This window comes from Camelus dromedarius, chromosome 10, assembly GCF_036321535.1.
Source record: "Camelus dromedarius isolate mCamDro1 chromosome 10, mCamDro1.pat, whole genome shotgun sequence".
In the NCBI taxonomy this organism is placed as follows: Eukaryota; Metazoa; Chordata; class Mammalia; order Artiodactyla; family Camelidae; genus Camelus; species Camelus dromedarius.
The window spans coordinates 76,132,891-76,254,786 of NC_087445.1; the positions used below are offsets into that span (position 1 = coordinate 76,132,891).

At 58.4% G+C, this 121,896-nt stretch overlaps 3 protein-coding genes across 4 annotated transcripts; all 3 read right to left on the reverse strand.

Moving 5' to 3' along the window:
* Nucleotides 1-32,604: 32,604 nt before the first annotated feature.
* Nucleotides 32,605-41,775, reverse strand: LHX3 (LIM homeobox 3). Of its 2 annotated transcripts, none has more exons than XM_064490690.1 (6): nt 41,544-41,775; nt 37,129-37,300; nt 36,290-36,492; nt 35,417-35,568; nt 35,148-35,319; nt 32,605-34,150 (listed from the first exon to the last, which is right to left on the reverse strand). In XM_064490690.1, the coding sequence occupies exons 1-6, from the start codon at nt 41,629-41,631 to the stop codon at nt 33,732-33,734; spliced, it is 1,206 nt and encodes a 401-aa protein (XP_064346760.1). In that variant the 5' UTR covers nt 41,632-41,775; the 3' UTR covers nt 32,605-33,731. The 2 variants fall into 2 exon arrangements, with proteins under 2 accessions (XP_064346760.1, XP_031305438.2); XM_031449578.2 differs by lacking the exon at nt 41,544-41,775 and adding an exon at nt 39,476-39,673.
* Nucleotides 41,776-42,951: 1,176 nt separating this feature from the next.
* On the reverse strand, nt 42,952-69,465 carry QSOX2 (quiescin sulfhydryl oxidase 2). The gene is made up of 12 exons (XM_031449540.2): nt 69,127-69,465; nt 59,923-60,023; nt 58,417-58,465; nt 57,673-57,778; nt 57,442-57,532; nt 56,209-56,354; nt 55,220-55,354; nt 54,901-55,030; nt 52,633-52,755; nt 51,312-51,462; nt 47,869-48,057; nt 42,952-45,676 (listed from the first exon to the last, which is right to left on the reverse strand). The coding sequence occupies exons 1-12, from the start codon at nt 69,458-69,460 to the stop codon at nt 45,138-45,140; spliced, it is 2,094 nt and encodes a 697-aa protein (XP_031305400.2). The 5' UTR covers nt 69,461-69,465; the 3' UTR covers nt 42,952-45,137.
* Nucleotides 69,466-74,890: 5,425 nt separating this feature from the next.
* CCDC187 (coiled-coil domain containing 187) lies at nt 74,891-121,636 on the reverse strand. Its single transcript, XM_064490896.1, has 27 exons — nt 121,368-121,636; nt 120,471-120,976; nt 119,099-119,197; nt 116,701-116,796; nt 111,325-112,484; nt 111,004-111,098; nt 107,419-107,984; nt 106,972-107,059; nt 102,621-102,733; nt 97,371-97,423; nt 96,865-96,978; nt 95,581-95,702; nt 95,381-95,475; nt 91,298-91,383; nt 90,503-90,630; nt 89,520-89,607; nt 88,236-88,382; nt 87,122-87,294; nt 84,235-84,661; nt 83,048-83,104; nt 82,673-82,821; nt 82,219-82,481; nt 81,163-81,341; nt 80,746-80,852; nt 80,128-80,204; nt 79,581-79,859; nt 74,891-79,480 (listed from the first exon to the last, which is right to left on the reverse strand). Exons 1-27 carry the CDS (start codon nt 121,634-121,636, stop codon nt 77,970-77,972), a joined length of 7,047 nt encoding a protein of 2,348 aa, XP_064346966.1. The 3' UTR covers nt 74,891-77,969.
* Nucleotides 121,637-121,896: the final 260 nt, after the last annotated feature.

Here is a 121,896-nt window from a genome sequence, read left to right on the forward strand (position 1 = left end):
CTCTGGCTAAAGAGAATTTAATTTCCAAGTGCGCACTCAGAATAGATTGCGGCCGTGGCCGCCTGCTTACGCCTGTGCGCCCAGAGTAGCTGCGGAGAGTATCTCTGGGAGGCGATGAGTCTCTGCCCGGTGTCACTTCCCTTCAGCATCTCTGTCCAGCCTCTGGCTTTAGCTGGAGTTCCTATTGATTTCTTAAATGCTAGGGGTCTCCCCGCCATCTGGAGAAAGGGGAGTTTACTCCCCGTGAAGGTGACGGATGGACCGTCCCCTGGCTCTCCATTTCCCAAAGAACCTGGGGTGCAAGGGTCCCCCCACCTTATTCAGCTGGGAGCCCCACGGCACACCCCTCACCCCAGGGCCTGTGGAGGAGCCTGGACCCTGAGAGGTTGGGGTAGAGTGGACCCTGCCCCCTGGGCCCTCAGACTCCTGGCCCGTCCTCCACGGGGCCAAAGCCACACTACACCTCACTGCGTCGGGACTCAGCAAGTCTGGGTGAGGGGGTGCTCCCCTGGGGGTTGGGGCAGCTGCACTCTGCCGAAGCCCCCGTCACTGGGCCGCGCGGCAGTGCCGTCCCCGGAGATGCATCAGCAGGTGATCATGACCGCATGCAGCCCCGAGGGAGTACTGAGGGGGCTACCCCAGGGGGACACCTGGGCCCAGGCTCTGAGCAACCCAGGTCGCTCTCACAGCCCTGCAGACACAGCTCTGCCATCCTTCAGTCTTGAGGGGGACTGGAGTCAGCACAGCGCCTTCCTCCTCCAGGAGGTGCCCCACCTGGGACTGGGGTCTGGGCTCAGGGCCCTGTCTGCCCGAGGGGAAGAGGGGCACAGGCTCCGCCAACGCTCCAGGTCCGGACTGGAGCACAGGCCTCGACTCCCAGCCAGACTGTGACAGGACTCAGGGCCCCCTGCTGTCCCCTCCTCGAAGGGCTGCTTGGTAGGTGGCAGAGTGACGTCCCTGAGACACTGCAGCAAAGAGGGCCACCGGGACTCTGTCACCTGCCAGCCTTGGGACTTTGAGCAGATCACTGCATCTGTAGACTGAGTGTAAGAGCGGCCCCTGCCTCGTAGGCGCAGTGATTAAATGAGCAATTACATGGTAAACGTTTGCTGCAGAGCCCACACAGTGAGGCTGCGTTGGCAGTTCTGGCTCTGACTGCAGCTAGTTCACATCCCCACGTGGACTGGAGCCGGGAGCTCCTCCCTCCTGGGACCAGTTTAAGTAGCTGGATTTCAGTTTCCCCAGAACTCAGCCCATGACAAGGAGGGAGCAAGCCAGCCCCTCCCCTCCTGCCTCTCACCCTCTGTGGACCCGGTGGGTGGGAGCTGGGACAGCAGACCGGGCCCTTCGGACCCCTCTAGGGTCAGCTGGGGACCCAGAGGGGGGAATGGGACCTTCCATGGGAGACAGAGGGCGAGGAGGTGGCCCATCTGAGCCGCATTCCAGGCCCTGGAGTTCTGTCCTGGTTTCCACTCCTGGGCCCTTGGGCTGGCTAATGTCAAGGCCAGGGCCCTGGCCGCCAGAGGGGACTGAGCAGGTGGCTGTGAAGGAGTGGACAGCACCTCTGGGAGGCCTCTGTTCGGATGTCCCGCGTGTTACTCTTTGCGCACCAGAAGCTCCAAGAAAGAGCCATTAAGCAAACACTGGGGTCTCCACTGCCTGGATTATCAGCAAGTCATTTAAAATGACACGACGCATAGCAGGGTTTCACCAACACAGGGAACACCTTGCGCTAAACACTTAACCACAACCAAGAAAAGGCAGGTCCACAGCTGAATGCTGAGTGGCCTTGGCCCGAGAAGACGGGCAGTGGGAGCAGAGCTGCCTCCGGGCCCCGGGCCGGGGCTCTGTCTGTCCTGCCTCTTTGCACCTTTCTTCGTCTCGTAGACTTAGGGCGACGAGCACGTCCGACTCCGACCGCAAGGGGACACGTGGGAAATAAGGTGCAGCAGGCAACAGCCTGGCAGCGCCCCCGAGGGCTAGGCGCAGAACTGGCACGGGGCCCAGCGACCCCACTGCCAGGGGCGTGTGCGCCCAAGGGAACGACCGCTTCCCTCCGCTAACACGCGCACAGAGCCTTCCGCGGCACGTTCACGACGGCCGAAGGGCGGAAACGTCAGCAGATGATGGATAAACCAAGTGGGGTCCATCCAGAGGAAAGAGCATTGTTCACCCCTCAGACGCGTGCAGCCCTGACCCCCACAACACGCGGGGCCCCGGAGCATCACGGTCCGCGAAGGAAGCCCAGCACAAACGCACACACGTTCACCATCCATTCCTACCGCGTGTCCAGGATGGACATCCACAGAGACCAGCAGCGGATGAGTGGTTGCCAGGGATGGAAATGGAAGGCTGAGGGGCAACAGCGCAAGGGAAAAGGGTCTTTTCTCCTTTCTAAAAATAGATTTTAAGAGCAGTTTTAGTCTCACAGCAGTAAGCAGAAGGTACAGAGCTTTCCCTTATACCCTCTGCCCCTGCGCCCCCACAGTCTCCCCCACTGTCCACGTCCCCCTCAGATGTGGTCCATCTGTTACAGCTGACGGACCTACATCGACACGTCACTGTCACCCAGAGCTGGAATCTGCATGAGGGCTCACACCTGTCCTTGCTCCTTCTGTGGGGTTGGCACACATGTGTAAAGACGTGCATCCACCATTACAGCACCACACAGGGTCGTTTCACTGCCCTTGGAAAGCCCCTCCGTGTTCCGCCACTTCCTCCCTGCTTCCCCCCTGCTTCCCCCCACCCATGGCGACCCCTGACTTTTTCACCGTCCCCACAGTTTCGCCTTTCCCAGAATGCCATATCGGTGGATCCACGCAGGGTATAGTCTCCTGGCATCCCAGTCTTACTGAGATGTAATTGACATGTAACCTTGTACGAGTCCAAGGTTACGGCGTGAAGGTTTGATACACGTGTACATTGTGCAGTGACCACCAAGGAAAGCCCAGTTAATCTCCATCAGCTCACGTACAGTTTTTTTTTTTCTTGGGATGAGAACTTCTGAGACCCACTCTCTTAGAAGCAGCATGTACCATGTTGGGAACTCTAGTCGCCGTGCGTATATTACGTTCCAGGCCTTGTCTTGTAACTGGAAGTTTGTGCCTTTTGACCACCTTCACCCATCCTAGTCCCTGCCGCTGGCAGACACCAATCTGTTCTGTGTTTCTATGAGTTCAGTTTTTTATATCCCACGTGTAAGTGAGATCATGCAGGATTTGTCCTTCTCTTAACTTATTTCACTTAGCAGAAGGCTCTCGAGGCCCATTCACGTTGTCACAAATGGCAGAATTTCCTATTTTATGGCTGAGTAACATTCCATTTTATATACATACCACATCCGCCTCCGCGCATCCATTGGTGGGCCCGAGCTCTCCCGGCCTTGGCTTGTGTGAATGACGCTGTAACGGACACGGGGGTGCAGGTGTCTTTTCCGGACAGTGATTTCATTCCCTTCCGATGAATGCAGGCAAACCTCGCTTTATTGCATTTCACAGATGTTGTGGGGGTTTTTTGTCTTTTGTTTTTTCCCACAAATTGGAGGTTTGTGGAGACCCCACATCGAACAAGCCTATGGGAGCCATTTTTCCAACAGCATTTGCTCACTTTGGGTCTCTGTGTCCCATTTTGATAATTCTCGAAATTTTCAAACTTTTTCATTCTGTGGCCAGTGACCTTTGATGTCACTATTGCAAATATTACAGCTTGCAGAAAGTTTGGATGACAGTTACATTTTTTAGCAATAAAGGATTTTTAAATTCAGGTGTGTGCGTTGTTGTAGGCATAATACTATCACACGCTTAGCAGGCTGCAATCTAGTGCAAACGTAACTTTTATTTTGTTTTCTGTTTTTGTTCGTTTTGGGGGTGAGATAATTAGCTTTACTTATTTATTTATTTTAACAGAGACACTGGGGACTGAACCCAGCACCTCGTGCATGCTAAGCATGCGCTCTACCACTCAGCTATACCCTTCCCCGCTAAACATAACTTTTATTTTTTGTTTTTATTTTTTAACACCTTTGTTGTGATATGGTTCCTGTACAGAAAACTTTATTTCAGACAGACCATTTGATGAATTCTGACAGATGTGAACACCCATGAAACCACCGCCCCAATCAAAATAGCTAACATTCCCATCACTCTCCAAGAGGTGCAATGTTCAAATTCCCAATTTAAACATAACTTTTAGATGCACTGGGAAACCAAACCAACCAACCAACCAAACAAACAGTGTGACTTGCTTTATTGCAGTGGCCTGGATCCGAACCAATGTGTGTCTGTACCCAGGAGTGGGGTTGCTGGATCACACAGTCGTTCTAGTCCTAATCTTTCGAGGAACCTCCATACTGTTTTCCACAGTGGCTGCACCAGTTTTCATTCCCACCAACAGTGCAGCAGGGTTTCCCTTTTCTCCACATCCTCCCCAACACATCCGCCTTACCTCTCTCTTAATCACCATTCTAGCAGGTGTGAGGTGGTTTTGCACGTGGTTTTGATTTTCATGAATGTAGCCTTTGCAGATTGGCTCCTTTCAGTTACTGATAGTATTTACAGTTCCTCCATGCCTTTTCATGGCTTGAAGGCTTATTTCTTCTGAACCCTGGATAATATTCCATCACCTAGATGGACCACAGTTTATTTTCCTGTTCACCTCTTGAAGGGCATCTCAGGTGCTTCCCAGTTTTGGCCATTAGGAATAAAGCAGCTATAAACACACGTGGGTGGGTTTTGTGTAGACATAAGTTTCCAGCTCCTTTGGGTAAAAACCAAAGGGTGCAGTTGCTGGGTGAACGGTAAGAGTAGGTTTACTTTTGCAAAAAACTACCAAACTATCTTCAGGGTTTCCTCTTGAGGTGATGAAAATGTTCTGTGGTGATAGTTGCACAAATCTGTGAATCCGCCAAGAACCCCCAAATTGTGCACTTCAGGTGGGTGACTGGTACCACATGGGAATTATGTCTCGAGAAAGTTGGTTTTTTAAAAAAAAAGCAGCAGCCCCTGCTCATGGCGGATCAGGGAAGCAGAGGATGGATCCGTCCTCCTCCGGGGGCTGGGGCACCCACGGGGGCGGCCGGCCAGATGGCGCGGCCCCCTGGGCTGTCCCCCATGCCTCTGCCCCGCGGGGCCCCAGGGAGCCAGCCGGGCCGTAATCAGTGCTGGTGACAGGCTGAAAGGCCAGATTAAAAGCGCTGAAGGGACCTCCGTGGGTCGAGGTCAATAAATCTTGCTGGCCGCCGCAGCCTCCCTCCCGTTCTGTTCAGCAATCTGTCCGGCCGCCTTTCACAGGCCCAGTTGCTCCCCACCACCTCGGGGGAAGAGCCACAAATCACTGTGACAGACCAATCAACAGGCCGGGAAATTTTTATACACGCTGTCTCTTGAAGGATGACCCTCCCTCAGCAGCACATCAGAATAAATCTCTTCAAAAACTTTCCCCGAGCCACCTCCCCCTCTGTCCCCAAGTGGCTGGTGGCCTTGCCGTCCCCTGCCGGCCGGTCCCACCAGCTCCCCACCCATCCAGCTGGGCCTGCGGCCACCCTGGCCGCCTGGACCGGGGGCTGATGGATGACGGGGACCCCTCTGACCGAGAAGTCTGTCCAACTCCCGGTCACATCAGGCCCTGTGGGTGGACACTGCCAGCCCTCATGGTGGCGGGCCTCCGAACAGGGCCAGAACACCCCATTTCAGCAGGAAAAAAGAAAGCGTTACAAAATAATTCATCGGAAACTTAAAACACTCAGACACCAAGAAATTGCAAATGGGGAAATATGATGGATTGTGGGTGGAAAGAAGGCGACTTCTACAGGCAAAATTGATCCCTTGGAAAATGTTTTTGTCTGCTATGAAAAATGGGCAATATCTTGCCAGGGCTTGGGAGCTATAATCCCGAAAATAATTTGCTTTTGATTCCCGCTTGGCATCTGCTGCTCCTCGCCCCTCTGCTCGGGAGCCTGGGGCCGGCTGGGCTGGGGGAGCGCCTCTCCCCATCCAGGGGTCCAGAGGAGGCACCACCCCAGGCTCCCTGTCTGCTGGGGGCCTCGCCCACTCTGTGTCAGGAGGGCGACTGAGAAAGGGTCTCTCCTCCGTCGACAGAGCCCAGCCCAGCTGCCCTCAGTGGACTCTCCAGCCCTCCCCTTCAGTATTTCCCCATCAGCTTGTCCCCGCACCAAGAGCTTAGAAAACAAAGCGAAAGAGAGAATCGTCGCCTCCTGCGAGAGCTTGTGGAAACCCCATCTTCTTTCCTTCCTGTGCACCAGTCGCCCGTTCAGTTCATGGCTAATCTCAGCATGAACCCCTCCCCCTGCAGATGGGGAAACTGAGGCCAAGGGAGGGGCATCTGAAAGAATCAGAAGCGGGTGTACCCGCAGGGCGGGGGGCTTGGCCTCGTGGAAGACGTGGCAAAATCCCGGACCCCGGCCCGCAGGAGACAGCCCCCAGAATCCACCGCCTGCCTGCACAGAGCCTCCGTGAGGGACGGAGCTGTGAGCCCTGGGGGCCACCGGGCCAGGGCCATGCCCCCTGAGCACCAGCCCACCTGGAGCTCGTGAGACTGGAGATCCCTGGCTCTGCTCAGGTCCACAGGGTCGGGGTCTCTTGATGGACAAGGCGGCTATCCCACGCTCTCCCATCGAGCCCCTGGCCCGGCACGCCCTGTAAGCATGATGACCTCCCCCCACTGAATGTCTCCTCGGGTCCACGGACATTGGACCAGGGCCAGAGTCGTGGATGAAGGGCTGCCAGGAATGGGGAATGGGGTCCTGAGCAGAACTGCCCACCGCAGCCTCATTCCTGCAGCAGCCACCACGTCTTTAGGGACATGGACAGCTGGCTGTGGAAGGGACCCTAAGCGAGGGGCCCTGGAGCCCCAGCTTCTGCAAGCAGAACCTTGCTGTGGCTGGTAGGGATCACCAGGTGGCCCAGGGGGCCTTCCCCCTCCCCCAGGTCACCATCATCTTGTGCCTTTCCTCTAGCAGGAGAGCCTGTATGCAAGTCATGGGAAAGACGGTCCTGGAGGAAGAGAGAGCCAGAGGGGTGAGCAGCTGCCTTGTGACCCTGCTAAGTCCAGGCCTCTTGCCGCACCAGCTGACCCTGCAGGGGGAACACAGGCGAACTCTGCGCCGGGTCAGTCAGCTCCAGGAAATGCTGTGTCTGCAGAAGTGAAACCCAGGGGCACCCACTCCATTTCACTTTCTGCTTTTGCAGCCAGGAAGCAGAGCCATGTTCCTGCACTGGAGCTGAACGCATGCCCAGCTACAGACCTTCCACAAGCGGTTCACCCACCAAGGTCAAGGGCAAGCCGTATCTTGACCTTTGAGGTCTGGCCAGGCCTGGCCTGGGATTCCTTGATTGACTGACCGAAGCCACCTCATGCCCAACATTATAGAGCCCCCTACACAGGGTCCTGGCAGTGGCAGGGGGAGTCAAACAGCCCCTCCATTTCCCTGGGAAAGAGCAGCCCTCACCGTCAACCTCCCTGGAAGACTAAATTTCCAAGAGCTGGTGCTCCAAGGCCAGCCAACTCTGTGCATGTGTGCCCGGTGCCTCCTCGCACTTTGGGTGGTGCGGAGACGTAGACCCCATCCCCCAGCCCATGATCTGTTTCCATTGCCTTCCGGACAATGGACTGGGCCAGTCTACAGCCTGGTGAGGCCGGCCCTGCACGCACATGCGGGCCTATTCTTCACAAAGCTGATGGTTTCTGTGGCGACTTCTCAGCAGTACATCACCTGCTGGATGCCCTGTGTGATTCTGTCCCTCCTCCTGCCTTTAATGTCCCTTGCCTGGTGGGTGGAATTGAGAAGGCTCTCTCGAAAAGACTAATTCTCGACTTGGCTGAGGTCGTTGATCACAGTTGCTTTCAGATGCCAACTTCCAAGGCGAGGAGGGTGCTCAGAAAGCAGGCTCATCACACGGAAGCTGGGAGCTGGGGGCACCGTGACTCCCCCCACAAAGCTGGCGCCTGGATGACCCCAAGTCTCTGCTGCTCCTGAGGGATCTCAGGCCATGAGTGCCACCCCGGGAGTCCCAGATCTGGGAGGGGGAGGCTGAGGCGGGTGGGGTTGCCTGGCCCCTCACTGGAGCTGGCAGACATCCCACGTGGCCTGGACCCGAGCGAGGGGTGCAGGGCCGTGGGCATGGCCAAGTCACCACGGCCACCAACGCCAGGTCCACTTCATGGGAGCACAGCCCAGCAGGACCCTGACTTAGCCCACCCCCCCCGCCCCCTCCCCAGAACAGGGCCCTCCTCAATCCACCCCCTGGGGGAGTGGGCTTCTGTACGTGCTCAGCCTCCAGGGCACCCGTGTTTGCTAAAAACTCCTGGTGATTCTGCCTCCGGTAGCTGGGCTGTGACCCCTGCTGGTCTCTGGTCACTCAGAGTAGCCAGAAGATGCGTCCCAGGAGCCAGACACTAAGCTGGGGGTCGGCCCTCAGGGCTCATGTTGGGGGACTCCCTGTCCATCCGAGGCCAGGGTCTGCAGGGTGGGGAGCAGGGCAGGAAACACTGTCGGGCAGGCTGGCTGGAGCCGCAAAAGCCAGAGGGCCTGGTCTGGAGCCCTACTCCCCGTGGGCCTGCAGCTGGGTCTGGGGCTCATGGCTCACCTCTCTGGGCGTCCCTGCGGGAAGGCGGGAGGGTGAGGAGGTCAGCCAGAGCTGGGAGAGAGCAGCCTTGCTCTGCATCCACAGATGGACCCGCTGCCTTGCCAATCGCTTTCCCTGGACGGGCAGGCAGGCAGGCTCCCAGGGCCCGGGGCCAGCTGGTCCAGGCCCCTCACCTCCTCGTCACCACCTGGAAGGAGGGGCCGTGGTGGGGCGGGGGGTGCGGGAGGCTGGCAGCCCGCGGCTGATTGTATTAGACAGACTGTTATCGATCCAGCTCCTGCTTATCCCTGGTGCCTCATTTCAATAAACAACAGTTTGAAAGAATTAGCAGGGGACATGGCTCGCTCCCCTCCCCCTTTCTTCTTCACCCTGGGCTTCCTTTGGTTTGTCAGGAATGGAAGATTTATGAGGATTCAAGTAAGATTCTCACGTGTCCCTGGGACACAGGATTGGCTCATCGAGGGCACGGCAGACCCCTTGCTGTTTACCTGCCCTTACACAGGGCAACAGGCATGGGCTGCGGGCATCGGGGACGTGGCAGGGTGACCCGGAGGTGTCACCAATGGCACTGGGTTGGCTTCCGGAGAAACTTTCAGGAGGCGGCGTGGGATGGCAGGGAAGAATAACCCCAGCTACCCACCCACGGTTACCGGGCAGCCCTGGGTAAGCGGTCGTCACATCCCCTGCGCCTTAATTCCTCGTTTGCAGAGGCAGGAGAGATGCTGGATGTGTGTGTGTGTGTGTGTGTGCGCGCGCGCACGTGCGCGTCTGTGTGTGAACACATGCACTGCCCATACCGTGTTATAACTGTATCATCACATGGTCGACTTTATCTCTTGGTTTTCACCCATTGCAACATTTCCACAAATTATTCAACACTTTGAAAAGTATTTTTTTAATGTCTGCAAATTCCTCAAGGGATCATTTGTAACATAAAACCCTTCGTAGTTTCCCTGACATTTAGACATTTAGACATTTGGGAGGATGCTATTTCATAACTATTAGAAATAATATTGTTAAAATTGGCCACGTGGGTTACAGCCCAGTGGTCCCGTCAGCCCACAGTCCTCTTTCCCCAAAGCTGGCATCAGGGCTGCCCCCACATGACCCCCACTTGAAGCCACCTTCCTTCCATCGCTCCCAGCTCCTCTTCTGAATAATTCTCTTCACAGCTTTTCCTCTTTATTGTCTGTCTTTTCTAGAAGGTGAGCTGGATAGAGTCTGTACTTGCTTGATCACCAGCGACAAGAGGAGTGGCTGGGTGGGGAGGGAATAGCTCAGTGGTAGAGCGTGTGCTTAGCGTCCACGAGATCCTGGGTTCAGTCCCCGGTACCTCCATTAAGAAAATAAGAATAAATAAATGAACATAATTACCTCCCCCGCCAAAAAAAACAAAACAAAAAAAGAGCACTGTATTAAAAAAAAGAAAGAAAGAAGCAGCGTGCCCAGCACACAGTGATTTTTACTCATTTACTTATTTTTACAGAAGCACAGTCAGTTACAACGTGTCAATTTCTGGTGTATAGCACAGTGTCCCAGTCATGCAGATACGCATATATTCGTCTTCATATTCTTTTTCACTAAAGGTTGATTTTTAAAATCGATTCTGATCATCATTGCCTTTTCCTCTTAAATTTTATGGAGATATAGGTCACATGCTGTACCATTCACCCCTTTAAATTGTACAGTAAATGGATTTTGCTATATTACATGATTAATTTTCTAAATGGTGCTAAAATACATATAGCATGAACATTAGCGTTTTAACTGTCTTTAGGTGCACTGTTGGGGGCGTTAATTACACTCACTATGTTGTGCAACCATCACTGTTATTTCGAAAACATTTTCATCACCCTGCCCTCAAAGTCTGTCCCCACTGAGCACTCACTCCCTGCCCCACCCCCAGCCCCTGTAACTGCATTCTACTTTCTGTTGCTCTGAATTTGTCTCTTCTTGGTACATCGTATAAATGGAATCCTACAACATGGGGCCTTTTGTATCTGGCCTGTTTCACTCAGCGTGTCGTTTTCAAGGTTCATGCACTTTGTAGCAGGTGCCAGAATGTCTTTCCTTTTTAAGGCCGAACAGCACAATCATTGTCTTTTAATTGGGTGTTTAGGCCATTTACATGTAATGCGATTACTGCTGTTGTTTTCTGTTTCTCCCATTTGCTTTTGCCCGTTTCCCCTCTTTTGGGGCCTTCCTTTGGATTGCTCCATTATTTTCATGATTTCATTCTATACCTTTGTTGGCTTATGAGTCATGACTCGATTCCGTGTTTTCATTGCTTGCTTTACAGATCACACATCTTGAACTCCTCACAATCTACCTTCAGGTGACGCTAAACCCCTGCTTGCATGCGTAGGAACCTCACGACAGGAGATGCCATCACCCTCTCCTGGCCTGCGTGCTGCTGTTCCTACTTTTACATATGGCATAGGTTGTGCCACTTTTCCTGCTCTTTTCTCCTCTGTGTGTTCCATTTTGGGCAGTTTCTCTTGCTATGCCTTCAAGTTCACCGCCCATCTCTCCTTCTCTGGTGCTTACTCCACTGTTAATTCCATCCAGTGCTTTTCATGGCTAGAGATTCGATGGCGGTCTTTTTTTATATCATCCATGTTCCTCTGGGACTTCTCAGTCTCCCCTCTACCTTCTAGGAAGACAGGAGAAGGTCAGTAACAGCTGCTTTAACGCCTGTGTCTCCTGACTCTCACATTTGTCATTTCTGAGGCATCGTACCGAATTTTCTTCTCATCCTGGGCCCCGTTTCCCTGCTTCTTTGCACGCCTGGTAGTTTTTGCTTGAATGCCAGGCATTGTGAGTTCTGCCTTGCTGTGTGCTGGGTGTTCTCGCATCCCCGTGTGCAGACCCTCCTGGGCCTTGTGCCGGGTGCGCTTACACTCCTGGGAACGGCTTGCTCCTTCAGAGGCTGGCCTTTGAGCTCCGCTGATTCTGGCAGACGAGAGCACCGTTAGCTCGGGGACACCTGGGCCCCAGTCCTGAGGTGATGCCCTTTGTAGGCCCTGCCTGGCGTCCCGCGTATCACGGAGCCTTCTCACTCCAGCCGGTGGGGACATAAGCCCCTGCCAGGCGTGTGTGAGTTCCAAGGATTACTCAGCGCGTTCCTGCCTGTGGCTCTTTTCTAGTGTTGGATGCTCTCCTCACAGACATGCGTGCTGGTCAGGTCCACTGGGACCCGATGGAGATGCTCCACCGCCCTCTGGGGCTCTCTGCGACACTCCCGCTTTCCACACAGCCCTCACCCCTGCGGTACTGGGGCCTCACCATTCAATTCTGTCCCTCAGCTCCAAGACCGCTGCCCTCTGAGGGTCTCCCTCCCTGTGCTAGGCCCTGCAGCAAGCTGAGGCCATCATAGGGGTCACCTTGCCTGCTTCCCGTCTCTTGGGGGTCACTGTTCTGTGTTGCCTGCATTCTAATGTCAGGCGACCATTGTTTCATATAGTTCGTATATTTTGCTGTTGTTTCTTTTCAGCATGAGGGAAATTTCAGGCCCTATTACTCCTTTGTGGTTAGAAGCAAAAGTCCCCTGGTTTAATGAATAGTTCCAGGTGAATAAATGAAGAAGTGAATGAGTGATGCTCCAAGCATGCCTTTGAGCAGAAAGCCTTTCTCCTACTTAGGCTGATTACGGTTGCCTCAGCTCCGCGCGGGCTGGGGCGCCCCGCCTGCCTCCAGGCTGCACATCTGGCCCTAGGTGGGCAGGGCTGCTGGCAGTGAATTGACCCCCAAGCGGCAACCAGAAGGTCAGCGGGTAGGGACATCTGTAAGACCCTTGACCCACTTGGCCAGTTGCCCCCCGAGTCCTCATGGAACCATCCCCAAGTGCAGCCTGGACCCCTGTGCTCGAGGTGGGAGGTGGAGAGAGGAGGGGCTCTGGACAGAATAGCCCTTGTTGGTTTCCACCTCAAACCCAGGAGGAGGGGCTGGGCGCCCCTACCGCCACATGCTCATCTGTCCAGGGGGACAACCAGGGTGCCCAGAGAGGCCCCCCCCCCGAGGCACCACTGGCTTATAGTGCAGGGTATATGGCCCCCATGGGCCACCTGCATGCATAGGGTCCCAGTCCTGGCTCTTCAGCCCCTGAAAGCCTGCTAGGAGGGTCCAGGAGTCTGGGCTGGGGCAGCTCCTGAGAGAGGGGCCTGGGGACAGGCTGTTTGCAGGCGGGGTGGAGATGGTTTATTTATTTCCTCCTGACATTACAAATGATGGCCTGAGTGTTGCATTATAAAGGAATTATGACTTGAGCTTTTGCGGACCTGCAGATTTCCCGGGTGTGCGCGGGGAGTCGTTGGGGAGTTGAGGAGACTCTGGTCTACTGGAGAGCACCCCAGCTGCTGTCTGGGGACTGACCGCTACCTAGACAGGGGCCTCACTGCACTCTGTCCCTATAGTGGGGCCTGGAGCTCAACTCAGAGCATTTAAGGGGCTGCCTGGGTCACAGCACCCCACTGGGAGCGAGGACAATATTCAAGGGAGAGACGGTCAGTGTGCCCAGTGCAGGAAGGCCAGACAGAGACGGGGGCTGAGGCTGGGTGTGGGCAGTCTCCTCCAAGTACTTCCCCGGCCCCTGACGTGGCCTCCGGGCTCTGGCCCCTCGTGAGGGAATGCCCCAAAGGGACTCCAGGGCCGGGGAGAGGGGGCCAGCGGGGACAGAGAGAGGTGGCTCATGCAGGGCAGGGCTGCGGCGGTCCTGGGCCCCAGGGAAGGCTGTGTGCAGGGAGCAGGGCTGTGGGGGCTGGGCGGAGAGAGGAGCCGCTGGGTACTGGGCAGAGGGTCCGGTGCCTCTCCACCTGCCCTCCCAGGCAGGCCTTGTGCCCCGGGGTGGGGGTGGTCAGTGGCCATTCTGGATGATGGATCGCAGAGGCTGCCCTGATGCAGCAGATGTGGGGCTGCACTTGGCCTCAATCGCTCCCTGGGGGCCCCGATCGATGGAGGCCCGTGTGCAGCCCAAGCAGCCTGAGATGAATGACTCAGGATTGATTTTCACTTAATTGACAATTTGGCGAACCTGTTTGCAAAATTCCAGATTGGGCCCTAGACAGAGCCTGCAGGTAATAGATGGTGGGGTCAAGCCGCCGAGGCCAGCGTGGCAGCCAGGGGGTAGCAGAGGCCAGCCAGACACTGGGGGGGCATGGTGGGGGGCGGGCACAGCTAGGCCAGGCCTGAGAACCCCTCCATGCCCGCTCCCGGAAGCTCACTGCCTTGGGAGGGGGCGTGTACAAGGCTGGGAGCCCAGCTGCGACGGGGTCTCCTGCTCGGGTTTGGCACCCCCAGAAGCATGGGCGCGGGTCAGAGTGGTCCTGAAAGCAGGTTGAAATCCCCAGGCCAGCATTTGATCCCCGCTCAGCCCCTGTCAGCTGCATTACCAGGGCACTGCTTCTGAGTGTCGCTGACCCTCGGTTTCCTCTTCTGTAAAGTGGAGCCCACTCAGGTCTGCCCATCCGCCCGCAGAGCCCATCTCACCACCTCATCTCTGACCTCCCCTACAGGTGCTCAGCTCCATTCCTGGGACACTCCTGGCTCTACCCACCTTGTGACTTTGGAACTTCACAACTGCTGTTCCCTGGCTGGAATGCCCCTCCCCTGATCTGCACACAGGTGGCTCTGTTGGGTCACCGAAGCCTCAGTGGCGATGTCCCCCAGCCCATGGGGGGGCCTTCCTGCCCATATCTAAATGGCCGCTGGGCACTCTCATCCCACCCTTGGTTTTTTTTTTTAAAGCACTTGTCACCATTTGCAGTATCTCCGGGTGTGTGGGCTTGCTTGCCCCCCTCTGCTGGACCATCAGCCCTACAAGCACAGGGACGCTGCCCATCTGGGGGCTGACTGCCTTCCCTGCTCCGAGGCGCACCCGGGAGGCCTCCCCAAGCCTGGGAGCCACACAGCAGGTTGTTACCAGGACGACATGAAAACAGGCCGTGAGCTCACCTCCTCCGCCACCAGCCCCTGAACTCGTCAGCAGGGCCGAGACTTGGGAACTGTAACAGGACCCCTGGGTAATCCCCTGTGGGGGCCACCCAGACAAAAGCCAAATTAAGTGGACCGAATTGCAGTGGGGATGCTGGAAGGCTGGAATTTACCCCAGAGAGTAAACAAAGAATGTCCTCTTCTCAGATGTAGGCTGCGTGGGGTCTGGTTTCCTTCCTGTGCAATTTAATGCCACTCCTGGAACCGTGGATAGTCCTCCCCTCCCCCGGGGCTGGCACTGAAGGTCCTTGGCAGGGCCACGCCGATGGGACATGGAACCTCACCTGCCCGCACCCAGCACCCCCACCTGCCCCTTGCATGTTGGGTGGTCGGGCATGGGGTGGGGTGCCAGGGGGGAGCTCTGGGCTGTGAGGAGGTCCCCTCCTTGCACAGGCAGTGCTCAAGGTGCCCCAGGCTGTTCCCTGGCTCCTGTCCCCTCTACTGCAGTCTTAGAGGCTGTACTGGGGAGGCGGGGGGGGGGGCCTCTGGGGAGGTGCTGGCCACGCTGGGGGATCCCGCTGGGCTGGAGGGTGTGGAAGATGAGCAAGGAGGGGCAGCCAGTCTCTGAAGTCAGGTGGTCATGGCCTAGGACCTGGACCCCTGACCCCCAGCCCCAGCAGCTACTCGTAAACTCGAGCGTGTGGCATCACCTCCAGGAGGCTCGGTTTACTCACCTTTCCATGGGGCTGGTGGTCCCATGTCCCTGATTGTTACGAGGACCTGCCAAGATGTCCAGGGTCTCCATTTGGTGCCAGGCAGAATCTGGCTGCTTGGCCAGAAGTGGTGACTGGTGGTGGTGGTAACAGTGTCAGGGGTGGGAAGCCCCCTCGTGCAGGTGAGGCTTTGGGGGATGGGAATGGGACCCCCACACACACTGGCACTGCTGGAAGGGCTGAAGGGAGGACTCCCAGATCAACTCAGTTTGCATCGTCCTGGACTTGCTCCTTAGTGACCAGGTGGCTCCTTGGGGCTTCAGCTTCTGAACTGGCCGAGTGTGTGAGGTGGGCCGGGCCTGGTGTGCGGTGCCCCTCCCGAGGTGGTGGTTGCACGGCAGGGACCGAGTACAGCCTTGGTCCTCCACCCACACCCAGCACGTGAGAGCCGGGTGGGCGGCCAGAGCGAGGGCTCATGGGCTTCCGCAGACAGAGGCTGCCTGAGCCCCTCCAATGACCGGGAGAGGCGGCGAGCACTCCCCACTGGGTTCACTACTGACGCACAAAGGCGTCCACCCCCAACAGTTGCCTCATAGCGCAAACACAGCTAGACATCCACCTCCATCAAGGGCTCCCCACCAGCTGGGCCCTGGGGTGTGCAGGGGACGTTTGGAGGCATCCTTGAGATGGAAACCCTTCACCTGGGAGAGCAGAAAACACTGCTGTTGGCTGGGCCCTGAACCTCTGAGTCCTGTGCCCTCCTGGGTGTTAGGGGCATTGCTCTGGGTCCAGTGTTCAAGCACCTGAGGCCGGGAGTCTCTTAGAGGCCTCTGAGTGTGGCCTCTTCCCTAGCCCTCTAACGGAGGACAGCCACGTCCATCTTCCAGAAGGGCACACGGAGGCCGGGGAGGCCGGCTAGGGCTCGTTCTTAGCCGGTGAGCGGCAGACCCAGGGTCGGTGCAGGTCTGACTGGTTAAGGATCTTGAGATGAGATCGTCCTGGCCCTACATCCAGTGACTGGTGTCCTTATAAGAGAAAAGCAGAGGGAGATTTGAGACCCAGACACACACAGAGGAGAAGCCACCTGAGGACACAGCGGAGACTAGGGTGATGTGGCCACAAGCCAGGGACACCTGGGGCCCCAGCAGCTGGAGGAGGCAGGAAGGACCCTCCCTGGAGCCTCCGGAGGGAGCACGGCCCTGTGACACCTTGATCTCAGACTTCTGGCATCCAGACCCGGGAGCCAATAAGTTTCTGTTGTTTTCAGCCATCTAGTCTGGGACATTAGTTACGGTGGCCCGAGGACACTGACTCACAGCCCCAGGTGTGTGTGACCTCACCCCCCCGCCCACGGCATTGCTCCTGGAACCCAGCTACGCGGGGGTGAGGGGGGCAGTTTTCTGCCCCGCTTATGGCCCCTGGCTGGCTGGGTCTGAGAAGTGGACCGACAAGGATGGGTGAACAGAGGAAAGTGCACAATCTGTTTTGTAAAAGTTTTACATGACACTGAACCTTCGTAAGAAGTGGAGACCCAAAGAAAAAGTGAAGCCGCAGACGCGATGGGGGTGCCGCGGGGGGGGGGGGGTGGCGGCGGTGGAGGGGCTGGGAGGGACGTGGGGGGCTGCTCGTTAGAACTCCTCCCGGTGTCCCCGGTCTCTGGAGATGAGGACACGCCTGTCCTCCGGCCGCAGGGAGGGCACCTCTCACACAACCCTTCAGGGGAGAAGACGGCGGAAGGTCAGAGTCATCTTCCTCCCATTTCCACAATTTCCTCAAATGCCTTCAGCTTAAAACATTCATTACATGCAGGTGCCATATTTTGGGGTAATGTGTCCACAAACTCCTGCTGTGTCCCTCATCCAGTGTCCCTGGCCTCAGACCCTTCCGCTTGAACCCAAGGGTCCCCAGTGCACAGCACAGGCCTGGACCATGCACCAGTGACTCCAAGTGGGCTGAGCCACCTGGAAGGGGCCCAGGGGCCAGTGTGGGCAGCTGAGCTAATGTCCATAGGCCTGGGGAAAGGGTCCCAGGGAGCAGGTGGAGAGTGTGCCGGGCACAGAACACAGCAGGTGCAAAGGTCCTGAGGATGAAGATTCAGAAAGGAGTCAGGTCACAGAGGGTGGAGTGGAGATGGGGTGGGGCGAGCGCTGTGGCTAGCCCTGGTGGAGAACGGGAAAGAGGGCCCGTCCCTGGGAGCGTCCAGTTCTCTTTCTCATCTGGTGGCTGCAGGGATATTGCGGCTGCCCCCTGGCTGGACACTGGCTCCCAACTCTGAGCTCCCTGAGGGCGGAAAAGGCCTGTGGGCCCTGGTGGGGGGTAGAGTGAGGTAATAGCTCTGATTGATGCTTAAGGAAGCCTGGGGAGGGGCCTTTCCGGGTCATCCCTCTGGGCAGCCCCTGGATGGCTGGAAGCCCTGGTCAGGAGGCCCCACCGGCCACCCAGGTGGCTGGTCCAGCCTTCCTGCCCACCCTGGATTCACCCAGTCTATCCAGTGAGGCAGATGTGCCCCAGGGCTGACCCATGGGGCCTGAGGATGGACCTCCTTCCTGGGGCTGAGTTCCCCAGGACTTTGGACCCAAGACGCCTCCTGCCCTTGCCCCTTGCCCAGGCCACTTCCTGCCTCATTTTCCTCCCCGAGCTCAGCACAGACACCATCGTTCAGACCCTTGGAGAATTGCAGGCCTCCTCTCCTGCCAGGCCACGGCCTTCCCCTCACCACCCGGTGACCCAGGGATGGCTCCCCGCCCCCTCCCCACCAAAACCTAAATAAAATAAATAGATGGGACTTCCAAGGGGGCATCAGAGGAGGGGGCTCACCGAATGCAATCAGCCAAAAAGGCCTGAGTGCTTCGGAAACGATTTGATTCATCAGCATAATGGCTCTGCAGCCCGAGTCTGAGGAAGCCAGGGGTTAGGGCTTTTGTCTCGGGTGCCAGGGCCTAAGCCCCTTCTCCGGGCAGGAATGCAGGCCCAGCCCAGCGTGGTCGCACCCTGAAACCCAACGCCCTGAGGCCCTGTTGACTTTGGCTCCCGGCAAAGGCCTCAGCTTTTCTCAGCTCTGCAGGATTTTCTTCTGCGGCAAAGCAATTTCTCCAGCACTTTCCCTGAGATCAACTCTTAACCGAGGCCATAAATCTTTTTCTTCCAAAATGCAGACCTCATTCCTTTTGGTTTCTGACACAGATTTGCGGCACATTAGGCGAGCGGGCCCGGAGCAGGGGTTTAAAGTCCTAAATGATTCTGTGAATTGCTTTTGTGGCAAGGTCATCCCCTGGGACAGTACCAGGGCCAGCTCAGACCCTCCTGAGGCTGAAAGTCCATGTCCACCCTCTCAGTCCAAGGGGGCACCGGCCTCCTCCTGCCCAGGGCCAGTGTCCTCAGTGCCACCTCCAATCCTGACCAAAGTGGGCTGGAGGGGAGGGGAGGGGACACTGCTCTCCTCACTGGTTCTAGAAGCTGTTGTTCAAGGGTTCAGTGTTCATGGTCCAGTCTCTTTTGTTCTGAAACATTCAGGGCCATCTGGAGTCCTCGCTGAGTACGTGGTTAGCTGGCCGAGCACCCACTGTCAGCGCCGGCCATGCCCAGTGGGAGCCCAGCCCTCCGACCCTAAGCCTTGGCCCCACTCCCCCAGATGGCTCCACTAGCGGCCAAGGTCACCCAAAAGGTCACACGTGGCCTCGTCCTAAGGTCTCTCTGCAGTTCAGGGCCGGGACAGTACTCTAAAGGGCCCCTCCATCTCCCGGTTTGGGAATGTGGCTGGCGGGGGTGGGAGCAGGGAGCCTGGCCATGTGCCCCTGTCCAGCTGCAACCCTGCCTCTGAGAAGGGCGAAAGCAACTTGCTCTTATTACTGCAGAAATTACTAGAAATTTTAGACCAAGAGCCAAAACAGCCGCCGGTGGCGGAGGATCAGAAGGAATCGGCCACATGTCGGGAGCAAGTCATCGCAGGGGACCCGGCCCTGCCGTGACCATGTCCTGTCTGCCCCACCCAGCCTCCCCGGCCTTCTCCTGGTTCCCCTCTCCCCGGTTTGGGAAGGTGGCTGGCAGGGTTGGAGTGCGGAGCCCCGCCAGGTGCCTCTTCTCAGCTGCTTACTTTGGACAAACACGGTGACCTAAAGCAGAGCTGGGAGCACCAACCTTTTCATCAAGAAAGGTTTAATTTATTGGAAGTGCGGAGTCACAAATCATAGGCCCAGAGATTTATCACCTCCAGGAGTGGAATTGACCACAGAGAGACGGCAACGTTCCCGAGCTACACTCACTCCTTTAATAAAGTTGAGAAGGTAAAATATGCTCGTCCTCTCCCGGCGCCGCGGGCAGCAGCCAATGAGTTCACGGAGGGAAGTGACTTACGGCTGCTCGGCACCTCGCTCTGGAGAGACGGAGAGACGCAGCGGGGACCTCCAGGACGTGACGAACGTGTGTGATTTAAGTGGTAACCGCCCATGAGCTGGGACAGGGAAGGTGCTGTCCTGGACGGGGCCCCGGAGGCGCTGGGGATGGGGCCGGGGCTTCCCCAAGCCACCTGCCTGCCCTGGGCCTGCTCCACCCCTGGAAATGATCTCCTCAGCTCTCGGGGAAGAGCCCCGACCCGGAGGGTCTCCTGCCTGGGGAAGATGATCCCCCTTGGGAGAGAAGCTAATCCCGTGCTGTCCGGCCTTAATCCGCCCCTGCGGAAATGCCCGCTCCCCAAGGCCAGGCCTCCCGGAGATGGGGTGTGTTTCCTGGCAGGGACAGCGTGGGATCTGACTGACCTCTGGGGAGGATCCAGAATCAGATGGGGGCCTGCAATCAAGGGCTCTCACATTGTCTGGCCAGCAACCTCTCCAGCTGCAGCTGGGGAAACTGAGGCCCAGAGGGGACGGGATCTACTCGGCCGCAGGGGAAGTTGAGAGCCCACAGGCAGCCCCCGGAAGTCTCCAACAGACATATAGACCCTCAGAGGAGATTTCCCATGGAGACCGTCTAGGCCCTGGACCTGGCCTCCTGCCCTCCTCCACACCCCCCACAGGGCCTGCCTCTGTGGCGGGAGGGCAGTCTGGCCCCTGTCTGCTGGCCACGTTTGCTTCTTGCCGTGATGTCAGGTGCAACGGTGAACCTCTGTCCTTGGCCTGAGCCTGTTTCTACCAAACAGTGGTGTCCGTCCCGCCCCATCACCTAACAGTGCTTTTCTTGAGAGTTTATCTAAATAACAATGTATAAGGTGTCCCTTTGCCCTCTGCCCAGCCCAGGACATGTAGGACTTTGAGGGCCCCTAGGGATGGGATGCTAGGTGCCACGAACGTCCATCAGGGAAATCAGAGAAGTGGCTTTGAAGCAGGAGGAGGTGGCGAGGCTGTGGGGAAGCAGGTGTGCGTGGGCCTATGCACGTGTGCATGCATGTGCAGGGGATTTGTGCCAGGCAGGCATGTGTATTGGGGCACACATGCCCATGTGTGCGAGCGTGCATGCGTTCGCCTATGCACGTGTATACGGCGTGTGCATGAGTGGGTAGATGTGGCCGTGCACACATGTGCCTGCTCCGTGGCGAGCAGTGCCATGTGTGAGGAGTGTGGACACCAGCAGGGAAGCTCACCTGCTTGGAAACTTCCTGCATTCACCAGGCCCAATGCCCGGGGATTCCAGAGTCCTGAGACTCTGGGATGGAGATGGCTTAGGGTCCCTTGCCCGGCTGGCCAGCTGCCCCCAGCCCTGCAGAGCCGCACCCTGGGCCACCCTCCCACACTTCACGGAGGTTCCTCTCCCTCTAGCTCTGGGACCACCCACTTGTCCAGCCCCCACCTCCCACCCCTCTACCAGCACTCTCCTTAATGTCTTTCTCATAAGGAGTTTTAAATTATAACCCTAAATGAGGTCTATAAATTTGACTTCATAAAATTCCACGCACATCATTTTCCAGCAGAAAAGGCTCTCTAAGAAATATTTTCCTTGAGACCCCCTGCGTCCCCCTCCCTCTGCAGTATGACATTTATTCTAATATTAAAATGGCAGGTGTTCTATAAATCCTGAGTCATTAGCACGCTTCATTGATTTTCCCGGAGCCTCCAGCACGGGTAGAAGCCACGTGCAGATATCAGTCTATTCGATTGAGATTCATACCCTATTTGGGGGTCAAAGAGCGGGACCCCGTGAGCTTGAACTTCTATCAGCCTTAAGCTGATCAATACGTGGAGATGTATTGGGGCCTGGCCGCTCACACAGATTAAGTGGCCGTAAATATGAGGCGTGGGGGCGGCCGGCAGAGAGGGAGGCTGGAGAAGGGCAGTGCTGCCCATCCAAGAGGCCCTGACGGCCCCGGGGGGGGGGGTCCCCGGAGATGCTAGATCCAGGTGGGAGGGAAAGTGGGGTGCGGGGCTGAGATACAGGGCAGGAGCTGGTGCTCAGCCACATGAAGGGCCTGGCCCCCTTGGGAGGTGGGGGGAGCAGAGGATGGGGTGGCACAGAGACTCCATCTGCAGAGGTGGAGAAGTAGGGTGGGGTAGGGGTTGGGGAGGGTGGGGCAGCCTGCTCCCTCCCCAGGGGATCCTGCAGTCCTGAAGTTTTCATTGTTACAAGGGATTCAGAATCTCACTAGTTCCCTGTCTTGGTCTGGGGGCCTCCGAGGTGGTCCTGCGGTCCTTCCCACGCACTGGCCATGCCCCTCCTCCCACTGGGCTTCCTTCCCGGCACGTCTGCAGCCTCCCCGCCCGGTGCTCCCATGGACACAAGCCGTGAGGGCCTCTGTGGGTCCTGCCTGGGATTCCAGTTGGTTCTGTCTGGACGCCAGGCCCCTCCAGGCAGAAGCCAGCCCTGACCTCAGCTAGGGCGAGCCGAGGGGAGCCTGTGCCCGTCCCGCCTGTTATGAAGGGCACGTGGGGGCAGTGCTTACTTGCTTGTCCCGCCCCGGGGAGGCCAGGCTGACCCCCGCCTCTCCCCGGAAGTGGGGTGGGGTGGAGAGTCCCCAGCTCTGCTGACTTTTCTAAGGCACGTCCTTGCTGTGCCCTTGCGGTGGGGTCACGCCTCCCCCTCCCTCCTCATACATCACGGCCCACCCCCCACCGCACCAGGCCAGCCTCTACCACCAAATGCATGCGATCTGTTTAGTTATTAGGGAGATAAATAATTTGAACTCCAGCCTTTTACCTTTTCCCCCAGCGGGCGGGCCGCCCCCACGCCCCGCCTGATGCCCCTCCTGGAGGAGTAATTTCATTAGGAGCGCCCTGACAGCTGGCAGAGGCCACCCTGTGGGGCCCGCGAATAGAATTTCTTTATGGAGATGAGAAGTAGGAATATGAAAATTTAAGCCGGAGCGGATGTAATTTAACTTTGCATTATTTATCGGGGACACAAATCCTTTCTAATATTGGCAGATTTGGGAGGGCCGGGCAGGATTGCTCTGGGGCCTTCGGGGAGAGCAGGGGTGGCCGGGGGCTACTTCCCACCCTCTCTGCCTATTGAAACGGTCAGGGGCACTGCTGGGCAGAGGTTGAAGTTGCAGATCCCCACGTAAGCTGTGCGCCCAAGGGAATGGGCCCAGCTGGTGTGAGTATGGAGGCAGGCACCCAGGTGCAACTCAGGCAGGGGAAGGATGGAGGACCCCTGCAGGTGTCCTGGGCCAGACCCCACATCCAGCTGACTCACTCAGCTCCAGCGGGGCCCTGCTCACCCCAAGCCCAGGACAAAGCAGGGCCCCGAGCTCCCCTCACCACGTCCCGAGTGGACCTTCTGGGGGCCAGTCACCTCTAGTCACTGACCTGGGGTGGAGTCTAGGGTGCAGGGAGCCACATCCCCTGGGGCATCAGGATAGACATGAGCCCCTCCCAGCCCCGGAGGCCACAAGTCTGAAATTCACTCCAGGCCCCTCTCCAGCTTGTAGTGATGCCCGCTGTCCCTGGCCTCCCTCAGCTCATAGAAGCATCACCTCATCTCTGCCTCTGTCATCACACGGCCACCTTCCGTGTGTCTCCATGTCCCCGTGTCCAAATTTCCCTCTTCTCAGGACACCTGGATCAGGGCCCACCCCATTCCAATCTGAAACTGATCACATCTGCAAAGACCCAATTTTTAAACACAGTTCCATTCACAGGTACTGGAACATCTCTTCTTGGGGGACATGGTTCAGCCCACATCAGGAGAGGGAGGAAGGGACCTCTGTCACCTTACACCCAGAGAACACTCAGAGGACCCAGTAACCCAAGTGCGAAGCAGGGCAACAAAAAATTAATTCATTCTGCAGTCTTGAATGTTCTTTTTTTTTCCCCACAGTGAAGATTATTCAGTGTAATTACTTTGGTTTTTCAAATAGTCAATTAACTCAAAACACTAGTTGTTTGCTAAGATTTAAAGTTCAGTTTACAGATATGATTTTATTACGATGCTTAGCAGATTTTAAGAACAACGTTAAGGAACTTTTATAACTCAATTAAATTCCCTTAAACATTCAAACTCCACTTACAACCTCACTATTTTGTCTCCTTGTTCATAACTTTGGTTTTTGGACACAACAAAGAAAAATTTCCAAAAGCATAAGTCATTCTGAATCTAAAAAACATAGTAAACTTAGAAAGACTCAATTCTTCTTATGTTTCCAATGCCGTTTACACACTTAGTGAAGGATTGATGGAAAAGTTTAAATCGATCAGTTAATTAAACATATTAGTCCGAATCACAAGTGGGCATGTTACTAATGGGCCAAGACAAAGAAGCAGATTCCTTAAGCCCCAAATGGGGAACCGTTCCCAGACTTAGTTCGGCATTTCCCAGAGTTACAGTTGCTTCCTCCCCAGGAGATGAGGAGGAGATGTCCTGGGCTCTGCTGCCCCCTCACTCAGGCCACTGCCCTCGGTCACCGTCCCCCCTACTCCGGGCGGCGCCGGCACAGGTGGAATTGACCAGGACAGGCAGAGCGCAGGGGACATGAAGTCCCACTGGGCACTGGAGGAAAGGGGCAGTCGCGTCCCCTCCTGCCGCCTCAGCTTCCCCACCCCACCCCTGCCGTTGGCCCCTGCGACCCCAGGCCCATTAACCCCTGTCATCGCCCTGCTTCTCTGGGAACTCAGGACACAGCTCCATTGAAAAATTCCTCAGGGGTTTGTTAAAGGCCGGTGGCAGGAGGCGGGCCGGCCAGGCCTCTTGCGGGTGGGGGCTCCAGCCTGCCTAGACCCTCGTGGAGCGCCTGCCCACCCACCAGCCGCCGGTGGCCCACGCACAAAGGGCCAGATGGATGAGAAGGTGGACAGATGTAGGGGTGGGGGACGAGGGCCCCCGGGGTGAGTGTGGGGTTGAAAAGGCCTCTTTCCAGGGGCCCACCCTTTGGAGTCAGCCCCCAGACCCAGTGGGTGCCTTCCAGCTCACTGGCCGCACGCCTGCGTGCCTGGGCCAGAGGAGGGGTCAGGAGCCAGTGGTGGACTCACTGTCCAGTTAAGGATGGCGCAGAGTGGGGTACCTGGGATGTGGGCCCCCAAAGCCTGGGAAAGGCGGGTGCGGTCTCTGAGTGAGGGTGACTGCGCAGTTATGGTGGGAGACACTCCGGGTGGCCGTTCTGGGCTGCTAGAACAGCCTTGTGGTTGTCCTGTGCCCCCACCCCTCCCAGTTTGGACCCCTCCTCCTGCCCCTCCACCAGCTGCGTCTCCTCCAGCCTCAGACATCACTGCCATCACGTGTGCTCTGGAGAGGCCTGGCTGAGAGCTACCAGAACCCAGCATCTAACCTCAGACCTAAACCCTCCTGTGACAGGGATGATTCCACCCTGTTGCCCCCGGAGAGAGACCCCTTGCTTCCTCTCGGGTGCCCCCCGGATCCTTCCCAGGCCCATAACCGTTTTCACCCACCCCTGGGCCCGAGCCACCACATTGGCGTCACACACAATTTTCAAGACTTGTGCAGAGCACCCAGGAGCCCCTGCAGGCCGCAGCCCCTTGGCTGAAGTTACCGAGCCAGGGACTGTGGGGCCGGAGAAGAGAGCTCAGGGTGGGAACCCCAAAGATGGCGATGGGCTCCCCAAATTGCGCTCAGAACCCCGTCAGAGACAGAGAGGGTTATGGACAGAGGATGAGTGGCCTTGTTACAGGAACCGTCTAGAAAGGAGGAGGAGGCTGCAGAGGGTTGTTCCCCACCGTCAGGGAGGCGCCCCTGGAGAGAACAACCCTGACTCCCCCACTGTGGGGACGGAGCCGACCGCTCTGGACTCGAGGACGCGTGGGGAGGGCCAGGCTGTGACAGGTGGCCCTGTCAGCCCCGCGAGCTGCCCCGTCCCGCCTGGGCTGGGCTGGTCAGCACGGCAGGAGCTGACGCAGCCAGGAGCCCAGTAAACGCAGTGGGAGGGGCTGAATGGCCAGCCGGGCCTCAGATAAGGCCACCAGCAGGACACATCCGGGGGGAGGGGGCACGTGGTGGCCCAGGAGACGACCAAAGAGAAGAAGTGCGTGCCGAAGCGGCTGTGTGCAGACGTAACCAGTGTAAAACGTAGATGCCCACGGCTGTGTTTTCCTATGTTCTCCAATTTTTCACAATGAACACATGTTACGTTTTATAAGCAAAACAAGCCAGTCACGGTAGTGTCTAGACGCTGAGAGTGGCCTCCCTACTCTGGTGATGGTAAGCAGGCCAGCCCCAGACCTGGGAGATGGGACAGGTGGCCGGGGTCCCCCAGGGAGGCCCCAGCAGCCCCCACCAGCCACCTGCCCATGGGCCGGGGGCTCAGTGCTCCCCATCGGTGACATCATGTCTCTGGGCTGCGGTGTAGCCCACGTGCCAACCCAGCTCCTCCCTCTGGGTTCTGACGCCCAATGTCACCTGAAGGACTAGGGGGAAATCCCGCCCACCTAAGTTATGACCCACCTTGCAGCAGCCAAGGCTACCGTAAAACTTCCTGCCTGCTTATCCGTCTCTGCTTCAGCTATTCGTCCAAATCCCACCTCCAGCGGGCTTCATCTTAACTAATAGGACACTTAGTTTAATGAGGAGAGTTTGCATAAGAGGAACTTGCTAATTAAATTTTAAACCTTGTCATTCTAATGATTAGCCAGAGCTCTGAACAAAGCATTTGTCAGGGAGTGAGAGCCGCCACCTCCTCCCCCAGGAAAGGCCTGTTGGGGGTCTTGGTCGCAAATTACTGAAAGGCTTTTGGCTGACTGGCCAAAAGGGAATCTTCTGGAAGGTGTAGGACACTTGGCGCCAGGACAAGCTGGACCCAGGACCACTGGCAGAGGAAATAGTGAGGGAAGCTCTCACCACTCCCCACCCAGGCACCCTGGATGCCAGGAACCCTCTGCGCTGTGGCTCCCTTCTAAGGGCAGAGGGAGTCAGTGCCCCATGTGTGCCTCATGTGCCAGCACAGGGTGGGGGCTCGAGGGTCTCCTTCCCTTTCTGTCATCCCTCCCTTCACCCTCTTGCCATCACCCAGGGACCTGTCCCTACAGCTCAGAGCTGGTGACAGCTGGCTGGCCAGTGTCCCCCACCCAGCAGTGAGGCTATGGTGAACCCCTCCAGAGTGTGGAGGCCACAGTGGCTGCCCTCCCGGGCAGGGCACCCCCCCACCGCCTGCAGCCAGCATTGCTCCCCCAGCAAAGAAAGAAAGGAGGGCAGCATGTGAAGTGGGTGTGCGTCACCATGTCACCATATCCCCCCAGGACATCACAGGTCTCCACCTATGACCTCTCTGGAGGTCAAACAAGGCTGGTGGTCAGGGCAGGCTGGCCTGGGGACAATGGTCAGGGCCTCTTGTACAGCTTTTGACAGGGGGCCAGGACAGAGCCGCTCCATAAATGACCATCGGGCCCCCGAGGCCGTGGGCAGTGCCGAGGGCTGCCCCCAACTAGCAACCATCGGGGCCTCCTATCTCCCTTCTGCTCCTGACAAACCCTCTCCCCGGAGGGCAGCAGGTGGTTACCATCCATTCCTGTCACTTGCTGGAAGCCAATGACACCAGGCGGCTATACTTAGCTGGGGAGGGTCCCTCTGTGGCCGGCCCCCTACCTTGCAGGTGGGGACCACAGACACCGAGCACAGAGGCACTGCCCCCCTGTCCCGGGACAGCAGCGCTGAGGACCCTCTGCGTGCTGGGGGCAGGGTCTCCTGGGAGGGGCTCCCAGCGCTCACTCTGGGGAGGGGACAGGGTTTGACGTGGGCGGGTCGCTGATGCTGACCCCACAGTCCGGAGGATGAGCGCTCATACGTGCAGGGCCCCACCTGCTATTGTCAATCACGTGATTTTCTGTTTGCCGACCGGCTGTGAGCCAGGCCTTCCTGGGAAGGGTAGGTGGTGCCCCCTTAAAACCGAAGTGAAATTCACAGAACAGAAAATAAACCATTTTAAAGCATACGAGGTGCAGCCAGCACCTCGATCCAGTCCAGAAACATTTCCATCCCCCCAAGTAGAAGCCTGGACCCGTTAGAAGTCCCTTCCTATCCCCACCCCACCCTGTAACCGCTGATCTGCTTTCTGTCTCTTGCGGATTTGCCTATTCCAGATGTTTAACAGAAACTGAATTATGCAGTGCGGCCTTTTGTGTCTGACTTCTTTCACCAGCATGACGTTTCCGAGGTTCACCCACGTTGTAGCACACTTCCACGTCCCCCCTCCCTATGACCCCAGCCCCTGGTATAGGTGGACCACATTTTAACATTTGTTGATGGACATCTGGCCAGTTTCCACCTTTTGGCCGCTGTGAACAGTGCTGCCGTGAACATGCTTGTACTCTTGTTTGCTGGGGTCCCCGTAGTCAGATCCTCTGGATAGTGAGCTTGGAGTGGGAAGGCTGGACTACTTGGCAATTATATGTTTACACCTATGAGGAACCACCGAACTGTCTTGTTCAGCAGAGGCACAATGGACATCCCCACCAGCAGTGCCCAGGGCTCCCATTTGTCCCCCTCCTGGGTCTTTCCTGTGCCTGTGGCCATCCTGAGGGTATGGAGAGGCATCTCTGAGCATTTCCCTGGTGACTAGGAGTGGGAGCACCTCCTCCTGGTCGGCATGGCCAGGATCAGCCCTTTTCATGGATGAGGAAACCCGTGCTGAGGTACTGCCCAGCCCCATGGCTGGTGGCCCACAAGTGTAGGGGAAAGGACGATGGCTTCCCTCCCAGCCCGCAGGTCCTGGGTTGGGGTCCATGCAGCCGAGGACCTCCTTTGGCTGAGGACCTCCTCCAGCCATTCCCTGCCTTCCCTCTGCCTGCCCACCAGTGGCCAGACCTGATGGACCTGAGCCACCCAGACCCTGTCTGTGTTCCCCACCTCAGTTGAGATTTGGAGATGCTCCATCCAGAGGTGTGGAGATGTCCTCCATCCACAGGGGACACCAGGGCTCCAGAGCCTCAGTGCGGAAGCCGTGTTTCCCTCCCAGACACCCGGGACCTACAAGCTAGAAAGGAAGTCCTGGGGCACCCTGTCCATGTCCCCACTTCGGGCAGGTCTGATTTAACTTGGCCAAGGGGCGTTTTGACGTCTGTGACAAAGGACAGGAGGTCCCTGCCATGGTTCACACAGCCTTGCCCTTGGAGAGCATGGCGGGGGTTGAGCTACATAGAGAGTGGGTGAGCATGCACACAGGCAAGCGTGAGTGAGTGTCGATGTCACTGGGGTGTGTGCATCCGTGCTGCAGAGAGCTGGCTTCCTAGTCCTGCGGATGCGCAGGTCTGACAGGGTTCTGTCTCTTCCAGGTCGGTGGGATTTGCCCTGAGAACCTGAGGGAGGCGGCTAGGTGCTCTGCAAGGTTTGCTGAGCACTTCATCCCAGGCTCAGAGAGGTTGAGCTACTCAGCCAGGGTCACAGAGCTGCAGCGAGTGAGTAGCATGGGTGGGAGAGCCCCCAGTCAGTGGGCCTCAGTGGGGAGCCCAGGGCACCCCCAGCCTGTGTCTCTCCGCTCCCTGGACCCAGCCCGTCCCCAGCTCTGCAGGTGTCAGCCCGGTTGGCGGCCCGGACTGGCTCTTGGGAACACAGAACACATAGAAATGAGGGTTTGAGGGCAGTGGAGCACCTGGGGGCTCGTGGCCACCCCCCCCCTGCACTCCCGCAGGGACGCACTCACACCCGTGCACGCCCAGCACGCAGGCGCTTTGCTGGCTCTGTGCTCTGCAGAAGCTGTGGTTTTCTCTAAGGTCTGGCCTTGGAGTCCATCCCTGCGACGCCCCCGCGACAGCTGCTTGGTTTTGAATGCCAAGGGGGTGCCGCTGGTCAGCAGGGAATATTTTTATGATAAAAAATGAGCCGCGTTGCATCAGTTCTGGGGAGGGTGGGAGCCATCACCGCAGGTCACCCAGGCAGACTGATGAAAATTCTGCTTATGAAGTCGCTGCTCCCCCATTAATTAGGAGGGAGGGGGGCGCGCCGCACCACGGTGCACCTCACCCACGGCCAAAAGCTTGTCAACACTTTCCACGAAGAATGAAAATGTAAATAACTTTCAGATTATTCAATGTCACCAAGGTATGGAAAAAGGTCGGGACGCTGGGTGTCATTTATCTCGTTGCGGATTTAAAGAGCTTTTTTCTATTAAATTTCTTAAAATTAATGTTTTATGTTGCTCAGAGTAATTTGAACAATTATAGGCTTAAAGAATTGATCATTACAGCCCCTGGGATTTAGCGCTCCAGAATGATTCCTTTGAAAAGCCACTGATTTATCGTTTTGCTACTCAACCAGGCGAGCCCCCGGGACTGGGACCCTCAACCCTCTCCTGCCCCAGCCAAGGGGCCATTCTCCAAGACAAACCCACCCATTCTGCAGGCAGATGGTGAGGAGGGAGGTGAGGCAGGAAGGGGAGCCAGTGTGTCCCCCGGTCTCAGGCAGAGAGAAGTATCTCTGATTCGGGAGGGACCTTTGAGCTTTCATCCCCTGTGCAAATTTTATGTTTAAAAGGAAAGAGTCCTTTAATGTATTGGTCAAAGTTATTATTTTTATTTTTCAGGTATTTACATTCAAAAGTTAACATGAACACGATAATACGTCAAGATAAGTATTCTGTTTATGTTAAAATTGAATGTTCTAATTATTATGATAAAGAGGTTACTGTTTTAAAAAAAAGTTAACCCTAGTCCCCCACAAAAAAAGCTCCAGTGGGTCCCATGTCCCCGCCGGGTGCCTCCCAGCTGGAGCCCACAGTTCCCCTCCTGCTCAGGCAATTTCGGGGACCTGGGCTGACAGGCGCCACCCCTCACCCACCGGCTTCACAGTGCCCTTTCCCTGCTCGGTTCCTCACCAACAGCGTCCCGACCCAACCCGTGGCCCAAAGGCCTCTCGTGGGCGGGTCCCCTTCGAAGCTGGAACCCCAGGGCCAGACCTTGGGCTGGGAGCTGGGCGCCCCCCCCCCACCGCCTGGTTTTGCAGGGAGATGGGGTGCTGGGAAGCTGCATTCTGGGCTGAGACACACACCTAGATGCTTCCCTCTAGTTAACAAGGTCCATCATGGGAAATAAGTTGGGGTGGGGCCGACAGATGGGACATCTGCCTTCCCCTGCAGATGGCCTGCAGCCCGAGGTCCTCTCCACCTGAGGTCTGCCCCGCCCACCTCCTCACTGAGGACCCCTGGCCTCCTGGTGTTCGGGCTTCCGCCCGCTGAGCGGTACCTGGAGGTGGGAGACCGCATATCTGCTTGGGCAGTGGGAATAATGTGAGAGCAGGAACTCTGCTCAAATGGGGAAACTGAGGCCCACAAGGAAGGCAAACGAGCACTGTCAGTATAACCGAGGGTCTGATCCAGCTGAGCCTCCATTAGCAAGCCTTGGCGGGGTCCACTCTCCTCCCCGCGCCCTGGGGGGCTGGGCCTAGGACCCCGGATGCTGCCTGATGCACCGCCAGCTGGAGCCAGCGCAGCCGGGACCTCGAAACAGGCAGAGGGCCCCAAGGGGACACTTAGCACTTTATTAACCTGTCAGCGCCTGAAAGGTCCCAGGCGGCCTGGGGGAGGTCTCCAGGCTGGGGGATGGGGGAGCGTGACTAGAGGATTTACACCCCCCTCAGGGCTGCCAGAGGAGACAGCGTCTGCCCTCGGCCTCCACGGCCCCCTCCTCAAATCCTGAATCAGATCCAGGCTCAGACACTTTACCTTCCGGGTTGCCTGTTGCCCCTCACCACCCCCAAAGTGTCCAAAGCGGTTCCCTCTAGGACCCCGCCCCACCTGCTGCTCAGCCACGCCCCTGGCATTCCGAGGCCTTTGACCACCAGCCCCCAGGACAGCCTGGGAAACTTGCCACACCTCTGCTCACCACCTGTCCCGATGGCCTCTGCGCCACCCGGCCCCACTTCTGCTCATCACAAGTGCCAGCTCTTCCCTGGGCGCTCCCCAGACAAGGGCACTGGGAGCCCTTCTCCCACCTCCTTTCTTCTGAGGGCCTCCCCTTTCCTCGACCTGTTATGCCTCTGCCCCATTAGATATGAGACCCCAGCAACATTCCTTCTGGTGGGGCCACATGCTCAGAGTCCGGGGGGGGGGGGGGAAGCAGGCATTTGTGCGGGAGCTGTCCCTGCTGGGGCCAGTAGGGCTGGGGCACAACTTGACCAAACCCCCTAGGGCTTCCCTGGGACATCTGGGAAGCTCCCTCTCCTCCTTTCCCACATAGGGGACCCTTAATACATCCTTCACCCTCTGCTCCGATCGGGTACCCAGCTTCTCTCTCTCCTGGATGTGTTTTCCCACCCACCTCAGTGCCCCGTTGTCCAGTGCAGAACAGGAGAGCCAGGCCTCTGCCCTCGGTGAGCCCTCATGGCTGGCCTGGGGGGCCCCAAATGCGTCTCCTCTTATGCCTCCCCACCGCCCAAGCCAGGCTCCCTCTTCCAGGTCCACTCTCAGCGGGCGGAAGCCTGAACCCCAGGAGGCCAGGGGTCCTCAGTGAGGAGGTGGGTAGGGTAGACCTCAGGTGGAGAGGACCTCCCATCAGCGTCACCATTGTCTCCACTTCACAGGAGGAAAGCAAGGCTCAGAGGGGGCAGGTCATTTGCCCAGGGTCACACAGCAAGTTAGCAGATGGCTGGGACTGGAATCCAAGTTGGAGAGACCCCCGTGATCATGTTCCAAGAATCTCTAGGCCAGTTGACTCCAGCAGTCCCCCTCCCCCTGCTGATGCCAGTAACAAGCTGTGAGCAGTTTTGCTCCGCCATGTCACCTGGCCGCCCCAGCACCCGCCTCTCTCAGGGATGGAGTGGGAAGGCCCAGCCCCTCTGCCCTGGGGGGACGGGCTGTTCTCCCACATCTCCTTCCAGTGCTCAGAAGTCTGACCAAGATCCAGGGACAGAGGGGCCCCAACTCACACCAGGTGCCATCCCTGGCAAGGAGCCAACAGCTACTCAAACGTGGCCTCCCGGCTTTCAGAGCACTGTCCCCCACCTCAGCCCCCCCCCCCACAGCCTCAGGAAAGACATGGGCCTTCCATCGACTATAACTGACAAATTTATTGAAGTCTGGGAAAGAACCGATGGTTAGAGAATAAATAAAAGACAGAATGTTCACAAAACCAACAGGTAGCTTGGAATGCAGACTTGAGGGGTAACTCGGATTCATACGCAGCCGGCCTTTGTGTCCCTGGCCTGCCGCAGCAAAGCACCCTGCAGAGGAGGCAGGGCAGCTCAGAGGAGCCCTGCTCAGGCCTTCTTCAGCAAGTCGTCCAACCCTCCAGCTCGGCAGGGCAGTCGGCATGCAGTCCGAGCCCACTCTGCTAGGAGACGGGGAGCTGGAGGCTGTTTGGCAACCGAAATTGGTGGGCGGGGCCCAGCCTGGACGCTGAGGGCCTGGGGGCAGCTGTGACTGGGTGGGTGGGGCAGGGACAAAAACCTCGTCTGGGCTGCAAGGGAGCTCCTGATGGGCTTAGAGAGCCCGGCTCCTCCCCAGGGCAGCGAAGAGCCCCGGGGAGAGTGGTGAGGAGGCTCCTGGGGAAGGTGGGAGGTGGTGGCAGGGAGGCCCCCGGAAGAGCCGGGAAAGACAGGTGTGGCCTCCCCACTGCTGCCTCCTGCCTGGACAGAGGAGGCCCAACTCTGACCTAAAGTCAGGGGGTGGAGGGCTGCAGAAATCAGACATATGGAGCCTGGGAAATGAAAGCACAATTAGTGTTAGTTTCAATTTTAGAAATTGAAGCATCTCCCAGCCTGAGGGCTGCGCTGGTCTGGGCTGGGGAGAGGCCCCAGCAGCAACAGAGCAGAAGCCTAGCCTCCTCCTAGCATTTCCTGTCTGGAAACAGCAGCAAGCTCTCAGTTAATCGGTCAAGAAAGGGAGAAATCTGCTTAAGAAACAAGGCTTGCTGGGCCGACACCAGGTGGGCCGGCCCCTGTCGGAGAAGGAGGAGCCACACAGACCGGAGCCGGGAGGGTCCCTCTGCCTGAGGGAGGGGCTGCCCGGTTGGACACTCCGCAGACGCGAGCTCTCCCTGAGTCCTCATCCTGTCCCCCGCCAGTGGCACCACATCCTTCAGAGGTCCAGGGCTTTGGGAGAGGAGAGCTCGGCTCCAGACCACCCAGCCAGGGACAGCACTGCTGCCCAGACCCCTCATGTCCGGTGTTCGTAGGAGCCGGGGTGCAGTCAGAACTGAGTGTGGTCCACCTCGTCTAGCCAGGAGGCGGGGCTGGCAGGGAAGTCGGGGTAGCCCCCGCTGCTCCCCGTGGATAGGTCAGAGCTGGGTCCGTTCCCCGCCAGCACCCTCATGGGTGGGGGCCCACCTGGGGCTCCCGCTTGCACGAGCCCCAGGCTGGCATCAGGGTATACCAGGCTGGAGAGGAGGGGCTGGGGGCCAGGGATGCTCTGCAGGGCAGCAGGTGATGGGGGGACGCCATAGGGGCTGCCAGAGCGCAGCTCTCGGTACTGCTCCGGGCCGGCAAGGCCTCCATGCTCCAGCGGGAAGCTGCCCGGGGCCCCGGAGTTCCGGCCCAAGGCCGGGGCAGGCTCTCCCAGGCTGCCGTAGAGGCCGTTGGCAGGGCCCATTTCAGCCATGGATGGCTCATCTGCAGTGGAAGCAGAAGGCACTGCTCAGTGCCCACCCTCCACTACCTCTAGCCCCCCACAGTGCCCCTGCAGGGGTGACCTGCCCCACATCACACAACAGGTCAGCCCAAGTCTCTTCTGCTCTTAGAACTTGCCCTCTGCCCTCACCCCTCCACCCCTGAGTGTGTTCAGCTCAGCCCCACCCAATACCTAAGGAATGCTGGGCTTCCCTGGTGCAGTCAGAGCCCGCTATGATCCCAAGGCTGCCTTGGGAGGGCTAGCACAGGTACCATCACCCCAATGTTGCAGACAAGTTAATTGAGACCCAGAGAGGATGGGTGAGTAGCCCAAAGTCACAATGCAGCCAAAGAGTCTCTTGTGCAAACTCTCTGAGGATGGACATCATGGAGGGGTGGGTATAGCTCAGAGGTAGAGCACATGCTTAGCATGCACAAGATCCTGGGTTCAATCCCCAGTATCTCTGTTAAATAAATGAATAAATAAAAATATATACCTTCTCGGATTGTGAGGATGAGACAAGATCACGCAGATACTTAATAAACAGAAGAGGTTTGTTAAAAAAAAAAAGGTGGGGTGAGGTCCCCCTGGTTTGGGTGAATGAGATGATCAGGTTCCACAGAGGAGTGTGGCCTCCCCAGCTCCAAGCATCTAGGACTTTCCATCACTTGGAAACTGTGCTGCCACTTCCCTAAAAAATCTCTGCAGATGCCAGGGTCCAAAGACAGGGTCCAGACCCTCCCTCCATGGCAAAGCCTGCTGAGGGACAGGCCCTCGCGTCACAGGGGTTCTGGCCCCATCCAGAAGAAGGTCAGTGGTCCTGAGTGGCCAAACCACAGGGTCTATAAATGAATGTTTTATAAGTGAAGCTAAAGAGGCCAGTACCTAGGATATGCAGATTTCTAGGCTCCCTGCAACTGCTCAACCCAACGTTCCTCCCAACTCCGGGGCTGCCGCTCAGGGCGACGAGAGCGAGGCTGCCGCCCCCGCCCGCCGTACCAGTGAAGGAGACCTCAGCATCGCTGTCCTGTCCCTCCTCCTGGACACTGTCCTTGTCCGACTTAGAGCCGCCACGGGCGCGCTTCATGTTACGGAAATACTGGCCCCAGCGCTGCCGGCCGGCGTCCTTCTTGAGCCTCTTCTCCTTGGCCCGGCGGTTCTGGAACCACACCTGCGGGCGGGGGCGGGTGAGTGGCCGCCGCTCCGGAACGGGGACCGCCCGCGCTGGCCAGGGCTCGCAGGGCGGGCGGGCGCGCCGGGGCGCTGACCTGCACGACGCGCATGTCCAGGCCGGTCTCGGACGACAGCTGCTCGCGCACGTGGCGCGCCGGCTTCGGCGAGGTGTTGTAGGCGCTCTTCAGCGTCTCCAGCTGCTTGGCCGTGATGGTCGTGCGCGGCCGCTTGGCCGTGGCCTCGGCCTCTGCACCGCAGGGAAGCCGTGAGGCTGGGCCTGCTCCTTCGGCCGCCCAGCGGTCCCACCCTCTCTGGGCACGGACGTCGGGGCCCCTAATGACGCCCCCGCAACGACCTCCCGGGGGGCCCCGGAGGACAGAGACGGGACGCGGGACGTGGGCGCTGGGAGCGATGGAGAAAACGCGGTGGGAGCGCCCGGGCCCGGCGAGGGGCGGCTCCGCAGCGGCCTTCGATAGAGACCCGCGGACCCGGACCCGGACTCAGGCGCCGCCAGCCTCGGCCCTCCACTGACAAGCGCCGCCCCACCTCCCCCAGGGTTCCTCTTCGTTCTAAGGGTGTGGGTAGGGATGGATCTTCACGGTCAAGGATTTAGGACAATAATTCAGAACCGAGTGATAATCCACGTAATTCAGACTGACCGCCCTGCGCTCCCGAGTGAGGCGGCTGCTAAGACCCCAGACCCCCACTTCCCCAAAGCGGCTCTGCTCCTTGTCCCTGCCAACTCCTCCGGCTGCGACGCCTGGGGGTGGGCCTGCCCCCACCGCCCCAGTCAGGAGGGGAGAAGCTAAATTCTCTCCCCCTTAGTGAGCACTTCGCGGAGGGCGCTGGAGGTGAGGATCCCTCCGCGCCCGACCCGGACTGGCCTTAGCCCCACTTTGCAGACGAGGAAAGGGGAGGGTGGGCTTTGCCCAGGCCAACCCCGGTGACCGTCGCCTCCTCCCACTGACCTCGCTGCTTGGCGGTCTCGTAGTCTGCCTTGCACACGAGTCGGCTGTCCTCCATGAGGTAGAACTCGTCGCCCGTGGCCAGTTGCCGCTTGCACACGACGCAGGCGAAGCAGTGCAGGTGGTACACGAAGTCCTGGGCGCGGCGCACCACCTGCGTGGGCGGGATGCCCAGCTGGCACGCGGCGCACTTGGTCCCGAAGCGCCTGCGGGACGCACAGGGCGCGGCTCAGCGCGGCGCTCGGCTCCTTCGCCCCGAGCGGGTCGGAGAGCAGCTAGCGCGGTGCCGCCGCACAGAACGGTTCCTGGAGGGAGGCTTGCCTGGCCCTGCCCCTGGTCACCTGCCGGGCAGCCGCAGCAGAGCCACACGAACTACTGAGAAGGGGATCCGGAGGCCCTGGGGAGTACAGCCGGCCTCTGTGCTGGATCGGGAAGCTGAATCCAGACGGGTACAGCCAGACCATGGTACAGGTCCCTCAGACCCCAGAAGCCTATCCGGGGGAGGCACCTTGTCCCCAGCATTAAGGACAAAAACAAGACCAAAATGAAGAGGGAGTAAGTCCAATAGAGTTCTACAAATTTGGGGTTATCTTCTTAACGACTGCTTCAATAATTCACAAAATTAATTACTTAAAAAACTGTTAATGTGCCAACCCAGCTGCCAGAGGAGAGGCTCCAGGGTACCCTGCCTGGAGGACAGGAGGGGATCAGGAGATGGGGCTTTCAGGGCTCCAGAGTGGGTTATTGTGGGGGTCTAGGGAGTCCCTCAGGAGAGCCCGTTCTCTGCTTCCCTTGCGCCTGGCGGACCCTTCCCTCCCAGGCAGCTGGGCTGCCCAGCTCACTTGAAGAAGTCGTCCTTGCAGTAAACGCTCTCTCCGCGGCTGAAGCAGCGCTCGGCCAGCGGCGTGTGGCAGTCGCTGCACTTGAGGCACTTGCTGTGCCAGTGGCGGTCCAGAGCCTTGAGGATGAATCGGTCCAGGATGTGCTGGTCACAGCCGGCACACAGCGGGATCTCTGCAGGCGGAGGAGCCACCGTGGTCATGGGAACCACACAGAGCAAGAGGCCTCGAATTCACCTTCCCACCCCAGCTCCATGGACCAGGGCTGCTCAGGAGACCCCCTTCCCTGCACACCTTCTTTTCAGCGGACTTGAACCACTGACTGCCTAGGTCCCCAAGTTCGGAAAGTGCATGGTACAGTAGTCCACAGCCTGGCCTGCAGCTAAAATTCAGGACAACTGAAATAGGTTTAGAAAAATGGCCCTGAACAGGAAGGTGCCCAGGCCACCCCATTAAGCCAGATACCATCAATTGCAACATGTTTCCAGTGCACGAAGGGTGCATGTTGAGCTCAAATGAGCCGCTTCCCCCCAGGGGCTCTCTCAGAGGCTGGGGTGGACAACAGCCCCTTTCCATCACCGGAGGCCAGGCACATGCAGGTTGTGGGGCATCCACCACCCAATTGCTCTCATTACTTGCACAATTAAGCATCATGGTGGCTAGAGACTCCTTGTAGGTGTGGCTGCCCAGTCCCATGGCCCTGTCTGCAGGCCACCAAAGTAAAAACTGATGCCCTCCCTGAGTTTGGACGGCTGTGAGAGTACTTGCGAATGGACTGGACACATAGACCCTCTGTCCTCGTGCTCAAACATGGATGCCCGGACACACAGTAGGCAGTTTGCCCTCCCCACAGAGACACTTGGGTTCCCACTGGTTCTGCTCCCTGGGACTGCAGGACTCCAGGGAAAGAAACCAGGCTGGGGAAATACAACGGTTGCCTTCAGGAGACACAGGTCCATGAGGGGCTTTACAGGATGCTCATGGGGTGAGAACTCCTTGTTAATTTAGAAAAGGTAACTCTGGAGAGAAGGGAGCCATGAGAAGGAGCTGGAACCTACACAAATATCGCACCACCTCACCGTGCTCACCTCGCTGGCAGCGAACCCCTCTGGCCCCAGGCCAGCCTGACAATGGGTGGAAGGGTGGAAGAGGGACTTCCTTCAGCCCGAGGCTGAGAGAAACTGGATCGGCCTCCCTCCCGAAGCCCCGGGAAACACGGGAAGGAAAGGATCCCGCATGGGGCAAAACCTCGGCCCCGGGTGCGGAGTCTGGGGATTCGCCGAGTGCCCTGGACCCGCATCGTGGGCAACGATGGCAGGGCGGCGAGGACACCCGGCTCAGAGTTGGTGGCTGGACGGTCCGCGCAGCGCGAATTCAGCACCGCGGCCCGGACAGCGCCTTGGCCGCGCTACCCCCGGAGCCCGCGTTGGGCAAAAGCCGCTCCCGCCGAGCCCCTAGCGCTCCCGCGAAGCCCTGGCGACCCGGGCCTTACGCTGCATGGCGACTCCAGCCTTGGTGAGGTCTCCTACCCTCAGCGCTGGCGGGGCCCAGCAGAACCTCCCGTTGGCCCTCCGATCCCCGCTGGCTCTCCTGAGCCGGTGGCTTCAAGACCGCCGCCCCTCCCTCTCTCCGCCCTCCCACCCTTTCCTCCCAGCCCCTGTGGCCACCCCTCCCAGGAACCGTCGGGAAATAAATAAATAAGTAGGAGACGAATGGGACCCCACAGCCTGGATGTAACCCCTTTCCCACCTGCTCCATCCCTGCTGCTCCCCACAACTCCAGGGCCACTTCCATCTCCATCCTGTAAGTCCCACCTGCTTGGAAGCCCGCAGAAAACCGTCCCCGTTCACAGGGAGCCAAGGCGCTGGGGCGAGAATGATGCTACCAGGAAGTTGGGGGCTTTCTTGTAGAAGGGTCCTGAGGAGCAGCCCTGAGTGGGCCAACAGAGCAGGTGCATGTGAGTGCAGACACCGAGACCCCAGCTAGGGGGGATCTACGGCCAGGGTCCAGCTCCACACTGGCCCCTGCATCTGACTCTCTTCCCCTGGAAAAATGTGGAGGGTCTGGGTGCAGGTAGCCTTCTTGGGGAGCCCTCCTACCCCGTAGTCACTGGGACCCATGGTTGCTCTCTGTACCTTCTTCTGGAGAGGATTTCCTAAACCCGTCCTGGGTCCTGGAGGGCCCTCCCAGCCTGAGTGATACCAGCGCTGCTCTGGCGCCCTTGCACCCACTCCCTCCCGCATCTCCTGGCTCCCGCCGCCTCCGTGACCAGTCTGGGAAAGGAGCGAGGACCTCCGGGTCTCCACGGTGTCCGCCCTCCCGAGTGCAGCTGCTCGGTCCTGGCACCCACCTCGGCGCAGGTCCTCCCTCCGCGCCAGTAGCGCCAGCAGCAGGTCGCCGCCCGCCGACTCCCGGCCAGGGCCCAGCTCCCCGCGCGCCTCCATGGGTCCCGCCGCCCGGCGCCGCGGCTCTCCGTCCCTGAACTTTCTAGGGGCCCGGCAAGACCACGGCCTCAATGGCCCTGGATCGGCGTCTGAACGACTCCCGGGGCTGCTGGGCGCTGCGCCCGCGGGCCGCCCAGGGGCCCGAAGCCTCAGGCCGCGCGGAGGCGGGGCGGCCAGGGGGCGGGGCCGCGGGCGGGGCGGGGCCGGGGTCGCCGAGACGCGCCGGGAGTGTCCGCCGGCTCTGAGCGCCTTGGCGCAGAGAACGGCGGTCCCCAGACGCCACCTCGAGTACCCGGCCCGAGGGCAGAGACTGGCAGGGGAGGAGCCGGGCCAGAGCTGCCCGCGGGCGCTTGACTGGGGCCCGAAGCTTTCTGCCCTAGCGCTGGCTTTGGCCTGAGACCCGAGCCGGGGCGTGTACGCGCGCGGGTAGGCTTGGGGTCCTAGGAAGAGGATCAGGGAGGGAGTCGGGTCCTGCCGCCGCTGAGGCTCTGGCTCGAGAGCCGGAACTTGGAGACTTGGTCACAATGTCTATTTGCACGAGGGCGAACTGAGACCCAGAGAGGGTGAGTGTGGTGCCCAAGGGCTAACAGCGAAGCCACCAGGAGCTGGACACGACCTTAGCCCTTCCAGCTCTGAGCAGCTTCTGGGCCCCAGCCTTGGAACTGCAGCCCAGAACAGGCATAGAGAAGGAAGGCGAGTCACTGTCCAAGGCTCGGACTCCAGGACGCAGTCAAGACTCCAGGTCAGGAGGGATGTAGTTAGGAAAGCCGGGATCAACTCTTACTTCCCTCCACCCCCCGCCCAGCACCCCCTGCTAGCACAGGAGGAAGCTCCCATGCCTGATTTTCCCATACCCTGCCCCCAGTCCAAACAGGTGAGCTTGCAGGAACCCACCATCCTTGCATGTAGAGATGTACTTGCCACAGAGGGCATACAGCACCTGACCACAGGCCACGCCAGTTGCCTGCAGTCACTCAGGACACAGCAGTGTGGGCCCCTGGCAAGGCGAGAGCAAGGACCCCGGGAAGTATTGGGAGACTAGCAGGTTATCCTCCGGGTTGCTCTACCAGGGACCCTGCAGGAAAGCTCCACCTTCTCCCTGCCTCTGCCTGGCCTTTAGTCTCCTGGTCTGTACACTTTAACTCAGAGGCCAGCCTGGAAGGACCCGGGCAGGAAAAGCACAGATCCTCCCAGCTCCAAGCAGACCCAGTGTCTCACAGTTGGAGCAAAGGCCCATGAGGCCAGCACCTGCCCCTTCACTTTGCACTACACCTGTTCCCTAGAACGATAGGGCAAGGATGTACAAGCCGGGAGCTGAGTGTGTGTTGGGTGCATTGGGGTGCCGGCCGTTGAGTGTCAGCTGCTGCAGAGGCCTTCCCGAAATGAGCCATGTGTGGTCTGACTGGGGAAGCGGCAGGCGGGCCCACGCGCTCAGCATCTGGCCGACCCGCCAACAATGCCTCCATTATTTCCCAACGTCCCTGGCACTCAAATGGCCCTTGGGGAGGGCAGTTTAAGCAGGAGACCCAACCCAGGGGTCTCAGTGCTGTGTAGTTGGGTCGGCTGGGGAGGCTGGAGCTGGGCTGTGTGGGAGCTGAGGGGCATGGGGTCTCTGGATTTACTCGGCAGACCTCGCTCTGTCCCATCCTCTCCCCACTAGAAGTGCTACAAGGTCCCTTCTGTTTTCCACAAAAAACCACAGACACTTTAGTGCAAGTCCAGGCTTCCTGAACCACCGCAGGAAGCTCCAGGCCCTGTGCCCACTATGGGATCTGCCAGCCTTGCCTCCCCGTGCCCCTGTTCCTGTCTCTCATGTCCCACTGAAGGTCTCTCCAGACTCATTCCCCCTCTGCCTTGTGTGCGCTGCACCCCTTCCTCCAGCTGTCCCTCTGTTCATCTCTGCCTCCCCTGCCGTTTTTCCCCTCGGTGTCCTCCTGCCCAGGCTGAAGGCTACAGGGCGCGCGGGGCTCTTACCCCTAGTCTCGCCAAAGGTGCAGACAGCGGCAGCTGCGGGAACCCCAGGCCGATCGCGGTTGCCCTCGAGATCCGTTTCCAGCAGCATCGCAGCTGCAGGGCTGGGCAGGGCCCAAGTGGCTCGGGCAGCGTCCCCCCCACCCCTCCTCCTCTGCTGCCCCGGGAGGGCTTGGAGCTCCCCGAGGGCCCTGTCGTGTTGGGGCCGCCCGTGTCCCTGTCCGCGCCGCGTGGCTAGATGCCGGAGCCTCTGTGCCGGGCGTTGTCCGCGGTGCTGAAGAAGGCGCGTGGCCGCCCACCGCCCCCGCCCCGCCCGCCGTCCTCAGCTCCCCCGCTACCTCCCCACCCCCCACCTCCCCGCCCTAACGCCTGGGCGGGCAGCTTCGGGCGGCTCCGCCCTGAGCTCCAGGCTTGCCCTAAGGCTGGGGATTCGCCCCAAGCGGGTGCTCCACCCTGCCTTTCCAGCTCTTTCCTGCTCCCAGCCTCCCAGAAGGCAGCGTCCAGGCCACGGGCTCTCCAGCCCCACTGGCCTCCAGCCCAGGTTCTGGCTCCAGGTGCTGCCGCGTTTAACTTTTGCTTCTGGCCTGAGGAACTTTCTACATTCACAAACTCCCCAACACAACATTCCCCCTCACCCAGATTTCAGGCCACAACCCCTCTCCCACCCCGCTAGGGCAGCCAGGAGGACAGGCACCTGGGGCAATCCCAATAGAAACTACACAAACTTGGCCATGAGCTCCAAGACCCTGGATGCCAGGGGTTACCAGACAGTGAGATTCACACCAACACCAGCACCACACAGACTGGGGCTGGTGGGCAGGGTGCCCACTGGTCACTCAGTACCCTGTCCATTTGACACACCAGGGGCTGCCTGTGCCCTCTCTGAGGGAGGGGCCTAGACCCAGCCCAGCTAGGAAGGTGAATTCACAGGAACTACAGCAAACAGTTGTTAGGGTGAAGCCACAGACACAAGGCACACGTGGCAGCCGACTGCAATACTGGGGCAGTCAGATCTGGTGGCAGAGGTGTGGCCTAGGAGAACTGCGCCCAGTAAAAGCTGATGTCTGGAACTGAGTGTGGGCTGGTGGCCCACTTCACCTGGGGGTCCTTAGAGGTTCCCTTAAACTTGAGGAGGGCGGTCTCCGCAGGATTCACGTTTCCTTCACCCATGGCAGAACGAAGGGTGTTGTCCGGAGCTTTCGGTCTAGATCAGCCCCAGGATCATCTGTCATTGACTTCCCATCTTTCCCTTTCCACCTGACCATTGGGCTGTCTTCCAAAAAGCCTCTGGTCAATACACGAAATTCTAGAATTTCAGATATGCCGTCTATAAACATGAGAAGGGAAAGGAGGCTTCGTTCAGCCCCGCCACCTGACACCAATCACTGGTAGAGCTCTCATCTCAAAAGAATTACAGTTTTCTCAAACAACAGATTTATTTATTTTTAAAATGTGCACATTATAGTTTACTTTAAAATATAAAATGTTCACTTTCCTTGCAGGTTAACAAATTTCCCTGACAGTTCCATGTCAATTAGCCTCTTTCGAATTGAAATCCTTCCATTAAAAATAAATATACATTTAAATTACCAAACTATTATATTCATTAGTCTCAATACTTACAACTTTAGCAAACAGAACTTAACCCTTGCCTAGAGGGAGCATCCAGTTCTGGGCAGGCCACGCGTGACTGTGCTCACAGTCATACAAGAAACACAGGTTCATGGCCACCTTGGCACATCCTCTCCCTGACCACGAACAGCCTATGAAAACCGTGCCCCTCAAACTGTAATACTATCACAAACTTCAAAAGCCAACATCGCCCTTCAACTGGGTTTTGTAAAGTGACAAGATACACTGCAACACTGCCCCAGTTCTCATGTGGAAAGAAACTTACTTTAGGGGAGAAAAAGACATTCGATATGAACCAGAAGGCAGTTTCATGAACAATTCTAAGTATTTCCCTTTGGACTTGGTAAATCTGCCCGGTTTTCTCAAGTTGAAAAGCAACAGGTGTCTTCAATAACCCAGGCACACAACTTAGCCATGAAGACAAGCTCCTGGGCTTTAAGACAGACAGGCTTCTAGGGGTTAAAAAAATGCCAAACAAGAGACCTCTCGTGGCAGAGAAGTGATGCAGCAGACTCAGGAGCGAATCCCCTGCCCGGAAGGCCTCCAGGCCACATCCCCCACTGAGGCTGCTCACTGCCACGCTTCCCACTGAAGGTGACCATGAAGCTGTCCACTTTCCCCCAGCTGCCACGGTAACACCAGTATTACAGCGGTCACTTAATACTCCATGTGGACAGCTGGACTTGGTAAACACCTGGAGTATGGAAGAGGCAGAATGGGAGACACAATATATAGGACCATCATAGTCACACACACACACACACACACACACACACACACACACGCACACTTACACACACACACATACCCATAGGCGAGTGGGTACATCTGAGCTTGTGAGACAAACCAATAGCCACAGAGAATCTCAATGGAAATGTTCCTAGCCATAGTCTGTTTCTTTGTTTACCTTTTCAGAGGCAGATTTACTTCTAAATGTTTGGGATTTTACAAATAATGTGTTAAAAACCATTAAGTGTTAGAAAAGTTAATCATCCAAGCCTAGGGGACCAGGGCCCAGTGCCAGGACTCTTGGTAAAAGAGCTTCAGGCAAATGAAGTTTGGCCTTAAGGGCACCAGCAAGACCATAGTCTGCCCCTCCGGGAGCCGCCGGCTCCCACCTCACTGAGCTCCCTTGCAGGGACTTGGACGAACACCACAGAACCAAGGGCCCCTTCAGAGATCCCGAAGAAGCAGACCCCCCGACACACACCCCCTCCCACGGACAGACCTTCAGTCACAGCACCTATGGCAGGTCTTCCCCCTGGACCGAAGACTGGATTCACTTATAGTTCCCCCGACACCAGATTAACAAACAAAGGGAGCGCTTCTGCAGACTGAAAGGGGCCACCACCCTGTCCCACAAGCCCATGGGCTCTTCCTTCCCCTTCACACTCCCATCTACATGTCTGCAGAGAACGGAGACCACTCAGGGTCTCCTCTTCTCTGGTCCTGAGCAGCCTCAGCGACCACTGAGATGTTCTCTCGCTTCGAGCAGGAACAACCAAGCAGCTGAAAAGCACAAACACGAGTGAATCACTGAGAACCACTGGCTTCAAGGAGCAGCCAGGAAGGGGAGGCGTCTGAAAGGGCCCCTGGTGGGGAAAGAAAGTGGGTTTTCTCCAAGTCCCAAAGCGAGGCCTGGGGTCTACTGACTTGAGGTGAAGGTAGCTGGGAAAAGTCCTGTTCGTGGGGCCTGGACTTCTACTTCCATTTTTAAACCTAGAAGAGTAAAAACAGAGACGTCTTTGCTCTGGGGTCTGTGAAAGGTGCCCACGGAGGGTGACAGGAATGCCAACAGCCCCATGCCATGTGCCAGGTGCACCCCTGCAGGAAGGGCGTCTGAGAGTGAGACATGGAAGCAGAAGGTACTGTCAGTGTGACACCGGGTCCGACGCTGATAGAATCCCTGATCTTAAGAGTAAAGCTGCGGGTTTTTCTGAAGGCGCTTCCGTGGTCTCCGAAGTCCTACACGGACAGGTGGTGATGCCTGACTTTCCACCGCTTGGACCGCACCCGGAAGAAAAAGTACATGACCATCAGAAACAAGGACGAGGCCACGTAAAGCACAACACAGAGGCTCATGTCCAGGCTGGAGAAGCCCATCCCGAGAAAGGCCGCGGCCATCTCTGCACGGCTCTCGGCCGCGCTCAGACTCTCCAGCTTCGCGGCCAGTCCCTGGTGCGACCCCTCCGACAGGTGGAGTCTGGGGGGTAGCACGCTGGGTAGGCGGAGACTCTCGGCACCTCGCTCTCCAAGGGGCTGCTCCGGGGAAGCGTGGCCCCCCTCCCGCTCCTCGCCCCCGGCTGGGGCACCTTCGCCGGCGTCTCCCAGGTCCGCAGCGTACATGTCCACCAGGTTGTGGCTGCTATAGTGCTGCTTCAAGAACAGGAGGACCTGGCCTTCGTTCCAGCTGTTCAGGCCCTTAATTTCCTCGTGGCAGTCCGGGCAGAGGTCCGGGGTGGGCCATGGGAGCTTTGGAAACTTGGGGTCCTCACTGGGATGGCCTGGGAGAAAGAGGAGGAAGGGCAACTGTGAAGGGGCCTCGGATGACCTGCCTGCCCATCCCTGCTCCTCCTCCCTCCCCTGAAGGTGAGCCTGAGGCCCCGGCCCACACAGGCCCCGGAGCATCGCCCTGGGCACTCACAGTCCAGGTGTTTCCTCAGCACCTACAAGCTCTCTCAGGATCTCTGGATGATACTCCAGGAGCGAGGGGTTCACTAGTGCGGACAGGCAGACCTCCCCTGCTCTGCCCTGGGGTGGCCTGTGAGATGTCGGAGCCAGCCTCTCCCACACGTGCAAGCAGGCCCGTGGGTTTAACAGGACCGGCCGTTAGCTGGCGACACAGCCCCGCATGACAAATATCCATCAGCCACAGCGTCTCTGCTGAGTGTGCACCTGCCTTACGACTGATCCCTGCCAGGGATGAGGACGGCCGGGGAACCTGCTCCGCAGTGGACACAGTTTTGCACACCTGCCTGAGGACGTCTGAATGTGGGGTGTGATTCCAAGAAGACCCACACCGTTACGGTTTTTGATACATAACTTGCTCATCAGCCCTCCACAAAGTCCAATTACACTCCCGTTGTTGGCATATGAGGCTGCGATGATCCCACCTGCCCCCACTTCCGCTCACTCCTCCCCTCCCTCCGTCAGCACACACGCCGGGCCACCAGCCAATGTCTGGGGGCAAGACCTTAAGGCCCCCACACTCTTGGCTGCATTTCTGTCACACACGCAATGCTCTGACAGCCCGCTGGACCACCAGCTCACACACACGTGGCACGTAGCACTGTGGCTCCCGGAGTAGCCCAACCTGACCTGGGGACACCTGGCTGCCCTCCAAGTGCTCCTGGAGGTGAAGTACACGTAAAGGAAATCACTTTGTGAGGTTCCTGGGGGACCCATGCTCAGCGGAGATGCTCTCCTCCGGCCGTGCAGGAGCTGGGAGACCACCCACTGCCCGGGTGCCCCTCTTCTGGGCTGGTGTCTGGTGGGGGGTTTGGACACATACACCAAGACACAGTGGAGCTGCCAGGGGGCACCCGAGGTTGCACTGTGTGGATGGGGAGGTCCAGGTCTGGCGATGGGGCCTCCAAGGAGTTTGGGTCTCAATCCAGAGGCTAGAGGTGGAGCTGAGGGCGATGGGGCCATTCAGAGCCTCAAGAGTGACAGTTACACAGGCTGCAGAAGCATTCTGCTGCAGCACGACGCAGGGCCAACAGCAGCCCCAGACCTGCAGTCTCGTCAGGCTGCTTTGCGGCAGAGCGCTGCGGGGCCTGGACAACCTTGCGGCCCTCTGAGAGGCGCAAAGGAGGCGGGGGGTGGGGAGAGGCAGGGGGAGGGGTGGGGGAGGGGCCTGGCACCCTGGACATGGAGACAGCTCTGGACCAGGGCCACCACTGAAGTGCCTTAGCCTGCAGCTGAAGGCGAGGGACAAATCCTAGCAGACACAAGGTGCCTCGACCACGTGACCCGAGCTGCAGCCGTCAGCTCCGAGAGCAAAGAAAAACCAATTCTCTTTAGTGCTTTAGTTGTAATGTTTTTATAAGACAGTGGATTAAATAAAGACCAATAGTTTAGTGGCATTTTCTATTCATCTCTATTAAGATTTATTTCTCAGTAGATTATTTTTAAGCCTAATTTTAATCTGCCACTGATTTAGGAACAGTTTGAATTACTTAACTCTGAGAAAATACACCCGCCCTAGTTTTTGTTTTTTGTTTTTTTAAACAAAACCACTTTGAGGCATTTGGTTTATGGTCTTAGGGGAGTTTTTAATGACGCTGAAATTCCTTACTGAAAATTACTTACTTGCCAACTCTTACAGGGTCAGATTTACCCTGGCACCTAGTGGGCCACCAAGGGGAGAAAAGAGACACACATTTGTCCCATGCAGCCGGGAGCCCTGAGTGAGAACAGCCTGGAAGCCAGGGAAGCTGGCAGCCTGGGAACAGCTGCTGTCTTCGGCAGCTCCCTGGCCAAGGTTGCCATGACTGTCTGACCAAGGAAGGCGACCCAGCTGGGAGCCTGGTCCGTGGCGGGCAGGCAGCGACTACAGTGGTGAAGCTCAAGCACCGTCACTGTGTGTGCGGTGCTGCCGACCCCGCCGGCCACAGCTCGGGCCGGCTGGCCTCCCCCACCATGTGCTGGCCCCTCCGCTCCCAGGCTCAGGCCACTCGGTGTGGCTTCTGCTCACCTGCCAGGCGGCTGTTGACCAGGTTATGTTTCTTCCAAAGCCAGAGAATTGCTTGGTCTCGGGTTTTCACGGAATCCAGTGATTCTTTGGCCATTTCCTCAAAGTGCTTCCCACACTCCTTACACCCAAAGAAGAGGTGGACGTATCTCCTGATGGTCTGCAGCACTGCCTGGGGGTCATCTTCAAAACCTGCAGAGGAACCCAAGCATGTCAGGCTGTTTGCGCTAGAAGCACAAGGCTTGGGGGGCGCTGGGAGCCAGGAAAGGGCTGAGTGCCTGACATGGGACATGGGACAGGCCCCCACCTCTGCACAAGGACACAGAAAGAGACCAGCACCTTCTGGACGCCTATAGCAACCAGGAGATGGCTGCTTAATGTCGAGACGCTGTGCCAATCATACAGACGGTCACCCAGGTCCAGCTGCAGGACCCGCTCTGGGAAGTGTGCTGGCGCTCAGGGAAATGAGCCAGTGGCATGACTGCAAGGAACCCTCAGCTGCACGGCCCAGAGACCAGGGCTCTGCCTCGGGGTCCGCCTCCCAGGTGTGATCTCTCTTGGTTACAAGCAACCCCAAAGGCTGGTGCCGGGGAGGGGCAGCTACTCATTCTAAACGTGTGGTCGTTCCGCTTTGAAATCCCTGCAAAACACAAGCTCACAGGTGAACATGGCCTTAGGAAGTGCCTCTGGGCCCACCGCCCAGCCAGCCCTGTGCTGGGCTGATCTTCTGTGAGACCAGGTAGTGCTGGTCACGGACTGGTCAGCTTCCAGGGCTCCTCCCAGAACGGACGGCCGGCTGGCCGATGAAGCCGCTCTGTTTCTGCAAGCCTGGGCCTCTCCGTGTGAGGAAACTCTCCAGCCCCACCAGCCACATGGACAGTTGACACCACGATACGGAAACACAGAGCCGACAGCAGAAGGATGCGGCCAGCACTGCGCTGGAAGGAGAACCCCTGACAAACTGCAGGGGGCACGTGCACAGGGCTGGACTGGCAGTCCTGTCCAGACAACTAATACGGGGGATTGAGCATCCAAATAAGAGACCCATGAGATTAAAACAGATTAAGTGTCAGCATTAAAAGAAATGCAGCAAAATAATTGGAAAAAGGAGAGACGTGGCTCCAGGGGATGAATCCGCCTCAACAGCAGCCCGAGTGGTCTGTGTGCAGTGTGGTCTGGGAGCGCAGCCCCGAAGGGAGAGTCCGCATCGGGCCTCCGCCTTGGCGGCCCTGCCTCTTTCGCTCAGGGGAGACCCAGACCCCGAATTCCGCCCCCTTCCCCTTGGCTCTCAGCGGGCAGCCGAGGGCACCCAGGGAGACCACGTGCCCACGCTAAGGACATGCTGGCTGCTGCCGGGGCTCCGCTCGCCCGGCCCTGCCTCCGGCCGACATCTGCCGCGCTCGGCTGGGTAATCCTCCTTTTCTCTTTCTCCACCAAACCACCACACACCCAGGGCCACCCTAATCTTTAAAGTGGACAAGAACCATAAACCTCTACCTGTGGGGGATTAGGGGACGCGGCAGGCTTTTTAGTCGATGGGGTTTAAACATGCAATAAGGAGAGGAAAAACCTTCCAAGACATAATCCGGCGGTCTCAGTCTGACCCAATTCTCTCAGCGTGAGACAGGCCCCTCGGATATTGCTTCAATTTACACCCACGAAGGGAAAGAGCCTCAAGACCTCTCTGACCGCGCGCCCTGTCGCTCTGCCGCCTGTACGACGTCAGTTCTGCGATGTTTCCACAGCGTGCCCTGGGCCGCCCTCCTCCCCTGCTGCCGCCACACCGCCCTCCGAGCGCTCCTCTCCTCTCGGCAGAGCCTCCCCACGTAAACACAAGGCTCCCAGGACCGGGGCTCACGTTCCACAAGTGGGTTCCAACAGTCTGAGTTGCTCTAAATCAGGCAGTGTCGACGTTCTGATTTCACTTTCTGTTCAAGGGACCCTGAGGTTTCTTCTGAAAATATGCCACCTTCTCCTGTATGACTCTTATTAAACGAATTTTCACTTTAAGGCCCATCTCTCTCCCACAAGACCCCTGGAGGGTGGAAATGCAATGTCACCTTGAGGAGAGCCGGGGGTGGGACAGATTTCCAAAGATGTCACATGCCCCCTTACAATGGACTTGCTGCTTCTCTCCCTGACAGGTGGACTCCAGGCTTGACGAGACCTATCTGACCAACAGGACGTGGTGGGAAGTGGAGCCGTGTGCTCTTGGGGTCGAGGCCCAGAGAGGCCCTTCCTGGATGTGGTGCCACCACGTGGGAGGCAGGGGCCAGCCTGTGGGAGTCTGACCTGAGTCTAGACCAGCCTGCTGCCACCAGTGGAGCCCACCCAAAGAGCTGAGCCCCAGGATCATGAGCAAATAAAACACTGGACATTTCCTGCCATAGCATCTGAGATTAGTTGTTACAGAGCAAAAGATAACTGTAAAAGAATTTTGTGATTTCACTGGAAGGAATATTGGAACGTGTGAGTCCAAAGACTCCACCTTCAACTTATACAGACATTACTAAAGTACTGAAGCTGAATGATTGAGAAAACAAAACTAAAGGATATTCTCCAACATGCTCATGGCTGCCAGGGCCCTGATTAAATTGGGAGGCGTACACACAACACAGTCCAAAGAGGATCAACAAGTCCAGCACATTTTTTAGCTTGTTGTGTCGGATATAAAACGTGGCCCTCACCCTCACATCCCCTGTGGGCCTGGTGGCTCCCTTCCCACGCACAAAACACGGCAGAAGTGATGGACGTCACACCAGGAAGGGCTCTGACGAAGCCAGCTGCCTCCGAGGCCACAAGGCGAGGAACAAGAGTGGCCTTGGGCCAACAGCCAGCACAGACCTGAACCCCAAAGCCACCCTGCGTGGTGACTGAGCACGGGGAGGGCGTCCTCTCCCAGTTGAGCCTTCAGACAAGACCCCAGCCCCGGCTGACGCCCTGCCTGCAGGCTCGGGGGGCAACCTGAGGCAGAAGGCCCTCGTCAGGCCACACCTGAGCCCCTGCCCACAGGCCACAAGACAACGACCCTGAGCTGTTCCAGGCTGCCAGTTCTGGGGTGATTTGTGAGAAACGAGGGATAATAATATACCTCTCTAAATACGTTTCTCAAGTTCTTTAAAGCAAGAAAAAGGCGTGAACCCCGAGAGACGCTCCTGGCCAGCATCCCCTTGTTCTCCTATGTGGCTCACGGCCCACAGGCCGGCCAGGCGCGTGCTGGGGTCAAGGTGGGGATCCATGCTTCGGCACCCAGAGCTGGCGCAGGGGGGGAGCGGAGCTCCAGGAGACATGCTCACCTCCACCCTCCTCAGTAGGGGATCCTAGGGGCACCCCCAAAGACGCGTCACCCTCCACAGCAAGATGCACCTCTGCGCGTCCTGCGACAGCCCTCAGCAGGCAGGCAGCAGCATGTCAGTGCGTCAGGCGGCCGCGTGAGGACAGCTCACCTGTGCCGTCCAGCGCTTTTGGGTGGGCCCCGGCCTGAACGGTCAAAGTGTGGAACAGCTTCCAGAGCGCACACGGGTAGCCCCTCAGCTCCGGCCAGCTTCCCTGACATCCGACCCACTTTATGCGGCTAGCAAGGAGTATTCCAGAGATCTAGGGGGGAGAAAAGAAGAAGAGAGAGCTGAATTCTTAAACTTAGAAACAGCTGGTGAATGCTCTCTGCCTTGACTGGGTGGTGGCTTCGCTGGGAGCACGTTTCCCCAAACTTCATCAACTTCATCTCACCGCATGTGAACCCAGACCCAATACCAAACAAAAGAGAAAGAACTCTGTATTACGAAAGGAATTCTCAAAAGATGGAAACGTAGCCTGTTCTTTTCCAGTCTTTAGGGAGAAGAAGGGAAAAGCTCATCTTTATCCTGATGAATTAGCACCATTAAGCATGAAGAACACCCACTTTTAAAAAAAATTTTTTTTTTTTTCAATGGAGGTGCTGGGAATTGAACTCAGGACCCTGAATGTGATAAGCACGCGTTCTGCCACTGAGCTATACCCTCCCCCCGACACCCACCTTTTAAATTAGAATTAGTTATGATGAAATTCACAGGAGAAGTCTAATAATAATAAATTTTGACTGTCAAACAACTCTTGGCCGGAAAGAATAGGACCTTCACTGGAGGAGCAGAGAGCCAGTGGCCTAATGAGGCTGCAAGGACTTCAGGCAACCCTGCTGCCCGGTCCCCGCAGGCCGACTGCGCAGGCCTGTTCACTGTGGGTCTGAGCTCTCCGCTCTCGGCTACCTTCCCTGTCACCCGGCTCAGGTCCACCGCAACCACCTCCAGCTCGGGGTCACACGACAGAGGATCCGCAAGGCAGACAAAATCAGGCAGGACGCCCCCACGTGGCAAGCATGCGATTCAAGAGTGACCTCGGGGAACAGATCTAGCGAGTTGCTGAGTCTGTGGCCGCAGATGACAGCCAGAGGCCCCCCTCCACGAACGGCCTGCACAGCAACTTGACCAGCGCAGCCACGCTTCCTGATGAACGTGTCATCTTTCCCAGTGTTTTAGGTATAAGATCTAGAAGTGTTTACTAAAAATTAAAAAAACAACCCTAGCACTACACTGCCCGAGTAAACCTCCCACCTCTGTAAGATGGCAGTCTCAGCTCGTGTCTGGTGGCCGGTCCTTAAACGGACTGCCCAGGGCACGGGGGCGACGGGAGGTGGCCGTGAACACTGGATGGGCAGAGCCAGGAGGGCGTGAGAGACCGGGGAAAGCGGGCAGTGGCAGGGCGCGCCAAGCTCCAGGAGGGGCCTCTCACCCGCATCTTGTTGTTCACCAGGTCCAGGACGGCGTTGTAGGGGATCCTGTCCAGGGGGAGGGTGGCCAGCCACTCCTGCAGCGTCTCCAGCAGCTTCCTGACAGGCGGTCGCCCAGGGAACAGCTAAGCAAGAAGGACCCACACTCAGGGAACGTTCAGGAAGGTGCCACCCAGACACCGAGACCAGGCCTGTCCCGACACAGACCCACCAGGGAGGGGGGCAGGGGCTCCAACCCATCTGGGGCCTCAACGGAGAATGGCAGTGGGGGTCCCTGGAGGAATGAGTTTCTCCAGAACACAGGTGAGGGGCCCCGGGGGGCTGCCCCTTCCCAGGAAGACGTGGTGGCGCCCTTTCCTTCTCCTACCACCCACGCAGTCAGTCACGGCAGCGCGTCCTCCCGCTGGGCAGCCACTCCGCAATGACAGACAGTGACACAGCCAGCGGGTGCCTTACTGATCGCGCTGTTAAGGGCCTCGTGGTCCTTCCCGACGTCGCTGGCCGTTTACTCCACGCCCCTTGTGGTGACTCACGCTAACCCCGCGCTTTGCCGACACACCCCCTGGCCTCCCCCTTCGCCGTCTCGGTGTCACTATCTAGAAGAGCACGCGCACCACTGAGGCTTCTACACAGCAAGGTGCAATCTACTGGTTAACTACACACTGACACTTCTAGCTGCGTGGCTGGCGGCACCGTAGCGGCTCAGAGACGCATCTAGAAGCATCCAGTCCCCCGATCTCAGCGGTGCTGCGGTCCTTCTGTGAGAACTTCGATCAGGAGCCACCAATTCACTTTGTAAAATAAAGGTCGCTGAAGAAGCTCTTAGAAACATGAGCTGAAACTTTATGAAAGATGCTGAAATGGACAGCTAGAGCAGAAACATCACATTCTCCACTCCGCAAAACCTGTTTTTTTCCCACGTGGGACACAAAGCGCCATCATCAACTTGCCAGCATTTAACTTTAAGTTTTATGTAAACTTCAGGAAAATTACTAAGAATAACTGAACGCTGATCTGACTTACAGGCTCCACGACACAAGGAGGCCCCCCAGCGTGACCCGCCACTGAAATGAGGACAAAGACGTGGGCGGAGAGAGATCACGCACCCCGATGTCCTAACAGCTGGATGACCTGGCATAGGAATGGCCCGTGGCCCGAGGGTCACGTGACAGGCAGACCCGCAGGCACTTTTCAAAGGACTGAGAACAGCTGGAGATCTCTGCACCCTGAGGGGCATGGTGGGGAAGGCTGTCTAACGGTTTCCATTCATTCATTTGAAACACACGAGGCGACTCATTATTCCTTTAAACATAAATTGCATCTCCTTAGTCTTTTTCAAACACCATGCTGTGGAAGTGAGCTCTGACCAGCCAAAGCGTTGACAAGGAATCCCCGTGTCAGCGACCGCACATTCGGCAAGGGAAACATTCAAAATGAGGCCTTCTCAGCTCCCAGATCGCAACTAGCAACTCAGGTCGAGGTACAGGAAAGGGTGGCCCCTGGCAGTAGTCTCTCCCCGAGGCAGCAGCAGGAGCAAAGGGGGCCGATAGGTGGGAGCAGGGCCAGGGCTAGATGGGGCTGCTGGGCCAACAGAAAAGGGCTCGGTCCGTCCCCTGGGACGCAACCTGCTTCCCAAAGCTCCTCTCAGCATAGGAGTTCTGGGCCAAGAAAAAGACCACGAGCCCTGGACTTTTAGCTCTGGAGCTGAGTTCTCAGCAGGAATGTAACCCCGACAGCCCCTATCCTCTGAACCTCAGCTTAGACACCAACCGCCACCTGCTCCACCTGCTAAAGGTGTGTGTGCTGGCCCAGTCTGGGGCCCCCAGCACACCGACGTGGGGCCACAGCGGTCTCCCGCCCCAAACACCCACCTACACCCACCTCTCCTCCACCCCCAAGTGCACGGGCCTCCCCCCTACACCCTGCTTCCCCCTCACTCCCTTTCTCATCCTGCTGGTCGCTCAGGCCTCCCCCGTCCACCCACTCCCCTCTGAACCAAGCCCCCAGGCAGTACCTGCCCCTGACCTCTGAGTGCTTGGTGGCCCTACACCCCCACCACGCAGTGTCTCCACGCAGGGAGGGATTCCATGCTTGCCACGTCCCCAGGGCTCGCGGCAGGGTAAGGCACCTGGCAGGAACCGGTGACTGCAGTGCTGGGGGTAGTGTTGCAGAGCAGGGCCCCGATTTCATTCAGGTCGGCCTGGGTCCCCCACCCTTGAAGCAAAAATCCCTGAGACTCCCTCCGCGGACCAGAGTGGATGCCCGTGCACCTTGGACAGGACAGTGACAAAATCCTTCAGTGTCTGCAGCTCAGCCCCAGCCAGGGACTTGTGGGCGGCCAGCTCCACCCTCAGGAGCTGGTGCAGCCCCGACTCCAGGTCCGCCGTGTACAGCTTTGACCTAGGAGGAAACGTTACAAAGTCAGGTGAAAACCCACCTTTCTCCTCACATAAATTCCCCCTTCCCTGCCCCACCCCAGCATGACCCCATGGAGACGCGGAGGGTCCCTGAGCTGTCGGGCGGCGGGCTACAGACCAGCTGTGGCCCCCACGGCCATCCCCCACAGCCTCAGCCAAGAGCAGCACTTGCCTGTCGAATTCCCTCCAAACCGCGGCTTCAGGGTTTTCTTCTTTGCTTGGTTTTTCAGGCAGCGAAAGCGATTTTTTCCTCACATCTGGCAACGACTTCAAATAAGAGGAAAAAAACGATCGGAGCGGCTTCCCACTGCAGAAAGGGGAGGGTGGGGCGGCCTCAGAGCCAGGGCACTTGGGCTGGTGCCTGCCACTCAGGCACCTCCTGGCACAGGGCTCAGAACAGCCCACCCTCCGTAACTTGGAGGGTGACCCACACCTCCCGGCCTGGCCGTCCTGTGGGCATTTACTGCAGGTATTTGGGGCAGTGAGGGCAGGACGTGGCAAAGCTGGGCCTCAGGGAGCTGGCCCCCAACCTGAGGACGTGAGACAAATCCGCAGATCCCTGAGCTACAGGTGTGACAAGCACTGTGATCATGCTGCTCGGTGGGGACAGGAAGGCCTGGTGTGAGTATCTGCCAACATCAGCTGTACTCAAACTGTGGTTCTCAACGTGCCTAAGAGCCTCTGTCCTGTCTGCCAGCTTTGCATGTGCGTCTGGTAGTCGGGCCAGGGAAGCAGATGGAACACCCGTCTCGCTGCTGGGTCCACACATGTGGCACCTCACCAGTACTCTGGGAACGCAGGCTCAGTTGGCCCGGGGCTTCTGGGAGCAAGGCTGGGGACCAGGGCAGGCAGCTCAGGCTCCAGGAGGTCCCTTACCTTCCCACCTGTGATGGTCCCCCAACCTGCACTCAACCAGCGTACTTCTCAACCGAGCTCACCTTAGGGGTACACAGGACCCCACACAGAGGCAAATGGCATTTTGACGATTTCTGTTGGTCCCAGCAAGGCGAGCGGATCGTGAGGTCTGGAGCCAGTCCACCCCTACCCTGGAGGAAGGGGCTAGCCCCGGGACCAGCACAGATAGGAGTGTGTGCCCACACTCGAGGGTGTCCGGGCCGCTAGGTAGCGTCGCAAATGCTCCTGGAGCCAAACAGTACTTACACGGTAACCAGTCCGTGTGACCCGTTTGGGTAAATCAAGTAACAGGAGGGAACAGAAGAAACACCAAGTTTCCCCAGGAAGGCTCTATCCGAATTCAGCGCTCTCTTCACCACGACATTCTCGTACGGAATCAGGTCTAAAGCCACCTGGATAATGAGAAAGTTCGGTCATCTTCTCCGTGGACGGCAGTGTTCTCAAGAAACAGTACGTTGACAAAAGCAGCTCCTTACAGAAACCAGAAACAACATCTAAGTTCAGCAACTCTACAAGCCAGACCATCTCTCACATCTTTGTTCCTGTCTCACTTTAAGGCACCTGAATGAGAAGCCCACGGGCAGAAACTGCGGTCTCACTTAGATCGCACACCCGGTCCATGTGCGCAGGAGCCCTGGGTCATTTTCCCGACATCAGTGAGCTCAGGGAAGGCAGGCGGGGACCCTGGGCCCCGCTGCGGGGGCTCCTCTGGCCCCCTACGAGAATCCCCTTGGCACTGACGCCACCTAGAAGGTGGCTCCGTGTCTCCACCAGACTCGAGGGCGCGAGCACAGTGCAGAGGTTGGGTCGCCAGCACCTGAGGCCTCCTGCCCCAGCGTGCACTGGCCAAAGCTCCCACCAGGCCCATGCGTTCCCGCCCGCCCTCCCTGAGCTAACGACGGCTGGGAGGCCGGCAGCAGAGACAAGGAGAGACCAGGCGCCCGGCGCCAAGTCCCGAGAAGAGCGTGGGTAAGAACCATCCTCCAGCCTGGCTTCTGGTGCCGGGATTTTACTGGGACTCTGCCAGAGGCAAAGGCTTCAGACCCACACCCATGAAAGGACAGCAGAACGGAGTTTCATGACAAAAACAACGTTTTACAGCTTCTTGAATCTGGCAAGAGTTGGGAGTTCAAACATAGCAAAGAAAAAAGTCTTGATAATAATGCCCAAGAAATAAAAAACGCCCACGAGGAGGATGAGGCCTGTCCAACGGACGGAGTCTGAGGGGAGCACCTCCCGGCCCCACACCTGGGACGAGGCCACACTTGGACTTGCTTCTCTTTTACCCCTGGAGGAAAGCCCCCCTTCCAACAGTGTCCTCTGCAAACCAGTGAATTCGCTGAGTAGCACAAACTATGATTCCAAGAATTAATGAGAACGAAAAACGTGAACACAACAAATCAGATGGAAGAAGGTGTCGGTATCGTTACGGGCAGTCCAATTCCAGAGCCGGCGCGGCAAGGGACGCAGACACACTACCTCACGTCCGACGTAGGAGCTGTTGCCTTCAAACAGAACCGCCATGTAACGGCCGCCGGGGTTGTCAATGAGGGAGAGAATGTCGCTGAGCCTTTTTAAGGGAAAAAGAGGCTTTTAGTGCTTTCAAGGCCATCATATGCCAGCACCCATGTCACTTATTGCAAGTTTCCACTTTACAAAATTAAATTCAACTTCTAACATGCCAGGTTTTTTTTAAACAGAACTACACACCTAATGGGGTCCAGAGACGGGCAGGCGGGAGGCCTGTTTCCATCCGTGTGGTTCTGCAGGAAGTCAATCATTGTCTGTCTCACTGTCTGCAGCTCTCGGTCGGGCCCTGTGGGGAGCACCCACCATCATGGCCAAGTGTGCTGTGCCCACCCGGCACGTTACTCGAGCTGCTCAGGGAGCCCTGGGGGCCTGTCGGTCCCAAGTGGTGCACAGGGCAGTGGATTCAAGTGGCAGGAGACCTCAGGGCGACCAGCGTGGGACCGGGTGAGCTACAGGGACCTGTGGTCTCTGAGATAAGCCCCCCGCCCAACACACAGCACGGACAGAGGCCACATGCGCATGTCCATCTAGTCCAAGTTCAGAGACTAGCAGACTGGTCTCTGATGTAAAACGGCATCACCTGTGGGCTGCGGGGCCCCAGGGGGAGGGAAGGGGGCTCATTCACAAAAATTCATCCAGGGCACTTGTGATCTGTATGCTTTGCCACACATTTTTTTTTTCAGTGAGAAAGTTGACATAAAGAAAATTTTCCCACTGTATCTGCCAAGGAAGGCAAAGCACAAAGTAAAAATTTCTCACTGGAACTATGAGCGTTTGAACCCTTAGAGGACAGAATGGAGGCTGGTGCTGAGGTGGACACGCCAGAGGGACAGGTCCCGTCGGGAGCGTTTCCTAGACTCACTGTAACAGATTTATCTCAGAGGGGAGCAATGTACGAGTAAAATACAACATTTACGAATTTACCTTTAAAGTTTTCTCCAGTTGTAAAGTCCTTCGTAAATGCTTTAAAATACTAAGAAGAAAAACACAGAACCAATCAGAAACAGCCAATCCTGGTGTCTGTGCAAACGCCGAATCTTTAAGGAACAAAACGACCACAGGCTTGGAGAGGTTTAGTTACTTCCCTCCGGGAAGGTTACACTACCGACGGCGAGCCCCGTGCTTCTGCGCACCTGTGGACACTAGCGTTCCCACCGGATTCACGAGTGGGGGCCTGGTACCAACCAGAATTCTGTCATTCACAGTTTCTGACCCCGCAGGGCTTCCCCTAATGGCTCCTAGTGCTGAACACATCGATGGTATGTCAGCTCAAGTGACACAAACCCACGGTCAGGTGTCTCTGAGCAGAAGGAAAGGATGTTACATGAAAGTTAAAACCCTTCATTACAAGACATGCTGAAGACAGTGGAAAAAGTCACAGACTGGGTGAAGACCCCCAACGCTCACAACCGAAGGAGGACTAGTGTCGAGAAGACGCAGAACTTCAGTACATCAGTGAGCAGAGCACGAACAAGCCAAAAGGACGGAGGACGAACGACACACACAGAGGGGGCGACACATGGAAGACGTGGTTGCTCCCTGTCCCCAGTCCGCAGGGAGGGCCCAGTGCTGCACGCCAGGCCTGCACCACACGCCACAGGACACAGAAGCCCGGTGCCCGCGACGGCAAGGGACAGTGGACTGGGCAGCCAGCACCCAGGGGCCATTTGGGAACCAACACCCAACATGCGGTGACTCTCAGCAACGTCCTATTAAGTACAAGAGGGGCCCAAGCACACCCAGCACAGCACCCCGTGCGTGACGTCCAAACAAAACAAAACAGGAGCACACTCAACGCCATAAAGCTCTTGGACTAGGAAGCCAGAGGACAGTGACAAGGGACTCAAGGGAGGGTCACCCGGTGGGGCTGGGGCCTGTCCAGGCGACAGGTGCGCGGCTGCGGCTAGGACACCGCGGGGATGAGTGTCTGATGCTGTCACACAGAGCACGCAATTTTAGGGAATGGGGTCTCGAAGCTTCCTTAGAGGTGACTTCCAAAGGCCCTGCCTCTTTTCTGAGATGTGATGTCACCATGATGCGCTCGTGTGCAGACACACGGCTGCACACACTAGACACTCACACTGTAGACACTCAGACCTGGATGGGCTTCTCTGATTCCAGCTGACCCTCTGCCCCCTAGTGGAAGAGACGGGTACATGCCTGTCTGTGGGGCAGGCACGACAGCTCACGCCGGGCACATGCCAGGCTCACGCCAGCCCATGCCAGGCACGTGCCAGGACCCAGACCCATCAGCACCCTGTGGCGATGCAGGGAGCACAGCCTCACATTGGCTCTCATGGCAGGTCCCCGATGTTCCCGCACCTCCTGCCTTGTTGCTGTGAGCAGGAGCTGTGTGTGTGTGTGTGTGTGTGTGTGTGTGCACGTCCGTGTCCCACAGAGAGACAGCCGTGCGGAGAGGCGGGTGCTCACCCGGAAGGTGGGGTAGAAGTGGATGTCATAGGCGCGGCACACCTCGTGGTTCTTCTCCTCCGCACAGTCCAGGGCGGCAACACGGATGGCGGCGGCCCAGTCTGAAAAGCAGGAGCGAGAATGTCAGTGCTCCTGGCCCCCCAGCCCCACCCCGACAGCCAGCCATCCATCCAGCCCATCCCCGCACAGAACGTTCCGTGTTGGGCCAGGGAAGAAGACAGAACTCCCACTGCTGGGGTGGGTGCGTCTCCCATGGCTGACGACGATACAGCAAACCTTGTCTGCTGACCCTGCAAATCATGCCGCAGGCCCCACGTGGCGGGCTCCTAACTTTTAAATGACTTCGCGATGGATGAAAGTGCCGGGAGCTGCCGTTGGGCTGTCACTGGCCCCAAGTTGGCCCTTCGTCAGGGACACCAAGCCAGCATCCGAGACCAACTAGACACGTGTGGTCCAGGCTGTGTAGCTGAATGTTCCCAGCGTTCACTCAAATGAGCAAGGCAGTAACTGGTCACTGGACTTTCAAGTCAAAGACACAGATGTGTAAAACACTGAGAAAGGGTTTCTAGCACTTTCCGAGACCCTTCCCACACCCTCAAACACGGCTGCCACTCCTGGGAGTAGAAAAGAGCAGTTTTTAGTATATTTTTCCATCTTTAACAGCAGCGTTTACCAGCTCACAGGGAAGCTTGTTTCATTCAAATCCTCGGCCACTTCCGAACTGTGCTCAGCCCGCCTCCGATGGCCAGTCATTCCCACACAGCCCAGCAGCAGGGCCCCTGCCAGGTGAGACCACCCCCCCCGGGCACAAGCACACTGCCGTGACCACGCCAAGGCAGACAAACACTGCAACAGCAACAGACACCTGGTCAGGAGTTAAATCTCCCTGACTGTCCCATTTTTGCTCTGTTGGAATCAGGTCCAAGCAAGGCCGACTTGGTGGGGCCTTGGGTGGGTCCTCCACCCCGTGGTCTCCCACTGTCTGGATTTCACAACTGCACCCCTGCCCCGGGTTTTCTGTAGACACGTGGCCCGAGATCCAGGTTTCAAGATGTGCTCTCAGGTGGTGTGATGGGCTTCCACTAGGAGGTGGGCGACCTCAGGCGGCCTCCCTTCTTAATGACTCCCCCCAGCACTTTAAGTCCCGATGGCTGCAGGCCAGATGGTGGGTGGGGGCGCCTCTGTACAGAGGAGCCTGCGTGCCGGAGACCCTGAAACGTGCTACACAGGGGTCAGGGCCTGTCCCTCTCAGTCATCGGCTTCAAAGGGACAGCAACCCCAGCAGCCTCTGGAAGCAACTGGTGACATTTCCTCTGAGAGATTTGCTCTGTTTCTCTGGGGTAGTAAGATTCCCACTCGTTCCCTGGCTCTGGGCCTGCAGGGGACAGCCTGCTGGGGAAGCGGGACAAGCTGGCGGCCTCTGCAGACACACAAGGGAGCAGAGAGACCCCCAGGCAGGCCCAGCCTGAGGGAACAGGGCCAGGGACCTGGCGAGCCCTGCTCATCTTCCCCTGCAGTCCCGTGAGTCCTGAGTGGGAGCCTGCAACTGTCTGTCCCTGAGACTGAGGAGTTCCCATAGGACACCACCACTCCAAGCCAGTCATTCAGTTATAAATCCCATGAGAAGGGTTTTCTCTGCAAACTGCTGTGACCTAGAACTACAGAGGCTACAGTTAAACCATTTCCAGGAGAGAGAAAACACTGACCAGCATTAAGTACTATACAGACACGAAGGCTTACATGTATCAGCAATGTAAGAATTGCTTTTTTCCTACTAATATAACACTTTTACTTAAAAACACATGCTGTTTTCCTCTGTAACTATAAAAAGTATTTACCAATAGTAATATAATGCAAAGGATCAAGTGAAAAAAAGAACAACAATGACGCTCCGTCTCTCACACCTGATGACTTCTGCGGCCTCTGGGAAGCCGGCTCCTGTCTCGAGGCCATTTTAAATGGATGGAAAAAAAAATCACAGAAGCCTCCCGAATCACAGGTCTCATCTTCCTGGATCTCAGATTACCAGGAACTCGGGAAGAACAGTTAATACTCTCATCCCGTTGGTGTAGCAGATGCAGGCGCAGAGCCGAGCACGGCGTGAGCAGTGGCACCGTCTCCCGGCCCGGGCAGTCCCCTCCGCCCGGCGGGCCCCCCCACAGCCAGGCCCCTCGCGCTTTTGCTACCTGTTCCCTTGCTCACAAATGCGGGGTTCAGGGCTTACTGGGAATTTCCACTCCACACTTTAAGAAGGCTCTCAGCTCTCTACTGCCCAGAGAGCGCGTAAGAAAGGGGAAGACCACCTAGGAGCTGACAGGAGGCACACGAGGGGGCCAGCCAGAAAAAGAAAAAAGACGGAGGAAAACGCTCAGAGGTGTCCACTAGGACTTGGTCTCCATGGTGGGACTTGGTCCTACTCTTCTATTTTTTCAGATTTTTCTTAATGTGTGTTAGTTATAAAAATAAACGTTTAAAAAAACTGGAACCTGAGGGTACTCGTGGAGACCATGTGTCACGCGTCTGTGCACTGCCGGCCATGTGTCCTGCTTCTCTGTCTGCACCTGCCTGGGGCTCCCAGGTAGGAGGCTGCAAACAGCACCCAGCAGAACAGCTGCTGGGGAATTGGAAGCCAGACTCTGACCCCAGGCCAGGATCACACCCTCTAGAACCAGCACAGCGCTGGACAAAGCAGGAATACTCTGGTTTCACATGTGGTGGTAGGAGTGCGGTCAGCCCTAGTTAAATGGCTCCGTGGCGGCCCCACAGCCCCGAGCACAGAACCACAGGTGCTGAAGAGCCCAGTACGGTCCACGAGAGCACTGGCTCCCCAGACTCAGCAGGGCTAGGCCTCAAAACAGGCCCCTGGCACCCGTGCCCCCACCCTGGCCACCCCAGCCAGCTCCGATGACCCCATCCCCACCTGGAAGGGCCCTGTCCCCAGCACACACAGGACAAACCCCTTGGGTGGACACTGCCCCGACCCATGCTTGGCTGCATTCTTTAATTTCACATAAACGTCACCCCCTTAGGGAGCCCCTCCGCGACCCCCTGCCCAGGCAGTCACAACAGCCATAAAAGCCCCCCTCAGGCCTGCTTCCAAACCGAAGCGTACGAAGCTTCCTCACCAAGGCACGAGCGGTGGGGGTCCGTCTGGTGAAACGGGCAGGATGCGACGGGCGAGGAACCGTCCACTGTTCGGGCCCGCAGGGCAGACACCAGCAGGAGGGGGTCCGGCTCGCACGTTCACGGGGGCCGAGCCTTAACGGCATCTCCCCTTGTCCTGCCGCCTCCGGACCAAGACACTTGTCTCTTCAAACTCAGTCCACCTCCGACGCCGCAGCCCAAACGTGTGCTCCTCCGACCCTCAGACGGTCACGTGTGGAATAAAGCCACTGTTTCCTCAAACAACTTCTTAAAAAGCCCCCGCATGACATTTGGCCTTTTTAAATATACAGAGAATCAATTTTTTTGAAAAACACATTATCCTTGTCTTCTCAACATTTTTATTTTATCCCTTCTTCCCACCAGATCACGGGCCCGGCGTCCCCGGTGGATGAGGTCTGTGAGTTAAAAGCAGCCCTAGCCCGAGCCCAGAATTCACAGAGACTGAACAGGTTCACCCCCTGGGGAACAAGCCCTTGGGGAGCCTGTGGGACAACGCCCAGCGTGCCACTGAAAGGCCACCTCTCTGCCACCGCTCCAAGTTTTAAACAGTGTCTCTTACAGCTGGGTGTAGAAGAGAACCAGCCCGCCGGGCAGGGGCTGGCCCGGAACAGGAAGGCAGCTACACCCTGGAAACAACGCGCCAGCGACACCACAGATCCCGACCTGTCCCACCCCAGGAGGTGAGTCCGGAGCAGCACGGCTTACCGGCTGGAGAGCCTGGAGCCGCTGATCCCCGCCAGAGCTGGAGCAGCTGTGGCCCCTTTCCACCCTCCAATGTGGACAGTACTGCTTGTCTTGGGCCTTCGCACCTGCTGCCCCTCCATGCAGTGAGCATGCACTCAGCGGCCCTGAGCCCTCCCTGCACTGCCCGGTGCCAATCCAACCGTCCTGCTCGCCTTCCTAGGACCCATCGCCGCCAGTTAACTGCCTCATGTTGCTTGTTTTTCCGTTCGTTGTCCGTGCCTCCCCTCCGAAGTACAGGCTCCAGGCAGACGGGGACCTTCCCCGTCTCGTTCCACACCTACCCCAGGACTTGTGGGCAAGGGAAGCCCTCAGAACACGTTCCAAGACGCGCACGAATGAACACAGAGCACGAGTCAGAGGCACTGGGGCACGAACAGGGCCAGCCCCCTCCCAGCCCCCAGGGATTCCTGAGTCCGCAGGGCTCCACTCCAGGGCAGCCTGGTGCAGGGCACGGGGACGCCTCACACCGCCTTTGTCTGTCTTTGTAAGACGGCCGGCCTGTGTGAGGCGAGGCGGGGAGGCTGGGGAAGGAGGCAGATGAGGGAGAATTTCGGTTACACAGGCGCCAGCAGATGGACGGCATTCAGTGCAGCACAAAAGGGAGACAGTGTATTTCATCAACTAAAAAGCAAACCGTTTCAAAGCTTTAGCTTCAGGGTATCTGCCTCATTCAGCTTGTCCCCTCCCCTCCTCCTGCCTCTCCCACCTGTCTGGACCCCATCACACAAAGGAGAAAACCGCTCCGAACCAAATGCCAATCGCCCGCTTTTAGGACATTGGCCACCCCCAACTAAACACAGGGGCAGAGAGAGCCAGCTGGGAGGCAGGGAGGCCACCGGGGGCGCCCACAGGGAGCAGAAGTCAGGTCGCGTGCCCACTCCTCACACCGGCTCATAAGCCTGTCTATTTCTAGTACCAGAAACTTAAAAAAACTTGTGAAATAATCAAGTTTCTACATACAGTGGACCAAAATTTATTTCAAGCTTCTTGGCCAATTAACTATATCATTTAACCTAACAGGATTAAACTTTTCACCATTACTTTTCCAGTTCTAGTAAAGTGTCTATAAAAGTCTGATTTATGGTCAAACATCAATTCGTTCTGGAAAATGATTACTGTAAAGGTTAATTAACCTCCCAGGTTTAAAAGAATGCAGCTGAGTGCTGAGCTCCACTCCAGCCTCCTCACCCTCGGGAAGTCAGGGCGATGCTGGGGTCTCTAACTCCACATTCCAGTGGCTGGAGGACGTCCTCTCCCCTGCGCAGGCCCCTTCCTGGCTGAGCCAAGGTCTTTTTAGGTAAGCTCCAAGTTCAAGTCACAGTCTAGGACACACAGGCCTGGGAAGAAACCAGCCGCACACTAACGAGCAGGGAGAGCACGTGTCGTCCACAAGTTACGCAGGGCTGGCGTCGGGTCAGGCGCGCTGTCCAGCCTCACCTCAGCTGGCCTCAGGGGTCCCCTGCGTTCGCCCGGTGTGGTTAAACTAATGCTGCATGTGGTCCCATGGGCTTGGAGCGAGCTCAGTGGTAATGGCAAATCCAGGGACGCTGACCACCCCCTGTGGCTGGAGGCTGAGCATCACCATGCTGTGGCACGAGGCAGGAAAGCTCTTGAGCCTCCAGCTCGTCTTCACAGCCCAGGCGGGGCCGGCGGCGGCCGGCGGCGGCACCGACGACCCGGTCCCTCCACTCGGTGTCGCTGAGCTTCCCGCAGTGGTGGTGTCCCTCCAGACATGGTCACAACTAAGCCTGCATCTCAAAGACAAGTGTCAGTGTGGGGGGAGGCCCGCCACAGGCTTCTCTGGCCCATAATGGGGGACGTGCCCTCTGCCTTCTTCTCCAGGGTCCAGGTGAGCTCCCACTGCCATCAACACCCCACCTCCCCAGTCCCCTCCTTCCAGTGAACAGGTAATGACCCGGGCGGAACATCAGGCAGGTGGTCTAGTTCACGTCCACAATGCCTGTGGCCACACTGACAGCGAGACCAGCAGGGGATCGAGGGGAGGCCAGACTGAGTCCACAGTGCCGGGCAGCAGGGATAGGGCACCCCGCCATCCCTCACAGACGCCGGGGAGAGCCACCCGGGCTCTGGCACCACCAGCCTGTAGCCCAACTATGTGACCATGCATGGATGCCAGGGAGGAAAAGGGGTGCACTGCGGGTGCCTGCCTGCCTGCCAGGTCTGCGGCTCACTCAGTCTCTCACCAAAAATTCTGGGGCCGATTAGAGGACACTTGCCCCTGCTTCCCTGGGGCTCTCTTCTTCAAGAGAGAGAATGAGAGATACCAAGGGCCCGGGGACTCTGACAGGGAGACTCCTTGTCTTGAGAAAGTCTCCCCAGATATTTCAGAGATCTCCCGGTGGTGGGGCACAGGCTCTGCCCACAGATGTCTCAGCTCCCACCACAAGAGGAGGTGGTGTCACAAACCAAGCTAATGTCACAGCTCCAGGCAAAAGGATTTTCAGGAACACAGCAGGGTTTTGTTTTGCAAAGGACTTAGAAGTGACAGGACTAAGCCAGAGCTACATAAACACTGGAAGGACATTTGGCCACACCCAACAGTAGGGTTTTTGTTTGTTAAGCCACCTTCTTATAAGGAAAAGCAATCATTTTCAAAATCTTGAAAATGTCAATGAAGAGCTAAAATTCAATCCAAATCTTTTAGAAAAACGAAGGTACCTCTAGGCTGTGAACAGAGAGGCCCCGCTGAGCGGGGAGGAACCCCACCCTCTGCAGAGCTGCCTCGGGCTCTCACCCCATTCTGAGCAAGTGGATGAGGCCAGTCAGGAGGCACTGGTGGGGGGACAGCAGGGGAAGCAGATGCTCCTCTAGCTCAGTGTCCCTCCCGCAGGCCATCTCGAGCCTGGGAGCAGAGGCTGTACCAGAACCACCCACTGTGGAGAAGCTGCACTGCTATAGAGACTGGGAGGGCAGACGGGGCAAGCTGGAGGGACACTGTGTTTCAGAAGGGGTGGGAGAGGCTCCCAAGGGGGCCCAGTCCAAGGTCTGCATGCCCCGGGGGGGGGTCACTGGACATCCCAATTCACAAGTGACTGACCAGGACCAAAGTGGTGACAATGGGAGTGAGGACTGCTCCCAGAATGGAGCGTGGGGGCGATGGGCAGCCTCTCCCTGTGGGGCCCAGGGCGGGGAGCAAGGCACTGAGCAGAGCGCGCTACACCAGCCCCCTCAGTGAGCGGAGGGCAGGTCTTCTCAGCCCTCCACAGGGAGTTCACTGAGATGAGGCCCAGGAAGGGCCCTGTGGTCAGTCACGTGGGAGGCAAGCGTCTGGGTAATGGATTCCTTTACTGAGTTCTCAGTGCAGACACCGCAAGGGGAAGGTCACATGCTGCGTTTCCTGTCTCTTTTGGCCACGGGCCCTTCACTGCAGGTGTCCTGCAGGGTTAGTGTCCCCGAGAACAGGGATCCTCCACCTCTGGGGCTTGTGCTGACAGGATGTGGGGCCTCATACCCAGAGCTTCTGATCCAGCAGGCCTGGGCTGGGCCGACAAAGTGCGTTTCTACCAAGTCCCCAGGTGAGCACTCTCTGCACACCCTGAGTGGAACACTCTCCAGTGCCAAGGACTCTGCCTCTAGTTAGAGCTGGCGCTCAGGGAGCCCCCAGGCAGTTTGGCTCTGAAGACCCCTGCCTAGGCGCCCCACAGCCCCCTCCTCCCCACCCCTGCTCCAGCCTCCCCTGTCTTTCAGGACACAGCTATTTTTCACTTTCAGCCACAACTCCCTTCTATCTCAGACTTGCTCTTCCTGCTTTGAGGACATCCAACTCTTGTGAGATAATCTTATTTAGTTAATAGTTAAGTTAATCACACCATCAGGTATGGACTGTACTAGTTTCAGTTTCAAAAGTAACTTTCCTTCCGAGTTCCAGGGACAATTCTCAAGGCTCCTTCCATGCTGGTTCGACTACGAGATGGTTTACAATATTCAAACCTGGTTTATAACTTCTGTATTTTCAGACACTACACTGAAAAAAATCAAAATATGCACAAAATAGGTGACAAGTGTTCTGCCAGAGCTACCTGCACTTTAATTTATATATCTGTGTTTCCGCCACCAAATAACACAGTCCTCTGGGTTTAATTAAAGTACTTGTTGTCAAAGCAAAGGCTTAAAAAGAAACCTGAGTTGTCTGTCCATTTCTCAATCTCTGATTTCAGTTCTGACCAGTGCCGAATACTAGGGACTTAAGAAAACTTAAGACGAAAGAATAAGCCCTTCAGGATCAAGAGGCCCCAACACCCTGAGGAAAGATGAGAAGCAGCTAAAGATAATCATTCACAATCACGCACCTAAATAGACTTTTTTTTAAGTTTCTTTATCAATCTGTTTAGATATGAGGAAGTCACAACAGGGTTGGATGTAAAACTGAGGTGTGGGAAGAGAGCCCAGTAATTTGTTACTCTCCTGCCCAATGAAATATGTAATTAGAGGTCAGCTCAGCCCCTGACAGAGTCCTGCCAAACCTCGCTCCTGCTGGGGACCAGCTCCCACTGCAGAGTAAATTCACTTTGCCCTGTGAAGCACGGCCAGTTTGCAGGAGGGCTGCTGCCAAACTCCCTCCTGCTACAACTCTGCCATTTAGAGCAAGCGAGTAACTTAGTGACTGATTAGCAATGTGCAGCATGATTAAAGTGCCAAACGTCAATTAAGTGTGGGAACATTACCAGAAGTTTGGTGGATGACAGATTTATCAAACACTGCGTGTCTATGAACAAGGAACCAACCAATAAAATGCTCTGAAGGTGTTTTTTGCTTCTGCGGTGAAGTCTCCAGTATATCTGGACGTCTAAGTTGTGGGTACTTTGAGTATCCGCCATATGCTCAGCTATCCAACCCAGAGGAGGATGAGGAACGATTTAAAGGGAAAGGGACGTGGATTAGAATAGGGTCCTCAAAGAATGAGGATTCCAGGCACTGACATGGAATTACGGAGGACGGGGTGTGCTAGAATAAAGGCCTGGGAGGGTAATGAAGCTCTTAGGGACTCAAAACCAGGCATCTGGAGAGCTAGGAAATGATGGGAGGATGGAGTGAGGGATGGAGTGAGGACTGGGGGAGAAGGGTTCGTGTCATTCTGACCTGAGACAGCCACCAGGATCTCATGGGGGTCATACGGGAAACCCTGCGGTGCAGGCCAGGGGCGGAAACGGGGTTCCTCCGTAGGGCGAGGGGAAAGGGCCTGAGAGTCTGCCCCGAGCCAGAGGAAAGAATCCGGGAGTCGCAGGAGCCAGGCCACGCGGCCCGGGTCGAGACCCGCGCGGGGGCGCGCCTCACCTCGCACGTCCCCGGCCAGGGCCCGCCAGGTGGGCGCGTAGCCGATGCAATGGCCGCACCACGAGGAGTAGAACTGGACGAGCCACGCGGCCGAGCTGTTGGCCGTGGCCCCGCGCACGTTGCCGCTGTCCAGCACCCACACGGCGTCCTCGCCCGCGCGGTACAGCCGCGCCGCGCCGCCCGCCCCCGGCCCCGCCGCCGCCGCCGCCAGCAGCACGAGCAGCGGGGGCAGCCGCGCGGGCCGTGCCGGGGGCGGGCGCCGGACTCGGGCTGCCGTCCCCGCCAGGGCTCCGGGGCTGTGCTCCGTCAAGGCCGCCGTCCCGGTCGCCGCCATGTTGGGAGTGCCGCGCCGCGCCTGACCTTTCACCCTGGCAACAGCCGTCACGTGCGCCGAGCGCACCCGGCCCCGCCCCCGCAGCCGAGGATCAGGCCCCGCCCCCAGCCCCGCCCACGTGACGGCCCGGCCTCCCATGCGCCCCTCGGGTCCCGGACCCCAAGCTCCTCGTCCCGCCCCAAGCGCCTGGTCCCGCCTATAGCCCCGCCCCTGAGCTCCCAGTCTCGCCTCGCCCCGCCCCGAGCGCCTGGTCCCGCCTCCAGCCCCACCTCTCGGCCCCGCCCCTCCAGGGCCCTCCCCCACCCCATCCGCTTCACCGCCTCCGTAGGCATCCCCCGACCACCCAACCCGAGCATGGGGTAGGGACGCCAGATTTAGCAAATGTAAGTTCACGGTGCCCAGTTAAATGTGAATTTCAGATAAGCAGTGAGTCATTTTTTACGTCTAAGTATGTCCCATACTTGAAATGCAAATTTAACGGGACATAGACGTGAAAAACGATTCACTGTTTAAGTGAAATTCACATTTTACTGTTTAAGCTGGCAACTCTACGTGGGGCTTCAGAGGGCTGCAACCCTGACCTTGACTTTAATATGAGACTTAAACTCGTAGAAAATGTAGGAAAACATCCAAGCAAACTGAGATGTGTTCTAGAGCTCAATTTTCGAAGTCCAGGCTGATTGCTCTGCAAACCTAGGATATAAAGCTTCCTATGAGTTGTTTGCTTAATTTAACAGGAGACCTTGTTTTTTTAATCGCTATTCCTAATTGTTATGCACATCAAGATTTTCTCTGAACTTTGTGACCAAAGCAAAAAAGAAAGGAAGTGGTCCACGAAGCCGACATGAGTCAGCATCTGTCATCCATTTGCCTAGAAATTCAAATTCTCCTGTTCCAGGCCTCCTCACTCTTATGGGTGATTAATTGCTAAATAAGTAAGTGATAGGATTCGAACACAAACTGAATTTGTACTCATGCAATCACCTCTCTGCTCTTCACCTTGTGGGGTTCTGTGTAAGATTTTGTTTGAAAAAAAGATTTTGTTGTTTTTGTTGCTGAGAAAGGTTTGAAAATGCTGGCTAAGATGACGGAAACCAAAGGGCCCCTGAACAAGGCACCTGTGTCCTCTACCCATTCGCTGTTCCTGCCTTCCTTCACTAACATTTGCTGGGACTCTGCTCCGTGCCAATCTCTAGAGACGAAGCCAGAATGAAATCCCAGAACTGGGTCTGCGTTCTGGGACGGAGACCCAAAACAAAGTGGCAATAAGTGCTATAAAAAACAGTAGAGCAGGGCAGGAGGGAGGGGGCTTTGGTTCACAGGGGATTCGGAAGGTCTCTCTGAGAAGGAGACCTTGCGGGTGAAGGAGATGAGAGAGCAGCTGCACGTGCAAAGGCCCTGAGGCAGAAGAGGGCAAGCTTGTTGGAAGGACAGCAAGGAGGCTGGCGTGGCTTGAGCACAGCAAGCCAGCGGGAGAGGGGGAGCTAGAGAAGCAGCCCAGAGCAAGGCTGTGCGCAGGGCCTCACTGGCCTGGCTGCAGAGGAGGGTCCTGGCTCCCAAAGTGGTGGTGGCCACAGGAAGATTTTGATCAGGGTTGTGGTTCTGGCAGGCAGAAGGGGTGGGAAGGGAAGCAGGAGACCCTTAAGGGGTCTTGGCAGCCTTCCAAGAGATGATGGGACTCAGGCAAAAGATGGGTGGCAATGCTAATGAGAAAGGTCAGACTTCAGGTAGGGCACAGGATGGATCAAATCCAGGGTGTGCGACAGAGAGATCATGTCTGCCTGCAGGGGTCTGGCCAGAGCAACTGGAAGAATGAAGCTCTCCTGGCTAAGATGGGAGACTGCAGAGGAGGGGGCGGAAGGGCAACCTAGGGATGAGGGTGGAGATCAGAGTTGGCTTGTACCTGTGAATTCAAATTCGAGAGACCTTTCCAACATCTGCAGTTGGTGTCAGGCCACTGGTTGGCTATGTAAGTCTGGAGCTCAGAGCGTAGGCCAGGGCTGGTTGAGGTCCCCACGGCTGCAAGGACAGGAGGGGGCTGGCCACACGCTGAGCCCTGGGCTGCAGCTGCAGGGCTGAGGAGGGGAGGGGACCAGAAGGAGCCGCAGGGAGGTGGGAGGACAGTGGGAGGAGGCAGAAGGACATATGAGAATGGAGATCTGAGAGACAAGGGTGAGAACAGACCTAATGGATTGGGTCTGGAGGGGTGGCTCACTGGTGGTTTGACTACGGCGCTCTGAGTAGATGCAGGGGACAAAGGGTGACCAGAAGTGTTTGCAGAAAGAATGAGGAGAGAGGGAAGAGGCCCAGGGGCTGGTGATGCTTCCCAGTTCTGCTAAAAGGGGAGCAAAGAGATGAAGTGGGGACTGCGGGTCAGGATGGAGAGGGCCGGGGCAGTGCTCAGGGTGCATGGACAAGGAGAGAAGATGAGATCCAGCTGCCTGGGCAGCACCCCAGCCTGAAAGCGGTGATGGACAGAGAAGGGTCCCTGTGCCCCTCGCCTGCCCAGCGCGGCCTCTCTTGGTCTCTCTCCACTGTGAGGCCCCTGCCTCCAGCCAGCCCTCCAGAGCCCTCAGGCTCTGTGCTTCCTGGTGCCTCCTGCCAGGCTGGGTGCCCAAGGGAGCCCCTCCTGCCCTCGAGGTCGAGCCCAGACTCATCTCTCCCCAGCCCCCCAAAACACTGGCCCTAGGCTTCAGCCGGGGGGCATGGCCACAAAGCCCGGTGATGATTGTTGAGCAGACAGAATTGGGGCACGCGGAAGGGTTCTTGGCCACATCGCGCACCGCCTTGACTCTTCTGGGGGGATTTAGCTTTCGAACGCCGTCTTAGTCTGCTCGGGCCACCCCAGCAAGACACCACAGACTGGGTGGCTTAAACAACAGACGTTTATTTATTTCTCACACTCCCGAGGCTGGATGTCCAAGACCAGGGGTGGGCATGGCCAGGTTCTGGGGAGGACTCGCTTCCTGGCTTGCAGGCGGCCAGCTGCCTTCCCGCCCTCTGCTCACCCACCTCTGTGCATGCGTGTGGAGAGAGGGAGCGGAAGCCCTTGGTGTCTCTTCTCACAAGGTCGCTGACCCCATTGTGGGGGCCCCACCCTCATGACCTTATCAAACCCGGATCACCTCCCAAAGGTACCTCCTAACACTGTCCAATTGGAGGTGAGGCCTTCAATGTATGGATTCTTGGGGAACACAGCTCAGGCCTTAGCAAACACCCAAAGCCACTTGAAAGGACTGTGCCCCTTCCCCAGCCCAGGTTCAAGTCCCACTGTCACTCACAGCTCTTCCCTTAGGGCTTCTGTGTTCCCCTTCCAGGCGCCGAGGGGGTTGGAGGGGAGGTCTCTGGGACTCCTGCTCTCTGGGGCAGCCAGTGGACATATGTGCTGGCTCAGCCCAGCACTGAGAGGCTGCATCCAAAAAACAACGCCAAAGTTTCTCAAAGCCGAAGTGCTGCTGGCCCCACAGCACAGAATTTTTAGGAAAAGCACGCATCGATTGTAAAATGCAGCCAAATGCAGAAACATTAAAACCAGGCGGGGTGGGGCAGCCGGGGGCAGGGGAAGTCTCAGAATAGTGAAAGCTTCCATGTGTCCATGCCAGAACCTGCTTCCCTGCTTGAAGCTCGGGGTGCCCACCCTGGCACCCTCCTCAAAGCTGGTCCTCCTCCCCACGGGAGAGGCTTCTGCACTTCTGGTGCTAAGACCCAGCAGGCAATTGTAAGAAAAACTGCCCGTGTGCATGTGGTAGGAGGAAGGCTTGTAGCACAGGTAATTCTCAGATAGAAAGACGCACTCCGTTTTGGTGGGGGACAGAGGGAGGGTACAGGTCAGTGGTAGAGCGCGTGCTTAGCGTGCACAAGGTCCTGAGTTCAATCCCCAGAACCTCCACTTAGAAAAGTGAAAGATGGACGCTGATTTCAAAGGGATTAAAACGTCAGGAAGATGCGCACCTCAGTGCTGATGAGTTGAAGTCTTGGTGTTCCTGTTTCATAGAGGGGAAATTGAGGCTCAGAGGGCCAAGGGCCAAGGGCCTAGTACCGTGGTCAAGGGAACATGGCACCTTTGTGACAGAGGGACGGCAAACCCAGGTGCCCTCAACACCCAGGAGGGCCTGTTCTGACGCCTGAGTCCCAGACAGAAGCAGAACCCCCCTCCCAGCTCGGAGGCTCCTGCCGTTCCAGTAGTTGCCCCAGTCATGGCAGCTGGTATCCGGCTGGATGGACGTGAGCCCTGGAGGGCAGGGCCAGCTGTCCCTTCTCTGAGACTCCCTCCCATGGGGCAGATGAACTCCCACTGCAGCCTGGCCCCAGAACCGGCCCTGCCTTCCATGTCACACCCATTCAGCCAGCGTTTGATGTTCAGGCTCAGCTGGTTCAGGACGCCAGCCGTTCCCTGGAAAACTTACAAGGAGGATTATTCCTGAGTGCCTGCCACGTGCTGGGGTCGGAGCCTGGCGGGGACGATCCTCTGTGTCCTCACAGTGACACTGTGAGGAGGGCAGTGACTATAGACACGGAGGGACGGGCATCCTGGCTGCACCCCCCAGTAAGGGGTAGAGCGGGACTTGGGATGTGGGCTCCTAGCATCTTTACAATCTGGATGGACATGGCCGAGGGAAAGGCCCCTACAGGTGAGTGACAGGCAGGGGTGGGGCCCAAAGAACCCCCGAGGCAGGGCCAGGGATGTGGGGTGTGCGTGTGTGTGTGAGATTCTGTCCTTCTCCCCAGCCTGCAGTCCAGATTTGCAAACCTCACTCCTGCTCCCAGCTGTGCTCACAGGGCATTAGAGAGGAGCCTTTGCTTGGGGCAAAGGAGACATGGGTTAAGGGACAAATGCAGAGAAGCAGTTTGGCGTTTGAGGGCTGGCACAGGTTGAGCAGATAGGACAAGGGACTGGGGAACAGATGTGAAACTCGCAGACCTTCTGGGACCTGGATGCTGCCTGGGGAGCCAGCATGGAACTGGACTCCCTGAGCCGGCTTTTTTGGGCGCTCACTGGACAGCCTTGTCCCCGCTGCAGGCGACCCTGACCCAGCGGGGCCCCAGCTCCACCTGGAGGGCCAGCGCATTTACTCACTGCCCACCTCACAGAGGCCAGACGCCTCGGGCATGGCACAGGAGGGTACCATCTGAAAGGATGCTGCTGTGGTTCGGGGGGGGGGGTGCGGCCGCCACCCCCCATGCCCTGCCCCCACCGCTCCCACGGTCTTCATTTCTATTTTATAGAGCGGCTGTTACAGCCGTGCAGGGTAAGGCACCAAAAGATCTCATAAAGCTCGTCTGATGGTTTGGGATTTAACGCGCTGGAGGTGGGTTTGTGGGCATTTTATACCGGAGGGAACAGCTAAGCGGGGAGCCCGAAGGAGACAGATCACAGGAAAACTCGACGTGGGGTTTAACCGAGAAATAATCATTTTCTATGAAAGATAATGACTTCTCTGGAGGCTGGTATCGAGATTTATTGGCCCAAGAGGTTACAGGGATTGGAGCCAAGGCAAGCGCGGGGAGACCTTGGAGGGAGTAATCTTGAAATTGAAGTCTTGCCCCAGGTCAATATATCTGAATGCCAAAGCCCTCAGCTCCACTCATGTGATGCTGGCTGAGATGAAACGTGCCCATTACCTCCGGGGACACACTCTGCCTCCTCGGGCCATCTCATAGCCCCAGGCTCCCTCAGATCCAGCTGTCACAAGAGGTGAGGCCAGGGTTTCCATTAGTTCTCCTGACCAGCCTCCCTTCAGGGGCAAGGGGCCACAGGCCGAGAAACAACTCCAGGGACACCGTGGCAAGCTGGGCGCCGGGGAAGTTCACCCGGGGAGGCCCTGGTCCCGGCCACAGGCACGGCCGCACGTTACACAGAGCCACCGGCATCCACCCCCAGCGAGCACTGGCCTGGACACCATAGGATCTGCGGCAAATCTGCAGGGTTTCGATGTGGGAGATTTATTACCATGCCAAACGCGTGTGTGTAAAACACATAATTCCTCTCCCACGGCCTCGTAAATCCCAAAGGGGCAGCAATAAGTAGGAAAAAAATAAAAAATTGCAGACTAATTTGTTCAGAAATCCAGGAGGAAATCAATAAGAAAGCTGTAGCTCAAAATTTGTCTTGAAATTGTGTACATGGGGAAGGAACACATCTTCCCCCACAGAGCCACACCTCTTTGCACTCTGAGCTGGGTTTGGAAATGTCAGGTGTAAAATCAATTTGAATTGTCTCAGCCGGTGCTTCCCTGAACCGTGACCCTGTTCACGATTAGTTGGGGTGTGATGGAGGCCAGGATGGTGAGCGGGTCCACGTGGACCTGAGCGACTGCCCCAGAGGCTGGAGTCTGGTGAAGGGTGGCAGAGGGGGCTCCTGCCTGCATGTGGGGCTCTGCAGTGTTCTGAGGGGTCTGAGGGGTCCCTTACCAGAGCCAAAGGGTACGGGGCACAGGTAGCACCATGGGGCTTTGCCAGGCCAGCTCTGGAGACGCCTCCCACTCTAAACGACAATCGTGTGAAAGTCTGGGTGTCCCTAAGGATCCATAAATGTAGTTAAATGAAGAGTTCCTCTCTTAAAGCTGGAGAAGCTGAGTCCCGGAGGGATCAGCACCAGGACACCGACCTTCTAAGGCCAACAGTCTGTTCACTCAATTCTGGACAACATGTCAAGCAGGTATTTTCCAATTTGAGAGGGAATTGGAGATGGATGGGTGGGTGGATTATAGACAGTTGATGTAGACAGATGATTGATAGATGATCTAAATGATAAATAGATGCTACAGATGGATGAGAGAGGACTAAACAGACGATAGATAGGTAAGTATGACTGTGGGATTTGGAAAGGAATTTCCGAGAGATCCAAGCACAGTATAAGTGAGCCCCATCTCAGAAACCCTAGCCACATTAGAAGCAGATTTGAAAGCTGCTTTCCTTTATAAAAGAACTGACTGTTGCCCTCATTTAAAAGCTACTTCTCCAAGTGCAGGACAAAAATATTGAAAGTATCGCAGTGACACACACACATACCCTACCCCAATCTGGAGACGTCTGCTGTGCAAAGCAAGTACATTGAGAAGAAGCTTCAACGGTGTCTAGTGGGCGCCCTGGAGCACGAGCTCAGACGTGCTCTCGTGTTGAAACCAACACACACACGCCGCCCAGCTTTCTGACCATCCTGGGGAAGACGGGGCTCACGTGCCCACTGTGGCCCCCAGACAGAGCTTGGGAGCGGGCAGACCGGACACGGGGGCCTGCCGCCATCCGAGTCTGTGCTCTCCCACGGTGGTGGCTGTGGCTGCAGGGCTGCTCTGGGGGAAGGGTGGGCTGCAGGGACCCAGTCAGAGCCCATTTTGGCTTGCAGGGTGGCTGCTGCGGGTAGAGGTCACTGCTGCAGTGCCCTGTCCTTCAGGCCCTCGAAGGCCAGCTGTCCCAGTTCACACTGAGCTGGCCCCAGGGCCACCCTGCCCAGCCTGCTGAGTCCCCGTCCCCGAGGGCCTGCATCTGGCAGCCTCACTTCATCCTCACGTCTCACGGGAAGTCCTCTTTACGCTTGAATCAGCACTGACTTCCTGGATGCCCACCTGGCTTCGGGTTCTGAGAGAAGCAGGCGCTCATGTAACGGGACACCTGGAGGCCTGTGTGGCCCTCTGGTCGCCCCTGCAGAAGTGCATGGTGCAGGGGCTGTGGCCCTTGCTGTGTCGTGAAGGGCTCCTTCACTAGTGGATGGCCCACCAGGAAATGGGCTCTCATTTCTTCTGGGAGGGGACCTGAGCACATACAGGGAAGCTGTGGCCCACCCACCCCCAGAGGACAGGCTGGAGGGTTGGCTGGCTGAGGCAAAGTGACCTTCTGCCCCTGAGCTGCCACCTCCCCTAATCTGCACAACTTGGGCCCACGGGGGACACACACGCCCATCTCCCAGCCACAAGCAGTCGGCTGGACACATGAAGGCACCCAGGTCCCTGCCTTTAGAAGTCAGAAGTGGGGGCAGATGATATCCTAATTAGTCAAAGCTGAGTGGCGTCAGTGCAGGTGTGATGCCCAGCCTCAGCTCCTGGCCTCACCACCCCCAGCAAGCCGCTCTCTCTTTTCCTCTTGGCCTGTGCTGAGGCCCACGGCACTCCTTCCTGGCACGTGGTCTCCGAGTTCACCCCGGGAGCTGCTCCTGGTCCTGGCTCCTGGGGACTGACTCCCTCAAGTCCATGGCCTCCGCTCCTCCTCCTGACCAGCCAGCTCTGCACACGCCCCGCACATCCTCTCACCTTAACCTCTTTGGGTCGGGGCCTCTGGGGGCTCCTCAGGAGCCTGAGAGAAGCAGTGGACCCAACGTCCAGAGAAATGCAGACAGAGGCAATCCGCAGTTGACGTCCAGTTCTCGGCCCTGCGTCCGGTGCCCACCCCCAGGGGACTCCTCCGTGTGGCAGCCCGGCCCGGGGCAGGTCCAGGCTTCCTGAAGCCTCTTGCATACAGTCACATGAGGGTATCATATGTGTCTGTGTGTCACCACAGTCCCTCCTTCGTCTCCTCAGGAGTCCCGTCTTCCCCACGACTGCCCAGTGGCCGCTGTGTGAGACTGGGTGACACGGCTGGCACCCGCCGGCTCCTCTGTCCCCAGGCTGCCTGGAGGGGCTGGCTCTGAGAGCACAGCTAGTGAGTCGCACAGGATCCTTCTGGTGAGCTGGGTAGAGACCAAATCTACCACCTCGGCTCTCTCCATACCAGGGGTGTCAGTGCAAGGGCCTGAGCCCAAAGTAGGGGCTGGGTGCCCCAGCCTGGAGCCATACAGCCCTGTGTCGCCAGCTGCCAGTAGCGTGGGCAGACTCTCCCCAGTCACACAGCCCACGCTGGACAGGGTTGGGGGCTGCACTGAGAGCCTTGGGAGCCCCACTGGGGTATCACCTGCTCCCCCACACAAAGGGGACCCTAGCCAGCCAACTGGTTCGGCCCACTGGCCACCCATGGCCTGGTGACCTCCAATAGAACTTGATTCTCCCAGTTCGTCCCCACAGTTTCTGCCCTGTCCAGCCACCCCCAGGCAGAGCCCTGACTCCTGGGGCCCCAGGGACAGTGCCGCAGGCAGTCCCTCCTCCGACAAGGAAGGCAACTCTCCGGTGAGGATGGAGGCATCTTCCCCTGGGGCACCCAGTGCACCCCAAGGAGACCAGGTGTCTTCAGGCAGGGAAGGAAAGCCTTCTGAGTGGGGATGGGCAGGGTCGGCCTCACGCTCCGCTAGGACGTTGGGAGGCAGAGGAGGGAGGCAGGTGTCCCTGTGGGTGGAGGGCGGGAGGGTGGCACTACCATAGGACAGCACCTCATCAGTGGGGGACAGGACCTCTGGCAAGACCCCACCAGCCACGGGAGGGCAGACTTCCTCCAGGGCAGGGGGGGCTCTGCTCCCCACAAACCTAGGTGCCTGGCTCTCGGCTCTTGGGGCTGCCAGCCCGCTGGGGTCCCCAGGAGGAGCCTGTGGGCTCCTGGGGTCAGGCTCTGGAGAGGCCTCTAGGGGTTTCCTGTCAGCAGATGGACTCGGGTCAACACCCCAGGGCTCCTCTGGATGGCCAGCCAAGACCTGCAGAGGCCCAGTCTCTCTTCCTCTGCCAAAATCCCCCCCTTCGGAGGCTGAGGTCCCTGAGAGAAAAGAAAGAGATGAGCATAAGTCACCAGAGGAAGAGGTTTGGGGTGGGAGTGCAGTGCAGGCAGCCTCTGGGAATTTCCGTTTGGTTTTTCCTGTGTTTGATCCACTGGTCAGGCTCCTATTGGTTCCAGAATCTTCCTGCCCCTCCCCAGGGCCCAGGAACGGAGCTGGGTAGAGACTGGGTTCCGGGCTGGACGAGCCCCCTGCAAGGGAGGGTGCCCCGGGACTGGCTCCACACCAGGGCCAGGTTCCTGCAGGCTCTCCAGGTCCCAGACCTCTCTGGATGCCTCTGACAGCTGTGACCCTGACCTTGGAGAGGGGGCATGGAGGAGAGGCAGCAGCCAGTCCGCCCTCAGGAGGCCTGCTGGCGCTGCGCCACCGGCCACAGTGTAGGACCCGCGCTCAGAATGGGCCCCACTGCCCTCCAGTCCCTCCCAGGTCACTGCCCTCCGCCCTGGTGGAACCCCCAGGAGTCTAGAGCAGAGAAGCCCCCAGACTAGCCGAAGTCTGCGTCCCGAGTGTCCCCTGCTTCCCAGTCCGACAGGGAGACAGAGCTCTCAGAAAGCTGGATCAGGATGGCGGATGCCTTCTGAAACTCCTGGAGAGAGGGGCAGGACAGGCTACTCCCGGAGGGGGAGGTAGGGGACCGTGCCGAAGACCCGGAGCAGGTCCTGGGAGCAGCCTCGGATTCGGAGCTCAGGTCCAGGGGGTCCGAGATCTGGGCCAGGGGGCTGCCCTCAGGCTGGGCAGGTGGTGCCACTGCCTCAGCTGCTGCTGCTGCTGCAGAGAGAGGAGAGTTTAGGGACGATGCCAACGCCTTTTACACAAAGGACGTCCCCCCAACACTGGGAAGAGCAGAACCCACACCCCATGGTCCCTAAGCCAGTGATCAAAACCGGAAATCCTCAGACGGGTAGAAGAAGTGTCCAAGCAATGGGGAGGGCAGGGGCTGTAGGAGTGGGCTGGCTCTGACTTAGAAGCTGGTCCCCTTATGTAGAGACTGGTCCTCATGCAAGAGGGAGGGACGCCGAAGGGGCAGAGGCATCACCTGGAGAGGCAGTCAGCTGGGAAGCCTCCTGCCAGGAGAAGGGGCCAAGGGGGTCCTCCTGCCAGCAGGTCTCTACCCTGGAAGCACAGCATGAAGTCCTGGGGTGCCCCAGGAGGGGGCCTGTCTTCCAGCCTCCTCCCCAGGGCTCAGAGTCTCCACAGGGGGCCTTCAGCTATGGCAGGCGCTTGAAAACCACACCTGCCAGCAGTCTGCCCCCAGTGGGAGGTGAGCGGCAGAGGCCAGGGCTCCCAAGTGAGGGTGAGTTGCCCTGGTTAGGGGGTTCTGGTCTCAGTCCTCACTGGATCAGGTAGCTGGTGGGGGGGTCGCCATCTGAGCGACTTAGAGGCATGTGCTCCCTGGAGGGGCCCTTCATGCTGCCCCCGCCCCCGGGATCTCAGGCCAATTCACCAGGTGACATCTTTGTCTCCACAAAGGGGGGTCAGACTCAGGAGGGCACGGGGGTGGGCTGGATGCACAGAGGGCCCAGGCCAGGACAAGGGGCACTGGGAGGGAGTGATTCCACAGGAAGAGGAGTTGGCCAAGCCATCTCTATGTCCCAGGGCCCCAGCCCCTGCCCAGGGGTCCCACCGGTCTGCACAGCACCCCCAGGCCCCACACCTCTGCTCCCTTGACCAGCTTTCCATTGCGTGGGGCTCCCCCACGGGGCTGCTGGCAAAATCCAGCCCTGATTCTGACCCCACTGGGCTCCTGCTGCCTTCAGCCACCTGCTGGAAACACAGAGGAATGCCAGTCAGGGTGCAGCCACCTCTGCTGCGCATGGTCCTGAGCTGTGGACAGAGCCCCTGGGCTTCTGCGACCACGCTGAGGAACAAGGGCCATCCCCGTAATGAGGGCCATGGAGATCCCTACTCATCAGACATTCACCTCCCAGTGGGCTCCAAAGACCCACAATGGACAAATCCATGTGGGAAGGGACGGAGGCCCCATTGCGTCAACACCTCCATCGGATGGACGAGGTGACCCCCCCACCCACCCACGGCCACACAGAGGACCCAACAGAGAAAGGCCAGGCACCCCCTCAGCCTGCAGAGGGTACAGGGCCAAGCCTCGACTAACGCTGGCTTCACAGGGGCCACGGGGACTCCCTGCGCCTGGGGAGTGCTGGCTTTTGTCCCGGGAGCTCGGTGCGTGGCTTTCCATCAGAGCCGTCTCCTCCTCTGCTGACCAGGGGCTGGGGTTGGTCTGGGGGTCTCCTGTGAGACAAAGGGACTGTCAGCACTGACGGGCACAGAACGCGGGACACAGGGCACGGGGTCCGGGAATTCTGAAGCCAGGCGAGAATAGCCTTAAAGTTCAAAGGAGCCACAACACCTACTTGTGTTCATTTAGAGTGAGGACAGAAAAATACGTGGTTACCTGCTAAAATTATCCCAATGTTGGATAGTTACTGATACGAGGACCCAGAGCGAAACCACAAACACCATGGAAAATGTAGAGGCCGCTTTAGGTTAGTTTTTTGGGTAAAACTCCCACATGGGACTTGCAAACCCTTTGCCACAGCTGTTGTTTCCCCTCAGTGTCCACTGTCCAGGCCTGTGCTAGCAGGGTGGGGGCCGGCCTTAGCCGCGTCAGCTGGACGGTCAGCCAAGGGCAGACAGGGAGGGCCTGGAGGGAGCTGCAGTGGGGTCTTCCCGGGGACTGTCACCTCTACACTGTCATCTTCCCACACCTTCATCCCACCCTGCGACCTGGCAGGGGGCGAGACAGCAAGGCCCAGGGGTCTGGGTCGGTCCTAAGGCCACCAGCCTGAGGGGACTGGAACTATTTGGCCAAAGTCCAGATTTGTGGAACCTCCACCAACAGGAACGCCGCCCTCTTGTCCACGGCCCTCAGTGAAAGCCAAGGTGTTATTGGTCAAGCAGAAGGACCCCAAGCTTCCTGGTGACCATGATGGGGAGTCCCCCCAGAGAGCATCACCCAGGGTGCCCTTGCAGGCATGGTGTCCTGAGCAGAGGGCAGCCAGTGCCTGGTCAGAGAGACGCTGCGCCAATCCTGGACCACCCTATCGCAAGCCCTCAGCGCAGCCCCGATGCCCCGGAGCAGTTCCAGCCCCTTCCCATCTGCACTGACCCATCCCGAGGTCCACTCTCCCAGGCCCCGACTGCAGGGAGCCCCCAGTCCCGCAGATTGGCTGGTCTGAACCATCTCCTTCCCGCTCCTGAGGGTAAACGTTGAGAGGGGCTTCTGAACACAAGGCTTGGACACACGGCCGGAGGGCAGGCTCTGAGGTGGCATCTCGGGCACTGAGACAAGGCGGGGCCACATGACTCCCCTGGCTGTCCATCCCACTGTCCCCAACATGCCACCGGGGCTCCCCAGAGCCAGGAATGAGTCTCCTCCCACCCGGGATTTAGTATGTGGAAAACTCTCTCGTTAGCTAATAAAGACACTTCGGGCAACTCTGGTTTCCATGCCACTTAAAAATCCATTCCAGGTAAACGAAGTTGTGACCAGGCTTTGAGGGCTGCCTCCCAAGCCTCCCCGTCCTGCTCTGGCAGCTAGCACAGCCTTGGAGGAAGCCCACAGGACTGCGGGAGCTTCTGGTAAGGCCCACACGGTAAAGGTGGGGGGCCTGTGAGCTGTTTGCAGGGACTTACCCGGGGGCGGCTCCTTCACCAGCTGGAACTGGAGCTGAGCGGCAGAGAAGCTCCCTTCCGCCTCGCCCGCCTGTGTCTGCAAGAGGGGAGGAAAGACAGCCGTTCTGCGGGAGTCCCCGGGGGGGGAGGTGCTGAGGACCCTCACCAGCCCAGGAACTAAGGGTGCGCTGGCACCCAAGGTCCCACCAAGATCAGATGCATGCTGGCAGAGCAGGGAGGGGCCCCTCAAGTGGGTAAACGGGTGAAAGGACTTTCTAGGCGTTCGCTTACAGGAAAGGCTGGGTCCAGCGGCTGTCCCATACCCAGGGAGGCCGCCTGCTGAAGACCGGGCAGAGGGGCATGAGGCTGCTCCTCCGGCTCTGAAAGACACACAGACCGGAGTATTCTGGCTCGGACCAGCCATCTGGGGGAGCCCCCCATACTCCAGAGCTTGGGGAGCCCCCAGGTCTGCAGAAGCAGAGCTGAACTCTGGGGAAGGTTCTCGCAGACCATCACGTCCTCCTGCCCCTCCCTCTTCGGAGCTCAGTCCTCCATGCACCCCAGGCCTGCCCCGTTTCCCTGGGACCCCAGTGCTGCACTCCTAACCCCTTCTCTATACCCTCCTCTCCTCCCAGTCGCCCAGAGGTTCTGTGCTTCCATAGGCCCCTCAGAACTCCACCCAGTGCTTCACAGACTGTGTCCCAGGGACTCCTGGGGTTTGAGACATCTCCCCAGGTTACACTGGGGGGCTGGAGGAGTTGAGCGAGCACAGACCTGGGGCCCTTCTACACTCCATCACCCGAACGCCCCTTCTTACCTGCTACAGAAGCTTCCTTTACATTTGTGTGGCTGAGAAATTGGAAAACCTGTGCTGGCCAGAAGGGGCGAGTTTTTTCTGAACCCACCTGCCTGGGTAGGGCTTCCAGCACCAGAGCTCCTTAGGGGATGAAATGGAGGGAGCCTTGTCCCTTTTAAAGGCAGATCCAAGTCTTTTTTTTTTTTTGTAGCAGTGTGTTAATTAGGTTTATTTATCTATTTTATGGAGGTACAATACCCTCCCCAAGGCAGGTCCAAGTCTTAACCCTCAGAACCAGCAAATGTGACCTTATTGGAAAACAAGATCACATTTTCCAGATTTTTTTTTTTCATTTTTGCAGGTGAAACTACTTTGGGATCTCAAGATATGATCATCCTGGATTAGGGTGCGCCCTAAATCCAATGCCTGGTGCCTTACAAGAGAAGCAAAGAGGAAGACTTGAGACACACAGAGAAGCTACGTGAGGATGGAGTGGAGACTGGGGCGACGTGGCCACAAGCCAAGGAACACCTGGAGCCCCAGGAGCTGGGACAGACAAGGAAGGACCCTCCCACGGAGCCTCCAGAGGGAGCGCCAGCCTCCCTGCACCTGGACTTCAGCCTCCTGCCCTCCAGAACTGGGAGACAGCGAAGTTCTGTCCTTTTAACGGCCCGGCATGTGGTAACCTGTCCGGTGGCCTCAGAAAGTGAGCACCCCGCTCGTTGTACAGGAGGAGAGACCGAGGGGGCCTGCCATCCCGCCCCCATTGTCTGGAAATGTTGGCTGAGATGCACTCGGGTGGCCCTCCCCTGGGACCACCGTGCGCTCAGACACAGCGACAGAGAGGCCAGGGCCGCCCCCATCGCACAGCTCGGGCCAGGCACGCGGGACGCAGGCCTGTCTGACCTCGAGTCTGTTGCTGCCCTGAGGGGTGACCGTCTGCCCTCCGCTGCCACTGCTGCTGCCCGCCCGGTTACCTTGGCCCGTAAGGCCTCGGCTCTCCCCCAGCCGGTCTCCCACATCAGGCCAGCAGCTGGCTGAGGGTGCGTCCTCTCCCCACGCCAGCCTCGGAGGTTGCAGGTGACCGTCCCCAGCCAAAGCCACCTGGGGGGCTGTGCTGTCCTGCTGCTCGGTGAGTAGGCTGCAAAGCAGTGTAGAGCGGTGGTGACTATTCCCCCAGGCTGCGCCCTCCCAGGGTAACCAGCCCTGACCAGAACATGCTAAATGTAGAGCAACAAGTCACATCCAGGGGACAGCTGTGGTCTGTGGCCAAGCGGTCAGCCTGGGGTGAAGGAAGATGGGTCCCGGCCCCTCCCTGCCCAGCAGCTCCCTAAGCAGGGCCCACACCCCCACATGGGGTCATTGCTGGGGGTGACAAAGCACCACACAGGGTGTGGTGGGAGGGAGACGTCTGTCTGCATCTGCGCTGTCAAGACGTCTGCGTGGAGACTGAGCGCCGGCCCCGGGGCAGCCCCGTGTGTGCGTGCTGGCCCCACCTGAGCTCTGGGAGACACATGCCCAGACTGCGGCCCAGCTCCGGGCACTGGACCGGCAGCAAGGAACTGCTCCCGTCGCAGCCTCGGGCGACGCTGCCTGCCGGGTGTCCTCACTCCGCCTGGGGCTAAGGTCAGTGCCTGCAGGGAGGCCCACTCTGGAACATTCCACAGCTCTCTCGGGGGCAGCTTGATGCCCTGTTCCTTTTCTCCCCAGGCACTTGCCACAAAGGGGCACAGCACATTGCTCCCCCCAGGGTGGTCTGAGCCTCTCCCCTGGATGTGTGAATGGGGGGTTGGGTCAGAGAGCCATCCTCAGCCTAGGAGCTGGGATCCTCTCAGGCCTTTGAAGGAGGAGACGACTCAGGGGCTGGAGCTCTGACCTGCTGGGGCAGGACCTGGAGGGCACCTCTCGGCACCAGTGTGTCTGGGTGCAGGTCCCCGGCTGGCCCCGGAAGCAAGGACGCAGAGGACAGGAAAGGAGCTGAGCCCGGGCACAGAACCAGGCTGAACAGAACCAGAATGGGAGGCCCTGCCCCCACGACCATTTTGTTTTTTGGTTAATGGAGGTACTGGGGATTGAACCAGGACCTTGCGCATGCTAAGCACGTGCTCTATCACTGAGCTATACCCTCCCCCACCCCATGCCCTTTTAAAGGCTCATCATACCTCCCCCAAAACCTCCCAGCAGGCACTAGGGTCTCGGGCTGGGAGCCCACGGCACCCTGGAGGGCTGAGCGTGGGAAGGGGCCCACCGACCCTGGTTTAGGGATGCTCCTGACCCTGACCCTCTTGGAGCTCCGCTGAGCTTCTCTTAAAAGGAGAAAAGAATGAAGTACACCTGTTTCTCCAGGTGCCACGACCTCGCAGAAACGTAAAGTCATCCTCTCAAACCCCTCTCATGATAGGAGCCCCGACGCCTCCTTGTAAACACGGCTTTTCTGTTCTCTGGCCTGCATCACTGGCGTGACGGGAACAGGAAGGAGCCGTCTCCCAGCGGCGGAACCCCCCCGCCCCAGGCCCCGGACTGTGGGGTCAGGCCGGCCGCGCAGTGCTATAAACAAGCTCCTGGGTCAGCCTGGAAGCCTTTTCAGAGATTCCTGGGGCTGGCGGTCAGTAGCAACGTGAATTGCAGATCAGTCCGTGAGAAGCGCTCTCAGAGGGGAGCAGAGTGCAGCTCAGCTGGCGGCTGAGTGGGCGATGACTCCCTTTCCTAGGGGAGGCATGAAATCGGGCCCTCCCCACCCCGACGCTGGATGGCAGTGGTGCCCCTAAGGGCAGGCAGGGGTCCTTGAGAAGCCTGCTCCTAGGGGGACAGCGTGGGGGCCTCCCTCTTAGTCCTGACCCCAGGTTGCTGCTGCAGGGTGGGGGTGCTGCGATTAGAGTCTGGCAGGTGGCCAGCCCTGGGGGAGGAAGCTCAGAGGAAAAGGGCCTCCCGGGGTATCAGGGCCATTTTAATTAGGACAGAAGGGAAGGAGGCGTTCCCAGTGCGGGTGGTCAGGAAGCTCACGGGAAAAGCAGGTCCGCTCCCTCCCACGGCCAGGACCCCTTCCCCACAACGCGACTCAGCCTGGGTGGGGCCCTCTCATCTGCTTCGAGAGGCTTTTTTGCTACAAAGGAGCCCTGTGACCAGGCCTGAGGGAGAAGGCCAAGCGTCCTGGCCTGGAGAACAGCCCATGCTGGCCTTGGAGTGGGGTGCCCAGCGAGGTGCACACCCACCTCCCGCTGTCCTCGAGCCAGGCCTCTCTATCTGCTCTGTGTCACTGTGCCCTACAGCAGCCTGGGGACGGTGCCACCCCGTTCCCATTTAACAGACGAGGAAACGGGCTCAGAGTGGGGTGGACACACCTGGCCAGCGGCACAGCGGGGAATGCGCTGCACCTGCCTGTGCTCCTCCCGCTGCGCCAGGGCAGCTCCGGCCTCTGCCCACAATCCCAAGGGCTGGCCAGCTGGAGCAGGGGCCTCTAGGTGCCCCCAGTGCCCTGCCCCTCCTCCCCTGGCAGGGCTAGGTGATGCCAGGCCCAGCAGCTGTGACACAACAGCCACTCGGCGCAGGAAAGACATTTAATGGCGAGCACCAGGGCCAGGGCCGCCCTGTGACAACTCACTGTGGGACCTGCGGCTTCTCAGGGCTCCTCCAGGGGCGGTGGGTGGCGGGGATGCCAGACCTGTGTGGTGTTGTGGGGGAAGGGGGGCACGAGGAGCCCTGTGCAGGCCCCCCTGGCTGCTGGCTTGTCTCAGCACCCTCTGCCCAAGTGGCCTTGACTTCGAGGCTGGAATTCTGAGAAAGAACAGAGTGAGTTGGTCCATCTCTTGAGAACAGCAGGCGGCAGCCACAGCACGGGGCTGGCGACACAGTGTACAGTGTGCTCCCGCAGGCAAGTACCAGGTGGAAACAGGTGGTCCTGTCCTCACAGGAGCCCTGAATCCCTGTGCTCACAGTCCTCGACAGGTGCAGACAGCAGGCCCAGAGCGGAGAGTCCTTGCCTGAGGCTGCCCAGGTCCCCGCTGGAGCCAGAGGCAGTGCTGTGGAGTCAGGCAGCCCTGGGTCCCTCTCCTGCAGCCTGGCCTGGGGCAGGCAGCTCACCTGCGCTGGCAGTCACCCACAGTGTGGCTGCACACATGTACCAACTGCTTCCTAGGACCTGGTTCCGCCCATCCCCACCCCACCCGGTGAGACCGTCGGCACCCCTCAGCCTGGGGATGGGTGCCCAACCCGTGTCCACACAGCCCCCTTCATGTGACGCTGGGTGGGGACAGGGAGCTGGAGCAGGGACACCCTCACTGCTCAGGGTCCCCAAAGGGCTGGCCTCTATGAGGAGCACAGGCCATGCTCTCCTTTCCTCCTTGGCCCCCTACCAGCCCTGCATGGCCCCCTCCTCCACCACTGCCCCCAGGCACTGAGTAAAGCCCTGCCCCCCACAACTCTAGCCTCATCCCCCTTCCAGCTGGGCCCCCCACCTCCGGGCCCAGAGCACCTTCCTCTACCCCTGGGGGTCTGGTTTCTCCTCCAGGGCTTGGCCAGGTCCACCTAGTCCGGGAAACCTCCTTGGCCCCCCAGCAGATGCTGCCCCTCCCACCCTGAATCTGCACCTCACCGGGTCCCTCTCCACCCTGGGTCTCCCGTGTTTTTACCGGGGACCTGCACATCCCCACGAAGCAGCTGGGTGACAAGCGTTTCTGGCCACAGGCCTAGCCTTCAGCCCAGGTGAAAGTACCCACCTGAGGCAGCCTGCTCTGGGTCTGAAGCTCCTGCTGCAAGAGGGCGGTGGACATCTGCAGAGCGAGGATGTCCTTCTGATGTTGCAGGAGCAGTTTCCGCTCTTGGTGCGAGAACAGGTGGGTGTTCCGCAGGTACCGTATTTCCCTCTGAAGCAGCCAGAGGGGAGAACGTCAGCACAAGCCCCCAGCCCCGCACAGAGGCACACACTGAAGAGAAATGCACATGGTGAACAGGAGGGGTGCCTGGGGGGACGCCCAGCAGGAAGCAGGAGGGAAGGTGCAGTGCTTGTTCCCTGGGCATCCCCGAGTGAGGCCGGGCCACCCCTGCCACCCCCCAGGCAGCCCTCCCTCTCTCCAGGTCCTGGGCCGTGTCCCTCCCTGACAGCACGCCCCTCGGCAGAGCCACCTTGCTGGGAGAACACCCCCACTGGGTCTTTACAGGTCAGAGGAGAGCAGGGTCCCTCACCACAGTGGTCGGGGGCCCAGACCCCAGAGTCCACCAGGGTCCCCACCCACAGCACAGGACCCTAGGTTCAGCGCCTCATGCCATGTAATAACTGACCCCTCCTGAGCCCTCTTCACAGTTCGCTGGCCAGGGCGTGCCCTACAGGAGTGTCTGGGCCTCCTCCTGTTGCCTCCTCTGCCTGGAATGCCCCCCGCCCGCCACCTCACTTCCCCGGTCCACACAGGCCACCTAGGATGGAGGTTAGGAGCCTGGGCTTGCCCCCAGTCCAGCACCACCCCTCACTTCCCGGCTGAAGGTCCCCAAGCTAGGCAGCCCCCACCCTCAGCCTCAGCTCCTCCATCTGTATGAAGAGCGTTACCAGCAGCCCCCACCCCACAGTGTCAGGGCACTAAGATGAAAGGACACCAGCACAGTGGCCCCTGATGCCGTCTTCCAGACAAAGACACTGGGTTCAGAGCAGGCGGGAATCCCCTCTGAGGTGGCGCACACGCACCCTGGTCAGCGCCGGCTGCGCTAAACCCTCCGGCAATCCCATGAAACATACACTGCTCCGGTTTTCCCTCAATGAGGCTCCGAGAGGCCCACCACTGCTCAGAGGCTACAGGAGCCAGGACAATGGGGCCACACTCCACCCAGGCCACGCTGCCTCTCCAGCACTGGAGGTTCCCTGTGCACCGCAGGGTCCTGAGCGGCCCTGGAAGGTGGTAGGGGCTGGGGACTTCTTGAGCAATGGTGTGGTGATGCTCACATTCCAGCCCTGGGCAGCAGCACCATCTCTGTGTCGACCCAGGTGGAGCCCTGGAGAAGAAACTTCTTACCTGCTCCCGCTCAAGGTTGCTGAGGGCCTGGTGCTGCTTCTCCGCCAAGGCCACCAGCGCTGCATAGCTGCCCGTGCTGCCCAGATACCTGGGAGAGGAAACAGATCAACTGCCAACCTCAGGTCCAGCAAGTAGGTGTGAAAAACCCCAGGCATGGCCAGCCCTGGCCAGTCAGGGGGACCTGGCATGCCCTCTGCAGCAGCAGGGCACAGGGAGGAGGCACCCCACAGGGAGGTGGGCAGGCTGGGGGAGCCCCGGTGGTCCGATGGCCCCAGCACAGGCCGTCACTCTTCCCACCTCTCACGACCACTTTTGGGCCTGAGAGAGAAAGGGAGGGCAGTGCCTCCCACCCTGGAGCCCAGCCAGAGGAAGGCGGGTTGGGGGTGGGGGTGGGGTCATCATGGCACGATTGTAAACTGCCCATGATCTTAACTGGAATAACCTTTTTAGAGACCAATATGGGAATAGCAAGAAGCTTAAAAAGTGCATTCCCACTGATGGCAACCGTACTTCTAGTAAGTTACCTTAAGGAGGTTGTCTCTGGGATGTTCATTTCTCATGACACAAAGTTGGAGACACGGAGGTCCCGCTGCAGGGCTGGTTAACGGGACTGCATCGTCATTGTGTTGGGTGCCCTGTGTGTCGTAGCGTTTACGCAGGGACACGGAAAGGTTTCCTCAAGTAAAGGTAACTCAAGTTACAAACTGTATGTGTAGTCTATTTTGGATGCTGTTTAAATAGCCGTATGTGCGTCTCCATCAAGCGCTGGCAAGACAGACCGAGAAAATGGGCAGGGACTATCTCGGAGAGGCGGGACTACGGGTGGTTTTAATGTCTCTGTAGTCACTTTTTCGTACTTTACCTCTCATCTAAATTTCTCGAAACGCCTTTACTACTTGCATGGGCACTTTGGTCCCTGTACTGCGGTCAGGACCGGGGGCGGGGATGGGGCGGGCCAGCCCGGCGCGCATGCGCGCTCTCACCCTCGCTGATGCTCCAGCCAGGCCAGCTCTGCGCGCATCTTCTCTTCGAGCGCCTTCTCGCGCAGGCTCAGCAGCGCGGCCTGGTGCTGAGCGCGCAGCTCCTCTTCCCGCATGTTCTGCTCAAGCATCTGCAGCGTGAAGCGGATGAAGGCTCCAGGCACGACGCTGCGGGCCCCCGTCCGGCTCCATTGCGGTGGAGCAGACCCACCAGGCCGCGTCACCGCCGCTGAGTTTCCAGGCCTCCCGGGGACCAGCCTCACCGAGTGGGAGTAGCACTTAGCCCCGGGGAGAAGGCCACCGCCTCCAGGGTGCCTTCCCGGACTAGCTGCCCCACTCTTCCTCTTGCTGTGCTCCCCTTCCCGGGGCAGGGTAGGCCCACCCCGACTGTTGGCTCCCGAAGTCAGGGCGGGGTCCCCATCAGCTTGGCCTGGCGCCCTGCCCAGATTCAAGCCGGGCAATTGTCTGTGATCCTAGAGGGTTCAGGAAAGGCCAGGCCACCCACCCTGAAATGTACCACCCACAGCACCCAGCCAGTCCTCCCCAAAACACCCTGTTGAAATGCCTACCCTCACCTGCCACCCTAGGCATGAGGAAGGGGCTTAGGCAGATGTCAGTTGGAAGGGTGGGTGGTGCCCGTGGCAGGGAGAGCCCCCCCTCAGCCCAGGACCTGCTGTGGAGGCCCTTTGGTACAGACCCTAGGAGAGCGAGGCCCCAACACCTGATGGCCCCAGGCAGCTGAGAGAGGATGGGGTCTGATGCCACCACCAGCATCTCCCCTGCGGACCTCTCCTGTACCTGGAGGATAGGGCCGTCCCAAGAGTAGAGCCTGGCCGGGGGCAGCTGGGAGGGGGTCTGGCCTGGTCTTCCTTCCTGTACAGGCTCTGAGGACAGAAAGCAAGCATGGTTGGGTTATGTAGGGGTTCCAGGGTCCTTTACAGGCTCTCCCAAAGCTAGAATGTCTAGGAAGCTTAATGCCCCCCCCCACACACACAGCTTCTCATCAGATCACATGAGGCCACGCCAGAAGGGGTCCTCTGTCTCATTTTTCCTGGTGTGGGAACCCCCGTGACCCCACTGATGAAGCAGAAGACCAGACCTGAGATAGAGGGGCTCAAGGATGACTGCACCCACTGCTCCACTTCCACCGCGGGAGGCCCGGAGAGAGAGAGAGGGAATGACCTGTTTGAGGTCCAGCACCAAGCAGATGGGGGACAGCAGAGCCTAAATTCCCAGCCTAAACAGCTATCTTGCCACTGACCTCTGCCGGCTGCCCTTCGATGCTGGGTGTGAGGGGAAAGGAACTCTGTGCTTTTCAAAGGCTCATTTGAGGACTTGCACTTCCCGCCAAGAGAAGGTAGAAGGGATAGGATTGTGGGTTCATTGTCCCACTTAAAAAAAAAAAGAAACTTCAAAAAAGGACCAAAAAGTTACATATGTATGTATACATATATAAATATTCACACACACACACACGCAAGAATGGTTTTCCAGACACTGGATGTCAGGCAACATAGCACAGTGATCCCTGAGAAAAAACAAATGGGGTGAGACCTCTGCCACAGCTTACTGCCTTGAGAGTGTTTCTGAACTGTAGAGCAGGGAGGGGAAACCGAGGCAGAGATCCCCCTGAGATGAAACTGAGAGTCTGGAGAGACCAGGGCACCCAGGGCTTGTGGGACTGAGTACCCGAGAGGAGAGAGCCACATGGGGAGAGCCCCAGGGGTCTGGGCGGTGTCCCCGGGAGCCTTCAGTGGAGAGCTCATCTGTGAATGCACGTGAGGAAACTTCCCAGCTCAGCCTGGGAAAGAAGCATCTCGAAGGACCAGAAGGCTAGGAATTCTGCCTGTCTCCACGAGCCAGGCTGGAAAACCTCATGATTCATGGCAAGACCTGAAAGGATCAAAATGCTTCCCAGTAAGAGCATTCCAGAAGCAAGCTTACAGCTGTGCATGGGAACACACAAATGCCTAGCACCCAACGAGGTAAAATTTACAACCTCCATTGGAATGCAGAGAAGCAGGGGGGAAAAAAAAAGTCCTGATGAAAATTGTCAATTAGAGAAGGGCATTTGAAGGTTTTATACCCATATTCCGTATGTTTAAAAAGGTAAGTAAAGGAGATGGGGAATAGCTCAGTGGTAGAGCACATGCCTAGCATGCACGAGGTCTTAGGTTCAATCCCCAGTGCCTCCATTAAAAATAATTAAATAAAAATAGAAAGACCAGTAAGGGAGGTGGGTAATAGCTCAGTGGTAGGCTGCGTGCTTAGCACGTGTGAGGTCCTAGGTTCAATCCCCAGGTCCTCCATTAACAAAATTTTAAAAAATTCTTTAAGTTAAATAAAATCATAGAAGATATATATATTTTTTAATTCATATGGATCTTTTAGAGATGAAGGCCGAAAACACCTGAGATTGAAAAGACACTGGATGGGATTAATGGCAGATTAGACGTCGCAGAAGAAAAACTTGATGAACCTGGAGACACAGCCATAGAAACGATCTGGGAGGAAACACAGAGAAGAATGAACCCAAAGGACAAAGGAAGAAAAGGGGGAAAGAGAGAGAAAGGAAGACCAGAGCTTCGTGAGCTGCCAACTTCAAATGTTCTAACACACGGGGAACTGGGGGCCCTGGAGGAGGGGGGACGTGGGCAGGGAAGTTCTCCCAGGAGACAGTGGCTGGAAAACTTCCAGACTTGAAGAAAACAAACCCACAGGTCCAAGAATTTCAACAAACTGCAAGAATAAAAAAGATGAAGAAAAATTATGCCAAAGCACATCATAATTAAATAGCTCAAAACTAGTAACAAAAAAACTTGGAAGCTGCCAGTCGGGGCACCATATACCTCAGTGGCAGGGCACATGCCCAGCATGCATGAGGTCCTGAGTTCAACCCCCAGTTCCTCTATTAAATAAATAAAAATAAACCTAATTGCCTCCCTCTCCAAAAATTAAAATAAAAAAAAAAACTGCCAGAGTAAAATGACACATCCTGCACAAATGAAGAAAGAGAAGGATGAGGTTTCTTACCCAAAACGTGAGCGAAAGGCCAGTGGAGCCGTGTCTCTAAAACACGAAAAGAGAAGACCGTCCACCTAGAATTCTGCATGCAGTGGAGTATCTCAGAAACAAAGATGGCACGAAGATGTCCTTAGACACGTGAAGGCTAAAAGGACCTGTCTCCAGCAGACCAGCTCTACCAGAAATGTTTCAGGAGGTCCTTCAGGAGGAAGGAAAATGATGCTGGGAAGGAAAATGATGCTGAGATGGAAATCTGGGTGAACACAAGGAATGAAGAACACTGGAAATGGGGAAAAAATATACATATATACACGTACATACACATATGCATATACGTGCGTGTGTATGTGTGTGTATATATATGTATATAAAATATATATACATTTTATAAGATTGTTGACTGTTTAAAATCATAACAGTGTACTGTGGAGTTGCAAAATGCATAACAGCAGTGGCATAAAACCAAGAAAAGGAGGGCTGGCCAGGCCGCCTACTGCAGGTGCAGGCAGGGTGCCACGCAAAGGCAGCCCACACACGTGACCGTACCTTCTAAAGTGACCACGGGTGTAAGTCAGAGCTCATACGCCAACAGCAGAGATAAAAAGGACTCATTATCAAACACTGGTTTAATGCAAAGGAAGGCAGGAAAAAGAGAGAGGGGAAAAGGCCAGTTCGGACAGGGGTAAATAACAATGAGAGAGAACCTAATGACATTGATAATCCTGTGAAATGGAGACACAGTGTAAGCTTTCCAGTTTAAAGGCAGAGGTTTCCAGCTTCGAAGAGGAAAAAAAAAAAAAAGCAAGATCCAACCACACGCTGCCTCTGAGAAACACGCTTGAGATGCAAGCACACGTGGGTTAAGAGTGAGAGGATGAGAGGAGTGGGCCGGGCTGACACCAGTTCCAGGAAGGCTGGATCCACATCAGACAAAGCAGACTCAGAGCGGAGCGGGTCCCTGAGCACAAAGGGGGCTATCCCATAACGGCAGAATCAGAAAGGCGTCCAGTCACCAAGAGCTCATCATAATCCTGGACGCTGACGTGCCTCACACCAGTTTCTTTTCAAGGGTACATGAGATATGTGCCAAGACAGACCCGCGTCTTCACACACGTAGGCTGGGAGTGCGCTCACACACCAGCTCAGCCAGGGCTCAAATTCTGGGAGGCTGGGCGGGCTGTCCCTGCAGCCTGCAGATAAGCGACCCCTATTTCCAGCACACAGCACAGCGAGGGGACTTGGCCAGATTCTCACGGGCCAGCACTTACGAGGCCTCAGGGAAAACCACTCTGAGGGACTGAGGTGGGCACGTGGGCAAACCCGGAAAGAGTGTGGGGTCCCCCATTCCCAAAGGGGCAGAGACGAGCTGTAACCAGGACTCTGGGGAGTTGGTGATGGCCACCCTGCAGTCCTCCCGGAGCAGTTGAGACCCCGTCTGACCCAGAGCAGGGCAGACAGGCCTGCGCGGCCCACCCTCACTCTTCCTTGCTTGGCCAAGGCCCCCACTGTTGGGCTGTTTCACTTGCATCTAACTGAAAGCTTTCTTGCTGTAATCTGGACTTACTGCTCCCAGGTTTGCGTGCGTGGGGATGGTGGCCCGTGTGTCCACCTACTGGCTCACTGGATGCCCTGCTCCCCCCTACAAGCAGGAGGCAGTGTGGCCTTATGGTCAACCACACAGTTCTGGCATCAGACACACTTAGTTTCAAATCCAAGTTCCACCCTCTCCGTGTGGCCCAGGGGCAGGTCGCTCCATCACTGGGCCTCTCTGTTGGGTGCCTGACTCTGCCACCGCTCCGGGCCCACAGGGGGTCGTGCTGGGCCAGCTGCTGTGTAGCTAGTTCTGTGGACCCTCACCTGCGTCTGCTGGCTCGTCTCCCTGAGTCTTCTGTCCCCTCTTGGGACTCGGGGAGGGCACAGTGGCAGCATCTCCGCCCAGGTGTGGGTGTGAGCTGCAGGGGAGAGAGCGCTGCAGACCCAGCTCCGGCAACCAACAGTGCCTGTCCAAGACCCCCACCCCACCCTCTCCTACACTGGGCCCCAGCCGCAGGCCACACCTGGGTCTGGCTGTCATGGTGCTCTGAGAGGTCATCAGCTCCAGGTCCGCATGCACCTGCGGCCGCTCCAGCTCCAAAGCCACTTCTGGCCTGGCCTGGGTCGAGTGTTTCTCCATCAGCCGCTGCTGGGAGCACAGGAAGGCAGTGTGCGTCGTGGAGGGTGAACGGGGCAGCTGCACAACCGGGGGGCCAGGCCAGGTCCCAGGGAGGAGCCCAAGGCCCGACAAGCCTCCAACCTCAGGGACCTCATTTGTCCATCCTTCAAGGGGGGCCAGTACCCCCTATCTGCCCCCCAGAGAGGGCTGGACACGGCAGAGGTCCAGGGAGAGTGGCAGGTTCCCAGTGGACGGAGCACAGCCAGGGCCAGAGCATCCTGTAGGGGATGGGATGCCCGGGGCAGCTGCACGAAGGACACCTGGGGAGGAAACCGCAGCTCTGCGTTCTGGCTGCAGAGGCCACAATTACTTAGCAATGCGATGCTGGAAACTGGCAGAAGGGGAAGAGAGAAAGGGAGATGGGGGGCCAGGTGTGTCTGTGCCGTTGTGCACGTGTGTACCCACGTAGACACACGTGAACACACAGGCATACATGCTGCCTCAGGTTCGGTTCCTCTCCCGGGAAGGCATCCCTAAAAGTACTGTGAGTGAGCGCAGCCCATCAGCAGTCCCCGGGACCGGGACCCAGGGGAGAAAGAGTCACTTCGAGAAGGCTCACCACGTGCAGCCAGACCACAGACACAGCCTCCTGTCCTTGCCGGGGCTGAGGACCACCTTCCCCTTCACCAGGCGCTGCTGGGCCGCCCTGACCGGCAAGTGCAGCCTATCTGGTGGGGCTGAAGGATGCTGGCCCAGGGCGCTGGGTGGAGGTGGGCTCAGCGATGTGGCCCCCTCCCTTCCAGGGCAGACCCCCCATGGCATGGGTGCCCTCACACCTCAGCTCCTGAGCTCAGTGGAGAACCCCCAGCTCAGGTGCCCACAAGCCCGAGTCACGGGCAGGTGGGAGGCACAGGCTGTCACCCCAGCCAGGGGCCCCCAGCACACTAGCAGAAAAAACATCCTGTTTCTGTCTAAAAAGATCAGCCAGCCAGCCCAGCGGGCAGCTGCGCTCTGCTCTTCTTGACATAGCTGGGGCCCACGATCCTGCCCCAGCCTGACCCGTGCTTTCCACCAGTTCCGAAAAGGCAGGTGGTTCCCCACTTGGCCACAGATGGGCCGCAGGATGGGGCTGGGCCGGCAGGAGGAGTGGGGCATGCTTGTGGCAGCCCTGGGAGGGTCACCAGCTGACCTCCAGCCGATGTTTGAAGAGCAGCTCCTCCAGGGCCTTCTGCGTCTCCCAGACCTCCAGCTCCGCCTGTCGGCGCAGAAGGGCCAGTGCCTGCTCCTGCTTCTGCTGGTCCAGCTGCAGGGAGGGCCCAAGCCTCAGGATTCCCCAGGGACCCGGCCTGCTGCCCCCCCCCCCCCATGGCTCCCTGGCAAGCCCTCAGCCTGAGAGGGCAGGCAGTGCCACCTCCAAGAACAGGGTCCTTTTCCGAGGGTTCCCCCACCCCATAGGAACACCCCCCCCCCCAGCCCACCAACTTTATCCCCTGCCTGCAGCCTCGCCTCTGTCTGGGCCAGTCCAGTGGCTTTCTCCCCAGTCCAGGCTCCCCTCCCTCCCTCCGGCCAGGCTGAGGATCTGTCCAGCTCTCAAGTCTACAGTTCCCTGCCTCAGGGCCTCTTCCGCTCAGCCTCGGGGGGACTGAGGCTGCTCCCAGCTGACTCCCGATCAGAAGAGAAATTAAGGTGGCTCACCTTCAGTGACTCGAGGAAGCTCAGGGACTTCTGCTGGATGTCAGACAGCAGACCTGCGGAAACCACGGAGAAGGGCAGGTGAGTGGCCTCCCCTCGCTCAGTGTCCACGTCGCCCAGCCTGCAGGAAGACCCTCAGGGCAAGGGCCAGGAGGGGCTGCAGGCTGCAGGGGCGGGTGCAGGGGGGGACAGCGGTCCCCCAGGCGCAGTGACCCGAGTCGGCAGACACACGACCGGGGCCAAGAACATGGGCTTTGCCGCCAGACAGACCTCCACTCGTCACGCGTTCGCAGGGTGCCCTGGAACAAATCACTAGCCCATCGGAGCCTCGGCGGGGACGTCGGGGCGGTGAGATATCTGACACACGCTCAACGGGTGGCGGCCGTTATGGTGCACTAGTGATGATCATGGCCTGGTGGCTGCTCAGTGACACAGGCAGAGGGACACTGGGACTTTTCCAGAGTGGGAGCACGGAAACCTCAGCCCCTCCTCGAAGGCAGCCAAGGGGCTTCTCTTTCCTTTTCTGGCCCCAAAGACCCAGCCTGGGCTCTGCACCCTGTTGGCGCACTGGGCCCCTCGGAGGATGCCTGGGTGGGGGGCAGGCGGTGACTCTGTGGTCCGAAGGAGGTGCGGCTGGTACGCTCCTTCCTCACTCGAGCCTTCGTCTTCTTGGCCAGAGCCTGTGAGAGCTATAGGGGGCCGCTCCCTCCCGGGCACAGGCCCCGGGTCTGTGGATGGTGGAGCCCCCCTGTGGCTCTTGGACGAGCTCCTCTGTCATCACTGGTGAGTGTGCAGAGAGGATGACATCCTTCTGACTGTGCCCTCCTTCCCAGAACAGAGCGTTCAGCTTCCCATGGTTAGAGCGAGCATAGAGCTGTGAACAATGGCTAAATCTCCTCCTGGCATTCCTACAGCCATGGAGAAACCTCGGAAGCAGTAAGCCTGGGGGGAGACGAGGGCTCTGGCCGCCTACTGAGCATGTGGAGTGCTGAGCACGTGGGGTGATGCCTGGGGCGCTCCCCACTCCTCCCAGCTGACTGGCCACCGCGGGAAATGCAGACGCTTCGAGGAACTGGTTTACGGTGTCTGTTGTGATCTGAAGTTTCCTCTAGAAAGGAACAGTCCACCCCTGCTTTGGTTTGTGGCCCTGGAGAGAGACTGGCCCTCCTGCAGGGGCCTGGGGGCTTCAGAGACCCAAGCCCGCAGCCCCGCGGCTTGAGGAGGGGCCTTCCTGGTCATCTGCAACCAGGCCAGCACCCCGGCAGGTTGCCAGGGAGACACAGTGCCCTGAGCTCTGAGCCCTGGGAGAAAGCAAGGTGGGCGTGGCCCTGGCTGGCCAAGCAGCTGACGGTCACCCTGCTGAGCAGAGGGTGGCACTGGCCTTGCTCCCCAACTTCTCTGATGACAATCAGGGAGGATCCCCAAGAACCCAACACGCCTGCACCCCAAAGCGCCTGGCATTTGCAAGGGTTAACACCCGCTCAGCACATGGCAGCTGTTCCTGTTGCCGATCATGGTGAGGATGATGGTGACCAGGTGTGTTTTCGGTGACAGGGCTGGGACTGGGGTCCTGTGGCCTCAAACCGGAGTGAAGCCGATGGGGGACCCGCCCCAGGGGGAGGCCGCCGGGTCTGAGAGCCGCGGTTTCACTGTCTAATGGCAGCTGGCAGCCACACGTGCCACTTACATTTAAACTCAATTGAAAAGGAAACAGAATGTAAAAGTCCACTCTTTGGTCTCAGTAGCCACATTCCAACTGCCTGACAGTGGCCTGTGGTTGGTGGCTGCCACATTGGACAGCCCAGAATTTAGAACAGTTGCTTCATCCTTCGAAGGAAGTTGTATCGGACGACACTGGGCTAGATGTTTGCGTCTTCAAAGTGCCACTGGATGCTGGTCTAGACGTTTGTCTAGAAGTTTCGATTGGACTGCACTGCTGCCAGCGGCCGAGAGCTGGGCTGGAATCCCCGCTCTGCTGTTCACTGGTTGGAGGTGATAGGTGCCTCTCTGAACATCGGGTTCCTCCTCTGTAAACAGAGTCATGGGGATGGGACCTGCCCTGAGGTAGGGTGAGATCGATGAGACACCGTGTGTGATGTGCAGTGCCTGGCCCAGAGGCACCTGGGGCCCTCAGGAGTTCATTCATTCTGTCAGCAGACATTCACCAAGCCCCCACATGTGGCAGGGGCTGTTCTAGGGGCCTGGGTTGCAACCAGAGCCAGGCCCTCAAGTTCCTGTGGCCACAGAGAGATGCACAAACATGAGTTTCACTCCCACTGAGCAGGTGTCACTGGGTGAACAGTGGCACCTGATCCAGCCCAAGTGTCATCTGGGAGGCTTCCTGGAGGAGGCATCTGATGGGAGCCCAGCACAGGCACTCTGGGTTGTGCTCACTGTTGGGTTTCTGGCCACCAAGCAGGAGCAGCTCAGGTTTCAGCTGACTCTTTGGGACTGCCCACAGCCTCAGGATAAAGAGATCCTGGCAGGGAATTTCAGTCCCCAAATGCACTGAGAGGTGGGCCTGCCCAGCCCTATCTGAAGGAGTGTCAGGGCAGCTGGGGACTCAGCCCTTTCATGCAGGAGGGGCTGAGAATTTGGGGTGTGCCCCCACCCCATTGCCCAACCTGCTCCCTACGTCCTGGAGAGGAAGCCTGGAGGCAGAGCTGGGAAAGGAGTGGGTTTTTCTGGAAGACCTGGCACCTGGCCTGCTGGGGTACAGCCCATGGAAGCTGCCAGGGGTGGGGGGTTGGGGGGAACCTGGCCAACAGCTCCACCCACACCAGACCTCAGAGGCTCTGGGAGGATGTTCTCAGGGAAGAGGGCAGGGATGGGGAGGGAGCCCTCTGCTCTGTCTCTTTCCCCTGGAAGGCCTGGCAGGTGTGGGTGGGCCCCATGGCAGGCTGGGTTGGGTCCCCTTTCTCAGGAGGTCTATGGCCCAGCCCCTTGTGTGGCTGAGAGGCACCCCGGGGAAGGGACAGATCTGCACGAAGGGGCTGCTGACGTCAGTGTGCTTGCCCTCGCCCTGGCACGCAGGCTGTCCACGGAGTGCTCCCCCAGGGAGAGAGTAGTGGGAAGGCTCGCACCCGCCACAGCCCGACTCGTGGTCCGCAGTCCAAGTGACTTCTCCTTTCTACCAGCAATGACGGTTTCCTCCCTGAGGTGCCAAGAGGGTGCCCTTCTCTGCCCTCACCGTGGGCTCCAGGTGGGGCTGGCTGTCCCCCGAGACGCCATACCACCTCCCTGCCACCCCCTTGGGCGTCACTTGCCCAACCTGCATGGGCAGACACAGGTACAGGGCGCACTGGGGCTGTGTGTCCCTGGAGGACAGAGTGGCCAGGCGTTGGTGACCAGCAGCATTGAAAGCTAACAGCACTGCGGTGGTACCCTTGGGCAACTTCCTTTGCCCGAACTCCCTAGTCCCCACGTCACCCCAGACTGGGGGCAGCCGATGGCCCAGAGAGACAGGGCCACCTGAGCTGTCCTGGCTTTCTGGAACATGCAGCTGCGCCCAGGTTCCCCGAGCCTGCTCAAAGCCGGAAGCATGGCGAGGGGTGGGCAGAGAGCTGGCTTCCGAGTCCAGGCCGTGGTCCCAGCCCGTCATTCCTGGGCACCCGCACCCCGTCCCAGGCAGCTCATTGCCCCTCCTGGGAGAGGAAGGGCCAGAAACATCTACCCACTTCTGTGTAGAGTCGACCCCTTGGCACTTCTCACCCGGGACCTGACATACTGTGTGTGTCACTTGTGCACCTTCTGACCGCCCCCTCAACCAAAGGCAGGCGCCTAGGGGGCACGGTCCAGTCCCCGGTCAGTGCCAGGCTCAGCAGGGGCTCAGTGCGTCGGCGCTGAGTGAGCAGAGGGAGGGATGAAGAAGGGTCTAGTGGGCAGCTGGGGCTCTCAGCGCCTCGGGAGGCTGGGAGAGGCAGAGCCACGTCGGGCGCCCCAGCAGCCCCCTTCCCAGGCTGGGAGGGTCTCCCAGAGCATCAGGGTAGGGAGGCACAGAGCCCTCCTGCCTCAGAGGCCCGAGGCCCCGTCTACACATGTGTTTGTGTACACGCGCACGCGCGCACACACACACACACACGTCAAGTAGCTCATACACGCCCCATCCCGGTGGGCTTGAGGAGCCTCTCTGCAGGAGTGTTTTGCAGCCTGAGGGCTCTGGTCCCCAGTCCCTTGTCCCATCTGGCTCGAGGGCCCTCTGTCTGCCAGGGAGGGCAGGTGTCTGTCTGGGAGGCTGCTGCTGGGCAGCCCCTTGGGAAGCTGCTCATCCATGAGGGGTCCATCACACACCCACCCCCAACCCCGCTGGCCCTGTAGGGGCTGCTCTGAGCTCAGGTCTATGGGATTCCAGAGCCCAGGCACCAGGAGAAAACCAGGGCAGCTAACTGCCCCCCGGCCTTTCATAGGCCACTGGACCCCTCAGGTCTCACTGCCCCTCCTCGTGACACGGGCAACTCCATCTGGCTCTGTAAGAAGGTACAGGATTTATCAGGGCTGCTGGAGGCGACTGGGAGCAGGGGTTGGGGGTTCACTCTGAATGCACCTGCAGTGCACAGTTCTCCTACGGCCAGACGTGAGCATGTTTTATTCACATTCTTAAAACGTTTGAAGAAAATCAGCTGAAGCACAAAGATTAACAGCGAACAGGCATCCCAGGCCTCTCAGAGCAGCGCTCAGTTCCCAGTGCCGCGCCAGAACCCCTCCGTGAGCCCGCACTGAGCAGAGCATCCCCACGGTCCAGCCCTTGCCCCCTGCCACATGCCCCGGGAGCTCGGGCCGGCCTGCTGCCTGGACCAAGGCCCCGAACCCCAGAGGGCACCAGACGGGGGTACTATCCCCACGCCCCCTCCTATGCACCAGCTCTGTGGCCCTGGTCGTCTCCTCAGCTGTAACCCGGGAACAGAAACCCTCCAGCAGCAACAGAGAAGGCAGAGTGCTGGGCTGACAGAGGCTCTGAGGAAGTGCACCTCGGAGCAGCCCCAGGAGTGGAGCTGCTGATGAAACCAGCCATCAACCCTCTTGGGAGCAAGTGTCAGTCACGACAGAGGTGGGGCAAGAGCACATAGCAAGCAGCTGGGTCCCAAAAGCCTCCAAAAAACTTTAATACTGATGCGCAGATGCACTCCACATAGAAAAGGATCTCTCTACACCCGCAGAACGTCGCGGGGCGTCAGGCAGTGGAGGGAGTCCCCAGTGGACCTCCCTGGCCACCCGACCAGCCAGCCCAGGGCCTGTCCACAGGCTCGCCCTTACCGCAGCTCCGGGTGGTCCAGGGCGTGACCAAGCCCACCCCTCTGGCTGACCGCATCTCCTCCAGCCTCTGGGAGCCGCAGCAGGGATCTGGCATGGCTGGCGCCCCTCGTGAGCTGGAGACACACAAACATATTATGAGCAACGAATATCTGTGAGGCAGGAGGCAGCTGGGGGGCTGGGGTGGGAGCAACCCAAAGCAGCTCTCAGACCTAGTGTCCAGGGAGACCCACGGGCCAAAGCGGGGATGAGCTTGTGACTAGAGGTTCAGGAGGGCAGTGGTGAGCAGGTGGGCCAGCAGATGCCGCCACCTGTGTATTCCCCAGCTTGCCAGGGTCTGGTCTGCGACGCAGCGGCTCAGGGCTCTGCGCTCGGACCCTGGGGGACCAGCTCCTGGCAGCCTCCATGATCAGCGTTGGGGGCTGGGCCGGGGTCAGAGCGCCCTTTGCCTGAAAGCCCCCGACTGCCCTGGGTCTGCTCCTGCAAAACGGCTGCTCTGGTGTGACAGGCATGGGGCACGGCCTTCCTCCCTGTCCCCTCTGCCATCTGCTAAGGGGGACTGCCCACCAGGCCCAGAGTGGAGCAGGGCCCACACCTGAGCTCTGACGCTCACCACCTCTTCTCACGGCTGGCCCTGCCACCCTGTTCCACAGAAGGGCCTGAGCCAGCCGGGTGACCGGGAAGGCAGGAGTCAAGCTGGTCCAGTCGGACTCAGAAAACTGCCCTCGTCGGGGCGAGCTCAGCTCCCACCAAGGCTGGCCAGCATGCCCGCCCGGGGGAGGAGGAGGGCATGGTACTGGGCCCCCCCCCCCCCCGAGAAGGCAGCAGCCCAGGTGGGGCAGGAGAACCGCCCAGCACAGATGGGCAGCTGCTGCCCAGACTGGAGGCCCTGGGGCAAGGAGGTGCGTGTGCCAAGCTTGGACGAGCAGTGTGCCCAAATTGCCTCACTTCATGTCTCATCAGCGCACATGACTGTCTGCCCTCACACCCAGGGACCAGGACCCCCTGGAGTGATTAAAGACGCTGGCCACACCCATGGGCCCTGGAGTCGGTCCCCGCTCCAACCCGTGGCACGGGTGTCTGCTGAGCACCGGCCGTGCTTGCTGGGTGCTGTGCGGGCAGGTGTGGGTCACCCACTGCCCAGCCCTGCCCCCGCAGCCCACAGTCCTGCAGGGGAGATGGTGTAAAAACTATTCCAGAAAAAGGGAGCAGCCCTGGGGCTGAGACAAGGGATGCTGAGGTGGCGGTGGGCAGGCCCAGGGGCTGACCCCAGGGCGACCCCAGAGACGCCAGGGCAGGAGCGATGGGCGGGGGAGGGTTCCTGGAGGACACGGTGGGCAGAGGCTGCTCCAGGAATGCGTGGCCATGGAGGGAGGGGGGAAGCCGTCGCTGCAGGGTCTTCTCCAAGCTCTCTCACTCCCTCCTTCCCAGCCCGGAACTTAGGATGCTGTAAACCCCACCTCAACAAGCAGCAGGCAGGAGCTACGCCCTCCAAGTCTCCCTTAAAGGAAATGCCACCAGTTGACAAGCCCCCGTCTGCCTCAGTTACCAGAGCAGAGTCGGCACACGTTCCCCACAGACGGATGGAGGGCTGATGTTTAGGTTCTGCAGGCCGCGTGGTCTCTGTCTCCGCGGAAACCACTCAACTCTGCCTCGGCAGCGTGAGAGCAGCCATGCCCATTATGGAAATGATAAGCGTGGCTGTGTGCCTATAAAGCTTTATTTACAAATACAGGCAGTGTGTCTCAGGGTCTGTAGCTTGCTGACCACCAGTCTAGGTTTTCTGGAGCAGTGGTTCTTAAACTTTGGTGTGCACCAGAATCATCTAAGCACTGGGCCCATCCCCAGCATATCAGATTCAGGAGGGCTGGAGTGAGCCAGGAACTCTGCATTTCTAACAGGATCCCAGGGAGCCGTTTGAGAACCACTGGACCATGGAAAGAGCATAGTGGAAAAACCGTGGGCTCTGAAGTCCAAGCCGTGGGTCTGAATCGTGGCTTGTTCTCCCACAGGCTATGGGACCCTGAGCAAAGTCAGGACTCCTCTCTGAGCCTCAGCCTTACCATCTGTAAAATGGGGATGAGAACACATCCCTTGGGGTTGCTGTGCACACTGTGTGAGGTGTGGGAAGGCCTGCAGGGTGACGGCGGGCACGTGGCAGGGGCACACACTCCACTGCTCTTCCTTCCAGACAGACTGGACACCCGGGGCCCAAACCTGCTTGGGGGCAGGGAGACCTGGTGTCCTCACCGCATGATGCTGGTGACAAGCTCAGCTCGGCCCCCACTGGGCCCCTGAGTGCTGTGGTCCCAGCAGGGAAAGGGTGGGATGGAGACCCACCCAGCTCAGAAACTGGCCTCAGAGGCGTGGGACAGGCCAGGCCCTGGAGAGGGGACGTGTGACCTTCAGCCTTGAACTCACTCAGGCAGTGAGGGAGGTGACCAGAGGCACGGCCGCAAAGCAGCGCCATGGACCACTGTGTTAGAAGGGCAAGCCGAGCACCTCGCCTAGCGGTCCGAGAGGCCCAGCAAGGCCCTGGGCCCTGAGGCCCCGGCTCCAAGGGCGCTGGGCCGTCCAGGGTGCGTCTCTGGGATGGCCTATCTCTGCCCCTCTCTCCTTGCCTGGTCAGGGCTGTGGTGGGGAGGGGGACTCAGTGCCCTGGGAAGGCCGCATTGGTGGGGTGCCACAGGCAGGAACGCCCCAGAGGCCATGTGCCCTCCGCCCCTCGGCCCGGAGACTTTCTGGGTCTGGGCCCACAGGATCTTGCTGGCCATCCGGCAGCAGGACACACAGATATAAGATGTTCCCCTTGGAGCCTGGGGCACCAAAATTAACCTCTCAAGAATTCTCGCATTCCCCTCCCCTTCTCAAGGTCTAGAGGGGGCACTGGAGAGAGCCACAGGTATGGAAGACGGGCAGCCCAGCCCAATGCTGACCCCTACTGGTGGCAACAATTCAGTTCCAGCAACTGGATTGAGGCTGGCGAAGGAGTAGGGGAGGGTGAGGCAGTGTTGCAGGGAATCGGGGTGGATACAGCCACCCCCCATCTCCTAGGGAGGACTCTGAGGCTGGGAGGAACTCCTGGCTCCAAGCTACCCTGACCGCAGTCTCCACCCTCCGTTTCACCCTGTTAATGAGCTCTACACCCTCCAGCCGGACCCCCGAGGCCCTCCAAACTGGTCACCAAGCCCAGGACAGACCGGGAGAAGTAGGTGGTCAGGATCCCCTGGCATATCTCCTGGGTGGGCTCTGGCAACAGGTGCGTCCAGGCCCCTGGAGACCACCACTGGCCTGACCCCCTCTGGAAGGTCCCACACCCTTGGCTCTATCAAGCCTGGGGTCCCAGCGGACGTGTGGCCACCCAAGGTGAGAGAGCAGCCTAGGGAAAGGTTGCCTCAGGTGCTTCAGTCCCAGGACAGAGAGGTGAGGGGGCTGGGGTGTCAGGGAAGGACATGGGTGGGGCTGGGGACCGGGAGGAAGACTAGACAGGGACCCGTGCCTGCTCTGGCATCGGCAGGAGCCGCCAGGCAGCGGGGCAGGGGATGGGGCTGAAGGAACAGTTCTTGGGGTGGGGAAGGGAGGTCCTTGCAGGAAGAGACAGAACCCTAGGAAGACTGGAGGCCACAGCTGCTCAGTAAAGGTCAGATATCGGCAAAGAAGCAGTTCCCCTGTGCAGACTGACCTGCAGGGACCCTCGTGGACCAGAGATGCCCAATTAGTGGGGCCACAGGGCTGGGCCGGGGCAGGAAGGACGCCCCTCCTGGGAGGAGGAGTCAGGGCTAAGAGTGCCCGGGGGCACAGAGCAGGGACCCTGCATACTGGGGGCAAATGAGCTGGAGGACTGGTGGCTGCTCAGGCCGCATCCCAGGCCAAGGCTGGGCTGGCCAGATGGGCAGTGGGGCTGCCAAGGGCCCCCAGTGCCCATAGGCCAGTTATTTGTCTGTAGGTGGACTTGTACAAAGGGACCTGTGTGAAGGGGCCCCAGAGAAGGCCACAGCCAGTGCTGGAGATGGAGTCACAAGGAGGTGCCAGGGTCTGCGGACAGGTGAGAACTTGGACCTGGCGGTGGGGGGACCTGGAATAAGGACTGCCTGTGTCGGTGTCCCCTGGACACGATCAGACCGCCAGCTACACAGGGGGGCCTGGCCAGCAGTGTCCCCACTCGGCCTACCGCACACGGCCCCATCAGAGAGCCAGCACCGCCCGGTCCAAGTCCGAGCACCTCACCCCAGATGGGTCAGGAGCTGTGTCACTGCCCTGCCAGCCCTGGCTGCACCCAGACTCCTGGCCTTGGCCAGCATGGGCTGCGCACCAGGGGCACGAGGCTCTTGAGAGCAGGCACACGCAGGCTTACCTCCCTGCGAGGGGGCTGAGGGCCTGGAAGGGAGCCATGTTTCTTGCCAGCTTCTTGCCCAGGTCCAAACGTCCATCCTCCACGAAACCTTTGGAGAGACCGGCACCGGAACTTCACTTCTCACAAGTCGGCAGGAGGGGAGGAGCTGCTGGTTTGTGGGGAGTGAGGACGGGGTCCCCCACCCCCGCAGCAGGAAGGACCATGGTCCTGCTCCATGGCCCCTCTTAGGGAGGCAGGGCAGGGAGGCGGTGGGCACATTAGCTTCCAGACCAGGCCCCATCCCTCTTCTGGCCAGAGGCAAGATGGTGACAATAGCTGCAGAGGGACAGCTACGGTACTGTCATTGTACCCCCCTTTCAGGAGGAGAAACCAGTGTCAGGGAGGGAGTAGGGTCCCCTGGCCACTGGCGGGGCAGGTGGTCACCCAAGGCCCAGGTGCCAGCCCTACCTCGGGGCCTGCTGGCATGGTGGCCCCTTGGGCTCACGTCCTGCTGCTGCTGCTCCCAGCCAGGGCTCCAGGACGGCGTCTCACCGTCCGGGAAGGAGGTGGTGGAGAGAAGAGGCCTGGCCTGCGTGCTCGTCCAGTCCCAGGGCGCCCCTCCGCCCACGTTGGCCACCAAGGCTCCGGGGCAGGCGGGGGTGCTGGAGCTCCAGGGGTGCGGGTCCGGGACCGCGTCCCCCAGAGTGTCCACGGCCTCGGACCTACGCAGCTTGTCAGTCAGGATGTCAATCCGCTGCTTCAGGATGTTGGCCATGGTCTCCAGGGCCTGCAGTCGGGCCTCCTTGTACCGGAAGTGCAGGGGGCCCGCCATGCCCAGGCGCTCGGACTCCTCGGGGTCCAGGTAGATACACAGCCCCGGGCGCGGGCAGGGGGTGGTCAGGTCCTGGAGCTTCAGGGGGCCCTGGGAGGACCGGGCGGACATGAGCAGGGGGGCGCCCTCCCAGCCAGCTCTGGGGCCTCTTGACTTTCGAGTCTCGGCAGGGTTCAAGGCTCTGTTCAAACACAGGCAGAAGCTGCAGGGAGAGAGGGGAAGAGGGTCAGCCCTGGGTTAGCCGTCTCCAGCCCCACATGCGAAACACGCATGTGCAGGGGTGCCCGTGGCGGCAGCGTCTGCAACAGACCCAGCTGGTCTGTTTGTGACCCGGGGGTGGTTCCCGGGCGTCCGTACAACAGACCGCACGTGGCTGTTGGAAGGACGGAGGACAATTGGCAGTGATTTCTTGTGTGTGATATCTACGGCACTGGTAACGAAGGAAAATAGACAAATTGGGCTACTTCAAAATTAAAGGCGTATATACATGAAAAGTCACGGTCAGCAGAATGAAAAGGCGACCTACAGAATATGAGGAAGGGTTTACAAGCCACAGGTCTGACTGGGCATCACTCTCCTTAATATTCAAAGACCTCCTACAGCTCAACAACAACAACAACAACAACAACAACGAAGCCCAAATAACCTGATTGAAAAACGGGCAAAGAACTTGAATAGACATTTCTCCAAAGACATACAGGTGTCTGATAAGCACGTGAAAAGATGCTGAACATTACTGATCATCAGGGAAATGCAGTCAAATCCACAGTGAGATACCACCTTACACCCATTAGGATGGCTACTGTTAAAACAAAGAAGGAAAGAAAGGAAGAGAGGAAGAGAGGAAGGAAGAAAGGAAAGAAGGAAGAAAACAAGTGTTGATAAGGATTTGGAGAAATTGGAACCCTTGTGCATTGTTGGTGGAATGTGAGATGGTGCAGCTGCTATGGAAAACAGTAAGGAATTCCCTCAAAAGCTAAGCATAGAATTCCCCTATGACCCAGCAAGTCTACTTCGGAGTATATATCACAAAAACTTGAAAGCAGGGACTTGAAGAGATATTTGTACACCCATGTTCCCAGCAATACCACTCACCACTTAAAAGTTAGAAGCAACCCCAGTGTCCATCGACAGATGAAGGAATAAATAAAATGTCCATCCATATAATGGAATATTATTCAGCTATAAAAAAGAGGGAAACTGATTCCTGCTACAACAAGGAAGAATCTTGACGACATTATGCTGAGTGAAATCAGCCAGTCACAAAAGGACAAATCCTATATGATTCCATTCATACGAGGGTCCTAGAGGACTCAGGTTCAGAGACAGGAAGTGGATGGTGGAGCCAGGGGCTGGGGGAGGGGATGGGAGTGAGTGTTGAATGGGGACAGAGGTTAAATTTGGGAAGATGAGAAAGTTCTGGAGATGGATGGTAGGGATGTTTACACAACAAAATGAATGTACTTCAGTGCCGCGGAACTGCACACTTAACAGTTAAGATGGTAATTTTATGTCATGTGTATTTTCCACAATTTTTTAAGTGAAAAAAGAACACAATGAAGCAGGATGAAGGACCTGCAGCCTCCATACCCTTGGGGACAAATCCCCCAGCGTCGTGTCCAGCAAAAGGAGCTGACAGACAGGATGCCTCTGCCCGCCTTTCTGATGGGGCAGTGGGAGGCTGCCCTCTGGGGTGTGATCAGATTCTTGGTTCCGGTGCAGGTGACATGTGTGCTCAGTGTGTGAACGTTCATAGAGCTGTACACCTAGGACCTGTGTCTTTGCCTGGATGTTACCTAATGTCAACTTTAAAAAGTTAAAAAAAATGCAGACACCTGGGCTGCCTTGAGGACCCAGAATCTTGGGGAGCGGCCCAGGAATGGGCACTTTTAAAACAAGTGAAACAAAAGGGGGGCAAAGAGAGAAACTTCCAGGAGCCAGGGGCCAGGGGAGGGTGTCCATCCCACTGTGGGGCTGCAAAGAGGGGTGGGTGCTGGGCACTGAGGGGTTCAGCCCATAAGCCCATAGCCTCCTCCCAGAACACGGGCTGCCAAAGACAAGCCCAGAAGCCAGGTTCAGAGCCAGCCCAGGGCAGGAAGCTCCTGGTGGGCGGCACCTTGTGGGGACCTCGTTCTTAGCCTCTGGGCCAGCTCCTCCCTTCTCCCACAAGTGCATCATGCTCAGGGAGCCTGGTTGTGAGTTTCTTGTCACACCGCCCTCCCTTCTTTGTTGAGCAGGTGGCCAGGAAGTGGCTGGCGCTGGCCTGAAGCCCCCGGGGCCCTCTTCCAGCCCCTCCCCAGTGGAGGCAAGCATGGGGAAGGCCAGCCTCTAGTGAGAGGGGCTGCTTCATCCCCTAAGCAAAGTGGGGTAATGTCTCCCATCCTGCACGTCAAGATGCTGCCAGGGAAGGGATCTTCTGGACAGTTGCCCTGGTAAAATGAAAACGAAACAGAAACAGAAGCAAGGGTGAAAAAAAAAAACACCCCAGAAAATAGGTGTTGGCAAGGACAGGGAGAACCCGAATTTCTCCCACCCTGCTGTTGGGAATGCAAATTGGTGTAGCTGCTGCCAAAAATAGTCTGGCAGTTGTCCGCAAGTTAAACCTGGAGTTACTGTACAGCTCAGCGATTCCACTCCGAGATACGCACACGAGAGAGGTGAAAACGGGTACTCGGATGTTTCACTCATAGCAGCCGAAAGGGGGAAGAGCCCATGTGTCAATCCACTGCCCCGTGGGTAAGCAAAATTTGGGCTCTTACATGATGGATTATTCAGCCATAAAAAGGAAGTCCTGACACAGGCTGCAACATGGATGAACCAAGAAATCCTGCCCAGTGGAAGAAGCCAGGCACGTGCTGTAGGATTCCACTGATATGAAACATTCCGAACAGGAGATTCCATCGAGATGGAGAGCAGACTGGGGGCTGCTAGGGGCTGGGGGAGGATGAGGGAGTGACTGCAATGGGTACAGGGTTTCCTTTCAGGGTGAGGACATGTTTGGGAACTAGATGAAGGTGGTGGTTCCACAATATTGTGAACATGCTAAATGCCACTGAATCGCTCACTTTATAAAGGTAAACTTTATGTGACATGAATTTCACCTCGATGAAAACAGACGCAGCTGTAATCACAGGCTCTGTGCAGCCATGGACCCAGGGAACTGACCCCCTGCCCAGAAGAGCCCCGCCCAGGAAGTGCAGCCCCTGCACCTGCATACCCACCTGCCTGGGGCCTCCTGGTCCCCCAGCACCATGCCGGAAGTCACCTTGCTCCACTCCAGCACAGGCGACCCTGGGCTCTCGGAGGCTTCCAGGCCCTAAAGCAGAGGAGGATGCAGTCAGAGCCCCGCCCCATGCCAGAAGACCCCAGACCCTGTCTCTCAGCCTCAGAGCCAGCCTTGGCCTCCATGAGGGTCTCAGGCTGGACATCCCAGGGTCCCCCCTTTTTGGCAATGGGGGTCCCTCCAGAGCTGTCATAGCCAGGGAGGAAGGTGTCTCAGGCTTTGGGGGAGCTTGGTGGCTGAGCTGGCCAGTGGCACATACCCTGGACTGTGCAGAATGAGGGACAAAGGTCACGATGCCAGGGGTTGTCTGGGAGACCACAGGGACCGCTTTGCACAGAACAGCCTCCCTCTGCTTCCTGTAGATGTCCTGCAGCCTCTGGTTTCTCAGCTCCAGTGCACGCATGGCCGAAGCCTTCTCCTCCAGGGCTTGCCGCCGCCAGGCCACCGTCTTCTGGCGCATGAACTCTCGCAGGGATTCAGAGCTGTGGGGAGGGCCCAGGGGCCCCCGGGGCTTTGGGCAGGGCGGGGGTGGCCGCCCCTCTTTCTCTTTCCCAGGTGTGTTCCAAACGGCACCCTGGCTAGGCCTTGGCCAGGCCAGCTTCGCCCCCGAGGAGGGCAGCAGGGAGCCTCTGGCCCTGCACAGGGGGCTGGCCTCCTGCGTGAAGGAGGTGCTCCAGGGCCGCCAGGTGGGAGGGCTCAGCCTTTCCAAAGAGTTCCATGGTCTTCGGGTAGGGGCCTCCAGGCCTTCACAAGTGGCCCAGGCCCTCTGCGGACCAGAGGCCTGCCCGGCCGAGGCGCTCCAGGGCCGCTGCGGAAAGGGGCCCAACCTCTCATGGGGGCTCCCAGGCCTCTGAAAGGAGCGATCCTGTCCATGGGCTGCCCAGGCCCTCTGTAGACCAGAGGCCTGCCTGGCCAAGACGCTCCAGGGCCTCTGGGGGAAGGAGTTCAGCCTTTCGGTGGGGCTCCCAGGCCTCTGGAAGGAGAGGTCCCGTCCGTGGGCCGCCCAGGCCCTCTGCGGATAGGACTCCCGCCTGGCCACGGTGCTCCAGCACTGCCCAGTGGGGAGGCTCCCAGCCCTCTCTGAGGTGGGTATCCCCCCCGTCGTGGCCCGAGGGCTCTTAGTGAAAGATCCCCGTACATCTGGGGAGCTCCAGGGGCCCTGCCGCCTTCTGCCCCTCAGGTTCCGCAGCTCCAGCCCTCGCCATGGGTGGCGGTCCCGGGCCAGCTCCAGCCCGACCTGGATTTGCTGGCGGAGGTCTCGAAGGATGGCCATAGCAGCCTGGATGTCCACGGGCGGACGGCAGGAAGGCAGGTTGGGTGTGTTGGCAGACACCTGCGGGTCACTGTGGACAGAGGCTGGACTAGGTGTCCGGGGGCGGACAGGGGAGCTCTCACTCACTCCAACCTTCTTGGTGTGTCCTGCAAAGACAGGCAGTCACCGGGGTGGTGGGAGCTGTGGGGCTCCGGGAGGGCCAAGCCAGCCCACCATCCCAAGGCCCCCTCTTAGCTCTGCACTCATCATCCACTTGCAGAAGCCCTCTGGGGGCAGGTGCCACATCTGGGTGATTCAAGGCTGTGTCTGGGCACCTGGCACAGAGGTGTTGCTCTGAACGTTGTGAAAACTGAGCACAGGGGTGAGGTAACACGTCTGCTGGGAGCTGCTGGGGCTCCCATCCTGCAGTCCTTGAGTTGGGAAAGCCCAGAGGCCATTCATGCTCTGCCTTCTGTGAGCCAAAAGGGTGCCTCTCAGCGACAGAAATCCTTTCCTTAGGCTTTTAAACATAGCAACCCCTCAAAGGCCCCATCTGGTGGTAGGTTTGCAGGGCGTTTGACGGGTTGCTGAGAGAGAGGTGCTGCTCCCACACCCTGACTCCACGGCTTCCTGGGCACCTCCCTCCGTGCCCACCTGCCAGATGCCTCAGGGCAGAGCAGAGCTGGGATGGAGGCACAAGGTAACCAGCTCTGCGGCAGGGGTCCAGTCTCTAAAGGGCGCCTTGCTCTGGAGCCTGGGGAGGGCAGGAGGGGCCCAAGCAGAGTTTGTCACCAGAGTTCGTCTTTTTCTCCAGGTGTAAACACCAACCAACTCAGAATCTTAAACAGAAAACACACACACAGCCAGATGCCCGGGGCCCTCTGAATGCTGACCCAGACAGGGAGGCTGGAGGCTCCCACAGATTCCAGAGATCAATTCACATGTTCCTGGAGGGGACAGTGTGAAATCCCTCGTGTCCAGACCTCCCTGGGGCTGGGCGGCACCCTCAGCCACTAGCTAGCAAGAGGCAAGTCTGAGTCCCAGCTGACCTTGAAATGTGACCTGACTTCTCTGACCCTTGAGGGAAATAAAACCTGCTCCCTATGGATTTGTCTGTAAAACATTCAACCCTGGCCCGGGCACACACTCAGGAAAGGCTGGCCAGTAATAAAGACAGTCACCAGCACAGGCTGGGCTCACACAGGGCGAGAGGGGTAGTAATGTTATAGCTGGCCACTTGCCCTGAGCCAGAGGAGATTAATTTGTTTTTAAACCGGTGAGACTTGGTAGGAATAGAAGGTGGGGGCTCCCAGAAGACACCCAGGCTGACGAGGGTCCCAGAGAGGGTGCAAATAGACAACCACTGCACCGCAAACACAAACGAGTTTTCTTTAATAAATGTTGTCTTTAATAAAAGTTTTACTTCATAATCCCAAGTTATGCCCACCAAATGCCATTATCATTACAAACCTGTCCACAAGGGCCCTGGCAGAGGCAGGAAGCGGCGGCAGGCCTTGCGCTCACGTGACACACACACACATGCACACATGCAGAGAACACAGACACACGCACGTCGACACACACGCGGCATGGGGTGGGAGTGCAGCCCAGGCAGCACCACAGTAAACATTACCACACAGGCCAAGATGGGGCCCCTGGGGAGGGGGCATTTCTGCCAAGCGAGAGTGAATGGCAATAGAGACAGTCACCTAGCACGCACTGCACCCAGCCCGTACATGGCGCCCTCCCCCGCCCAGACCTGAGACATCAGCCACGGGCCTGAAGGTGCGGCTCCAGGAAGGGGAAGGACACAGAGCCACGCCCTCCCTACGCCACGCCCCCAGGAGGGCCCTGAGACTGCGCTTTGGCCACGCCCCCCGTAAGCCGCACCCCTGGGACAGCCCTCTAGACCATGCCTTTCCTTGACACCACACCCCCGGAAAGGACCCTGCGGCCATCTCTTTGACCGTGCCACCTGTAAGCCGCGCCCCTCCCTGAAGCCACGCCCTCCACCCCCAGGGCCCTGGGGACTCCCGCGGCTAACAGCGCGGTCTCAGGAGTCTCAGCCTTGGGTTAAGTCCTGGCTTTTTGGATCACTCGCCATTGGCCTTGGGCAAGTGACTTAACTTCCCCGCGCTTCAGGTTCCCCATCTGTAAGCACCTCCCCACAGGGCCACAAGGATGCAGAAGCGGTCTCTCTCACTACAGGAGCTGCCCCAAAGGCTCAGGATTCTGCTGATCAGGGCTGAGTCTGGGACGGCCCCCGGGGCCACATGTGAGCCTTGAGCGTGGGACCTGTGGGACTGGGCTCACAGGCGAGGGTCCTGTTTCCTGGCCTCATAGTTGCTGCACTACACAAAAATGGTCACCTCCCTTGGTGGGGGAGGGAGGGCAGAGACCGCTGCAGGTGCCGAGGGGCCGCCTGCTGGTCAGGCCCCTCTCAGCGCCCCCACCCTCTGGCCCCTCCATCACCGGCTTCCCCGTTAGTCCGCCAGAGGGGTCTAGGTCAATAAATGGGCCCTGATGGGCACATTTTTTCTACCGCGGAGCAGTTTAATGGCAATTAATTTTTTTACGAGAGGATTTTTAATCTGTGGAAATGGATGAAGTCCCCAAGTGCCCTGTCAGAGTTCCAGGGCCGACCTAATCTATGATAAAAAATGCAAAGTGAGGTGACATAATCTGAAATTAAATACCGGGCTTCATTTTCCTTCTGCCTGGATGGATGAATATTTTATAACTATTGTGATTTAATTTTTTGTTAACTACAGCAAATTTCTAATTCACCCAATTCCCAAGTCCTGTGGCTCTGACCTCTGAACCCAGACTCATCTCTCCTTAGCCCAGCTGTGACTTCGTCACTGACAGAAACTAATGGTCATCTCCGTTAGGGTGACACAGCGGTTACGGTGATGAATGCGGCCCGTGGCACGCCCTTTCGACCCAGTGACAGGCAGAAGGCAGGTCATTTTTCAAGTGAGCCATTAAAATAAAACAAACCAAGAAGTCGGGGGTGGGGAGCAGTAGACATGATGCAGAGAATTGTTATAATTTGTGCTTTTTCAGTGGACTTCTAGAAACTTCTCTGTGTCTCCCAGCATCCCTCACTCTCCGGTTCCAGAGGTTTTCCCTGTGCATCCCCACCTGGCTCAGGGCCCACCTCCAGTGAGGCACAGAGGAGGAAAACAGTTACTCAAAGTGCTGGAACCACGGGTCTGTCTGCGAGCAGCGGAGGCGGGTGTCTGATGATGTGGGCAGACCACCCCCGGCCCACTCCCGTCCAGGACTGTGATCTCATGCCCTGGGGAAACTGAGGCACAGAGATGCTCAGGAACAGCTGGAAAGTTGCCCCCCAGCACCCTTACCAGGGTCCCACAGAGCAGACTCAGCTCCAGGCGGGTAGAGTTCTCCCCACCTGTGGGGCTCTCGCTGGTGTCCCCAAAGCCCATGGTACAGCGGTCTCCGAGCCCAGGCCCTGAAGGTGGGCCTTAAGCAGATGCCCAGGTGTGGTCCCAGGTACACACAGCTGGGTGCCTTCAGGTGGGGAGAACCACCCTGGAGCTAGATGGGTAAGGGCCCAACCCTGGCTTGCCTATGTAACCCTGGGCAGGCTGTTGAATCTCTCTGAGCCTCAGTTTCCTCATCTACAGAATGGGAGCAGGCCGCCTTCCTCCAGGGAGAGATGTGAGGATCTCCTGGGCTGATGTCGCTTGAGTGAGTGGTACTCACGGAGCCCAGGACTGAGCGAGACCATGCCACCCTGGCCCAGAATGTTCTGAAGGAAAGCCCCAGAGGGAGGCAGCCCCCTCCATTCACCCCACAAGCCCAACAGACCTACCCAGGCTGGGCAGCTGGGTCTTTGCTGGGTGACCAGCCCTGCCCAGCCCTCAGGGGAGAGACACCTGAGTCGGGAATCCCTCTGTTACCGCGGCCTAGCACCACTAAGACCTCTGAACAGAACCCTCCCGGGTCGCGTTTGTGAAACACCGTCACACACAGACAGCGGCACGCCACCAAGTGTTCCCAGGAGGCGGACACTGCCCAGCCTTTCCCAGCACCAGGTGCCCAGGGAAGCAGCCATCCCACGCTTGCAGCCTAGAGTCTAAATCTTAAACCAAGCCGACTGGGAAATGAATCACACTTCCCACCTTGAAGGCAGCAAAACGGCCACAGCTCGTCAAGGGATAGCAAGTCACAGGAAAGCAAGCTTGTCTGTCCACCAGCACATCATGAGCCACTCGGTTCACGCCCGCCTTTCCAGGGAGCAGCCAGTGCTGCACCAGCCGTCCTGGCTCCGGACACAAGCCAGGCGCTCACCTCCTGAGCCTGGACCATAACCGCCTGTCCCCACGCCCTGCCAAGCCCCAAGTGGGCCAGCCCTACCTGTGTCTTTGGCAGGTCTCCTAGGGGTGGATGGCTTGGGGGCCTTCTCTCTTTTGCAAGAACTACTTTTCATCCTTTTGTTTTTTTCCTGCAGAACTTCAGCAAGAGGAGACAGAGGGAAGGAAGGGAGAGAGGGTTGAGTAGCAACACAACACATGAATTAGCCTGCTCACCAGCCGGCGGGCATACCCGACTGTCCGTCCTTTCTTGGCCTTCTTTGTGGGGCCACCCCTGGGACCCTCCCCACCAGTGGCAGGCCTGGTCTCACCTTGCCCTCCCTCTCAGCGCTAACTGTGCACAAATGCGCACAAATTCCAAGAGCCCCCAAGCACAGCCACGGCCTCCCATCTCGGTCTCCCACAACCGTCTCAGGGCCAGCCCACAGTACTCATGTTTGTTGAATGAATAAATGACCGAATGGGCCCCCAAGTGAACCCATGGCGTGGCAGCCAGACAGACAGAACATCAGCTCCACAGGGAGAAGCGGGGTGAGAGCTAGGCCCAGAGGGGCCTTCGCATGGCGGGATCCTGGCTGGACAGCTGGGGATATGAGATCCCAAGGCGGGGAGGCTGTCCAAGTCCCACAGCAAGCACAGAGGTCGACTGGGGTGGACCGGCTTCCCATGGGCCAGTGTGGCCACTTTCCCTGTGCCATTTGGCCTCATTCGTCTCTGTTCACTGGTGGGTGGGTGCTGCGTCCATGAAGCACCAAAAAGCCAACTGGCCAAGAGTGCACGAGCACTGGGCCTAGCCCGTCGTGTCCCCGTGGGGCCGGGAAGCACCCGGAAAGACTGGCTGGAAGGACTCTCCAGGCCTGCGCGGAGCAGCTGGGTCCCAGACTCCGCTCATCCCTGCCTCCTCAGCACCCGACCCCCCTGGTGGGGGCCCTCGAGACCCAGGCCCACACGAAAGGACAAAGCCTAGAGGATTCCACTCACAGGACGCCTCTAGAGGAGTCGAAACCATAGAGACAGAAAGCAACTGTGCACTTGAACACAGATAAAATGGTCAATTTTATGTTATGTGTATTTTACCACAATTAAAAAGAAAAAAAAAGACCAGGCCCTGCCCCACACCCTGCTTCCAGAGGGTTCTAAGACTGGAAGGAGCTGTGACTGATGACACTGGGTGATGTCCCCGAGTGACCAAGGCCAAGTCCTGAATTTGGCGGATGGGCCTCAGTGGCCTCAGTGGAGTGGGGGCGGGGAGAATGGCCTGCTGGACCAGCTAAGGCCATTGGGGTCCTTGTGGATGGAAAAGGAGAGAGACGGGGGGCTCTCCGAGGAGCTGCTGTTGCCATGGTTAAACCAGAGCTGGGCTCAGGGACAGGGTTCTGCCCCTTGGCTTCCCTCAGGCCAGTCCCTCAGACCCCACCTAGGACTGTGCTTGGCTCACATACCTGGAAACATGTCTGTGGCTGCCACTCAACTCAAGCATCCACCAACCTTCGTCCTATCCTGGCCACCACAGCGCCACCTGGGTGGATGACGACTGTCCCTTAAGGATCTGACTCTCACCTCATCCTCCACCAACAGCCCCGTGGAAAACCCACACTGTTCTCCTGGCTGGAGACCCCGAAAATCTTGGGGCTCTAGGGCAGCCTGACCTCTGCTCCCAGGCCCTTCTCCATCCCCCATTCTGGGGTCTCCGAAATCGTGCTAGACTGTGGAGACAGCCTCCTCCATATGTGGCCCACCCTGCAAACCGAGCAAACCCGCCTGGCTCTCCACTTAAAACCCTCCAACCGATCCCGCTGCCGGGGACACCGAGGTTCCTTAACGCTGCTGCCCTCCAGCCCCCAGGAGTGGCCCCTGTCTGCCTTCCCATCCTCACCCTCCTCTTTGCTGATGGATGAGTGAGCCAAAACCTAGTGGTTCCCTTGGCCCCCCAACCCTTCCTCACCCATCCAAAAGTCTGCCAACCCCCTGCCGCCCCTTCAGCATCTCCTGTGGGACAGGCAGGCAGTGCCTCTTGCCTGCAATATGGAACAGCAGGCCCAGGAGCTGGAGGGCCTCAGGCCCAATTGGCCTGTGACACTGCAGGAAAGGCCTCACCTACTCTGTGCAGGAGACACCCCTGCCCAGGCCCACTGCCCCTTGAGCCCCAGTCTGCTCTAAGGGGCCTGCCTGGATTCCTTCCCTGCTCAGGAGGCAGAGGGCTAGAAATTGGGCTCCAGAAAGTAGCAGGCTGGGTTCAAATCCCTGCTTCACACCTTCATGGGTGAGGTCCTCTCTGACCCTCAGTGTCTTCATCTGTGAGTGAGGATCGTAATAGAGCCAATCGCACAGAGTGAGAGAGAAGCTGAATGGATAGCTCTGGATCCAGAACCGTGCTGGCCACACCTCAGCTTGAGTGTCCGACTGGGGGTCCCAGAATGGCTAACCTCAGGGCTACTCACCTGAGGCCAGGCGCTGGGAGGCCCGGGAGGGATCACACCCCTGGCCAGGGATTGCCTTGTCTTCAATTCCACTTTCAGCCTCACTCAGGATGCCTGAGCCTGGAGCAGAGTGACAAGAAAGTGCATCGTGAGGAGAGAGAATCCATGCAGAAATTTCCAGAGAAAGGTCCCCATTTGCCAGCCGCTCAAAAGCCTTGAAACACTGCCCCAGGCCTGAGAGTGCAGCCCACGGGCCGAGCCGGACAGGAACCAGTGCTCAGCTATGAAGCAGGCTAGCAGGGCCCTGTGTGCCCTCGGGCAGGCCCTGCATGCTGCTTGGACCACGTGCACGTGCACAGAGTCCTGTTTTCTCAAAGAGAAGTGATGACTTACAGGGACGCACCCCAAAGTGTCAATTAGGGCAACTGAAGGGAGGGAGGCCTTCGAGGAATAGTGGCTGTTTCTATTTCATTCTTTGTGCTTTCCAGATGTGCTGCCATAAACAGACAGACTTTAAGAAAAAAGTCACAAAAGGCCTAATCTTGCAGCATTCTACTCATGTTGCAAGAGGCCTTAGAGGAGTCAGGTCCAGAAAGACAGAAAGGAGGTGCTAGGGGCCAGGCGCTGGGGTAGGGAGGGGAGTGAGGGTTTAGGGAGGACAGAGTTTCAATTTGGGAAGATGAGAATGTTCTGGAGAAGGATGTGGTGATGATTGCACAACCCTGTGAGTGTATTTAGTGCCACTGAGCTGTGCACTTAAAGTGATCATGAGAGCAAATTTTATGTTGTGTTCTTCCACTGCAGTTTAAAATAACAGGAAGTATTATCTTAAAAATAACAAAAAAGAAACCATCTTCCCTGTCTCACCCACACAGTGAGAAAGGACGCAGGCCCGCCTCTTGGCTCAACAGAGAGGCTGAATTCTTTACATTCCCACCCTTGCCCTGGCCTTGGGCCGCTGCCCCAGGTCCTTTCCTTTGAGGACATAATCCCCTGCGGGCTCTTCAAGGTGTCCCTGACTGAGTCCCCACACCTGGCTGTGCCCCTTACCTGCCTACCCCACCCCAGACCCCTTCTCTGAGGCTGCAGCCTCCCCACCCAGGGGACCAGTCCCCCGGCCTCTGTGACCCTCCCCTCCAGACACCATCCTGCTGTTCCACCAGCCCACCCACTGATGAGTCAATTCTTCTTCGTTCCCAAGCCCGGCGGGGAGGCACCCCTGGGAAGACTCCATCCCGGCTCCTCCTCGGCTTCCCAGGCACAAAGGGGCCGCGGGGCGCATTGCTCCGCCTTCCCCAGTTGGCCACCAGCCCAGGCAGGGCCACCCCCGTGCCCGGCAGGCCCGGCCTCCAGCAGCCTGATCTCGCCCGCGCTCCCTGCCTCCCACACTGACCTGCGGAGGCCGGGGCTGGAGAGGGGTTTGTGTGCTTTCGGGCCTTTCTCCGGGGGGCTGGCGTGGGGGCTTTGTAGAGGCGCGAGGTGCTGGAGCGGGTAGAGGTGCCCAGGGAGGCGCAGCTTGCCTGCCGCCACGCCTGGGCCCGGATCTTGTCCCTCAGCAGCTCCAGCCGGGGGCTGCTCTCCCTGGGCCGCCGCGGGGGCCCCAGCGCGCGGGGGCCCCTCTCCCTCCAGGGCCCGTGGGGAGGTGTACACGACTCATGGCCCCCTGAGGAGCCAGAGAGGGGTCCCGACGACACCGAGCTGTCCCCATCCTTGGCCTCCTTGTCTGCTGACCATGCCGGGCGGCCGCAGGCCCTCCTCCGGGGGTGGGGCTCCTCGATGTCCTGAGACCAGGCCACGTGGGGGGATCCCCGCAGGGCGCCCGCCTGCTGGGCGGGCCCGGGCCGCCTCAGGGCAGCCATGACGCCATCCGTGGCCGCGGGTGGGAGGGGCCTGTCTTTCCTTGGGAGAGAGAGGCAGACAGAGCCCGTCAGGTGCGGAAACCAGGTGGTGCTGAGCAGAGCATCTGACGCCGCACCCCCGCTGCCTCCGGCACCCCTGCCGCTCCCCGTTTTCCTCTCTCAGACGGAGAAAAGTGCAAGGCGGCCAAGAAAATACCCCGTTGGTGGCAGTGCTGTGATGCTCTCTCTGGATCCAGACCGCCCCCTTCAAGGTGGGCTCTACAGGCCCCCCACAGGATGTGAGGAAACAGACCCGGGAGGAGGCTCGTGGCAGACGCCCTCGGGCCCCCGTCCTGGCTCCCGCAACAGCTCGCTGCCCTCGGGGGGAGCCCGGCCGTCTCCCCCGCAGTGCCTCCACCCCCGCGTGCTGATGCGTGCACCTAAGTCAGCACAGACGCTGCCTGGGCTTGGCACGGGCCTTCCTGACGGCTGGTCCTCGCCCAAGGGAGCGGGCGCCCTGCCTCTGGCTATCTCTGGGGTGAGGCTGGGTCCTTTCCCCCAGGCAGGTGGGCGGCATCCCCATGGCCAAGGATGACTTGGCTTGGTGGTAGCGCGGGGACTGAGGATGGAGCTGGTGAGCCTCCCCCACTCCGTCACCACCTGCCCTGGGGTCAGATGGTGTTTTCAATGGGAAGCCTCGAGGTCTGCACCCCAGCATCATCCCCTCTCAAGGCAAGCTGGCCGCTGCCCAGCTCCAGATGCCAGCCTGTCCTGGTCCCCTGGCCCATGATGGAAACCCTCAGGATGGTCATGGAAACTGGGCAGGCACAGTGGGCTGCCCAGCCCCGGGCTGGCAACAGCCTGGGGGGCCTTCCCAAGGAGCTGCCTCTCCGCGGGGTGAGAATTCCGGGTGGCTCCATGACAGCATAATAACGCTGTGTCACTCAGCAACAGAAAACCGGGGTCTGCAGCTCCTGCGGG

Coding starts and splice junctions, on each gene's coding strand:
- LHX3 (XM_031449578.2), bottom strand. CDS start 39,569: ATGGAGGCGCGCGGGGAGCTGGGCCCTGGCCGGGAGTCGGCGGGCGGC. Junction 37,301..39,475: donor GAGGGAGGACCTGCGCCGAG/GTGGGTGCCAGG, acceptor CTCCGCCTGCAG/AGATCCCGCTGTGTGCCGGC. Junction 35,320..35,416: donor TGGACATGCGCGTCGTGCAG/GTCAGCGCCCCG, acceptor CCCCGCCCGCAG/GTGTGGTTCCAGAACCGCCG.
- QSOX2 (XM_031449540.2), bottom strand. CDS start 69,460: ATGGCGGCGACCGGGACGGCGGCCTTGACGGAGCACAGCCCCGGAGCC. Junction 55,355..56,208: donor TCACACGGACTGGTTACCGT/GTAAGTACTGTT, acceptor CCCTTTCTGCAG/TGGGAAGCCGCTCCGATCGT. Junction 55,031..55,219: donor GTTTGGAGGGAATTCGACAG/GCAAGTGCTGCT, acceptor GTTTCCTCCTAG/GTCAAAGCTGTACACGGCGG.
- CCDC187 (XM_064490896.1), bottom strand. CDS start 121,636: ATGATGCTGGGGTGCAGACCTCGAGGCTTCCCATTGAAAACACCATCT. Junction 91,384..95,380: donor AGACGAGCCAGCAGACGCAG/GTGAGGGTCCAC, acceptor TTCTGTCCTCAG/AGCCTGTACAGGAAGGAAGA. Junction 87,295..88,235: donor CCCAGAGCAGGCTGCCTCAG/GTGGGTACTTTC, acceptor GTTCTTTCTCAG/AATTCCAGCCTCGAAGTCAA.